This window comes from Chrysemys picta, chromosome 4, assembly GCF_011386835.1.
Source record: "Chrysemys picta bellii isolate R12L10 chromosome 4, ASM1138683v2, whole genome shotgun sequence".
In the NCBI taxonomy this organism is placed as follows: domain Eukaryota; kingdom Metazoa; phylum Chordata; order Testudines; family Emydidae; genus Chrysemys; species Chrysemys picta.
The window spans coordinates 119,493,635-119,637,813 of NC_088794.1; the positions used below are offsets into that span (position 1 = coordinate 119,493,635).

Sequence of the window (144,179 nt, forward strand, 5' to 3'; positions counted from 1 at the left end):
GACTATGCTATGTTTGCTCTGAAATGTTATGTTCCTGGGGAATATTTAAAAAAAGCCATGATAGATCAGCTACATTTTGAATAAAAATTGGAACTGCTTGCTGCATGTGTCAAGTGCAATCTTCCTTGGGCAGATATTTTCATCAGAATTTCCTAATTAATCATAGGAAAATGGCATTATCTTTGTTTAGCATTAACTATTATAACTCTGGATATTCTTATTATCCATAATCACCCAATCCTTCCTTGAATCTTGCAAAGCATTTCACATCCTATGGCAATGAGATCCACAGCCTAATTACACATAAAGTGAAAAAAAATCTTTTTACTGGTTTTGAATTTTGCATCTTTCAATTCCATTGAATATCCCTTCTTGGGTTCTGACACAGGGAGAATGGAATTCCCAATCTATCTTCTCTGTATCATTCATTATTTTACATACTTTTCTCATGTCCTCTCTTATTCATCTCCTTTCTAAGGTAAACAATCCCAATATTTTAAATCTTTCATTACACAAGAGTTTTTCCATGCCCCCAATCATTCTCACTGCCCTTTTCTCAATCCCTCTAATTCTGCAATATCCTTTTTGAGATGGGGTGATCAATATTGTACACAATATTCTAGAGGGTGCTCTGCCATTAATTAACATGAAGTCACAGTATATATATTTTTCCTTCCATTCCTTATGCAGCCTAACATCTTCTTTGCTTTTTTGACCATAGCTGTTCATGAAACAGAGGTTTTAATTGAACTGTTCACAGTGATACCAAAGTCCCATTGCTAAGTTGATGTGGTTAATTTAGAAACCTGTAGGGTATATGAGTAATTCAGATGTTATCCTTTAATAAATATTCCATTGCACTTATCACTATTGAGTTTCATCTGTCTGCCAACATGATGCCCATTCACCTAGCTTGGTTGGGTCTTCCCAAAGTTCTAGTCTTCTCTGGACTGGACTAAGCTAAGTAACTTTGCCATCTGAACATTTTGCTATCTGACTGCTCCTCTCCATATAGTTAATACATATATTAAACACCAGACCTGACTTAATAGTGCCTTTACTTTGGACTTGAGGGGAGGGCCTTTTTGACTAGCCTTATTTTATCAAAATGTCCCTTTCTAAACTTTAGTATCACCGTCATTTGTTGATATTCTTCTTAAAAAAAAAATCTAACCTTCCTCATAATGAGTGTATTACAGTGCTTCAATGAACATCAATTCATTGAATGAATTCTAATTCAAGAGTTGGTGGCTAGATAATGATTGTGGGCCAAATTCTTGGTTGGCCTAACTCCATCTAAGTCACCTTCCTTCCTAAAGAGTTCTGTGTAATACTGCTATCACAGACAAGTTACCAGTTTCCACCCAGGAGTTGCCCTTCAGTTGTAGGTGAGTGGTACCAATGTGCTGCTTGTAACGGGCTCAGGGATATTTCAGGATGAAAGATGACATGCAAAGGTAAGTTTTTGTAGGCATCCCCCATTCACAACACTCTTAGGAATGTTCAAGACACATGTGTCTTACCATTAATGGAATAAATTAGTTAGATTTTATTATGCAGTATATATACCAGTAAAACAAAAGCACTTATATAGGACATTCACCTGAATTCAAGAGGCTGAAGGAAAAAATTCTGGAGACCTGCAATGGTAAATGTAAGAGTGTTAATATTATCATTAGCTATTTTAACAAGATCCCATAGCAGACGACAAAGTGATTTCTGCAAAAAATTATACAGGTAGTTCATTTTAAAAATACTTGGGATTTTTAAAGATAAAACATTGTACCTTGAATATTATTTTTAAGGGAAATCTTTTTGCAATTTTCATTTTGTTCTCTGGCACTATGTACTTTGGACATAAGATGGTAACTCTGAAGCTTCCTACAAGTTAAGACCCTAATTGATGCTAATGCTGATGTGTTAGCATCTCCTTAAGGAATATTAGTGGTATGGTTTTTATCTGGAAGTGAACCTGTCTCTGATGGGTTTAGTTTAATTTGGTTTATGTCCATTCCAGGCTTTCCTGCAGAATGGCAGAGATCTAGCTCATGGCTTGCTTTGCATAGGTGCACAAGCTGGGAGAGGTGCCAAAGAGCCTTCCCATATCCTTGCATCATGTACAGGAGTTGTCCCCAATGTGACCGAGGAGCAGAGCAGCTACTGTGCTACAATAGTGCCTGGAGCAGCTCTTCAAAGATGGCAGTATGGGGGTATAGCCATAATCCACTTTGCCTTCAACACTGACCAGCAGATGTGCCCTGGGAGAGTGAGGAGACCATGGTGTACTCATTTAATGTGTGATGGAGCTGCCTGCCCAATATACATTCTGTGAGAGTCCCAGGAGGAAATCTGCTGCACCCTCATATCATACACAATTCAGGACTCTACCCTATCAGGCATAATCTCCAATCTATAATGAGGCCTATTAATTCAATATCTTATGTTAATGACACTTGTGGCAAACCCACTTCTATGGCATGGCAATGTTAGATGGAATGTGTGTTCACCAAGTATTTATGATTATACCTCCATCAGTCACTAGTGGCAGCTGGAGGTCTGCAAAGTCTTGATCCTTAGAAAACTTGCTACGTCCCAACATAGAAGGTTTCTTAGGCTGGACAACCTAGCTGAACCCCAGGATAGCAGTTCTGATGTGACATAATTTCTTGTTTCTCCCACTTGACCATGAGGCCAGTAACCAATAGGGGGTGGTAAGTTTGACCAAAAGCCCATATGTAGATATTCTGGCAGGGAACCCACAAGAAGGCAGGAGGATGGAGCATAGGCCGAGGGAGATAGGCGGACTCAAGTGTACAGTGGAAAATGGATGCATTAGAGTGTGTTGTAAGGAAGGCTTACAGGGACTAAATGGACTTCATTCTTCTGGGAGAAGTAACTTTAATTACTTACACAAAGAATCTACGGTCCTCCATATGCTTCCCTCATCTCTTCTCCTCTACATCCTCTTTTCACAACTCCCGGGTACAGCCTGTTTATAAGGAGGCATTCCATTGCACCCTTAATTCAGAATGAAGAGTTTTGGCTGAACATTCCTATCAGGTGGGAATTTGAGTGTTTATATAAACCACTGATGCTTTCCACATTGATCTTCTTTGAATTATTTGCCAACAAATTCTTCACAGAGCGGTTCCAGTAATACCTAAAATGAGTCTTTGGGCACTGACCGTTTTCATAGAAGCACACAGAAGTTTTATTTACCGTAGCACAATCTTCACAAACACACTCTAAAGCAATGTCTGCTCCTTGTAGTAAGCTGATGGAGGAGACAGTAGAACAGAGTTTCTGAAACAGCATATAGGGATATAAATGACATGCTGAATGGATTTGGGAAACAAAGAGAGAACTGTGCAGCAGAAACAAACACATGGTAAGTATCAGGCTAGGCTCCACCAACTGCCATCTATGAAAACAATCCTGAGCTACAGGTTATAAAATCAATAATAAAAAATACAGCAAAAACAATCAGGATGAGCAAGACCTCATTACATTTGAATGAAGAGTTAAAGGACCTTTTCAAATGTGCATGAGACAAACTCTGTTCAATAAACGATGTTTCACACCAGGCTGGCTTTAAGTCTTGAAAAATTAAGGTCAATTTTTAATGAGGGAAAATATCCTAGGTTAGCATAACCTGAAGCAATCCTGTAATGAGGAGCATTGCCCATCTCTTTCTGCAAAGTAAATCTTGCTTTATATAGAACTGGTGAGTTCACAGCTGGTACCACATTACTAGAAAGATATTAACAAATTGGAAGGAACTCAAAGAAGAAGAACAAAAATAATCAGAGGGCTGCATAAACAGACATGGGATAAAAGCTTCTAAGAATTACCTGTAACTATAACTTAAAACAAAAGCTTTGTGTGCTTAGGATTATTGCTTTTCAAGTGCACATCCCACCAATGCCATCACTAAAAATCAAGGAATTTGTCAGCTAAAGCCAATGCTTTATCACCCAAATACCACACGGCTTATCTGTGCACCCATTGACTCCTCACTTCCAGAACAAAGTCCCTTGTGCTTCTAATACATAACCAGCCACAGCGCACATTTCAGATTCCTGTCGACCACACTCAAGTGCACAACCTTAACTCCCACCACAGATAGGTTAACAGACAGTGCCGAAGCCTCAGCTATTATAAACTGTCATCGTTCCGTTGACTTCAGTGGAGACACTGACCTACAAAAGATGAGGATCAGGTTCATATTCCTTATAGACATCTATGTTTTGATATAGTATTTCTATTGAGAGAAACAAGGTGGGTGAGGTAATATCTTTTATTGGATCAACTTGTGTTGGTGGAAGAGACCAAGCTTTCAAGCTTCTCAGAGTAATTCTTCAAGTCTGGAAAAGGTAACCACAGTGTAACAGCAAAATACCAGGTGGGACATGTTGTTAAGTATAAGCAGGGCCGGCTCTGGCTTTTTTGCCGCCCCAGGGGGCGTGGCCAGAGCACCGGGAGGAGGGCAGAGAGCCCGGCCGGGGCTCTGCTCTCCCCGGCGGCCAGAGCGCCGGCGGGAGGGCGGCCAGCCAGCCGCGGCTCCGCTCTCCCCGGCGGCCAGAGCGCTGGGAGGAGGGCGAAGAGCCCAGCCGGGGCTCTGCTCTCCCCGGCGGCCAGAGCGCCGGCGGGAGGGCGGCCAGCCAGCCGCGGCTCCGCTCTCCCCGGTGGCCAGAGTGCCAGGAGGAGGGCAGAGAGCCCGGCTGGGGCTCTGCTCTCCCCGGTGGCCGGAGCACCGCGGGGAGGGCGTGAGCCCAGTCGCAGCCCTGCTCTCGGGCCGGAGTGCCGCGCCGCGCCATGCCGCCCCCTTCCAGGTGTCGCCCCAAGCACATGCTTGGTGGGCTGGTGCCTGGAGCCGTCCCTGAGTATAAGGGGTTTACATGTGTCAACTAAGAGGCACCAGACCCTGCCAGAACAACAGATACCAAATCTGCAGACATATCTCCTCTGCTACGATGATCAATAGTCATACAGCTCATCTTTCAAGATCCAGGATCCTACACATGCCTATCCCAACACGTGTTGTTCCTCATCCAGTGCATCAAATTCCCCAACAGCAACTATGGGGGTGAAAGCAAATAATCACTATACTCTTGAATGAACTCACCCAGAAAAATGATAAAAGACAAAAACACCTTATCACCTATGGCTGAACACTGTTCACAAAATGATTGCTCCATACCTTACCTCTCAGTCCTCATCCTCAAAAGAAACTTGTGCAACACCTTCAAAAGATGAGCCTGGGAACTTAAATTCATAACTCTGTTAGATACTAAAATTCATGCTCTCAACAGGGACACTGGATTTACAACAATTTGTAATCTATTAATCTTCCTTTTTTCTATGACTGCAGAGTATGTGTGAATGGGTCTGGAGGTAAAAGAAACCTAGGTCCTTTGCCCCTAGTCATTGGCATTGAAAGGATTCTCCTAGTGTTGGTATCTCAGCTCCCCAGGAATTATATATTTTTAAAACCCTATTAGTTTACTGTCTAAAATTCTTTAAAAAACCCTGGCTCTCGCATATCCCAAGCCATATACATTAATAATAACAATTAATAATAGGTTCATCTTATGAGTTAATGCCTGCCACATCTTATTATATTGGAACTTCATCTATTGAATGCCTTTGTGTGTAAGTATAAACCATGTGATTATTAGGGAAATATCTCTTTAAGAGATCTATTGGGGGGTGGGTAGGAGTGAGTTGTGTCTGGGTCATTGTTGCTAGGTCGATGCACAATTAGCACTCCACATCCAGAATTTTCTGTAATTGCATGTGAGAGTTTTGGATATTCTCAATAGGTTCCCTGTAGCTGGACTCAGACTCCATGAGGGCAAGCACTCGAGGCAGCTGCTTTACAAAAGGCCATGTGCCCTGTGTGGGCTGGGAGAAGCTGACCCCAGAAGCAGAAAGCAGGCTGTTTTCTCTAACTCTGAAGCATTTTGCAGCAAGTTAGTGATATGATGTTAGTTTATGATGCCGACAGGAGATCTCTTGTAGACAAAGAGTGTCTTCACCAGACGCGGTGCAGCTGCATAAGTGCAGCTGTGCCAATGTAGCACTTCCAGTGTAGACTAGACCTTAGATTCTGAGCTCTTTGGGGCCTGTCTTTTTAGCCTGTGCTTGTACAGCACCTAGTACTATGGGGACCTCATCTATGACCAGGACTGCTAGGCATTACAATAATAAAATAAAATAAAGTAATTAATAGACATGTGTCCCATAATTAAAGATTTCTGCAGAGAGGATAAGAAATGCATGTCTGGAAAATTGAAACTCCATACTCATCCCTATAGGTGGTCCTTGCGATCAAAATTGGAGCAAATTGCTGGGGCTTTGTGGAAAATCTGAAGTGCTGTTGTACCTGCTATGTGGATGAGTAGAAGACCTCAATCTCTGAGACTCTGCGTGAGAGACCACAGTCTAATGATTAAATGTCAAGACTTTGAGTCTTAAGATCTGGATACTGATCCATTCTTGGCTAATGGATTTCTGTGTGACCTGTGCCTTGGGTTCCCCATCTTTAAAATAGTATGGGGATAATCATACTACTTCAGTATTCTCACAGGGATGTTGTAAAGCTTATTTAATGAATGTATATTGGAAACTTTGACTTCTCCAGAGGGACAGGGCAATAGAACTGCAACGTATTACTTTTGCTAAAATAATTAAATAAAAATAAGACAAATTTTATTAATAAGACAAACTTGAAAAATAAGACAAAATTGATTAATTTCCAATTTAAAAAACCCTCTCAATCATATCTGTGCCATCTATCATATCTGGGTCATTTTTACCGCTGAGCTAAGCGAGCTACCCTGAAAACATACTTCACAATGGAAACACTGACAAGTCCTTTGAGCAGTGCTTTCAGGTACCACTTTAATTGTTAGCCTCATCCTTAAATGTTTGCTGATCTGCTACATCTGTGATGAGTTCCGGGGCTGTGGGGTTATTTGAAGGAATTCCTGAAACAGAGAAATCTGATTTTTGTGTATATCTTAGACAGCAGGAAAAACTGCAGCAGACGGTTTTTTTTTTTTTTAATTATTTGTAATGTAATTTTCCTCTCTTTGTTTTGTAAGGAGAGCTAAGTTAAATATTTTGCATCCTGCTCTTTTCCACTGGAGTTTTACTATAGTAAACTGATGGAGAAGATATTAGCTTTGTCAGCGGATTTAAAAAAAAATGATTTTGGTTGAGTAACAAGAGAAAGAAGGAGAATTCTTTTTTAGAACCATCAGCATGTGTGTATCACATTAGATGAGGAGATTCTCAGGCAAATCCAAGCTGCTGGTTGTGCAACTCATTGTTTGAATACACCATAGGCCAAATTCAGCATTACCTGAATTACATGTTGTCAGGGTTCCCTCCCCACTCTGAACTCTGGGGTACAGATGTAGGGACCGCATGAAAGACCCCCTAAGGTTATTTCTACCAGCTTAGGTTAAAACTTCCCCAGGGCACAAATCCTTTCCTTGTCCTTGGATGGTATTGCTGCCACCATCAAGTGATTTAGATAAAAATCCTGGAAAAAGGGCCACTTGGAATCCCTGTTTCCCCAAAATATTCCCTCAAGCCCCTTCACCCCCTTTCCTGGGGAGGCTTGAGAATAATATCCTCACCAATTGGTACAATGTGAGCACAGGCCAAACCCCTGGGTTTTTAGGACACTGAAAATCAATCAGGTTCTTAAAAGAAGAATTTTATTTTTTAAAAAAGTAAAAGAATCACACCTGCAAAATCAAGATGGAAAGTAACTTTACAGGGTAAATAAAAAGATTTAAAACACAGAGGATTCCCCTCTAGGCTTAGCTTCAAAGTTACAAAAAACAGGAATAAAACTCCCTCCTAGCATAGGGAAAATTCACAAGCTAAACCAAAAGATAATCTAACACATTTCCATGCTTTTACTTACAATTTTTGTAATCTTAGATGCTCATTTCAGGTAGGTTTTTAGAAGATTATTTTTTCCTGCCTGGTCCCTCTCTCGTCCAGAGAGAACAAACAAAACCTCCCCCCCAGATTTGAAAGTATCATCTTTTCTTATTGGTCCTTTTGGTCAGGTGCCAACCAGGTTATTTGAGCTTCTTAACCCCTTACAGGTAAAGGAGGGATTTTATGTTACCCGTAGCTGTATGTTTATGACACATGCATTTATGTCAGGGCTCAGTTTGGCCCTATATGGTTATAGCAGTGGCTGCTGATGTTATTTCCTAAAACAGAGTGACTCTTGGGTTAAAAGTTGCTGTAAATTTTACAACATGGCCCAGGACAGCCATTGTATTTTGTGCTTAACAGCAATCATCCCGTATTCTTAGCTGTACCTGTTAGGGGATAACAAGCATCCTGACATCCTCCATAACCAGCATAAGGCTGGTATTCACATATTCTGAGCCAAATCTTGATCTCAGTTACCTCAGTGCAAGTCTCAAAAAATGCCACTGCTTTCAATCGAGTTACTGTGGATTTAATACTGGTGTAATTGCAATGTTGCCAAGTCTCATAATTTTATTAGAAGTTTCATGATTCTAGGTGTTTTCTCCAAGCCCCAGCTCCTGGACCCATGTAATTATTTGAAAATCTCAACTTGTATTTAAAAGATAAAGTAAATTTCTAGCTCTCCTGGTTGTAAAGAAAAGCTTGAAACCATGAACCATAAAGGGAAATAATATTAGAAGTGAAATAAAAGGACCCCCAAATTTACTATTTTCAAAAAGTCTCCAGTCAAATTATTGGGGGGATGGGGTAGAGGGGTGTCTGACTTGCCAATTTTGAATGATTGGGGGCAGCAATACTGTAAATTAAATCAGAATCTTACCCACTGCTTATGTGGTACAGCTTTGTGTTGTGCGTATACCAGGCAGAGTAATCAAGGCTGGAGGTCTACCATTTAACAAGCAGTATATGTGCAATTAAACCCAGGTCAGTCAGTGAACGTCTTCACGTTGCTTCACAATCCAAACTATTATAGCCCTTATTTTTAAATACCTGCTGACCTGTGTTCACCAATGCAAGGTTCTCTTTTGAGCTGACTGGTGTGGTATCTTACCTCAGAATTGCATAGTGAGATCTGTAGTCTTCACAGTCCATACGCTCATTAGGTGAAGCTCTCAGGTGCCTTATAGCCAATGCATCTTCATCTGATAAGTTTGGATCACCCTGCTCCATTAAAAACACCTAGAAAAAGAGCATTAGTAAGAGCCCTGAATGGGAGAGAGGCACGCTAGTACTCCATCAGGAAAAAAAACAGGATTTCCTGAATTTTAATCCTGGCTCTGACAATTACTGTTTCTGTGGCCTTTGGCAAGTCACTTCACTTCTCTACCTCTGTTTTTCCATCTGTCAAATGGAACGGGGATTATAAAGGTGATGTAAATTGCCATAGCTCCATTCACTTCATCAGATGGGAATCTGTCCATAACTTTCAGAAATAAGCTCTAGGAATTATATTGGGGAAGTTCTATGGCTATATAGGAAGTCAGGCTAGATTATCACAACTATCCCTACTGGCCCCCTAATTATCAGAACAATCCCCTCTATGAACTCATCATGGTGTTGTGAGGACTAATTCATTTCTGTAAAGAACCTTGAAGATGCAAACTGTATACATACACACAATAAGTAAAAGTATACTTGTATAAGAGAGAGGACTGCTAGCAGGGCAGCTAGCTAGACCTCTGTGAGGGCCGTAAGACTGAAAATTGCTCCTCTCACACTCCCTTAGGTCCAAAACTACTCTGAATGATGTCAAAGACATCTATGTATTCAATGGGGATTGGGGAGAAGCTCCTGGAATGGTGAGAGGGGTGGACAGGAGCTTTTTGTTGGTGGCTGACTGGTTGACCAATTTCCTGTCAAATTGATTGCTTAATGCTGTTGGAAGTATGTTATTAATTGAGCGTTATGACACCTACAGCCTTTTGTTGGAATTTTTTTTACTATTTAAATTTCAATAAATGAATACGAATACAAACAAATATTATTTGGATTTTGTTTATATTCCTTTCCCCTGTCCACTCTATGCCGACAGGAGAGAGCTCTCTTGTCGGCATCATAAATCCATCTCCGTGAGAGGTGGTAGCTATGTCAACGGGAGAAGCTCTCCCGCCAACATAGCACTGTCCACATTGGTGCTTAGGTCTGTGTAACTTAGATTGCTTGGGGGGCGGGGGTGTGTGGCTAATTCACACCCCTGAGCAAAATAAGTTATACTGAAGCAAGTGGTAAAGTAGACCTGGCCTAAGAATAAAACAAGAGACAACAGCTGGATACAGACAGATGGGTGAGTACAAGGAAACAATGAGACAATATTGGTCTGTATCATAGACCATGGGCTCAGCACACTAGCAGCCTAACCATTGTCAATTTTTTTCTAGGCCTCACAGCAGAGTAGAATTTGAAGGAGGAATTTGAAGGAGAATAATTAAGTGGCTGTGTAATGGTTACAGGGAGCTTCGCCTAAATATATGAAGGGCATCCTGGGAGAAAGGACAAAGGAGCTTGTTTGAAAATTTAACAATTGTGAGATGAAGGCTGGCATCATGGGCCAATCAAAGTTGGGAGCTGACTTTTCAATACTGAATGAGAGATGAAACATAAGGTAGGGATAGATCATGAAGGCCTTGAAAGTGAAGAAAAATATCTTATGTTTGATATAAAAGAGTAAAGGAAATCAGTGAAGGGATTCAAAGAGAGGGGTGAAATAGTCAAAGTGACAGGCTACGAAAATGATCTCTGCAGGAGCATTCCGAATGGATATCAGTGAGGCAAGATGGCATTTGTCAAGGCCAGAGAAAAGAGTGTTTCAGAAACTGAGATGCAAGACGAGAGTCTGATTAGGTGGATGGAATCTTCCAGGGCCACCAGCTCATTTCAGACAATGCTAATTAGAAATAGGCCTAAATGCCAAAGTTCAGAACCGGATGTGAAGCTCCCCAAAATTCAGGCATTTTCAGGGATGGAGGGTTTTTGTTTAGGCTAGAACAGGTAGAAAAAATATTTTTCCCATCAAAATTTTCATCAGGAAAATGTTCAGTCATTTTTCTATTAAATATTTATGACATTTTCCAAACAGCTTGAGTCTGAACCCATCTTTAGTTACAAATTTTGGTCAATGCTTACCCAGAAGCCTTAGAAATGATGGATTCCATTGTTTGGTACAACTAAATTTGAGTTGTCTAGTTCCTTGTACTGGATTAGCTTAATCCCTGGTGTCATTCTATTGATCTCAATGATGTTACAGCAGGGATGAATTTGTCATTCATGTCCCCATTACAGATGCTATTTTAGCCTCTTAAAATAATAGTTATTATTAAAAAATAGAGATCAGAGAAGCAGCCAGATAAACACAATCTCATTTTCAAAATGATTTCAAAATTTGGTATTCATAATTAAATAATAAGCTAAGTGCAGTGTGGGGGAGACAATACTAAATGGATTACTAGTCTGATCTGGAGAAACAAATCTGATGTTTCTAAATATGTATTAAGGATTTATAATACCCTAAACATATTTGGGAGTGGAATGTTGAAAAGCTACTTAGTGACATAGGTATTCTTGAAAATCGTATCCTTAGTAATAGCTACTCCAACAGCCTTACTCTCACTCTAGAATAGTGAAATTTGCAAAGCATTTATGTATTGTCGTAGGTAAGTAAGAGGCTGGCATTTTGTCTGAACCACATCTCATAGATAAAGAGCAAGTCTGAAGACAATTCCCCTCCAATGATCATCTCCAAACATAGGAAGAACCTGTAGGTAGGTACATAGTGTCTTGATAACCCAGAGATGAATATCATGATACTGCCTCAGAACACATTTCTGAAGATGACATGACACTGTTGTTCTAATGCTGACTGGGCAAAGACATGAGAGACACTCCAGAAGATACCTCTTTCTTATCACCAGTACTTCCAACATGTGATACCAAACTCTGACTAGAGTTGGCAAACCTCAAATAGTTTGGTTTGGAAATGCAATGGAGAACTCAGAAACTGATCCCAACCTTATCTGAACTGTGAACAGAAACTTTGCAAGAAGATCAGAGCCAATCGACAGTTTTTCAGTAGAAGTAGTCTGAAAGGAAATGTAGTTTTGTCAAATTTGAAATATTTTGTGGAAACATTCATTTTGATGGAAAAGTTTCAAAACAATTAAAAAACTAAATGAAATATTTTGTTTGGAGTTTCTCATTTCATTTCAACTATGATATGATATTGTGTTTTGACTTTATCAAAGATAATATTTTGAGAAGGTCATTTTCAAGTTTCCAAATTAAAATATGACAGAACTTCCATTCCATTAAATATTTCGAGATTTTAATTTTTCACCCTGATTTGTGACAAAAACAAATGTCAAAATATCTGAATTTCTTGTAGGATGGAAATTCCATTTTCTGACCAGCTCTAAAGACTATGAAGACTCTGAGAAGAACCTTATGAAACTTTTTGTTCTTCCTCTCTATGGGTTAACCAGAAATAATGTGAGAACAGTTTACCTTATAGTACTTCATCATTTCCAGTCCTGGATATAACCTGGATTTACATAAACTGCACACTGAAAATTATAGCTGCTCAAACTCTTTGTTATGAACAGTTTATTGAATTTTCCACATTGTTTCTTTCTATTATCAAAGTGTGATTCTCCCAAATTTGGTCATTACTCATAATCATTTGATTAATAGTATTTGGGAACCTATTTTCTTTGGGCTGCAGTGTTGTTTGAGAATCCTTAATAATGAACTAAATCAAAAAAATCACATTTTTGTTTCTCTTCCCTGACTGAATGAGCACTTCTGGCATAAGCACAGAAGTTCAGAATCTTTTTCATGATAATACCTGTATTAATCCTAACAACAACTCCTCCCCTAACATTTGCAGTGATATGAATGTGGATAGAATGACAAACCAAAAGGTATGAAGATGGTCAGATCAAACCATGATTCTGATTTTCATAGAATCATAGTCGTATAGGACTGGAAGGGACCTTGAAAGGTCATGTAGTCCAGTCTCTTGCACTCAAGACAGGAAAACATAATAACTAGACCATTCCTGACAGGTGTTTATCTAACCTGTTCTTAAAAACCTCCAATGATGGAGATTGCACAACTTCCCTTGGCAATTTGTTCCAGTGCTTAATTACCCTGACAGTTAGGAAGTTTTTCCTTGTGTGTAACCTAAACCTCTCTTGCTGCAATTTAAGTCCATTACTTCTTGTCCTATCCTCAGAGGTTAAGGAGAACAACTTTTTACCCTCCTCCTTGTAACAGCCTTTTATGATTTGAAAACGGTTATCATGTCCCACCTCAGTCTTTTCTTCTCCAGTCTAAACAACCCCAATTTTTTCAATCTTTTGTTATAGGTCATGTTTTCTAGCTCTTTAATCATTTTGCTGCTCTCCTCTGGACTTTCTCCAGTTTGTCCACATCTTTCCTGAAATGTGGTACCCAGAACTGGAAACAATACTCCCGCTGAGGCCTTATCAGTGCAGAGTAGAATGGAAGAATTACTTCTGGTGTCTTGCTTACAACACTTCTGCTATTACATCCAAGAATGATGTTTTTTTTTTTTTTTTGCTACAGTGTTACATGGTTGACTCATATTTAGCTTGTGACTCACTATAACCCCTAGATCCCTTTCTGCAGTACTCCTTCCTAGGCAGTCATTTCCCATTTTGTATGTGTGTAATTGATTATTCCTTCTTAAAAAGAGTGCTTTGCATTTGCCCTTATTGAATTTCATCCTATTTACTTTAGACCATTTCTCTAGTTTGTCCAGATCATTTTGAATTTTAATCCTATCCTCCAAAGCACTTGCAACCCCTCCCATTTTGGTATCATCCACAAACTTTGTAAGTGTACTCTCTATGCCTTTATCTAAATCATTTATGAAGATATTGAACAGGATCAGGACCGATTCCTGTGGGACCTCCCTCGATATGCCCTTCCAGCTTGACTGTGTGAACCATTGATAACTACTCTGTGGGAATCATTTTCCAACCAGTTATGTACCTCCTCCCCTTATAGTAGCTCCATCTAGGCTGTATTTGCCTAGTTTGTTTATAAGAAGGTTATGCCTTCAAAAGCCTTACTAAGGTCAAGATATACCACATCTACCGCTTCCTCTCCATCCACAAGGTTTGTTACCTTGATTTGGTAGGTTGATATGATATGATTTGGACTTGACAAATCTGTGTTGACTGTTACTTCTCACCTTATTATCTTGTAGGTGTTTGGAAATGGATTAATTATTTGCTCCATTATCTTTCTGTGTACTAAAATTAAGATGACTGGTCTGTAATTCCCCAGATTGTCCTTATTTCCCTTTCTATAGATTGGTATTATATTTGCACTTTTCTAGCCCTCTGGAATCTCTCCCATCTTCCAAGAGTTTTCGAAGATAATTGCTAATGGCTCACATATAACCTCAGTCAGCTCCTTAAGTATTCTAGGATATATTTTGCAATTGTGTATATTTTCTCACTGTTCACCCAGCTCTATTGAAAATAGAAAAATGAGTGGAAAACTTTAGTTTTTGAACTGGAAGATTTGGGTCATGTCTGGTTCTAGTTTCAGGTGGAAGTCCAGATCACTTATTCACGTTGATTTTCAGTCCTTTGGAATCACTCAGTAAAGACTGGAAATTTAGCTTGACACTTTCATGCCCTGCCCCGACTGCTGAGTCTTTCATCCACACTACAAAGAACAATCTCTCTTGGAAATAATCTTCTTGAGCACCTTATCTTTCCTAAGATTCTGTCATATGTTCTAGATTTGCAGTTTGTTTTAAAGCTATTAGAATTTCTTTGTGGCCTATAACATGTCAGTCTTTTAATTGCCAATGTTAATTATATGAGATTCTTAGACACAGTATAGATTTTATTTCAAAATTGCTACCTTAACAATTCTGTTATATGTACTGTAGCACAGATGATGAAGTGAATGACTTGTTGCTTATTTGCCTTTTCCCTGATGTGCTGCATGAAAAGAATTTGAGTACAGGATATGCATGGACAGCCACTGTGCTAATAGTTTAGAATACAGAGATAATAAAAGGATTCATGGAATTAAACTATCAAACTATTTTCTCCTATATTAGCATTTCGGAGAAATGTAATTTTATTAATGGAACACACAGCATCAAATGTGTTGAAATAGCATTAAATGAAGTTTGTTCTGATTAAAATTATTTATTCACATTGGAGACTACCCTATTTCTCTATTTAGTGATTGATGGCATTTCATTTTGAGTAAGTTGATTATCCCTGTCACACTGTCTGGAGTGGCTCACGACCAAGAGTGCCAACATCAGGGCAGACTTAAAAGCAGGACGGAAAACTCATCCGGTGGTATGTTCTATAATTAGATTTCACCAACCCAGTCACAAATGTGAACTCCTGGGTCACTGTAACAATCTTACTATGGAGTCACATACAGTCCCCTTGGGTACTCCAATCCATCCTTCCACCAAGGCAAGCTGGACTTAGTGATAAATGGTTACTGACACCAAAAATCACAAAATATTCAGGTTTCTCCCAATCCCAACAGACCAGTCACTTACCCCAGATCAATTGGTACCTTAGATCTTACACCAAAGACAATTCTAGTAGCCAATCCTATAGTAAACTAACTAAGAATTTATTAACTAGGAAAAAAGAAATGAGAGAGCTATTTGGAGGTTAAAGCAGGCAACATATATATAAAAATGAGCTTAGTCTATGGTTCCAAAAGTTGACAGAGAAGTAGTAAATTGTCAACACTGAATGTCTTTTTAGAGTTAGCACAGGTTGACCCTGGGAATCCCTGCTTTCGTTTCTTATGAGTTATCCTTGAGTATATGCAGAAATGGACTAAGAGACGCCAGCACGAAGAGGATTTTGATGAGGACATGGTCAAAGATGTTCCTGAAAGCACGAGCTGTGGCAATTGGGACATCATGGTGGCAGTGGGGCTGGTTGATACAGTGGAATGCCGATTCTGGGCCAGGCAAACAAGCACAGACTGGTGGGATTGCATAGTGTTGCAGGTATGGGATGATTCACAGTAGCTGCGAAACTTGCACATGCATAAGGCCATTTTCCTGGAACTCTGTGAGTTGCTTTCCCTCACCCAGAAGTGCAGGAATACCAAGATGAGAGCTGCCCTGACAGTTGAGAAGTGAGTGGCAATAGCCCCGTGGAAGCTTGAAACGCATCACTGTTACTGGTCAGTCAGGAATCAATTTGGAGTGGGCAAGTCTACTGTGGGTGCTGCTGTGATCCAAGTAGCCAATGCAATCGTTGCCATTCTATTATCAAGGGTAGTGATTCTGGGACATGTGTAGGTCATAGTGGATGGCTTTGCTGCAATGGGGTTCCTTAACTGTGGTGGGGTGATAGATGGAATGCGTATCCCAATCTTGGCACTGGACTACCTTGCCAACCAGTACATAAACCACAAGCGGTACTTCTCAATGGTGCTGCAAGCACTGCTGGATCACAAGGTTCATTTCACTGACATCAACATGGGATGGGCGGGAAAGGTGCATGACGCTCGCATCTTTAGGAACTCTGGGCTGTTCGAGCAGCTGCAAGAAGGGACTTACTTCGCAGACCAGAAAATTACCATTGGGGATGTTGAAATGCCAATAGTTATCCTTGGAGACCCAGCCTACCCCTTGCTCCCATGGCTCATGAAGCCTTACACAGGCAGCCTGGACAGTAGTAAGGAGCAGTTCAACTATAGGCTGAGCAAGTGCAGAATGGTGGTAGAATGTGCCTTTGGACATTTAAAAGCTCGCTGGTGCTGTTTGCTGACTAGGTTAGACCTCAGCGCAACCAACATTCCCATTGTTATTGCTGCTTGCTGTGTGCTCCATAATATCTGTGAGAGTAAGGGGGAGACTTTATGGTGGGGTGGGAGGTTGAGGCAAATCACCTCATGTCTGATTTTGAGCAGCCAGACACCAGGGTTATTAGAAGAGCACAGCTAGGCACACTGCACATCAGAGAGGCTTTGAAAACCAGTTTCATGGCTGGCCAGGCTTCAGTGTGACAGTTGTGTGTGTTTCTCCTTGATGCAAACCTGCCCCCTTTGTTGATTTTAATTCCCTGTAAGCCAACCACCCTCCCCCTTCAAAATAAAGTAGCTATTGTTTTGAAACCATGCATTCTTTTTTTAATAATTAAAAAAAATAGATAATGGATAAGGTAGCCCCCTTAGGGTGGGGGAGGAGGGAAGGACAAGGCAACATTGTTTATTGTGGCCACACTACAAATGAAACTTCTTGAATGACAGCCTTATGTTGCTTGCGCCATCCTCTGGAGTGGAGTGGCTGGATGCCCGGAGCCTCCCCGCACCCACGTTCTTGGGCGTCTGGGTGAGGAGGCTATGGAACATGGGGAGGAGGGTTGGCGGTTATACAGTGGATGCAGTGTGGGGGTCTGTGCTCTTGTTGGCTTTCCTGCAGCTCCTACACACGCTTCATCATGTCCGTTTGCTCTCCCATTAGCCTCAGCTTCACGTCCTGCCTCCGCTCTTCATGCTCACTCAATTCTTTCCTGGCCTCTGCCGCTGAATGCCTCCATGCACTGAGCTGTGCCCTATCAGTGCGGGAGGACTGCATCAGCTCAGAAAACATGTCATCGCGAGTGTGCTTTTTTCGCCTTCTAATCTGCGATAACCTCAGAGACGGAGGTGATAAGGGGGAGCGTAGCCACATTTGCACCTTTGGGGAGATAAAAAGAGAGAGTAAATTTGGGTTGGCTTCTTATGCCTTCATAACATGTGGGAATGTTTTCAAACTGCAGTGCCTCCCTTTACCAGAGCAAGCAATGGGTTGGGTTTCACATTTAAAAGGAGGGGCTGCAATATTTGGGTAGATGTGCAGCACACACACCTACCTCCACCCCACCGCATAGCCATTCTCTGGGATGATCCCTTTTAGCCAAGCGCAAACAGCCCAGCATGAACGGGGTCCTTTTACTGTTCCCTTACAACAATTCTCCTGTTTCAACCAGGTGACCATGAACACTATTGCTTTTAAACCCTGTACTGTAGTTACAAATGTGCACTCACAAGAAGTGCCTTCTCCGGCTTCAGGGTCAGGGATCCCGCTTTGGGAGGGTATTGGCTCCAGGGTGATGAAAAGTTCCTGGCTGCCGGGGAGAATGGATTCACCGCTTGCCTGCTGCGCATTCTCCTCCTTCTCCTCCTCCTCCTCCTCTTCCTCATCCAAAAAATCCTCCTCCATGTTTCATGAGACTCCCCCCTTGTAGGCGTGGACAGTGATGGGATAGTGGTAGGGTTCCCACCTAGAATGCCATGCAGCTGTTCATAGAAGCAGCATGTGTGGGGCTCTGACCCGGAGCGACCATTTGCCTCCTTTGTCTTTTGGTAGGCTTGCCTGAGCTCCTTAACTTTCACACAACACTGCTGTGTGTCCCCGGTGTAGCCTCTGTGCAACATGCCCTGTGAGATTTTGGCAAATATATTTGCATTTCTTCTTTTGGATCGGAGTTCTGCTTGCACAGATTCTTCTCCCCATACAGCAATCAGATCCAGTGTCTCCCTTTCGGTCCATGCTGGAGCTCGTTTGCGATTCTGGGACTGTATGGTCACCTGTGCTGCTGACCAAACAGGAAATGAAATTCAAAAGTTAGTGGGGCTTTTCCTGTGTACCTGGCTAGTGCATCAGAGTTCAAACTGCTGTCCAGAGCGGTCACAATGGAGCACTCTGGGATAGCTCCCGGAGGCCAATACCGTCGATATGTGTCCGCAGTACCCCAAATTCTACCCAGCAAGCTCGATTTTAGCACTACTCCCCTTGCCGGAGAGGACTACAGAAGTCGATTTTAAGAGCTTTTTATGTTGACGGAATGGGGTTGGTTGTGTGGATGCGGTCATTTTTAAATCGACCTAACACGGCTAAATTCGATCTAACCATGTAATGTAGACCAGGGTTAAGAAAACTCTACTAAAGAATGATAACAGAACTTAAAACTACAAGAAACTCAGCTGGTTTGATATTTCACAAATTCAAAACTTGGAGATTGCTCACTGAGATTAGTGACTAAAGATGGTCAGAAAATTTCACTGGTGATACAATTTTGATCACAAGCAGAATTTCATGACTATTTTTACAGGTTTTTCCTCCCATTTCCAATCAGTGAAGCTTTTAAGCAAACATGGGTCTTGTTTCATGCAAATCTGAGGTTGATTTATAGTTTCACATCAGATTTATGGGAAATTTGCATTTCCAGATGGAGTGCAACATCAAATGAGTTAGAATTAGATGATTTCTGAAGACTCTCACTTTGGGTTTTCAAGATCATTTGAGTCCCAACACTTTTATGAAACTTGAGTTAGTGAATGGAACTTAAAAGCACCTGGACCAAAATCAAATAAACTATTCACACAAATCTCTTAAAAGTTACACTACCGTGTCTTCTTTATGTACTCCAGTTCATCTTTTCTAATATCACACTTTCAGGTATAAATCCAGTGAGTAACACCAATTACTTCATTACTTTTGGTGTTTGGTGCAACATAAGAATCTATACAGACAGACAGGTAAGTAGATCAATAAACTGACAGATAGAAAGAGATACATGTCAGAATTTGGATATGTGATGTCCTGCGGGCCCCTTGATAAGTGCAGAGATGAGGTGCTCACCATTGGTGTTCACTGTTGCTCAGAATAGGACCGTTATGTGAAACAGTGGGATTTCAGAGCCAGATACATATGCATAGCCATGGAACTTGTTTTTTAATATGGAGAGAGAGTTTAGCAGATTGAACCAGAGGAATTGTGTCTTTCCAATCTCAATGTAAAAGACATTTTGCTGGGATTTGGGCATTTTGCTCACTAGTAATATAGCTGAAAAGCATATGTGTTTGGATGTTGTTGGCACAGCTTTAAAGTAAGCAAAGGCAATGTCCAAGATTATGAGTAGCTGTTTGGCACAGGGAGAGAGATGCACATACATAATTTAGAGCATTGTGGAATTAGGAATATTCATCTCAAGTAGTTTTCTACAAATAAGTTAGCGTGTGTGTGTGTGTGTGTGTGTGTGTGTGTGTGTGTGTGTGTGTGTTGCTATGAGTATCTGAATTTCATTACACCTGAAATCTTAACAAGCTTAATTCTAATGATCACTGCTGTCTTTTTGTATCAACACATGTAAGCCACCTAAGCAATTCCATGTGACAGAGGCATAACGGTCAAAGAAACACAGTCAAAGAATTAGAGACACACAGTTGGTAACTTCTGATCTGGATCTACATCTAGATCTTAAATTTCCCCAAATTCCGGAGTATTCAGATACTGGGTTCTGGTTCAGCTTGTTATAGAGATAGGATTTCTAAAAGCCCTACTATAGTTTTGAAAACAGCCAAAACAAATTTTTACATTTTTTTAAAGTAAAGGCTCCCAGGCAGAACTGTCTGTGCTGAACGCTTGGAGAGAATCTTTACTGCAACATTACTAACCCCTGGAAATAAAGGGTTTTTAGTGGAATGCAAAATATGATATATCAGAACAGATAGATTAATGGTCCATCTAGTCTAGCATCCTGCTTTAGGCAATAGCATTTACTGGATTCATCACAGGGTAAAAACAACCCTTTTCACCTCGAAAGCACCTACCTAATCGTCCAGTACTACAAACTCCTGGGTGATGGACATTTCTTCCTGACCCCACAGCTGGTGATTTGTTATTGCCCTGAAGCATAAGGACCGATAGCCCCAGGAATTGTTACCCTTATTTGTGTAGCTTAAGATTTTTTTTTTAATCACTTACCACAAGGACCATGTTTTTGAAGGGTTTGCCTTTGTGCACATGCCATATGTGTGTGCTCAGTCAGATGCTGCTTTGCACAAATTATTTCCCAAAGTGAATTCACCATTGTAGTAATTATACAGGGGTATAAATGCATGTACCCACAAGAGAAGAAGCCCTTTAAAATTTTAGTATAAATGCATGTACCCAAAAGAGAAGAAGCCCTTTAAAAATTTGACCCTGAATTACCAACTCAGATACTATGGTGCTGGGATTCATTTTAATAATAACAAAAACAATACAGTAATAAATAATAAAAATAAAATTTTAAATATCTAGCTCTTATATAGGCCTTTTCATGAATAGATCTCAAAAGTAATTTACAAAGGAGGTCAGTAACACTGATCAATAATAACCCACAGCAGCACTTTTTGCAGCTTATGTTATGTAAAAATAAATAAACAATCCCTTTATCCATTTTATATTGCTTTCCTTTTTATTTCATCGATTGTGCACCTGTTCTTCCATGGCACAGGCAGAATAGGATCAACCAACTGACCATCACTACACCAATCTTTATTTTCAAATACTACAACTGTAGCTTCCCCTCTGAAGAGTGTGGAACACACAGCCCCACTCTGATGATGAAGGGGATATAATGCGCACGGTGATTTGATCTATATTAAATAATGCATAAGGAAGGATTAAAGATAGTGATTCACCAAGAGACAGAGCTTAATGGTTCACATTGTTTAGCATGTATCTGGGGCAATAAAAGAGCAATTTGTATCTGATTAGGATATTAGCTTTACACATAATAACATTTGCCAACCTAACTGCACTTTGTCATAGAAGGAAAATGAATATTTTATACAAACCAAAATATCTGATCACATTGAAACAGAACCATATAGCAAGGGATTGGTTCCCTGGCACTAGTTTAGCTTTTTTCTGATTTGCGCCTCCTCAACGGATAGAAAAGCAAGATCCACTTTTTCATTTTTAATGAGCAGGAAGGTCTTTGTAAAGAATGTATTAAAACCTTTTCAGACTCACGAACCTTTCTATAATATACTGGTCTCTTTTTTGGAAGACATACATTTGTGTATAATAAGTTTGTTATGCAGCGGGACTAATAATGGGCTTGAGGTTCAGTCAGGGAGTTACCTTATGTTGCAGCACTGTATAAAAGCTGAAGCCTCATGCAGATTGTGTGTGTGCATTGCTGTTTTTTCCAGGATGCCTATCACATCTGAAAGGGAAGCCACCATGCAAGAGTCCAAATGCATCTGAACCTTAAATCAGTTCTGTTTTTGGAAGAGATCTTAGAACTACTGTCTGTCAAAATCAGGAGTGAATTGACAGGAGTCAGCACTCTATCATTTACATTGCGAACACAGGCCAGTGACATTTTGACAAACACAGCTCCAACTGCATCTCAGCAGCTTAGTGTAAGGTCAGAACAGAAATGTCCTCCAAGAAACAAACTGGATTCCTCAGAGGTAGGATGTAAAGCCTTTCATTTCTAGGTTACTGTAGATTCAAATTTGGTTCAGCTGACTAGAATAATGAAAATGTGTGTTTATTTAATGGTTAGTGGAAGGCAGGTCTGGTTCTAGGGGAAGGCAGGCAGTGCGATTGCACTGGGCACCTTTGTCCAGGGGACCCTACTAGGATGACCAGACAGCAAATGTAAAAAATCGGGACAGAGGGTGGGGGGTAATAGGAGCCTATATAAGAAAAAGACCCCAAAATCGGGACTGTCCCTATAAAATCGGGACATCTGGTCACCCTACCCTATACTGCTCTGCTGCTCAGATTATTTTTTTCCCTCCACTCTGATTGGCCAACCTTTGTTTGTTTTGTTCGCTCCCATTGGCTGGCAAAGGGGCTACATCCTCTGCTGTTGGGAGGATGCCATGAAAGAGTTTGTGGACCTCTCAGTCCTTGGTTATGGTGTCTCCAGTGGCAGGATGGTGTGGTCAAATCTTGTATTGCTACTCATGTATGCTGGGTCCTTTCTGTAGACAAAATACTTTCATCTCAAGAGTGGTCAATCATAGCACATAAAATTCCCTCTGCCAATAACTCATCATTGCCTATCTTTAAAAAGGTCTCTGCAGATCTAATTTAAATTAAAGGATGCATCACAAAAGGGACGTGAGCTAGCACAGGCTTCCTGGTGGCTTTGTCTTTGTAACAGCTGTTGAGCTTAGTCATGTGGTTCATTTACATTCATTTACTGAGTGACAAACTGTTGTGATTCAAAATCATGTAAATGTTGATAGGGAACAAGCTTGCCTTAGTGCTCCGCATATTGGAAGGACCCAAATGCCTTTGAGGTAACTGTACGATGCATGTAATAGAAAGCAGCTACTGCTAATATGTTGGGACAGAGTGTTAGGCAACTGAAAAAAAGCTAGATAGCCATTAAATAAACCTTACCAGAGCATTTTGGAACTTGACCCAATATAAGAATAGCCCTGTTAATGGACTGCTGGATGCACATTTTGACTTTACTTTTAAATTTCCACTTACCGGTATTCAGTGTGCAGCCTTCTCTGGTGGCTCAGCAGGCACTAACTGTGAGCCAGGGAGCTTTGGCTTAATTCTTAAAATAGAGTAGAAGTGAGGCCTCTGCAACCTTTCAAAATTAAGCTAGCCATACTTAATTCACTTGGACATTAGTGTTCTCTGACTGCATTTCAGAGGATGGATGAGAAAGATAAAGTCATTAATAATTCAGCTGCATTAGATTAAGAGAGAGGAAAAGCTAGATAAAAAAAGTCATGTCAATTAAAGGGAAAAAAGATTACAAAGAAGAGTGAGCTTCAGCTTCTGCAGTGACGGGTGAACCTCCAGAGTTTCAAAACTCTGATTCAGAGAACACCCAAACGCATTTGGATTTATGTCTGGCTGTATACAAACATGGTCGGGTTTGTAAAATTAAGTCTCAAAGAAAAGGCTTTCTTATGCATTTTCCCAGATGAGACTAGGAACAGCTGAGAGGTATAATATAATGCAAAATAGTTAATTTCAACGTTGTGGAGCTCAACTATAGTTTGATTTTGTGCAAAGACTCAACGGTTCTTATTCATTTTATTTCAACTTGTTCATCCAGCCCTAAATGGAAATAAGTCAAGCTAAAGAATTATCAGATTTAATATAAAACAATTCATTCTATCTCTCCATCTATCTATAATTCAACAGGCCCCTGCAGGCTACAGGTCCCACATTGCTTTTTAATTTGAGTGTCTCCTTTTTATGTTATGAGAAAAAGTAAATAAGAGAATCTCAACCTGCTTTCTCTATACCATTCATTATTTTGTATATGGTAACAAATACATGACTGTTTTTGACTATGATACACATCACTTGATAGGGACAGTCGGAATAGAATTCAGCTCTTTCTGCTCCAAAACCACAAGCACCTACCACTTTATTTAACAGAGAATCCCGTTTAGTTGTTGGGCCTGTGACACATAATTGAACAGTTCTGATCCCATTCAGTAAAGGGCAGCGGTATGCAAACATGCAAGCCACTTCATTACAGTATATTTAACATATGTGCTTGTAATGTCTTCCTTTTTCTAATCTAAAGCAACAGGGCCTGTGTCTGATCACACTTTTATTTTATTTTATTTTATTTTATTTTATTTTGACTTTAGTGGCGTTATTCCTGATTTTCTTCTTCTATAGGATCCTCAGAGACTTCTCATGCCTCTAATAATATTTGCTGCCTTGTCTTGACCTTTCTTTTGTCTGCTGTATCTTTTTCAGTGATGAGGTGACCAACACTGTGAATGCAATATGCATCAAAGATAGCCCTAAGCCACACCATTCAGATGCTGATTCCCTATCACCTGGTAGAACTGGCAATGAGGCTCCCACTTCATATCTAGCTGCCATAGTTTGGGAAACACATGAATTTAGGTTTCTGAGTAGCAGCCATGTTAGTCTGTATCAGCCAAAAGAACGAGGAGTACTTGTGGAACCTTAGAGATTAACAAATTTATTTGAGCGTAGGCTTTTGTGGGCTAAAACCCACTTCATCGGATGCATGCAGTGGAAAATACAGTAGGAAGATATATATACACAGAGGACATAAAAAGAATGTGTGTTGCCATGCCAACTATAATGAGAATAATCAGTTAAGGTGGGCTATTATCAGCAGGAGGAAAAAAACACCTTTGTAGTGATAATCAGGATGGCCCATTTCCAACAGTTGACATCGGGACTGTCCCTATAAAATCGGGACATCTGGTCACCCTACCCTATACTGCTCTGCTGCTCAAATTAATTTTTTTCCTCCACTCTGATTGGCCAACCTTTGTTTGTTTTGTTTGCTCCTATTGGCTGGCAAAGGGGCTAAATCCTCTGCTGTTGGGAGGACACCATGAAAGAGTTTGGGGACCTCTCAGTCCTTGGTTATGGTGTCTCCAGTGGCAGGATGGTGTGGTTAAATCTTGTATTGCTACTCATGCTACTGGATCAACTGTTGGAAATGGGCCACGAAAGCTTTTGGAAAAAGGTGGAAGCCCTGCCGAGACTCCCATTAAGAGAGTATTAAAATAATTAAACCTAGTCAGTTTGGTGGTATGAACTGGGTAACAACCTGAGCTAATCGTATAACTGTAGAAAATAATTTCATATCAGACCTGACACATGAGTTTTAAAGGACCAGGGTGTGGTGAAAGTGATGGCTAAAGTCTTGAACTGACTCAGTCTGCCCAAGAAAATCCCCTCAACAAGTTCCATCCAATACTCACTGACATCAGTGGGAATCTCATTGATGGAAACATTACTGTTTTCTGGGGACATCCCTCAGTGATGATGTATAATTGTCCATCATCACCTACAGAGTTTTATGTCTTAGGTATGATAGGAACCTCCAGAGAATAGTTCAGTTCAGTCACCCAAGGCCACCAAAGAAAGAATTCATGGCCAGTCGGCAAAAGCCTCTGAAAATGTTAAGAAAATGACTCTGGATCTGATCTATAACCAGCCAGAGAGCAACTCAGAATGACCCCTTACATTATAGTATTCACTCCAAAGGAACACTGGACACTGGAAACCACACTGGAACCTACTGAAGTTCTCAGTGATATCCAGGTCTATGGTCTCTGACTTCTCAATAATTGCACAGGAATGGGTGATATAAGCCTAAGAGGTGATTGATAGGTTCTCCAATAACAGGGGTTTGTTTCTCTAATATGGAGGCGTAAGAACAATGTGAAAATAATCTACTGAACATATGTCCTATATACCTCACAGAAATACCATACAGCTCAACACAATTAGCTATTTCTCCTCATAAGAAGCCCAAAACTGGAACATCAGAGGTATAATGAAGAGAAGCAATTGAATTTAGAATGTATATGCCTCATCTATGATCTTGTTATTGTATAATATTCAAAGCAGAAATATTAACCATAGAGCATAAGACCTTTATGGGGGACATGTCAGAGAGGCAGCCGCTCCGTTTACTTTCTGCGGGTGTTTATTTTATGTTGTAATTATAGGAGCTATTGAACTGGTCTTTGGTTTGACATGACCTAAAATAAAATATTTTACATTGATTCAAAATTTTTCAGCAAAACTGAATTTTTTCCCATGGAAATAATTGATTTTTCAGAAATTTCATTTTCTGTCAAAAACAAAACAAAAGAAAATCAAAAACATTTTGATAGAAAATCCCCAATCAGTGTAGCTGGGACCCAGATCAGTTTTGGTTTTTCAGCACAAACACTTTTCAACTGATGAGGTTGGCAAAATGAAAACAACAATTCCTGTTGTGTGTGTCCTGTTGTGGTGTCCTTTTCTATTAGAGGTGGGCCAAAACAGGAATCTTTTGGGATATGGGGAAAAAAACAGATCAAAATCCAGACTCTGACACACAAACACACACACACACACACACAGAGTACTTTTTGAAACACTACGGTGTTTATTTTTCCCCTTTGTCACAGTCACTGCAAGGTTATGAAGAATAAAGAATTTCCTATCTAAATTATGGCCCATTTTGCTTGAGCAAATAACTAACACTCTGGGACATCAGCAGAATTGCATAGATGCATCAGCTACTCATTGCAATTGGTAATAGTGCTGACCATAATGAATTTATTAGCTGTTCGTATTCTATATATTTCCATGAGTCCAATATAGTTAAGCAGTAAATAAATTTGCCAGTAAAATAAAAGAGAGCTAGGAAAATAGCTCCTATATACCAGCATAAATGCAGTAATGATTGAAGCTCCCAGGGTCAGTAAGCAGATGGTTTTATAGCAGGAAACAAAACGGATCATTGTAGCAGAAGAGTCTGAGGATTCACACAGCCTTTGATTGATAGGCACAAGTCTAGAGACATTTCTGCTATAGTAGATTTACACTGAAGGGACCACCACAGGGTTTTAGTTGCTGCTTTAAATATCCCTCCAGTGCAAGAACAACTATCCATGTTCCACTCCGTGGTGGTTCTGGATGTCTTGCTGGAGAAAGGCATTCAGTTCATCCATCCACAAACACATGAACACTCTTGGATCTAAGATGTAATCAACACATAGCCTCAGAAGATATAGCAGCTCACAGATTTTACGCAAAATAGCTAGAGGTTTATCAGGGGCTCAGTTAAAACAAAGATAGTCCAATCCAAATAGGAGGAGCCAAGTTTGCTATCTAGTGCTCCAGGATGCTTCTCATTCCATTCTATCCTCCCCCCCCCCCCACCTTCCTCCTCTTCTATCCCCTTTGCAGCAACAGGTTAAGAACTATATGCATGACACCCTTTGTATGACAAACTCAATGTTGCTTGGTGTGGCAACATGCAGATAATAACTCATTGATTAGGTCCTGAACTTGCTGGAATGTTTTTGCTGCTACATTAACCTGTGACCTAATTCAGAATTGCTGTGGCAACAGTACCCTTTGTGGTGCAAGTATCAGAGGGGTAGCCCTGTTAGTCTGTATCCACAAAAACAATGAGGAGTCCGGTGGCACCTTAAAGACCAACAAATTTATTTGGGCTTATGCTTTCGTAGGTAAAAAAACCCACTTTTTAGCTTATGCCCAAATACATTTGTTAGTAGTTAAGGTGCCACCGGACTCCTCGTTGTCTTTGTGGTGCAAGTAATTGTGATAATCAGAGTAATCAGATATTTCCACACCTTTTAACATTACAGGGACATCATACCACCTTCTTCTATGACAAGACTTTTTCTTTTCTTTTCTATTTTTAGGTTCCAGCAAGGACACCATAAATATCTTAACGACACAGGAAAGGCTTTTATTGGGAGATTGAAATGTAATTTTGCAGATTTAAGAGGTTTGAATAGTTCAGATAAATTCTGGAGAGAAATCCAGTGTTCAGTTGTGACTATGAGCTGCTGTCCCTAGGAGTGCTGCTATGCATTGCCCAAACAGAAGTAGCAAGAGGCATTGCATCTCAGGCAAATTGCCATATTCACCAGGGCTTTCAAAGAGAGGAGGAAAAGTAAGGACGGGGAAATAGTCACTTGAGACATCAATTGCGGCTACTAAGAGGACTAGATACTTTAGAAAGTGGTATGATAGAACATAGTAGTTTTTCTATTGAAAGCTGGATGGGAAGGAAGGACTGACAGGTGTCTTATTTAGAAAACTCAAGGACACAGTAATGACTAAATCCTAAAACTGGATTAGTTGAAAATGGAAATCCTGCCTATCTCCTTTAGGTGCTTGGTAAATCCTAATCTTGAAAATCTGAGCCTGTCTGAGAGTTCTGATATATCCTACTTCATCTTTATTAGATTCCCTTTGAACTGATAACATGTTATATGTAAAATGTCAACATCCATATAGAGATACTGGACAGGATTTTCTCCTGCACCGGAGGTTTGCTAAATGCAGATGGGGATTCTGAAGATAAGAACATAAAAGTGGCCATACTGGATCAGACCAAAGGTCCATCTAGCCATGTATCCTCTCTTCTGACAGTAGCCAATGCCAGGTGCGCCAGAGGAAATGAACAGAACAGGTAATCATCAAGTGATCCATCCCCTGTCACCAATTCCCAGCTTCTGGCAAACAAGACTAGGGACACCATCTCTGCCCATCCTGGCTGATAGCCACTGATGGACCTATCCTCCATGAATATACCTAGTTCTTTATTGAACCCTGTAATAGTCTTGGCCTTCACAACATCCTCCAGCAAAGAATTCCACAGACTGACTGTGTGTTGTGTGAAAAAATACTTCTTTTTTTTTGTTTTAAACCTGCCGCCTATTAATTTTTTTTGGTGACTCCTAGTTCTTGTGTTATGAGAAGGAGTAAATAACACTTCCTTATTTACATTCTCCACACCAGTCATTATTTTATAGACTTCAATCATATCCCCCCTTAGTTATCTCTTTTCCAAGGTGAAAAGATGTGGGCATACCATGGATTTATATAGAGGCAATATAATATTTTCTGTCTTACTATCTATCCCTTCCTTAATGATGCCCAACATTCTGTTAGCTTTTTTGATTGCCACTGCACATTAGAATCATAGAAGAATAGGGTTGGAAGAGATCTTAGGAGGTCATCTAGTCCAATCCCCTGCTCAAAGCAGGACCAAAGCCAACTAAATCATCCCAGCCAAGGCTTTGTCAAGCCGAGCCTTAAAAACCTCTAAGGATGGAGCTTCCACCACCTCCCTAGGTAACCCATTCCAGTGCTTCCACCCTCCTAGTGAAACCGTGTTTCCTAATATCCAACCTAGACCTCCCCCACTGCAACTTGAGACCATTGCTTCTTGTTCTGTCCTCTGCCATCACTGAGAACAGCCGAGCTCCATCCTCTTTGGAACCCCCCTTCAGATAGTTGAAGGGTGCTATCAAATCCCCCCTTACTCTTCTCTTCTGCAGACTAAATAACCCCAGTTCTGTCAGCCTCTCCTCATAAGTCATGTGTCCCAGTCCCGTAATAATTTTTGTTGCCCTCTGCTGGAGTCTCTCCAATTTGTCCACATCTGTTCTGTAGTGGGGGGACCAAAACTGGATGCAATAGTCCAGGTGTGGCCTCACCAGTCTCGAATAGAGGGGAATAATCACTTCCCTCAATCTGATGGCAAAGCTCCTGCTAATACAGCCCAATATGCCATTGGCCTTCTTGGCAACAAGGGCACACTGCTGACTCATATCCAGCTTCTTGTCCACTGTAATCCCCAGGTCCTTTACTGCAGAATTGCTGCTTAGCCAGTCGGTCCCCAGCCTGTAGCGATGCATGGGATTTTTTCTTCCTAAGTGCAGGACTCTGCACTTGTCCTTGTTGAACCTCATCAGATTTCTTTTGGGCCAATCCTTCAATTTGTCTAGGTCACTAGTGGATGTTTTCAGAATACTATCCACAATGACTCCAAGATCTCTTTCTTGAGTAGTAACAGCTAATTTAGACCCCATCATTTTATATGTATAGTTGGGATTATGTTTTCCAGTGTGCATTACTTTGCATTTATCAACATTGAATTTCATCTGCCATTTTGTTGCGCAGTCACCCAGTTTTGAGAGATCTTTTTGTAGCTCTTCACAGTCTGCCTGGGACTTAACTATCTTGAATAGTTTTGTATCATCTGCAAATTTTGCCACCTCAGTGTTTACCTCTTTTTCCAGATCATTTATGAATATGTTAAATAGGACTGGTCCGAGGACAGACCCGTAGACGACACCACTATTTACCTCGCTCCATTCTGAAAACTGAACATTTATTCCTATCCTTTGTTTTCTATCTTTTAACCAGTTACCAATCCATGAGAGGACCTTCTCTTATCCCATGACAGCTTACTTTGCTTAAGAGCCTTTGGTGAGGGACCTTGTCAAAGGTTTCTGAAAATCTAAGTACACTGGATCCCTGTGGTGGGGCATCAGCCCCACATTGACAGAAGAGGGGTTAAAGTAGCTCAGGGAGGCTGCGCAGGAGGCAGCCAATTAGGAAAGGGTTTGTAGAGACAGCCAATCGGGAGGTTTAGAGAGACAGCCAATCAGGGCCAGGTTGGGCCATGTAAGAAGGGTTGCTGAACAGAGCAGCTTCAGTCATTCCCTGGAGTTTGAGAAGGGAGGACTGGCTGCCCGGAAGGAGGGAGAAGAGACTGTACCATAGTCCGAGTAGTGCTGGGCAGGGTCAGAGGAACATGAGTGAGCTGCCAACTGACCACTGCCAGACTGAGGCCCTGATACAAGGGCGGATAAGGTGTGAGGGCTGTGGGGAAGTGGCCCAAGGAAACTGATGGCAGAGGTTGGAGGTGACACAGAGCATAACTTCTGGTCCACCCCCCCACCCCTTTGGCCCCAGTTGCCACTGACGCAGGTGGCTAGACCTTGGACTGCAGCCTGCCACTGAGGCAAGTGGCTAGACAGAGGACTGCCGCCCCCTGGAAAGGGGGTAGTGGTGAAGGAACCGAGTGGGGCACAGCCAGAGGGCTGTATCCAGAAGAGGACACCGTGGTCCTGAAAGTGACATGGGTCCTGATGGCGAGATGCCAGTAGATGAAGTTGCACCAGCAAACTAGAGCTAATTCCCAGGACAGCCAGCAGGAGGTGCCACATTGGTGAGTTGAGCCCCGTTACAATCTTCTTTGTTCATATGATTGTTGACCCCCTCAAAGAATTCTAGTAGATTGGTGAGGCATGATTTCCCTTTACAAAAGCCATGTTGACTCTTCCCCAACAAATTATCAGAAGGGTAGCCATGTTAGTCTGTCTCTGTAAAAAGTGAGAAAGAATCCTGTGGACTAACATGACCCATCATGAGTCTGACGAAGTGGGTATTCACCCATGAAAGCTTATGCTCAAATATGTCTGTTAGTCTATAAGGTGCCACAGGACTCTTTGTCACTTCCAACAAATTATGTTCATCTATGTGTCTGACAATTTTGTTCTTTACTATAGTTTCAACCAGTCTTCCCAGTACTAAAGTCAGGCTTACCAGCCTGTAATTGCCGGGATTGCCTATGGAGCCCTTTTTAAAAATTGGTGTCACATTAGCTATCCTCCACTCATTTGGAACAGAAGCTAATTTAAATGATAGATTATATACCACAGTTACTAGTTCTGCAATTTCACATTTGAGTTCCTTCAGAACTCTTGGGTGAATACCATCTGGTCCCGGTGACTTATTACTGTTTAATTTATCAATTTGTTCCAAAACCTCCTCCAATGACACCTCAATCTGGGACAGTTCCTCAGATTTGTCACCTAAAAAGAATGGCTTAGGTTTGGGAGTCTCCCTCACATCCTCAGCCGTGAAGACCAATTCAAAGAATTCATTTAGTTTGTCCGCAATGGCCTTATCATCCTTGAGTGCTCCTTTAGCATCTCGATCGTCCAGTGGCCCCACTGGTTGTTTATAGGCTTCCTGCATCTGATGTACTTACACAAAATTTGCTATTACTTTTTGAATCTTTGGCTAGCTGTTCTTTAAATTCTTTTTTTTTGGCCTTCCTAATTATTTTTTTATACTTCATTTGCCAGAGTTTATGCTTCTTTCTATTTTCCTCATTAGGATGTAACTTCCACTTTTTAAAGGATGCCTTTTTGCCTCTACCTGCTTCTTTTACTTTGTTGTTTAGTCACAGTGGCTCTTTTTTGGTTCTCTTACTATGTTTTTTCATTTGGGGTATACATTTAAGTCGAGCCTCTCTTATAGTGTCTTTAAAAAGTTTCCATGCAGCTTGCAGGGATTTCGCTTTTTGCGAATTACCTTTTAATTTCTGTTTCACTAACTTCCTCATTTTTGTGTAGTCCCCCTTTCTGAAATTAAATGCTACAGTGCTGGGCTGCTGTGGTGTTTTCCCCGCCACAAGGATGTTAAATTTAGTTATACTGTGGTCACTATTACCAAGCAGTTCAGCTATATTCACCTCTTGGACCAGATCCTGTGCTCCACTTAAGACTAAATCAAGAATTGCCTGTCCTCTTGTGGGTTCCAGGGTTAGCTGCTCCAAGAAGCAGTCATTTAAGGTGTCAGGAATTTTTATCTCTGCATCCTGTTCTGAGGTGACATGTACCCAGTCAATATGGGGATAGTTGAAATCCCCCATTATTATTTTTTATGAGATTTTTATTTTAATAGCCTTTGTAATCTCCCTGAACAGTTCACATTTCTGGCTCTGTGAAGCTGGCTGAAGCTCCCAAATTTCAAAGGTCATCTTAGCCCTGTAGTACAATAGATCCGCTTAGCAGTAGCTCTAATTCGTGACACTTACATAGGGTTCTTAAAGGACCCTCTGCTAGTAGAAAATTTGCATAGCAAAACAGAACTCTGCCATGCCCCTCCCTAGCCCCAGCATAGCATCTTCTGTCTTTGACATGTCCCCTATGCAGAGCGGGAGGCAGAGGCAGAGACACAGATCTGACATAGTAATAATCAGCAGAGCATTCCTCTATGCCAAAGGAATTTTCTGATGGGCATTTACAGCCAGATTACAGCCCTATCATACCATCTAAGCAATGGAATCGAGCAAAAGACTCACTAGAGTGAGTGTCCTATTTGAGATGACTTGTTTAATTGGCTCTTGGCCTCACTAATTGTAAATTGGGCAGTCATCCCCAATATATACTGATAAAACTTTTATACCACATCATATCATCATATTGTCTGTCTGCCTATTGAGTGCCATCATTAATTCTGAATACAAACAAATATGCAAAAGACCAGTAAAGATGGAAACATTAGTTTCTGCTGGTCCTATTACTTGACCTCTGCTTCCAAGTTTGTTTATTGTAGCTTCACAGCCACAAAGAAAGAGCTCCCACATTTACAAATAAATAAATAAATACATACATAAAATTCTGCAACATCCAATGGTAAAGAAGTAAAACACTGCATTTTACAGTGGTTTAAACTGTCTGGGACCATAATGGTAATTAGAAGTAATGGAAGAAATACAGAAAATTTAAAACAAGTATTTTTGAAAAAATTCTGGTGATTTCACTCCCTTGTTTTTGATGGGATCATGTCATTCAGTGTTTGAAAGTATTTTCAAAACTGCCAGCTTATTTGTGAAAATGCATGTGGATCCCTAAAGTTTCTCAAATGTTACCACAATCAATATTCATCTGAAAATCTGGAGCAGACATGCACTGTTTGACATTTGCTATTGTTTTTTCTCATGTGTAAGAAGCTTCAATCAGGTGGAAGGAACAATAGGATAATACTATATGACATAGGTGACCAATCACTCATTGCAAACAGTCAAAATGAACAGACACTAGAGAACTAGACAGAAAAAATAACAGGACTTCATGACCTTCAACTGTATCAAATATTTTATCGCTGCAGACCAAATCTTGAGCACATGTAAATTCCATTAAAATCATTGCTTATTCTTTTAAAGAATATGACTCTAAGAAAGGAAGGAAGTGAGATTCAGATCATAGAGTTATAGATTTTAAGGCCAGAAGGGACCATTACATCATCTAGTCTGACCTCCTGTATATTGGAGGCCACAGAAATTCACCTACTTACCCTAGTACTGAGCCCCATAACTTCTGTTTGGCTAATGTATATCTTCCCAAAAGCCATCTAGTCTTGGTCTGAAAACTTCAAGAGATGGTCTAGCCAAGTTCTGGCCAAGGTGTCTGTTATCAGGAAGGTTTCAAGACAAGCAAGTACTGTTATACTAGGTAATGCTCAAAGTAGTCTTCCTTCAAAGTGCTCCAATGCTGCTCCATTTTCAGAAAAACCATATAATGTACAGGCCTCAACTGATGCACATTGACAGCAAAGAGATTTCTCCATGTAGGCTGAGGGCACCTTGGGCTATAGCAATCTTGACATGGTGACAAGTGTAATAATATACATGTTTACTCAATCAAGAGTCTCTTTGTATCCAAAATGTAAGATTTTTACAGTTGCATCATTTTCCAGATAATTTAATTTGAATGTATTTCAAGCTATAACCTAATCATCATTCATTAGATTTATTTACTTTTAACTGACACTAAAATGGATGGGAGTTTTCACATTTACTTCTGTAGGCCAAGCATTTCACTTACCTATATTTGTTATTATGATCAGCTATGTGACTTTGTATGTAGAGGTCTAGACATGAGGACAATTTGCAAATTGCCTTTATAGGATTTTCAACTTATTGGTAAACACTTGCTTGTACAAAATACATCACTGATTTCAGAACAAAGGTTAGATCCTTTCCACCCAAATTTGCAGTTAATTTTTGTCAATGCCTGACACCAGTAATTCATTTATAGCATACTTTATATGTATTAAAGAAAAGTCCATTTCACAGTAGGGCAGATTATGTCTAGTAGAATGATGACAAGTCTGAGAGTCAGGAACCAGTATTTCTCATTCTGTGACTGAATCAGTCTGTAACCTTTCACAAGTCACTTAGCCTCTCTGTGCTTTGATTACCCCATGTGAGTGGAATATCCTGGCTATTGGATATGTCTATTGCTGCCCTCTACTGCGTGGAATCAGAACTTCTCTCCTCTGTGCCATAGGCCCTATGTGGCTAATAGCTACAGAGAATTTTTCTTTAGCTCTTGCAATAGCAATTTTTCTTTAGCTCTTGCATCCATAGCAGAAGGGTCTGATTATATTTACTGCCATGTATTTCCAGAAACCTATCGTATGCAAGGATGGCTGTGGTCTAAGCCACTGTGTTTATCACAAGGGCTACAAAGTTCACTCTCAGCTCAAAGCAAGAATTTGCTCCCCCTTCCCCAAACACTAGCCTCACAGTATCAACACTATAGCTTTATGTGACAACAGACATTTTTAATAGCAGCTTGTAAGCCCATAAGGAAATGCATATGACATTTCACTTTTATAGTGTCACAAGGCTTCAGTGTTTCAGACCCTTTAAAACGAAACCCTGCTCAGGGTTCAATCTTTATCTTTTTCATTCTTTCTTTACACAACCCCAGTGGCTCATCTTTCTTTCATCCCACCAAGGGACTTATTTAACACACATTTCTGCTCTTTGCCTTTGATTCCAGTGGGGCTGTCTAATTTGGTTTTGCCAAAAGAATGTATGTTGACATAAGTGGAGACAGAATTAATATTTTAGCCTCGTCTTTGGAGCTGCTGATTAGATGGACTCCAATCTCCCTTTCCTCCTTGCTGCTGATTAGCAGTATGGCTGGGTGGTACCACTATTTTCAGTGTCTGTCCAATAAGCAGTTGGGAGGGGAGTGCTGCAGAATAATAATCCTGTAATAACTAAATGATCGGTTCCTTTGCTAATCTGCACACCATGGCCACTCTGATCTTCATGGCAGCAGCAGTCAGAAAATTTAAATCCTCATTCCCAAATAGACAAGACTGCACTACTTAAGGTAAAGGAGAATCTCTCATATCTGTTAGGAGTCTAGGGTTTATGGTACACAGTTGAGAAGTTCTGATTCTCAGAAAAAGAGAAAAAACATATAATCCAATACCAAATAGTCAGTTCATTACATATACACCTAGTTAGAAATAACTTGGCCTCAAAATTCATGGCCAGTGGACTTAATATCTCACTCTGACACCAGTATAACAAACCTGTGGCTAGTACCAGTTAATTCTTGGTTGTCATAGTTCTGCAAATCATGACTATTTAGGAAGTCAGTGGAAATGTCTGGTTGGAGAGAGAGAGCAGAATGGGTCTCAAATTGTTCATAAACAAGATGTGTGGGGTTGGAGAAGCACCTGCATACTCATTTATTCAGCTAAATGTATCTGAAGCTCTTTTGTCTTCAAAGCATTCTGAAAATCTCAACACTGTTTTCTTGTGAGGTTTCCAATGTTTCCACTTCCTGTTCTCCTTTAAAGCAAAAATAGCAGAAATTAGTGAAAAACACAGCAACCCCTTTTCTCCATAACACTTCCTTCCTTTTCTCTCCCCACAACACTAACTTATTAGAACTTTTCAGGTTTCTTTTTTTCCTCCTGAACAGCTATTGTTTAATTTGAGTTATTTGGTTCATTTATTATTTTATCTGAACCCATTCTCTCATCTCTAAATTTTTGGGGCAGAATTTTCAGAATAATTTAAATGTTAATAAATTCTGAGAATCATGCTCAATATTTTGAAATAAGTTTTGACAGTCTATTTTGAGGAAAACCCGCTGTTAGAGCAATTACCATTGAATGATTTATTATTTGCAAAACTGTTTCAAGAGGAATAAAGCTCTTTGGAGTTGCAGAAACTCAATTTCAAAAGAGCATTCTTTGAGACAAAGGAAAGAAGCAGAACAATGGTACAAAGGCAGCTATAACTCTGTATCAATTAGTGAGACAAAATCAAGTGGGCATTACACAGCCAATAATAATTTGAGATGTGTGATTATTGAAATACCCATTGAAATGAACTAGAGAAGGATAATAAAAGTTACCTCTTTTCTTGAAAATACAACCATTATATGCAAAAAATAATTAGTAACCTCAATAGCCACTGTTATATTCATTGTCTGTGGTTGACAGTGTTTTCTGAAGAAAAATCAGATACAAGATGGAATTATGAATACAGACTTGACATATAGTTGATGCAGTCTCTCGTGAACAGAGATAGGTTGTTTTCTTTAAGTCTGGCTGTAACTTATTCATAGACCATTTTATGGACACTACATAAAGCAGGTTGTGCATATTCAATATCACCAAAATATATGCCAAAATGGCTACAAATACTATTAAAATGTGCAGTGTGTGTGAAAAATTGATGCTTAGACTCATCACATTTATAGCTCATATATTAGAGAGGCACCTGAAGCAGAACACTCAGGGCCGGCACAACCCGTTAGGTGACCTAGGCGGTTGCCTAGGGTGCTACAATTTGGGGGGGCGGCGACTGCGGCGGTATTTCGGCGGCAGGCAGCATTTCGGGGCGGGACCTTCCACCCCCTAGGGCGGCAGAAAAGCTGGAGGCGCTCCTGAGAACACTGGATTTGAAACTCCCCAACACTTCTGAATTCTGGGCACTTTTGGATAGATCCTGATGTAAATGTCATGGCCAAGCCTATCTCTGTAATGGAACAAATCCTAACACCTCATATCTCTGGGAACATTTGCTCTGAATCTAAACTGAGCTGCCTTTCTCGATAATGAATCCAAACTGGAACATTGAACCTACTGAACACCATACACCTATATACTACACTGATTGGCATGCTACAAACAGTGTAGGTGCTAAATAAGGGAGGTTAGACAGATAAATACATGAATGAATGGCAGGAGAGATAGATGGATGTTCTCAGCATTTGGAGAAGTTTGGATCTGTATATGAACTTTGTATCACAGGTGCACCTTCAGATCTGGATTTTGAATACCTCGAAACCCAGAAGTGTTTGGACATGAGTGTTGGGTTTTGCCCCATCTCTGTTTAAGGTTACCTCTTTGAAGGCAACTGCCATCTTTTCATGTGCTGTATACTTATACCTGCTTACTGTATTTTCCACTCCATGCATCCGATGAAGTGGGTTATATCCAGGGCCAGCTCTAGGAACCAGCAAAACAAGCTGGTGCTTGGGCTGGCACATTTCTAGGGGCGGCATTCTGGTGCCGGCCATGCCGCCCCTAAAAATGTGCCCCGGCTGCCCTAGCTCACCTCCGCTGCTGCCGTTCATGCACCATAGCGCGCGAAACAGCTGATTTGCACACCGCTGCTCGCCCTCCCTCCCAGGTTTGAGAGCCTGGGAGGGAGGAGGAGACCCTGAGCGGCCATGGCGCGCGCGCTGCTTCTCCCCCTCCCTCCCTCCCTCCCGCCTAGGCTTGAGAGCCTGGGGGGAGGAGGCAGGGCTGGGGATTTGGGGAAGGGGCGGAGTTGAGGCGGGGCCGGGGGTGGGGTAAGAAAAAAACAGGGCGGGCAGCCAAAATTGTTTTTGCTTGGGGCGGCAAAAATCCTAGAGCCGGCCCTGGTTATATCCCACGAAAGCTTATGCCCGAATAAATTTGTTAGTCTCTAAGGTGCCACGAGGACTCCTCATTCTCTTTGAAGCTGTAATTCTGAACCAGAGTGCATTGCCTGAATTGCTCAGTTACATATCTGTACCCAACACATTTTCCTGGAACTCTCAGTGCTGTTGTCTGAGTTCTGGGGAACTCAAAAGCATGGATTGCAGCTTTTCCTGTTGGCTTTGTAAAATGGAAGAAAAGAAAGATTTTTAGCTTCAACACAAACAAGGAAAATTTACAAGGAACCACATGATGTTCAATATGTGCACAAAGTAATTAGACTAAAATGTCAGTGTGTTTCAGATTAAAGCTGGATCATTGTCTATACTGCAGTGAATAGAGAAAGTGCTTATTTTAAATTCTGAAACAACAGATATGACCAAGGATTTCTATAGTTACCATACTACACACTATTCCCACCCAGGACTTCACTGAACTAAGGTACAGGCCAAAATAATGGAGTTCAGGAAGGTAGTGTTGGTGAGTCACATACTATCATTTACAAGGAAGCATGAGCTGAATTACCATAGTGTATCTTCCCTTCTTGCTCATTTTAATCTTTTCTCTTTTGGCTGGTGACTCCCCATCAGCAGTCCCTGTCCTGTTGCTCCTGCTACTTTTATGGACTAAGGGAGTCCAGGGTCGTCAGCTACACATTGCTTTCTTATAAAGTTTGGGTCCACTGCAGAAGACACAAATGCAGCATGACCTGATATTTTTGATTTTGAATCACATCCTTATGTAATCTAAAGTATTATGTTGACAAGACTCATGAATGGCCCAACATTTAAAGGAATTTAAATGTGGGCTTTCCATCCAATGAAAGTCCAGTCTAGATATTCTTCTATCACCCCTTTACTAAGATATAAATTCACTCTCTCTATAGTTTATACATTGAGTGTGTTTCTTGTCTTCAGCACGGTGTGTAATTCTTATTCATTCCAGACATTTTGATTACTTATTTTGCCATGTGTCTTTCTGCTGGTTCACTGATTTTCATTCTGATTATTTGTATTTAAGGATCCTCATGGCTCCTCCTTTGTATATTTTGAGTCAAGAAGATAGGGCTGTTCATGTGCTGTGCTGTGGATTCATTTCTGTATTTTGCATGGGGTGTCAGGCTTAGGTCAATGCTGGAGCTGGGACTGAGATCAGTGTGATTTGTTGTTTTGGTCTTTCAGCAATATGCAAGGTGTGATTGGTCATTTTTCTTTTCATTCCCCAAGTGCATGTGGGGAATGAATGGGATGCCAGTGAAACTTTCAGATATCGCTGAAATGGGAAGATTTTCATATATACATCATTTAGAAATGGGCCACAAATTCTGGGGAGGTTTGACACTGTTTCTTTATAGAAGACACCAAACTGAAACCCTGAACTGGAGTCCAGCTAAGAATTTGGGGTTTGGTTCAGAAGTTCTGCAAAGTTTAGGGGGTGTTTAGGTCTGGAGTTTTAGTTCAGTCAATTTTAAGGATTAAATTAGCTGCAAAATTTGCTTGTGGTTGCAAACTTTTCCATACTCCCAGAGTTTGCTTTGTGCCCTCCTCTAATTTATTGTAAGATTCATTGTATCATGTTCTGCTTCTGCTCTCAGAAAAGATGCAAAGGCTCCCAGCAGGAATCAAAATAACTTAAACTATGCTAATTTCATGGAAACTAAATAATTGGATTTATATCTGCAGGATATTGTCCCTCTCAAAAGCACTTCAGTGAATACTGTGAAATTCAAATTTTTCACTAAACCTGAAAGCCTTTTATGAAGACAAAACATGACAATTGAAAGGCGTTTTGACATTGACTTAAAAATAACTAGGTCTTTTAATCCTAAAATGTCTGGTAATGGTTTCCTTTCTGGAAGCATAAGTGGTAAATATAAAACAGGGAAAGAATTATATGAGCTGAATCTTCAGACAATTCTAAGATGTGCCTCTCCACCACCAAATGAGATAATGTTCCTGAAAACAAAAATAAAGTCACCCTGGACTGTAGTCCACGAAAGCTTATGCTCTAATAAATTTGTTAGTCTCTAAGGTGCCACAAGTACTCCTGTTCTTCTTGTAAGTGTAGAATTTATAGGAACAAATTAGAGTGTGGATGTTGTAAAGGAGGGGGACAGCTGCAACTAAATCAATTCAAAGAGATATGGAAATCAGCCCTTTAAAATCTCCCAGGCATATTATTACACAATTCATCAAATATAGAATCCCTTTATTAATTCATTCGTCTACAAATTTAAAAAAAAATCCAGCCCGAGAGCTTGGGTCTCTTAATAATCAATGCTATTAATAATCATTTATAATTATTAGGTACCCACTTCCATTTGGGGTTTTCTTCTCTTGTTTGAAAATGGGTTTTTTTTTAATGTTTTTGCACTCGATTTTCTCCCTTTTTGTATTCTGACACTTCTAATTACCTAATACTTCTATTCACAAGCACAGAAACTGGTGTATGCATAAAACAAAGAAGAAAAGTATAAATAATATTGGAATTTATAATGCAATCCTCCTTACAAAATGCTTTCCACTCAGAGGCAGAAAGCATGCTTCCTAAAGTGGAATGCAGAAATTCTCAGAGTGTCAACAGAGGTGGAGAAGCATAAACGAGAAGGCACTGAAATGAAAGTGTGGTGACGAGGATGAGAAGAGGGAGGGACTGGCAGGGTTCAGTAATGGAGAGGGAATTCTTTGAAACATTCAGTAGTAAGAAGTAGGGCTATCAATTAATTGCAGTTAACTCATGTGATTAACTCAAAAAATTAATCATGATAAAAATAATTGCTATTAATCGCTCTTATAACAATAGAATACCAATTGAAATGTATTAAATATTTTTGGATGTTTTTCTACATTTTCAATATTGATTTCAATTATAACACAGAATACAAAGCGCACAGTGCTCACTTTATATTATTATTTTATTACAAATATACGCACTGTAAAAATTATAAACAAAAGAAATAGTATTTTTCAATTCACCTCATACTAGTACTGAAGTGCAATTTCTTTATGTGAAAGTGTAATTTACAAATGCGGATTTTCTTTGGTTACATTCACCATTTCCATGTCCTCTGGAATGGTGGTTGAAGCATGAAGGGACATATGAATCTTTAGCACATCTGGCAACGCCAGCTACAACAGTGCCATGCGAACGCCTGTTCTCACTTTCAGGTAACATTGTAAACAAGAAGCAGGCAGCATTGTCTCCTGCAAATTGTAACCAACCTTATTTGTCTGACTGATTGGCTGACCAAGAAGTAGGCCTGAGTGGACTTGTAGGCTCTAAAGTTTTACGTTGTTTTATTTTTGAATGCAGATTTTTTTACATCATTCTACATTTTTAAGTTCAACTTTCTTGATAAAGAGATTGCACTACAGTACTTGTATGAGGTGAATTGAAAAATACATTTTTTTTGTTTTTTGCAGTGCAAATATTTGTAATAAAAATAAATATAAAGTAAGCACTGTACACTTTGTACTCTGTGTTGTAATTCAAATTAATATATTTGAAAATGTAGTAAACATCCAAAAATATTTACAATAAATGGTATTCTATTGTTGTTTAACAGCACAATTAATTGTGTGATTAATCACAATTAATTTTTTTAATCGCTTGACAGCCCTAGTAAGAAGAAAATACGGTGTAGAGAAAAACATAGTTATTCCAGGCAGGCAGTTATGATGTAATTGTGAGTAAATCTTGACTGTAGTCTGACATACCAGTCTCACCTAAAACACCTGAAAATGAAGATCTATTCCCTACTGACTATCAAGAACCTTCTGGGAAAAAGACTCTTCTTATATCTGTACTTGTCCTGGTGTTTTCTCCAGGGCTTAGTCACCACACTTAGTTTGTTGACATGGAACTGAATTTGGCCACTCTTATTATTAGGGTCTGCTTGAACTATACACCAACCTCCAGTCTTTAGGTGCTTACACACATAACTCAAGACTTTCAACAAGACACCATTACTGTTAAGTCTAGTTGGAGACCTGTGGCAGATGAAACCAATCAGTTACATCTCTGGTTGACTGATGCCCCATTCTCAAATAGGGAGCAACACGCTGTACCAACTCAAAGGTCTGCTCATATTCAGGGGAGGAATCCCACTCCTGTGGTCCAGGGTGTCTTTCCACACCCCTTTGCTATGGTAGCTCATATACTCATAGAGAAGAATGCTACTGGCCCTGGATGATTAGCATCACCAGAGTGTCAAAAATTACATCTCTACAAGTGAAAGCATCAGTGGGAGAGAGAGTATAACATACTAAATAAATTCAGGAGTCCATCGTGGCATCTGCCTCTTTGTCCCCTGGAACATAAATCCCAGACCAGGCTTAACAGATTACTCTCTGGCTTGACCAGAGTTGCTGCAACCATGCACCTTCTTGGGTTGGTCTCCTCCCCATGCTGTGACAGTGGGGCACTGTCACAGACAGTAGCTCATGTGGTGGAAGAGTGCTCAAGTTGACATCTGCAGGGAAGTCTATGATACATAGCCTCTCTTGTTACAAAGGCCATCCCCTGGTTACAGACTCTAGATCCCTTGCATCTGAAGAAGTGAGGTTCTTACCCACGAAAGCTTATGCTCCCAGTACTTCTGTTAGTCTTAAAGGTGGCACAGGACCCTCTGTTGCTTTTTTACAGACTCTAGATGTTGAGCTTTGACATCGGCATATGAGAGAGAGAGTTAGATAGAAAATAAAGGGTAGGATAGCCTTTAAAGGTGGGCTAAGACAGCCCTGTCCTAGGTTCAGACCAGAACCAAGACATTTGGGGGACTGTAATTCCCAGAGAGCCATGACAACTGTAGGCTACAGGAAGGAATCTGGGAAAGGAGGCAGGGATATAAGTAAGCTCCTGGTGCTCATAAGATATGAGAGAGTAGGGAATAAGTAAGGCTTGCTGTGAGTCGCTCTCTGATGAGAGAGACTATGAGGAAGAAAGAGCTCTAAGGGCCTGGGACTGTTACTTTGTTCCCCCCCCAAAAGGTATGTGGAGTTTTGGTTTAGATGGAGAGCTAAACTATCCATTCAAGAGAGGGAAATAGAGATATATGTGCCTGGTCATGAGGGAAATGTGAACCATTACTACAATTAATCATTACTGCAATTAATTCACTTATTTGGTGATTTCCACACTGAAGCTGGCCAACGCCTCTCTGCCCAGGGGTAGAGACCATGACTGCACCCAGTTTGACTTCCATACATGATATTCAAACACTAGGTAATCATGGGGAGAGACACTGTCCACCTTTCTTTCTCCTCTTCATCAATATTCAAGTGGGCTCCTTTTTGGCTGAGGGAAAACTAAAAGGGTCATGTGACTGGAAGATAGTATCCCAAGTGACAACTCTGAAATGGAACTGTCACCATTTTACAGGTTGGACAAAGCCCATTAAGAAGATGATTTCCTTCCACTATCATCCTCATGACAATTGGAGGGGAGATGTGGCGGAGGGAGACATAGAAATAAATATCTTCACTGCAACATCACCCTTCCTTGGAAGGAATGAACTATTTCTCTCCCCCACCCCTTCCTGCCCCTATTGTCCTCTATGGCAGACAGAATATTTGTTTTTGTGATGATACATTTTCAGAGTTTTCAATCTTACAGGATCTCCATTCATGTTTTAAATTGGCATATTCCACTGAAAACCCTGTTTTCAGTAGGGAGTGTAGGACCAATCTGGCCCACACAGGTGTCACTATGAGATTAAATCCATCACACAAGGTTTTAGACTGGGATTAATTAAAAAGAATACTTTAATGTTGGTGAAGAGTCCCAGCCTATTTGACAGCCCTAGAGACTAAAATCCTCTATTAGTCCACAGGCCACGTACAGTCTGGACAGTGTCAGAGCAAGCTTCCTCCACCAATGTGCCTAAATACTTCCCTAGAAAGGCCACTAGGAGTAATTCATTTTCTCTGTCCATTGTTTGATTTGAACAACTGGGAAATAAAATTAGTTTAAACCATTTTATGCCTCCCCTCCCGCTTTTGAGTTCTTGCTGAGAACAAATGGCAAGTAAAACTTGGAAGGAATAGAGCTAGTGACAAAGTTAAGTACCTGTTTCAAATGGTGATACAATTCTAATGTAAGGTAAAAATAATTTGATTGAATTTCTTAGTAAAATACTTAATAGCTTATCTTGCCCACAGTGTCATTTCAGAATCTAAACTGCTGCAGTGTGACATCTTTCTGTCCCTTGTATCTAAAGAGTTTGACTCAGTGTTCTGAAATGACTGAATAATCCTTTTATTAGTAAGTATTTATGTGTATGTTTATTACTTTTCAGTTTTTTAGGTCATTTAGTGGAAACAGTAGTTAACAGTTCATTTCTGTAGCAATCTGGGAATAAATTACAATGTCATTAAAGCTAGAGTGGCAGAATGAACAATTAATGACTTGTAAAAGTATGTTAGTAAAACCATGCTGGGAACGTAGTGAAATTAATAAAGCTGTAATGCAGTTAGAACTGAAATCTGTATTCTGCAGGAGAACCTGCATCAATCTTCATTTTTGTGCTGAGCTAACATAATACTTTAGGTTGGATTAAAGGTTTGCACTAAACTTTAAACATATAAGGATCCTCTCTATTTATGCAGCCAACTCTGGGGTGAAATATGACAGATCTATAACAAGCACAGGAAACATTACAAATCATTTTAAAGATTGGGGGCCATATCCTCATTTGGTGTAAATTGGCGTAGTTCCATTGTCAATAGGCTTCCATGACACTATACTGATTTACAACAGCTGAAGATCTGGCACAATAAGTGAAAATTAGTTTAGTTTATTCTGTACTTTGAACATAAAGCACACCATGAGCATTAAGTACCCTAGCCTTTTGTTCCCTACAATTTCCCAAGTGGCACCACCTGCTCACCGCCACTGATAGGAGCATATTTTGGAGTTCTAGTATAGAAAAGACTCTGATAGGTGTCAGTGTTTTAACCGTCATGTTGCGTAGACCTGCTCTAAACACGGTTACACAGCATGATGGTTAAAATCCCAGTGACCAGCTGGAGACGTGTCAACACTAGTATTCTTGTCATTGCCTCTTCCTCTCCCCTTCCCTCGCCTCCAATGCTGTATTGAAGCAGCAGTGGTGGGAAGTTTTAAAGGGTGTGTGTTTGTATGGGGGGAGGGAAGCTAGTGTGACAAACATTAGATATTAATTATCCAGTCTCTTCTTTTTCATCATCAATCATCCTCATCATCACCACCACCATCTCATCTAGTAATAATAATGCAAGAAGAATTAAATTAGATATAATGTAGTTTTGCAACTTGGAATGTGGCAGAAACCCTATGGTTGACACCCCTGTCCCCCATCCCCCTCAAAAAAAAATTCTCCAGAGAATGTGTTTTTGTCATGAAAAATGGCCCAGACTTTGGTTTTACATCTCATCCCTCCAGTAACACAGCTTCTCCTAGCACTATGCAAAGACTCTGTTTTAAAAGGAAAGAACTCACTGATGAATCATGAACCACATTTCCTACAGCACTCTGGATATTCCTACAAGGGAGATTTCAAGGGATTCAGTTCTGACTAAGAGTGGTCCATGTGTTGTTCAGCTTGTGAACGTCATTGTCTTGGTGGGGAGTAGACATTTTCCACCTGCTCTGCTGCAAGAAATAAATAGTGTAATGGCATCAACAAAAATAAAAAAAATAAGGGGGAGAGAGAAAGAATAAACCTCTGGGATGGAAAGAGAACATTTGTGTTTAAATAGGTTCATTCCCCACTCCCATTTTCTTCTATATTAATGAAAAAATAATTCTCATTTTGGAAGGCAAGCTAAACTATTTATTTAATCACTGTTATTGTTCCCCATAGCAAAATAGCAAAGGGTACAGGATAAATAAAACTATTTGAATGTGTCATGCTAACTACACTTTATTTTGAGTTGAGTGGGTAGTGGTGACAAACAGCTCTCTGCCTTCGTTCAGGAAGAAACATATATTGGCTAGGTAGCTGTTAGCAACAAAAGTTTTCAATTATGATAAGCTTTTAGCTGCTATGGAAAAATACAGAGTTGAAAGGAAGTAGCCCCAGAGTGAATGCACATCTGTGAATCCCTTGAGGGGAGTTGGGATTAAGATGCGACTATAAGGATATCACCAGCTTTTAAATGAATAGTGAACATATTGTACTTAGTCCTGCATTGTGTATTATAATTTATATTTGCTATTCAGTTTGATATAACAATTCTTATTAAGATTAAACATACAGTACAGAAACAATGTACAAAAGAGGTCCACGAATCAGGCATATTGGCAGGTTGATATTCTAAACCACTCAGAGTTGGCCTATCTCTGCTACCATTGATTTATTTTAATAGACACAAAGTCAGGGCAACTCTGGGCCTTTTTGTAAACCTCACTTAGTGTGTGTGGGCAGTGAGCTGAACAGCTGTAATTCCCAGGAAGACAAGAGCACCTCTTCTCCTACGCCTTACTCAACCAATATCTAAAGCTCAAGATTAGCTTTCAGCCCAGCTATACTATCTATGGAGCTGTTAGGCTGGATCTTTTATTATTAGTTCCTAAGACGATCTCAAATATTATTCCCTGGTGCAGTGGATCAATATAAAGATACGATGCTAAATGGTTTGGTCAAAAAATAGACTTAGGAAGATCTCTCTCTGAATAATGTACCTACCTTCTTTAGGCATGTCTTATGTGCATTAGCATAGTTTCCAAGCAGTAGTTTAGAACTCCTGGTGACATGGCCAATTGTTAGTGGTGTGCACATTTATTCATGGGAGTTCTGCATGTTCCCAAAGCAGCAGTAAAGAAGAAGGCAGCTGTCACATCTCTCACACACCCACACTCTCTTTGTCTACTCTGGCTATAACTCCACTTATCTCACAGATGGTATCCTTCACCTTTTGTTAGCAAGTGTCAGTCTCTGAAAAGATAAATACTATCACAAAGGGTTTGCCTAGAACAAATATCATTATTTGGAACATAATACATTGTGTTTGTTTATGTATCTCCTTTTTTCACCAAAAGTAATTTAAAAAATAAGGTCATGATCTGTTTGTGTCTGTGGCTGAACTTCTGTATGTTTCTTTTTCTGCAGAGTTTTTTCTCTTCTCCAGAACTACTGGGTGATCTGTCCCTGGGTAGGGCAATAATGTGGTTTCTGGTAAGCAGTAAATGCAGAACAATATATATTCTTAGCATTTTTTGCTAGAGAAATTGTAACCAACATATCTTGGCCTGATAGAGGAATTTGAACTTGGGATCTTCAAAGCTAAAAATGTCACCACTACAAGCTTGAACTAGAGGACCTAATCTCCAATTTGGAAGCCATAATAGACTCATAAATCTATTATGTGAATCAGCCACTAGAGAAGGACAAACAATTATACTCTCCTAGCATGGGTTACACAATCATATATGGTTGCAAGACATAGATTGTTGATGGCAGGCATATCATCTTCAGCACTAAACTAGCAGCTCCCTTTTGCCTCTAATTTTCTTGAAGAGCCCATATGATGCTTACCCATTCGATAAACTTCTCCCTGTATCACAGCAAGACATTCAGTGGGAATATTTATGCAGGGGTTACGAGAAAGAGAAAGAAAAATGATATATAAATATGGGTTTGTAGATTCAGATGGGAGTCATGTTATCAGGGATTAAATAAAGACACTTCTTGCTAAAGGAAGAGATTGGGAAACTGTCTGGTCCTTGAAACAGAGTCGGAGCTCTTATGGCCAGTTTATTTTCTGATGTGAACATTAGGCCTATGTGACACCTTTCAGTTATAGCTCCAATTGCAACTTCTGTAAAGAACTGGCTTTTTTTCATCCAATGCCTTGGCACTATTCCAGCAGAAGGTGCAAAGAAGTGGCAAAGCTGCCAGATGTCCCCATATGTCTAGGATTTCTCTAGAGTTAGGGTGGCCATATTTTCCCAAAGGGAAAATGAGACACCTCCAGGCCGGCCCGAGCCCCCTTCTCTCCTTCATGCGGGGCTGTTCCAGCACTCCTTGCCTCTCACTGCTGCAGGGCTGGCCTGAGGTCCCCCTTCCCACTGGCGCACAGGGCTAGCCTGAGTCCCCCCACCACCCGCCCGCAACTCTCCTCCCTCCCGCATTGGGGGATGGTCCTCTGACTTCCACCCACTGCCTGCCCATGTGCAGGGTTGGTCCTGTGAGCCACCCATCCACGACCTCCTATCTCCCTTCCCCCTTGCACGGGGCCGGTCCTCCAAGCTCCTCCGCTGCTTGCCTGCGAGCAGGGCTGTTCCTCTGAGCCCCCCTGCTGCACTCCTGCACGGGCCGCCTGTACCCCCCCTGTCATCCCCATGTTCGGGGCAGCCTGAGGCCCCCCTGGGTGGGCCCAAACCACTCTCCCTAGTTCCCCTTTCCCCCCTCATACATTCCTCCTCCCCGCACATGTTCCTCCTCCATCAGTGGCAAGAGCAAATGGGACAAATGCCCAGTTTCATCAAAAAAGTCGGGATGGCTGGGACAGGACTTCAAAAATGGACTGTCCCAGCTAAAACGGGACATATGGTCACCCTACCTAGAGTCCATACCCAACATAGAGCCAATATAGCTGGCTCCTACAGTCCACTACAGCTCCAATGTGAGGGGCAGAAAGGGCATTGCTGGAATGCTAGAAGGTAGACTGGGCCTTGGGGGCCATAATCAGCCATGGTACTTTACAGTAGCCCCAAGGCTTCTCTGATCTATGCCATAAACAGTTCTGGCATGGAACTGCAATCTCTGCTGGGTGCCCTGAGAATCTAGGACAGATCTTCCCATGAACTCAAAGCTGAACACAAAAGGCTGCCTGCCCCTGCAGACAGCAGAGTTCTTGGACATATAAAGGTGCAGAACATAGAAACAATCATATCAGCTACATGCAGCTGCTACGTACACCAGAACACCTTTCAAATATTTGTAGCCTATTATCAAGTCTCCTCTTAGTTATTTCATAGTCTAGCTTTATATGGGAAAAATATAGGAATACAGGAATTGTCATACAGAATCAGACCATTGGTCACTCCAATTTACTATCCTATCTCCAACAATGTCCAGATGCCTCAGAGGCAGGTGCAAGAAAACCTAGAGCAGACTGTAATAGGAGAATTTTTCCATGCCCTAAACATTCTCAGATCATCTCTGAACCCCCTTTATTGCTGCTACATTCTTCCTGAGAAGGGATGACCAGAACTGAACCTAATGTTCCAGATGAGGTCAAACCTTTGATTTATATAGTGGCATAATGATATTTTCTGTATTATGCCCCACCCTGTTCCTTATGTATCCTAACAGTTTCTTTTCTTTTGCGATTGTTGCTGCACATGGAGCAGAGGTCTTCATTAAGCTGTGCACATGCCCTATGGGCAGATCCTCAGATGGTGTAAAGTCTCACAGCGACATTTCATGCCCAAAGTGGCAGTGAAGATTACAGCTGCCACATCTTGCACACACTTCCTCTGTCTGTCTCCTGTGGCCATAACTCCACCTATCTCTCAAATGAAATCCTTCACATTTGCTAGCAAGTATTGGACTCTGAAATGGTAAAAGTTATCACAAAAGTTTGCCTAGGACATTGTGGCTATGAGAATTTATATAGGTGAGGATCTGTCCCATATCTCTTTCCTGAATTGCCCAGCAAATTTAAAACCATGTAAGATGTATGGGTAGTTCAAATTACTCCCTTCAATATGCATTACTTGGGATGGTTCAGCACAGAATTTCATTTGCTTTTGTGCCTATTCACCTAGGTTGGATAAGTAATTCTAAAGTTCCTCACAGTCTTCTCCAGGTTTCATTAACCTAAACACATATTTAATTCTTCTGTATTCCCTCATCAATTAGTCTCCTATGCTTTCTTTGTTATTTTTCTGCAAAGGGCTTCCAGTTCACTAATATATTTCTAGTAATGAAGTATCCAGAAACTAACTCAATATCCAGAGCAATACAGAAAGGGACTATTGACATGTTACTATATAATATGAAGTATTTGCCTGTCCAGGATAAAATTATATTGTTCTTTTCCACTACAATATTGCACTTCAAACACATGTTTAATTTAGTCTCTGTTTTCATCCTGAAGTCTCTTTCAGCATAACATTTACTAGGATTCTCCTTCCCAGTGAATATGTCTTTTACATTACTTTTCCCTAGATGTACTAGATGCACAGTTTCAAGCCTGAAACTTATTACACAATTTTCTTTAAATATTTCTGTTATGTATGTCCCTTGGAATTATTTATCTGTCCTCTCTGCTATTCTGGATTCTCCCATCCCCTACTCCTTTCCACGTTAGGGCTGTAGTGGCTATGTTACCTTGTTAGTTTATCTACACTTCTATAAAGTTGCTCATCTTCATGGTATGTGAGCACCTTATCATGATATCTAAGCACCAGAGCTGGGCAGGAAACTGTTTTCCCATTTGTGTGATAATTTGTGGGATTTTGAAAAAAAATCCCATCCCTAATAGGGACAAAAAGTTAAAATCTTAAAAATCTTCATAAACTGAAAATGCCCCCCAAAACATCAGATTGAATCAATCAAATATTTCAATTTGATAATTTTGAAATCATTTGTTTTGATCTTGACCTTTTTAAAAATTACATTTTTAACCATAAATTAACTTAAAATTTCTAAACAAAAAGTCATTTTGACCCCCAAAATGGTACTTCCATCTAGGAAATGTTGAAACACAATATTTCAAGAATTTAAAAGCTTTTTTTTTTCCAAAAAAATTTCAACATGGGAAATTCAATGAAACCAAGCCTTTTCTGTGACCAGTTTGTTTTCACAAATTGGCATTTTCTGATTAAAAAAACCACATTTCATTGAAAAATTCCTGGCCACCTCCTCTGAGCACCTCAGAGATGCTCAGTGCTGGGTGCTGGTTTGAAGATTTGTGTCCCAATGAAGAGCTTATTTTCCCTACTGCTTCAAGGCAATGTATTTTGTGTGATGAATACTGGTCCACTAGGAACTGGACTCTGACCCTGAACAGATTTCCCATACACCAATGAATAGATTTCATATGGTAAAAATGTATAGTCCCAAACAGCCTGAGCTGGATTTGAACTGGTGACCCAAAAAAAGAATATTTCTGTATTAGATTACTAATCCTTTGAGTAAACTAATCCCCCTGCTAGTGCTTTTGAGGAAAGGAACATTTGGTAACCCTCAAGCAGAAATTCAAGATGAAACCTTGTGAGAAACCAGTTTGAGAAAAGCACAAATTACAGGATCGTTCAGGGCTGTTTGTGAAAGCACACAATTTAAATTGGTTTGACATTGACACTTGCAGTGTCGGGAAAATAAGTACTTTACACCACCCTGCTCATGACACCTTCAGAGTCTTTCACATTATTCCTCTGACTGAGCCCAGAAATCATCCTATAAACTAGTTGTTTTACATTTGTTTCTCTTTAAAGAATTGGGTTGTTTTATTTTAAATTGTAGCCACTTATAATGAGACTCAAACTGTGTCAAATGGCAGTTTTCTGGTATTTGAAAATGGATCCCACTTTAAATGCCCTTTGAAAGAACAATCCATTAAAGGTAAAATAATGACTTATGGAAAAGTATGAAGGATGTTCTAGTTGAAATCAGTTCCGCAAGTTTCTATCATTTTTTTTAGTGTGTCTTTCTTATGTGTTTACTGCATGACAATAGGATTTAAAAATATATATTTTAAGAACCCTTTTGTTTGTCAGAACACAGGGTTTGCTCCTAGGCACACTTGATCAGTGACCCATAAAACTGTACATCCAGCTTTGAGCAATGGCTTATGCTATGTGTTGATGTTTCAAGTGAAAGCAAATTTCACCCACAATGCAACTGGTAAATTGGGCAATGTTACACACACAGGGAAATAATTCTTTCAGGGCCCTTATGATGATCATCTTTTTAATTGTGAATTAAATTTAGATTGCTCATATCTGAGTGCCTATGATTACAGTACAAATGATACTACTGGTGGTAAAACTATCTGACCCCTTCTAAAACGGCCCAACTGGTATTCAGTTTGAGACATCATCCACAGCAACCATAACAAACCAATGAAGTTATCAATCAGGCTCTTAAAACTTATCAGTTGGATTATCTTTCTCTTCTCTAATTCTTATCCCTTCAAAATCTGATGCTGACAGGATGTGCAATACAGTTTCACCAGTTCGTTCATATAATTTGTCATCCTGGGAGTGGCTAGTATCTTATGCTACAACATCAAAACCTTTACAATATGCCTAAACAGAGCTGTAAAAAATAAACATCAGAAAACAAACAAACAAAACCTCAAGGGGACAATTTTCCAATGGAAAATGCAGTTTTGTTGAAATCAAAATATATAACAGGGGTGCATTGATTTAGACTAAATTCTTGGTGGGAAAATGTTCACATGTTGTTTCAATAAAGTAAAAAATGTTTCATTTCAACATTTTAAATTTGATTAGACTAGAATATAATATTAATTTTAGTACTGGTGTAACAGGATAGCTGATCCATTAAATGAAACTGGGCTCAATGCTCCTGTTCCAGTTCAGGTGCTCCTATTTGGAACAATTATGAGGGCAGGGCAGCACCTGGGGGCTTGATGGTGATGATCTGGTAAATAATCTGGAAAAAGGGTTAAACAGTGAGGTGGCAAAGTTTGCAGGTGGTACAACTGTATGGGTGACTGGACAACAAAATGGCAGATGAAATTCAATGTTGATAAATGCAAAGTAATGCTCACTGGAAAACATAATCCCAATTCTATATTCAAAATGATGGGGTCTCAATTAGTTGTTAGCACTCAAGCTGTCACCGTGGATAGTTCTCTGAAAACATCTGCTCAATGTGCAGCTGCAGTCAAAAAAGCTAACAGAATATTAGGAACCATTAGGAAATGGATAGATAATCAAACAAAAATATCCTATTGCCTCTTTATAAATCCATGGTATACCCACATTTTGCAAACTTTGTGCTGTTCTGGTCGTTCCATCTCCATAACCATAGATTAGAACTGGAAAGGATACAGAGAAAGGCAACAAAAATGATTAAGGGTCTGGAACAGCTTCCATATGAGAAGAGATTAAAAAGATTGAAACTATTCAGCTTGGGAAAGAGACAAATATAGAGGTCTGTAAAGTCATGAAAGATGTGGAGAAAGTGTATAAGGAAGGGTTATTTACCACTTCACATAACAAAAGAACCAGGGGTCACCCAATGAAATTAATAGACAGCAGGTTTAAAATAAACAAAAGGGAGTACCATCAATCTGTGGAACTCATTGCCAATGGATGCTGTGAAGGCCAAAACTGTAACTGGGTTAAAAAAAGAATTGCATAAGTTCATGGAGGATAGGTCCAAGATGATCAGGGAAACAACCCCATGCTCTGAGTGTCCCTAGCCTCTGATTGCAAGAAGCTAAGAGTGGACACGAGAGAATGTATCACTTGATGATTGCCTGTTCTGTTCATTTCCTTGGAAGCACCTGGTATTGATCACTATTGGTAGATACTGGGATAGATGGATCATTGATCTGACCCAGTAGGGCCATTCTTATGTTGTTATTTTCCTATGATGAGTCAGAGCACACTGGCTCAGTCAGGAAGGGCAGAAGAGTAGAGCTGCCAGAGAGAGAAGGTGGTTCCTGGCAGAAGGCTGAGGGCAGAAGATCAGTAAGAGGGGTTTGCTGGCTGGTATCCCCAAGCTGGAGAGCCAGGGCTGGAGAGGGCTGAAGGCAGAAGGAGCAGCAGCTGGATCTGAGCCAGAGAACTGTGCCAAGGGCCAGAGAGTGTTGAAGGCAGGGGAACAGTGGAAGAGCTTACCCTCTGACATCTCCAAGGCCAGAGAGCTGGAGATAGAGGTACAGTGAGAGGGTCAGGGCAAGTTAGGGATGCCCTCTTGGAAAGGAGGTTCCCAGCAGAGAGGCTGTGGGAATTCTCTCTGCAAAGAGCAGGTATGTACCCCAAAAGGAAGGACTGGGGTGATTGTCCTGGCATAAGGACAGAGGAGGGCTGACAAAGAGTATGGGTGTGGCAGAAGACACCAGGGTATGGTAAGATAAAAGTTGGGTTTTAAGGATTACACACATGGGAGTTAGGGTGGGTATGGACTATGTTTGGGAACTTTGTTATGGACTATCTGCACTAAAGTTTGTTAATGGTCTTGAGGACATGCTTGCATGCAGTTACTGGAGACCCAAGAGGGAAACTTAGGTGAGGGGCTTCTTGTAGGGCTGCACTGAGGCCACAAGGGTATGTGTGGGAGGAGGATACATGTGTATAATCAATCAGTATATTTATATGTATAGTATACTTAGTATTACATGTAATATAATATATGCCAGGGATTGGCAACCTTTGGCACACATCCCATCAGGGTAAGCCCCTGGCGGGCCGAGTCGGTTTGTTTACCTGCGTGGGCCGAGGGATGTGCTGGCAGCTGCTTCCCGCAACCCCCATTGGCCTGGGATGGTGAATCGCGGCCAGTGGGAGCTGCGATCAGCTTAACCTGTGGACGCTGCAGGGTAAACAAACCGTCCCGGCGCACCAGGGGCTCACCATGATGAGTCAAAATAAATAAAAATAAATTAAATATAAATTAATGGAGTTATCTTATCTCCTAGAACTGGAAGGGACCTTGAAAGGTCATTGTGTCCAGCCCCCTGCCTTCACTAGCAGGACCAAGTACTGATTTTTTGCCCCAGATTCTAAGTGGTCCCCTCAAGGATTGCGCTCACAACCCTGGGTTTAGCAGTCCAATGCTCAAACCACTGAACTATCCCTCCCCTCAAAGGTTGCTGATCCCTGGTATATGCCATATTTAATATTGCAATGTTTCAACATCAAAACAGTACATTTTGATGGTTCCAAATTTTAAGAAGGCATAAATTTTGTTCCATGGAGAATTTCAAATTTTCAACTTTTTGTTCCAATGCCAGAATATATTTCAAAATTCCAGAAATCCCTGCAGAACAGAAATTCTGGTTTCCAGCCAGCTCTACTCCCAACCAATCAAGCAATGCTCTACATGGGGGGAATGTTCCTTCTGAACTCTGGCAAATATTTTTTTTTCATAGATTTATAGATTAAGACCAGAGGAGACCACTGTGATCATTTAGCCTGATCTGAATAACATAGGACAATGGACTTCTCTAAGGCCTGGTCCCCACTTAGTCCGGACTTCGGACTAAGGTACGCAAATTCAGCTACGTTAATAACGTAGCTGAATTCGAAGTACCTTAGTCCGAACTTACCGCGGTCCAGACGCGGCCGGAAGTCTCCCCCCGTCAACGCCGCGTACTCCTCTTGGCGAGCTGGAGTACCGGCGCCGACTGTGAGCACTTCCGGGATCGATCCGGGATCGATTTATCGCGTCTTAACCAGACGCGATAAATCGATCCCAGAACATTGATGGCGTGCCGCCGGACCAGCCGGTAAGTGAAGACTAGGCCTAAATTAGTTCTTGTTCGAACTAGAGCATATCTTTTAGAAAAAAAAATCCAATCTTGATTTAATGCACAACAGTTTATGCCCTGAAGAATGGAGTTTGATTACACTTTTTTAGTTTAGGTAATAGGTGCTTTAGAAAAGCAGATACTTTTGGTTATTACATTACTGAGTACTAATGTATTCCTAGCTATTTGTATAATTAGACCCTGATTCAGCAAAGTACATAAGCACATCCCTTACTTTAAACACATATCAATGGGACTCTTCATATATTTAAAATTAGGAACATGCTGAAGTACCTTGCTGAACTGAGGTCTTAAAAACTTCATGACTAATAAAAATAATGATAACTTAAATACAAATATTTAAGATTGTTAAATTCTAATAAATAATTTATAATAATAAATGCATGTAAAGTAAAAAACAGTGGAACAATATTTTTGATTGAAAAGAATAAACATTGTAATATTATATTATCTAACTTTAAATTAAATCCAGGTGACTTTTTTGAAGTACAACAATCCATATGCATTTTAAATGGCATATTTCACATTTATGTTATGAGGAGGATGAAGAGACTATGTTGACCCAGCTATTTGCTGTTAATAGTCATTACATAGCAAACATCAAAATTAGTTTTCTAGAATATTACATATTATACTGTCAAATCTGAGACCGATGGCTCAATTAGAACATTCCCTTTCTCCTCTCCGCCTCCCAGATGCTTTCGGAGGCACAAATGGCACACTAGAAGACAGTTTTAAGGATTGTTCTATGCTCTTTTCTCACATGTCATCCTCTTTGTATTTCCCCCCCCCCCCAAAATGTATCCAAAACAGAGACAAACACAGTTATGAGGGATTTTTGGAAGGGCTCAGTCTACATCCCTCAATTTCCTTTTCTCTTGCTCTCACTCAATCTGATTCTTTGCAATGAGGTTGGGGAGACAATGAACCAAATTCTCTCCTGCCAGAACTCTATGGAAGATAATGGAGTTACCCCAGCAAAATATATGGCCCATAATTATGGCTAGATGTGCTATATATATACACCATAGAACAAATTTTTCCATTTCCACAGAGGGGACTTTTTTAATGGCAACTAGCAGTTTCTTTTTTTCTGTCTTCGCTGGATCTTTTATTAACTTGTTGCTGGAGCTCTTTGTCTAAGTGCACCTGCTGTATTGCTGATTGTACTCTGTGTAATGACACATCTATTTTGGGAATTACGAGTACACTGCAAGCAGGGGGCAACAAATCTGGTAGTACATGTGTGCCGATTTCAGACTGAGAACAGAAGGTGCTCACCTAGAGAACATTTAAAATACTATTTTAGGGCTTGGTGCAACTCCTCTTTCCTTATTCAGTTTCTTAGGTGCTTTATATATTTTAAAAATGTATAGAAAGAGTGATCTACGTCTGCTACTTCCTAGAGTTACTCAGCTAGGATGAGGATCTACAGAAGTGGCTCTACAGACTTTAGTCTGGGGTTCACTTTGCAGTCACACTCCTTTTCTCACCTTCCCATTATCTTTCCCACATTTTGAAAAGGAAAACAAAAACAATACCAGTCTCCCTAACTTGAAGTGACTGCAGGCAGAGATAGCTCTATCTTTGAAAGTCCCACAGGAGGGAAGCTGCCCAAAAGCCAAACACAGGTGTTCCCGGTCTTTGCAATGTTTTGAGGATGGGGTAGAGTCATGAAAATTGTGTGGCTTGCTTATTCCAGACATCCTGAAATGTTAAGAATCAGAGGGGTAGCTGTGTTAGTCTGGATCCGTAAAAAGCAACAGAGAGTCCTGTGGCACCTTTAAGACTAACAGATGTATTGGAGCATAAGCGTTCGTGGATCCGACGAAGTGGGCATTCACCCACGAAAGCTTATGCTCCAATACATCTGTTAGTCGTAAAGGTACCACAGGACTCTGTTGCTTGAAATGTTCTGCATTTATATTGTATGAGTACACTCTGTGTGTGAGTATATTTATATTGTGTGAGTATACTTTGTGTGCATAGGTGCATTTAGTTTGCACTAGTACACCTTATGCATGTGAGTGCATCTGTATTGCATGACTACATTTACATTGCATGAATGCATGTACTTTATACTATCCATGGGCTTCTGAGATATTTGAAATGAATTATTTACTGTAACCATATGATATGAAATTTTGGTTCTGTTGTGCACCCTGGTGACAGAGGGCTGTGGAAAAGAGGCTGAACAATCAACAGGGAGACTGACCATGGTACTTTGTTATTCACAGTCCAATATGAGAAAATGAGCTGAGGATGGTGTGTCATCAAGAACGCTGTGTGCTGCATACACCATAGGTTCACTTTTCTTGGGGAACTCTGGGGCCCATTTTCAGTGTCAGTATCAGATCCTCAGAACTGTCTCTGTTTTAACTTTCTTGTTAGTGCTGCTCTTGAGAGCATCTTAGTGAGCTGTTTGTTCTGACGGGCAGTAGTAGTAACTAAGAACCCCCAAAAAGACTACAGCACACACCACGTGCGTTCACTGGGAGGTATATAAGCACCTGGACTCATCAGTCCAATGTGAGTATGGAGGGAGGTTTGCACACACCAGTACATTTTTCCCACAGTAAGGGCACCTCTCTGCGAGGTGCTGAGGGCACATAGTTCCTGCTGACGTCACCTTGGGAATTGAGGGTGTTTGGCATCTCACAAGATCAAAACATACGTGGAATCTGCTCTGAATAAATTCTCTCAGAACTCCCTTCACCACTTTGGCTTTCCACACTCATTTCAGCAGCACCGAAGAGGCTGCAGAATTTTTCATTTTTCACCTCTATGCTTGCATTCTCCCCATAAGTCCCCTCTCTGCCAGACCTCAGACGAGCATACGGTCTAATATCTCATGAACCACCAGAAGCTGAATTATAAGCTTTATCCCAGCAAAGATCTAGGATTGCAGCTTTTTCTATTGATATGTGTGGCATTTACACCACCTCACACAATCCTGTATACTTTCATCCCTATCAACCAACTCCATACTGCTCCAACGCCATGTTTGGTTATTAGTGGGTTTGACTGATCTGAATTTACCCACCAACACCCAAACTGATACCAACTAGGAGAGAAATGGAAATGTTAGACTGAAATTTAATAAAACATGTTATTAATGCATCTGTAAGTACTGCTGCAAGTCCAGGCCATGACATATTAATTTCATATAGTTAAGTTCCCCCACAGGGAGAATGTCTGTAACTTTAACCATCATGCCAGTACTGCACCATACACTTTCTAGTCTTACAGAATGTCTATACACAGCTCGGCATCCATTCAACTCTCTGTGCTTTGTCTTCATGTTGACAAATCCTGCAACTGATGAATAGGGCAAGAAAGAGAGGTTTATTAAATGTTTTCCTTATCTTCTTATGCCTTTCATTTGGCGGGCATTAGGGTAGAGGCATGTGTTCTAAGATCTAAGAAAGTCACCAGTGAAGCTAACCAGCCACACACAAATACAAACCCATGAGCTGACAATGGGACTTTTATGCATAGAGACCTTTTGTTTACCACAATCATACGGCTCAGCAGGTAAAGCACGCTGATGTATGCACTACAGTACAATAAGAGTTTGTCTGTAGTGGCCTATTGATTTTCCATATTCCGTGGCTTTATATTCAAAGCTTAAAGCCGACATTGAGACCTATGATGAGGAATAATGCACATGCATCTAGGTAAATGGCAGGTAGAATTTATGAACATTATCAGGATCGCTTGCTAGAGTTTATGAAACAGATCCATAGCTGGTGTAAATTGGCATCGATACATGGAAGTCAATGGGGACATACCAAATGATTTACACCTACTCAGGATCTGACCCTGCTTCTCCACTGACCAGTTAGTGTGCCCCTAACACAGATTTCATCAGGCAAAAAGTATGATGTTAAAAAGGGGATAACCCTCAAGCACAAGTTAATCTGCAGATTTGACACTGCCATTCTGCTATTCAAAAGTCAGAATGATGTACAATAGAGACAGACTAACCCTTTGCTGCTTCCTGGGGCCAGTACTAGCTACTACCAGCCTTTACCAGCTAAGGTTAGGAAGCAAAAAGCTAGTCCTGATGGTGGTTGTCCTGGACAAGGTTGCCAAGTTTGGCAAACAGACAGTAAGAAAGGTATCCACAATTATGCACTGGACATAGTATCCTAAAGAACTGAGAGCATTAATAGGCCCACAAGGAACCACCAAGCAAGACACATCAACATGACACACTCCATTTGAATGGGAAGCTAACATCAATTAGATTTAATATCAACATGAGTAAATAACATAGAGAGAATGCAGGATGGACTGAACTGTGGGAATCTGTTTGTGGATTCAGAGAGGGAAAGGGATGAAAATGGGTCAGCCACCTCCCAAGCGCCTTCTTGTGGCCTGAGATTGCTCCGCTTCATTATCCCTCTTATTTATCTGAGGGCCCCCTAAATAAAACTACTAGACAAATCTCTGGTTCAGCCACACACCTCCTGGGAGCTGGGTGTATCAAAATAACAAAATCAATCACAAAATAAAGTTATCAAGTCTTTAGCAAGGCTCTACTTTCCCACTGGGGTCTCCCTGCCTGGAGTCTTTTCCCTGAAGACTCAGGGTCTTGTCCTGAAATGACCTTCTCCCAGTAGTCTACATAGTCTTTCCCACTTCCCTCTGGCATCTCTCAATTCTCACGTGATACCTCTAGATTCCCTGCTGAAGCCTATTCATCTCCAACATCCACTCCCTGCCTTGGAAGGCCTCTGCTGAACTCTCTCATTCCAGCTTCAAAATAACAGAATCAGTCCCTAAATAAAGTTCTCCAAAATTCCCATCCAGTCCATCCTCCCAGTCTTTGTCGGCAGCAGCTTCCCAGGCCTTCCCTGCCTAAAGCCATTTACTCTAAAGACTTAGAGACTCCACGCTGGAGTCTATTCATTCCCAGCAGATTCTGTAGGCTCTCTCTTCTTGAGCATCCTCCTCTCTACAGCTTTTTTGCCTCTCTTTATAAGGGAATTAGCTCCTCCATACCCAGCTGATTCTATTAATTTACCTGAGGTGTGGCAAGCAGGATTAATTGGATCCAGGACTCTGGTGCCTCCCCATTACAATGGGATTCTAGAGTCTCTGCCATATAATTGGGGTCAACTGAGCTGCATAGGACCCTGAGCCAACATCTTGTAATCTTTTTTCTGCACATTTTATCATACTTTTTACCCCTTCCCTTCTAATCATTAAGACTATAAGAATGGTCAGACTGGGTCAGACCAATAGTTCATCTAGCCCAGTATCCAGAGGTTTAGGAACACCCAGAACATAGTGGTGTGTTCCTGAACATCTTGGCTAATAGCCATTGATGGACCTATCCTCAATTCCTATCTAGTTCTTTTTTTAACCCAATTATACTTTTGGCCCTCACAATATACCCTGGCAATGAGTACCACAGGTTGATTGTGTACTGTGGAAAGAAGTACAGCCTTTTGTTGTAAACTCTGCCTATTAATTTCTTTGGTTGACCCCCTGTGATGGGTCCGCCCTCTCCCCCCATCCCCGGGGTTTCACTCTGGAACTGAGGTATCAATAAGCCCTCTGACCCACCAGCCTGGGATCCCTCTCACACTCTGCTGCTGTGACCAGCTTCAGACCCACTCCCGGTCCTACACCTCCACCAGCATTCACACAGGTAGGGACACACCCAGCTGCACATGCAGACTCTCTGATCAGCCACCACATGAACTAACAATAGAGAGGCTACGGCCAAAATAACCACCGGCTTCCCAGTCTTGGACCTCAGAGTACCGTCCTGTCCTGGTCAAAACCCAGTATGATTTTATTATCCAGTTTTCCTCCCACTCAGTGTGGAGAGGAAACCCAACAGCCTTTGCTAGACCAAGCTGAGATTTCCCCCCAGATACTTCACTTAATGGGCACACTGCATAGGCACCGACTCCGTGGGTGCTCCTGGGCTGGAGCACCCCTGGGGGGAAATGGTGGGTGCTGAGCACCCACCGGCAGCCCCACATCAGAATCTCCTCCTCCCCCAAGCACCTCCTGTCCGCTGGCAGTCCCTGTGGTTCAGTGCCTCCTCCTCCCTCCCCGCACCTCCTGCCCACCATGAACAGCTGTTTCATAGCATGCAGGAGGCTGGGAGGAAGGGGAGAGGAGTGAGGACATGGCGCACTCGGGGGAGGGGGCAGAACTGGGTGGGAAGAGGCAGGGTGGGGATGGAGCAAGGGCGGGAAGAGGCAAGGCAGGGGTGGGACCTTGGGAGAAGGGGTGGAGTGGGGGGTGGGGCCTGGATCAGAGCCAGGGGTCGAGCACCTCCCAGCAGTTTGGAAAGTTGGTGACTGTGGCACACTGGGTTTAAATTAAAACATAAAAACAAGTTTATTAACTACAAAAAGATAGATTTTAAGTGATTATAAGTGATAGCAAACAGCTCAAAGCAGATTACCTAGTAAATAAACAAAACCACAAACTGATCTTAACATACTAGAAAGATAGGATTTGAATTAGTAGTTTCTCACCGTGAGTGACTGTACAAGGAGGCTAGTAGATTCTTAAGGTATAAGCTGCACTTGCTTTACAGCTTGGAATCCCCAGGATTTTCATACACAGTCTAGAAATCCCTTTACCTTGGGTCCAGCACTTCCCCCAGTTCAGTCTTTGTTCCTCAGGTCTTTCCAGGAGTCTTCTTGTGTAGGGAGTGAAGAACCATAGATTGTGTCACCCCCTGCCTTATATAGCTTTAGCATACGGCAGGAATCCTTTGTCCCAAACTCAGTTTGTGGAAAAACACTGACACCCCAAGATGGAGTCCAGGGTCATGTGGCCTGGTCACAGGCCCTTGCATACCTTGCTGAGTCATTGCAGCCATTACTTACAGGCTGTCTGGAAAGTTTCCAGGAAAGCTCACCAGGTGATGGATAAGCTTCTCCTAAGACGTATTGTTTTCCCTAATGGCTCATTACCCTGAATTGGCCCTTCCCCACCCCCTATCTAGCCTGAAAGCATCTTGCCTAGTGGGGGGTCACCCAGGTATAACTACTTTTGAAATACAGATACATAGTCAATATTCATAACTTCAAATACAAAAATGATACATGCATACAAACAGGATAATAATATTAATCAAATCATAACTTTTCCAATGACATCTTACATGACCCATCTTGGATAAAATGCATCATAATTATGCTATAATCATATCATAATAATATCACTTTTAAGAACATGGGGTGCAATGTCACACCCTCATTCTTGGGTTATGTTGTGATGGGGTGTCTACCTCACACAAGACCTGAAAGGGGTTAAGGTGGCCAGGTAGGATGCACCTGGAGGAGAAGCCAGGGAGCAAGGATTAATTACACATGAGGTTCAGCTGGACAGGAACAGGAGTGGCCTGTATAAATCTCAGGAGCTGAGATCAGAAAAAGGGGCTGCAGGGAAGTACTGTGAAATCATGTTCTGGGAGAAGGGAGGTGCATTTGAGACTATAGAAGATAGTCTAAAGTTATTGCCTGGGACAAAAGCGTTTGAGATGGCAAACTCCAAGAGCAAGAAAGAACCAGAAAAGTAGAAAAGGCTCAGGGGAAGAGCAGACCTTGGCTGCTGAAGAGAGGGACCCTGAGCTGGGACCCAGAGTAGAGGGCAGGCCTGAGTTTCCCTACAAGCCACTGGGGAGTGGCACTGACCAAGCAATGGAGAGCAGAATGCCTGAGACGGTATGTGCTTGAAGACTTTGAACCCTGGAAGGGGAGGACCATAGTGACCTGGCAAGAGGGCCAAGTCACAAAGAGGAAACTGCAGTTCCTGGAGAGAAGGAGAGGCTGCAACCTGAGAGAAAGAGACAGAGTGACAAAGTATACACAGAAGGGGTGTTGGTCTTGCAGAGCTAATCTGGTTCTGCTGATTTATTACTGTTTCATTTATCAATTTGTTCCAAAACCTCCTATGTGGACACCTCAATCTGGGACAGTTCCTCAGATTTGTCACCTAAAATGAATGGCTCAGGTGTGGGAATTTCCCTCACCTCCTCTGCTGTGAAGACGGATGCAAAGAATTCATGCAGCTTCTCTGCATGTAGCTTGTCTTCACTGAATGCTCCTCTATACACCTCTATCATCCAGTTGCCCCATTGATTGTTTGGCAGGCTTCCTGCTTCTGATGTAGTTAACAAAAATTGCGGTTAGTTTTTTAATCTTTTGATAGTTGCTCTTCAAATTCTTTTTTGGCCTGTCTAATTATACTTTTACACTTGACTTGCCAGAGTTTATGCTCCTTTCTATTTTCCTCCATAGAATTTAACTTCCAATTTTTAAAGGATGCCTTTTTGCCTTTCACTGCCTCCTTTACTCTATTTAGCCATGGTGGCAATTTTTAGTCCTCTTACTAATTGTTATTTCATACTATTTTTCTGTTCTGCTTTGTCATTGTCATCTCCAGTGCCACAATCTGTAGAACAGGGAACCATTTCCTGTTACTTGGTATTAGCAGCACTGAGTCCTGTGTGGCAGCTCTTTGGAGTTATCTCTTGTGAGAAGGGGACCATAACACTGCATCACCTGAAATTCAACATATAAAACATACATCTCCAGTGGCCTGAATGGTTCAGGAGTGATAACGGCAAACGCTTAACCCCGGCATTACAGCAACCATCAATCACATAACATTGTTATTTTTACAAACACACAGAGAGAATGAATCTCTTTCTGTTGTCTATAGTGGTAGAAAGAGAATAAACCATCATGAAAGTGAAAAGGAAGACAGGTGAGGTTGGTTTTGTTTGTTTGTTTGTTTTGTTTTGTTTGACATGTAAATTATTTCTTAACCATCTAACTACTTAAGAGCAGACAGGACTATTAGATCATATATTCTGACCTCCTGTATATCACAGGCCATAGAATTTCACCCACTTACCTCTATATTTAGCCCAATAACTTGTTTCTGACTAAAGAATGTCTTCTAGTAAGGCAAATTTTCTTTCTTTCTTTCTTTCTTTCTTTCTTTCTTTCTTTCTTTCTTTCTTTCTTTCTTTCTTTCTTTCTTTCTTTCTTTCTTTCTTTCTTTCTTTCTTTCTTTCTGGGATTTAGTAAAATGGAACCAGCTGGGGGAGTTGTGACTCAATCCTTCATAGAAATCCAATTTTGTCTCTGCTAAGGGGCCCTATTGAGTTTTTGTTGAATTCCCTTAATTGTCTGGTTCCTTATGAAATCAGTGGCAGTGTTTCTGAGAATAATATATACATAACCAATGCTGTTAAAGCAATATTCACTTGGTTAATAGGCTCTTTTCTCCCCTTGAATCCCAAGCGTAGGGGAGTTTCCTTCAAGTGAGAACATTCTATCCTTTCTTAAATGCACTCTATTAAAGCTAAATAAAGATGAATTGTTTTTTAGCTGAGCTTACGAAATGATACCTCTTCATTTCATAAATTCAAACTATTTGACCGAGGAGAATTCATGCCATATAAATGTTACTGAGGAAAGAATTATTTCACTCAGAGCCCCCCATTTTTGGCATTATGTTTCAGCATGTGTATCAACAGCAATACTGACGTGCCTACCTTGACCTAGAAAGAGTAACCTCTTTGGTTTAATATTTTGAGCACCAGCAAGTATAGGAACTAAATTCTTCTGGATCACATCCTTAACAAAACGTCTCAAATGTAGCCCTTATATAGATTTAAATTGAAAGAACAGTAATTAGCAGCATATTCTAGATATTGGACCAAATCCTTTCCATCTTATTCATGGCAGGAGTAGTTTCCCTAAAATATAAAGCCAGACACCTAATCTGAAGCATGGAGCTATACTATTTTACACCAGTTGAAGATCTGGCCAAGGGCACAAAAAGATGAGCAGAGACTTGCTTACTGAAGATTATCTACATTTGTGTTAATAATAAATATGAGCATATTTTTTAAAATAACAACTTGACTTCAGGCAAAACAGTGAATACTTTTTTTAAAATTAATATGGGAACTTTAATACACACCACGACTCAATTCATTCACTGCCCTAAATGAGACAGCAGATACCCCATTGAAGTTTCATTGCAGTCGGGAATTTATTCCCATTTTGCCATATAAATGGACGAGACACTATGTTGTTCTCTATTGTCAGGACGTAATCCATCAAGGCCCTGAAGAAAAAATGTTCTTTGTTAGTGTTGAGACATTTCTGACTTAACTCAAGGAGAAGCGTTGTCTGATTTCACTTAAACATAGCAACCTTGCCCTTGTGTTTCTATTAGAAAAATCTCCTGCTCTGCACCTCATTCTATGCTTAATTATTATTTACTTACAGGAATAGTGGGTCTTCCAGTTCTGAGGCAAGGTTTTGAAAGGCACAAGATGGAGTTAGATGCCCGACTTCCATTAGGTTTCCATGGAGTGGAGCACCTAGTTGCCTTATTGTGCCTTTGAGAGTCTTCCCTCTTGTGACTGTGCACCACATTGTGTTTGGTCATTGTGTTGCAACAACTTTTGCCTTTTGATTATAAACCCTTCAGCACAGGAATTCATATCTTTATTCAACACATTTTGTCTAAATCTCTGGTTACCTATGACATCACACTTGTCACTTTGTGGTCAGTAGGAATACCACAGAGACAAAAGGGCTAGAACTCAGATTCCTTCATCTCCCAAAACTGAGGCCTTTTTCACTAGTGGTACAGGAGACTTTTCTCTAGCTGTTAACAGGGTAAGGCCTATGATGCAAAGGAGCAGTTCTGATTCCATTCAGAAGGGGAAATGCCCATGATTGACACTATGTCTTTCTATGGCTACTTAAAGCCTCAGGAATCTTAAGTGAAGTATGTATAGACAATAAGTGAAGGATAGAAAAACTAACAGCAAAATGAAGTCTTAGTGTGTCCTCTTTAGTGTAAATGGTGTCTGCCTCTTTAAATGTGTGTGTGTGTGTGTGATCTCCTAGGACAAAGAAAGTGTGGCAAAAGGTTGGGAAGGTCTTGTGCTATCAAGGGAGAAGCTTCAGAATAAAATTGCCACATATTCTCAGGACTCTATGCAGTGCCACACTTCCTGTTGACTAACTCATGCATACAGGAAGGAGGCAGCAGCAGGAGCTGTGGGAGGTCATATAAGATTTAGTTGGAGATTGGTCCTGCTTTGAGTAGGGGGTTGGACTAGATGACCTCCTGAGGTTCCTTCCAACTCTGATAGTCTATGATTCTATGATTCTAAGACAAAGTAGTTTACAGCAGCATCAGAGCTGTGTTTACTTTATAATTTGTTCTTTCTTGTTCTTAGTGAAATAACTAAGTCACCCTAAAACCTGTCTCATTCATCAATGAACTAGAACAGAACTGGAAAGACTGGAAGGACAGAAGTGGTGGGGGTGGGGGGCGCAAATATTTTAGCAAAGAACGCAGACAAGATTTCCTGAGATTCAGTCAAAAGAAAATCAGGAGAAACAATTCCTACCTTTCCGGAAGAATAAATATAACTGGGAGGACACAGGAGAGTTGGGAAAGCCTTTTGTACCTTATGGAAGGAAGAAAAAGTTTCCATAGAGATGGGTTTTGTTTGTAGCCTTATTGATGGACTGATGTATTGATTATATTAATTATTTTCTTAAACTTCATTGGTCAATAACGGTTCGATCTCGTGAAGGCTACAGCATCAGGAATATTATTATCAGTATTATTAGAATGAGAGACCCGAGAAGCAGAGAAGAAACAATTGTGATATATCACAGGTCCCTTTAACAATCCACTAAGCAGATAAACAATTTCACAAACACTGAAATACGAAAGAAGATAGTGCAAGGTTTTTTAGGCCTATGATTAGCATCACTCAGATCTCACATCTCTGGGGAGATGTGATGCTGGGGAACCCCGGATTGCTAGTCATTATCTTCTTCATCATCATCTTCATTGCCATCATCATCATGAGTGGCTGTCATCCTGGTGTCTCCCCGTGCGTTCCCTCCCAGCACGCAGACTGGGCAACACCCTTTATCCTGAGTTATGCTTATGCCCACTAAGGCTCAGTCATATGCATAAGGATTCCAACCCCTTCTTCCTTATTCATACTTCCACACCACACTAATTTAGGGTTTCCCCATTTTCTATAGGCTCCTCATTAGTCCCTTTTGTATTTATTAACATTTATGTCATATAGTTACCATAGCAATTTAGAAATTCCCCAAGATGTTACTACTGTCTAATTGTGGTGTTAACTGATATATTGCAACATATTTACAGTTGCCAAAGGTTGCCAACTTTCTAATCACACAAAACCGAATACCCTTGCCCCGCCCCTTCTTTGATGCCCCACCCTGCTCCCTCCCTCCCATCTCCCTCTGTTGCTCCCTCTCCCCCACCCTCACTCACTCACTCATTTTCACCAGGCTGAGGAGGGTCTCTTTTCGATCGGATATTCCAGTTGAAAAACTGGACACCTGGCAACTAGTTGTGTCAACCTATTCTTCAGCCTGAGGCCCTCTTTGGCCAAGTGAAATATCTTATAGGCCCAAAGCCAGTTACAGAATTGTCTTATCATGGGCTACATTTTGCTTAACCCACTAGTTCCAAAGCACTGCTTTATCCCACTCTCCTTTCCTTTCATGCACGTGGCCCCCTCACAGCTCCAGATCCACCCAAACCCATAACTTATCTCCACAGCCATCACTGTTTGTCTATCCCTACTCTCTAATACTTCAGACATTCAAGAAGGAAAGCTTTAGCCCACTAATTAGAGAGACAAGGTGGGTGAGATAATATCTTTTATAGGGCCAACTTCTGTTGGTGAGAGACAAGATTTTGAGCCACACAGAGCTCTTCTGCAGGTCTGGGGAAATTATTCCCAGGTTCACAGAAAAATGCAAGATAATACAGAGTGTTTAGCAAAAGTAGTTATCATGTATTGTAAGGAACCATTGAAAATAGAGTTGCCCATTAACACCTCTGCAGTCATAGGACACAAAAATATTGTTAGTCTTCATCCTCAAAGGAAACCTGCACAACACTTTCAAAAAACAAACCTGGGAGCTTAAATTCATTACTATGCTAGACACTAAAAATTATGGACAGACCAGAGACACTGAACTTATGGCTTATTACAACAAGCTGTAACCCACTAACCCTTACTTTTAGTCCTATGATTGCACAGGTGTTAATGGGTCACTCTATCTTAAATGATCCCTTACAATATGTGCTATCTACTTATGCAGAACAATCTAGTCCACCTTGCATTTTGCTGTGACTCTGGGAGTACATTTCCCAGACCTGAAGAAGAACTCTCCCTGGCTTGAAGGTTTGTCTCTCTCACCAACAGAAGTTGGTCCAATAAAAGATATAACCTCACCCAGCTTCTCTCTCTAATATCCTGGGACCAACATGGCTACAACTGCACTGCATTAGCCCACTAATTTCACTGCAGTATTGAGTCTCACTCTTCAAATTAGGTCATGTCTACACTTACAAGCTTACAGCAAAACTGTACTGATACAGCTGTGCTGCTGTAAGATCACTCATGTAACTGCGTTATGCTGCCCAAGAGAGCTCTCCCATTCACATAATAAAACCAGCCCAATGAGTGGTGTTAGCTATGTTGGCAGGAGAACATCTCCCGCCCATAAAGCGCGGTGCACACAAGCACTTATGCTGACAAAACTTATGTCGCTCAGGGGCAGGAGGGAGGTGGTTTTATAAATCAGCAGAGTCATGTTAACTCAGTCTCTTAAGCAGCTTGATATAAAAATATACCTACTCTTAATACTCAGCAAAAAGTGAACAGAATAACATTTTGGAAGTTGTATCTGTATCTAGGAAAAAGCCTTTCTATTTCTTCCTCACCCCATGCACAAGACTTTTTAAACTGATCCTTTTTATCTTCTGCTTAGCAAGAATCCAATTACTGCACATGTGCTTACTGCCCCATAAATAACTTCTTCTTAGCTTTCCGATCACACCCTACCAGTTCTATATTTTGTCAGCAAAAGTCCTGATTTTAAAAATAATCCTTCAGCCATCTGCTTACCCATATGTGCTACACATCATTGAATGTTAGTTTCAGTGCAGGTTTTATAGACAATACCACAAACCTTGAATGTGTTTTTGTCCACAATTAGCATTTTACTACCACATTAAATTGATCACAGGTAAACTGTTTCATTTTGGTGGGTTATTTTGATTGTAATCAGATCAGTTACTGGGAAGTGATTTTGTAGCCAATAAATTCAGGTTATAAAGGCTTTCCTTCCTTTTTTATATAGCAAATACATTATTTTAAAGGTCACCCTTGTCAGTGTAATAAAACAAATCTCAGGCTAGCAAATGTAAAACATCCTCTGGAGCATCCATTGGTGTTTACATTGGGTTGGGAAATGTTATCTTAGCTGCTCCATCAGTTTCAATTACTGATGATGTCATCTTGATCAACCGTGATAGGCTAAGCTACAACAGGAGGGAAGAACATGTTTGAAATCCTCTTTGTTTGTGATTAAGCCTTCACTTATCATGACAGTGCAAGTTTTCCTTTTGCTTTTGGGATCTCTGAAGAAACAAGGGAAACAGTTTAAAGTTAATTGTGAACTGATGTTATTTCCATCACTTTCACTGGGGACAACTTAATGGGCTAAATGTATCTGTCATTTATACCATTACCACACTGGCTTTCAGTGGAGCTGTACAGATATGTAGCTGAGTGTAGAATTTGTCCCCTTATGTTTTATTTTTTTATTAATTATTATTAGTAGCAGTTTTAGTATTGTTTCTCTCACCAACAGAAGTGTTCCAATAAAAGATATTACCTCACTCCACTTGTCTCTTTAGTTTTATTAGTGTTATTTCCAATTCACTAAGAAAACTTCTAGATTGGAACTTAAACAATTATGTAATTCTGTCACAAAAAGCAACAACAAACAATCAAAACATAAAAGATGCCTTCTGTGGGTTTGACTGCCTCTAGGAAAATTGAATGTTTTATAATACAGGCTTAACTTATTCCCTGCAAAGCCCACACAAATAACAGCTTAACTGCAGAACTCAACAGCACACACATGTTTTAGTATTGTTTCCTCTCACCAACAGAAGTTACAGAGAGAGGAAGAGACAGAGTGATGGAGTGAGACTGTCAGAAGGGGTATCGGCCTGGCAGAGTTAATCCCAACAACCACCTCTGATGTTTCACTATTTATGAAAATATGCTTATGATATGAATATGACATAAATGAGATGTACTTTATGCAAGATGGGTCTTGTAAAATATAATTGAAAAGGTTACAATTTACTGAATGTGATTATCCAGTTTGTATGCCTGTATCATTTCTGTATTTGAGGTTAGGAATATTGACTTTGTATCTGTATTTCAACTATGCTACTTTGGGTGACGTCCACTACTAATACTTCAGATACAACAATGGAAAAGCCAGACAGGGCTGATAGCTCATCAGCGAGGACAATGGAATTTGAAAAGACTTGTGGATTTATGGACGCTGTGATACTACAGACAGGTGGTCTTGTCACCTGATTCTAAACATTAGTTGGGACTTCTTGTAAGTTTCCACTGGAGGGGAAGGGGAGCGGGTCAAGTTTGGGAAACAAAGGATTCCTGCCTTATGTAAAGCCTATTTATGGTGGGAAGGAAGGCAAACTGGAATCGTCCTCTCCATGGCCTGTCTGTCCAAGAAGAAAGACTGCTAAAGCCACCTGAAGAGAAGGCGGGGCTGGGGGGAGTCCAGACTGAGACAGGGGTCCAGTCTGAAAAGAAATATAATTGAAACTCTGAACCACAGAAATTTTGCAACCTGACTAAAATAACATTTAGGGTAAGAAATTACATTTTGTAACCTGTTTCCTAAGGATATTGAGTTTAGCTTGCGTACTTTGTTTTATTTGCTCAGTAATCTGCTTTGTTCTGTCTGTGATCTCTTATATTCACTTAAAATTCACCTTTTGTAGTTAATAAACTTATTTCTTGTTTATAATACAACACAGTTTATGTAATTTCTAACTGGATGGGGGGATGGAGTTGTGCATATCTCCCCCCACATTGAGGGAGGGGGCAAATTTCATAAAATCTTTGGGTTTGTACCCCTTAGAGGGAGTTGGCACCAGAGTGTTGGGGCAAGCCCCCAAGGCTGAATCTTTCTAGAGTAAATCTCGGTCTCTCTGTGCAGCTGGGTGTGGCCCTGCCTGTGAGCTTGGCTGGAAGAGGCTTGTGAGCCTAACCTAGCAAGGCCAGGTAAAGGGAACCAAGGCTGGCACAACAGGCAAGCTCAGTGATATCTCAGCACATCAGATGGCATCTTAAGGAGGGAAATCTGTCACACCTCCAGGAGGTGGCACTGTCCCATTGCTACTTTTTTCAAGAGTGGGGATGTTAGTCTGAGCATCCTGGCTTTGGGAATGTAAACGTTTTCTGCTTAAATTTTCCTGTTTCATTTAGATTCAGTCATACCTTTCAACATGCCAAGGCATGTAGGATGCAATGTGTCACATAGGCTCAAAATGAGAGATGCGAAAAATTACTCATGCAGAAAATGTAAAGTTCTGTGGGATTCCTTCCTTTAGTGTGAATTACTTTTTCTGTAACATCAGTTTCATGAATTTTTATTTCTGATGTAAAATTGTTCAGAAATAATATTTAGGGGACATTGAATTTGCTTGGAATGTAGCTTTATTTTTGAGACTAAAATGAGTGATGCTCCCTTGAAAAGAGGTTTGCAGTGTTGTTGTAGCCATGTTGGTCCCAGGGTATTAGAGAGACAAGAAGGGTGAGGTAATATCTTTTATTGGACTAACTTCTATTGGTGAAAGAGAACAAGCTATTGAAATGAGACAGCCTTGAAATTACATCCTTGAAATGAGAGACATTTGAGAGAGATGGATGAAGTAGTTTTCACTTCCTGTTTTAAACGACTCTCTGATGGTATTGTATATTGTGAAATGGTGTCATTTTCCATCCTGGGAGAACTGCATTTCCATGGAGTGGGGGATTAGGTACCTGGACAAGTTTAGATATACAGATACATCTGCCTTTGCACCTTTATGCAGATTATTTCTGCAATAAGGATGTAATTCGTCCTGTGCAGTAGACCAGCAAGGAGCTGTAAGCAGGGTCTGAATGACTGCTTCCCTGACAGCTAGCTGAGGGGGGGGAAGACTTGGGTGTTTTTATGTAAATAGAGTTTGCTCCTGCTCTGCTTACATATTCAGCACATACAGCGGTGCCTAAGTGATCAGCTTTGTCTGATATTGGGTACAAATCACCTTAGTACTGAATGCAGGGGTAGTGAAATATGGTTACCAATGTTGTAATTATTGTAGGAATACAGGAAAGCAGGACTGTGCTTAACCTGTCCCAAATGAGGGGGCCACCCTCAGTTGAAAGAACCTCATTAAGCCAGGGGCTAGAATGTCAGAGCACAGTGAAAGTAAGAGGAGTGGGGGCAGGTATCCCAGCCAGGAGGCTGCACACAGTCAAGGGTCTTCCCTAGATTGGTTTAACCTGTTCCTCCCCACTGGTCAAAGACTAGAGCTAAAAAGCCTCTTTGTTATGTTAAATGCCCAATCAGAGCTGAAATCTGTTGTGGTAGGACTGTGTTTCTGCCCAGCCTGCAAAGAGCTAAAAAATCACTGAGCGACTGATGTGCAGAGGTCACAACAGAGAGGTAGTGGCAGGATAAGGCAACTGATAGTCAGCTGGTGAATGAGTGGCTGATGTGGTGGAGAGGTGGAATGAGTGATGTGATGCTGAGGGGAGGATAGCTCAGTGGTTTGTGCATTGGTCTCCTAAAGCCAGGGTTGTGAGTTCAATCCTTGAGGGGGCCATGTAGGGATCTGGGGCAAAATCAGTACTTGGTCCTGCTAGTGAAGGTGGCTGGACTCAATGATCTTTCAGGGTCCCTTTCAGCTCTATGAGATAGGTATATCTCCATATATTAGAGTGGCCAGCAAGGCCGCTGGTGGAGAGGAACAGCAATAGCAGAGAGGGGCAATGAGAGAGTGCCTGAGCAGTGGAGCTAGTAAGGTACCTCTTTATTACACCCAGGGTGGGAGGTAAGTTCTGCAGATGCACCTCTGAAGTCTGGGTCTGCACTGAATGGTGTGCAGAGAAGGGTCAGCACCTGAAAAGGACTTTTGGGTTGCTGAACTTAAGAACCTGAGTGGAAAAGGACACTGCACAACCTACCTTGGGGTGGGTCTTTTACTCATGGTTTATGTTTATGAATTCTGTTTGTGGTGTTTTCCCAAATTAACACTGAGTTATTTTTAATTAAAGGAGGGAAGTATCTGTTCTACACTCAAACTCTGTGCTTGTGGGTGGGGAAGTATTGCTTCTCAGAGGCAGCCAGGGGTGGTGTGTGAATTTCCCAGGTTACTGGGTTGGGGCTTGAATTGGTTCTGTGTTGTATCAATGGAAAAGAACCCCTAGATATTTAACCCGGCTCTGGTTGCTGCTGGCTCTACCTGGCAGAAGGGTTATATTTTTGGGTTACAGAGCCTAAGGACCACTTATGTCCTCATAATAGGGCTTCCACTCACCCATTGCACAGGGTTAAATTGCTCAGAGAAAGTGAGCCAGCTACTCCTCTGTAAACTTATTTATGTGTGCAAGTTTCTGTGTGGTCAGGGCCTTTAACCTCTCAGAGCCTCTGTTTATCTCTCTGAAGAATAGGGATGATTCTGTCTACCTGCCTCAGACATGGGCAAGATGTAATTAATGTTTGTAAATGTTGCAGTTTGGTTAAAAGAAGCTATAGAAACGCAAAGCCATTTAATTAAGATATTTGATAGAATGTACCTATTCCCAGCTCCTTCATGATAGAATGCAAAGCCATTTAATTAAGAGCTGGGAATAGAATTTGAGATTTCCTGAGTACCAGCCCCTGATTAGTCTCAGGGTATGCAGAGTTCCATCATATTTTTTGTGGTCTTCCAAAGGTTTCCTGAACCTAATGGAACTTTCTGATGTTTCTCTTTTTCCAAAATAAACAACTCCCCAAATAAACAATCCCAGTCTCCATAAATTGTCCTTTACAGCAGATCTTGGCAAAGATGGGTGAATAAATCCAATTAGAAATTTTTAGGTTTAGACATTTTTGAGGTGTAGATAAATTTCCTCCAAAAAAGCATTAAAAATGTCCCCCGTTTGTTTCCTTTACACCTATCTTTTCTAAGTCTGATACTTTAGAAATGACTAGTGTAATTGACCTCAAAGTTTGCCAAAAGCTGTTCCTCCTACCACAGACCATGAATGTAATCTCAGGTGAATTAGACAGTTTTAGAGGAACTTAGAGATGGCTAATGCCTATAGAGGAAATCAAGTGGATCCTTAACCACAGGAGGACCTACTGAAATGGCATGATATAGTAATGATCTGTCTAAAGGCACATACTTTCAATGCTTGTCAGTTGAAAGCAGTGAGGTGGGAAGTAACAGGTATGTCCTAGTACAATCTCAAAAAAAAAAAAAAAAAAAAAAGGGAGGGTGGGGGAGGTCCCTTCTAGTTCTGGGAGATAGGATATCTCCATTAATTTAAAATTTAAATTAGTGCTAGCTGAAAATTTTCTATCAAACCTCTTTTTTCAATAGAAAGTTAGTTTCAATTTTATTCTTCTTATTATTTTATTACAAAAAATGTCTGCTTTCTGTGGAAAATTTAAATTAGTAATCTCATAACCAAACATTGAAAAACCAAAACATTTTCCATTTTTGGTCGCAAACAAGAACATTGTGGCTGAAAACAGAAACATTGTGATTAAGAAATTCTGCCACAGTGTATCAGTTGTATTTCAGGTGTGTCATTTCTGCATTCTCCTCTGTGGGCTAGGCACATCCCCCATTATACACCACAGCCAGGAACTCCCATGATGCACATAGTAGATCAGCAAGAAGAGAGAATGTAATGCTTTGTTGAATATGTTGTCTAGCTGGGAAGCCTGGGCCATAGAGGAGACTAGGAGGTATGAGATTCCTACAGTGGAATTTTTCAAACTGATATTTTGGGTTTTAACCAAAAACTTTTCAGCTTTCTGTTTTTTGATTAAAATAAATCCAGTGAACATTAGGTTACAGGGCCTTCTGTGTCAAAATCCCGTCTCCCTCTCCAAAAGGTTAATGCTTTAAGCCATGTGTAGTTCAGCTCTTCCCTAGGATTACTGTCTGAAAATGTTCGCAGTTTGGCAGCTGCATATGCAACATGGGACTGCATTTTAATTGGCATTGCAGAACTTTATGACCGAATACTTTATCCTCCTTACTTTTTTCCTTTAGCTTATTAGCAGAAATGTTTGAGCTAACATTACAGGAATTTCCCATTATAAACTATTTTAGGCCACAGTGCAATGTGAAGACCAGTTCCCCTACAGTAATCAGAGAGAGAAAAAGTCACTTTGACAGTGTCAAAGCTCTACTGCTATTCTTTTAACCTAGAATAATGCGGCTTGGACCATATATTCAAGGAATTTGAGTAGAGTTTATCTTTTAGCAGTGAAAGTGTTAATATCTTGCATAGTCCTTGTTTTAAATATTACTTAGGGTTATTTGTTTAGTCAGTCAGATCTTTGCATACCTTCAAGGTAACAATGGAAATTGAAGGCAGTGAATTATCCACAGTCTCAGAAGGTGATAGAACAAGGATCAGTGGCCTGAAATGAAGGAAGAAAATGTTTAGGCTACACATTAAGGAAAGGTTGTGAACTGTAAGAGGCAATTTCCACAGGAGGTAATGCAGGCTCCATCACTGTAGGTATCTGAAGTCAGATAAGACATTAGTGAGGATGCAGAAATGGGGTCAAATAGGAAAACAAAGCAGAAAATGGTTCCCATATATACAATCAAACTGATATTCATTACTTCATAATCCATTCTATTTTTTTCTCATATAAAGCTCATTTCTGTTATGATGTGATCCATTTAAATATGAGGCTTTGAATCTGATTCCAGTATTGTCATAATATTATTGGCAATAATAATCCTAGTATTCATTCATATTAGACACCTTTTAGGTAATTCACAAAACAGTTATAGTATGACAGTTATAGTATGGCAGGCGACCAGCTTGGCTAAACAGTTAAATCCTTGCTGATCTTAAATGCAAAAAAGAAGCTTACAAGAAGTGGAAGATTGGACAAATGACCAGGGAGGAGTATAAAAATATCACTCAGGCATGCAGGAGTAAAATCAGGAAGGCCAAATCACACTTGGAGTTGCAGCTAGCAAGAGATGTTAAGAGTAACAAGAAGGGTTTCTTCAGGTATGTTAGCAACAAGAAGAAAGTCAAGGAAAGTGTGGCCCCTTACTGAATGAGGGAGGCAACCTAGTGACCGAGGATATGGAAAAAGCTAATGTAATTAATGCTTTTTTTGCCTCTGTCTTCACGCACAAGGTCAGCTCCCAGACTGCTGCACTGGGCAGCACAATATGGGGAGAAGGTGACCAGCCCTCTGTGGAGAAAGAAGTGGTTCGGGACTGTTTAGAAAAACTGGACGTGCACAAGTCCATGGGGCCAGATGCGCTGCATCCGAGGGTGCTAAAGGAGTTGGCAGATGAGATTGCAGAGCCATTAGCCATTATTTTTGAAAACTCATGGCGATCGGGGGAGGTCCCGGATGACTGGAAAAAGGCTAATGTAGTGCCCATCTTTAAAAAAGGGAAGAAGGAGGATCCGGGGAACTACAGGCCAGTCAGCCTCACCTCAGTCCCTGGAAAAATCATGGATCAGGTCCTCAAGGAATCAATTATGAAACACTTAGAGGAGAGGAAAGTGATCAGGAACAGTCAGCATGGATTCACCAAGGGGAAGTCGTGCCTGACTAACCTAGTTGCCTTCTATGATGAGATAACTGGCTCTGTGGATGAGGGGAAAGCAGTGGATGTGTTATTCCTTGACTTCAGCAAAGCTTTTGATACGGTCTCCCACAGTATTCTTGCCGCCAAGTTAAAGAAGTATGGGCTGGATGAATGGAATGTAAGGTGGATAGAAAGCTGGCTAGATCGTCGGGCTCAACGGGTAGTGATCAATGGCTCCATCTCTAGTTGGCAGCCAGTTTCAAGCGGAGTGCCCCAAGGGTCGGTCCCGGGGCTGGTTTTGTTTAATATCTTTATTAATGATCTGGAGGATGGTGTGGACTGCACTCTCAGCAAGTTTGCAGATGACACTAAACTAGGAGGCGTGGTAGATACACTAGAGGGTAGGGATCGGATACAGAGGGACCTAGACAAATTAGAGGATTGGGCCAAAAAAAACCTGATGAGGTTCAACAAGGACAAGTGCAGAGTCCTGCACTTAGGACGGAAGAATCCCATGCACTGCTACAGACTAGGGACCGAATGGCTAGGTAGCAGTTCTGCAGAAAAGGACCTAGGGGTCACAGTGGACGAGAAGCTGGATATGAGTCAACAGTGTGCTCTTGTTGCCAAGAAGGCTAATGGCATTTTGGGCTGTATAAGTAGGGGCATTGCCAGCAGATCGAGGAACGTGATCGTTCCCCTTTATTCAACATTGGTGAGGCCTCATCTGGAATACTGTGTCCAGTTTTGGACCCCACACTACAAGAAGGATGTGGAAAAATTGGAGAGAGTCCAGCGGAGGGCAACAAAACTGATTAGGGGTCTGGAGCACATGACTTATGAGGAGAGGCTGAGGGAACTGGGATTGTTTAGTCTCCAGAAGAGAAGAATGAGGGGGGATTTGATAGCAGCCTTCAACTACCTGAAGGGGGGTTCCAAAGAGGATGGAGCTCGGCTGTTCTCAGTGGTGGCAGATGACAGAACAAGGAGCAATGGTCTCAAGTTGCAGTGGGGGAGGTCCAGGTTGGATATTAGGAAACACTATTTCACTAGGAGGGTGGTGAAGCACTGGAATGCATTACCTAGGGAGGTGGTGGAGTCTCCTTCCTTGGAGATTTTTAAGGCTCGGCTTGACAAAGCCCTGTCTGGGATGATATAGTTGGGAATTGGTCCTGCTTTGAGCAGGGGGTTGGACTAGATTACCTCTTGAGGTCCCTTCCAACCCTGATATTCTATGATTCTATGATTCTATGACTCGTTATGTGGCCAATTTTTTTTTAACGTACTGTCTGCCAATATTTGGAAAGCTTTAGGAAATGCTGCAAGACCTTCCACTTTAAATAAAGCTTTTCCATCAGAATGCAAATGACATTTACATCATCTAATGAAACCAAGAAAACCAAAAATAAACTAGATCAATCAACTTAAACCCCCACCCCAAGTATATGTCCCATCACAAAAGAAGTGAGTTCAAGAAGTACACTAGAGATCTTAGTTTGCTAACCTACTTAAAATGAGAAGTGTTCAGATCATGTGGATACCAGTAAAAAACCTGAAGATAGACCAATGGTTAAAATGCCACAAAGTGAACTCATAGGACAAAATTAGTTCCCATTATAACTCCACTGATGTCAGTGGAGTGTTGCACCAAAGATGCTACTATTTAGCTCACTTTGATTAACATTGAATAAGCATTGAAGTTGGTCTTTGTGGGTAGAGTCTGACAAAAAACAATAAAGCAGTACAGCATCTTGGTGATCACACTATTAGAATCATAGAATCATAGAATATCAGAGTTGGAAGGGACCTCAAGAGGTCATCTAGTCCAACCCCCAGTATTAATAACACTGATCTACAATTTTTGAGAAGTCGTCTGTTTCAGAGATAAAATGTGCTATTTATTATGTATTTTGATGTGCTGAATTCAAATATGACAATTAAAACAACTGATTGGCTACTGTTTCTAAGATATTTAAGTTTTTACATTTTATGTCTATGTATATTGTGTAGATAGTAGAGTTTTAATCATAAATTGTAAACCTACGTCTTTTTATGTGTTTATGGTTGCTTTACATGACAATATTTCACCTGTTCTGTTTATGTAACACTTTAAAAATCAGCAAAAGGGTTATATAAATAAAATGTATTATGAAACAAAAGGCAAAAAACTATTATGTACATAGTTTAGTCCTATTCAGTGTCTACTCGGCGCTTCTTGGCTTGTCTCTTGTATTCATTAAATGGAGCATCTCTTGTCACTGTCCAGCAATAGTCTGCAAGCATTGATGGGCTCCATTTGCCCTGATAGCGTTTCTCCATTGTTGCAATGTCCTGGTGAAATCCCTCGCCATGCTCATCGCTCACTGCTTCGCAGTTCGGTGGAAAAAAATCTAGATGAGAGTGCAAAAAATGTATCTTTAGTGACATGTTGCAACCAAGGCTTTTGTATGCCTTGAGGAGGTTTTCCACCAACAACCTGTAGTTGTCTGCCTTGTTGTTTCCGAGAAAATTTATTGCCACTAACTGGAAGGCTTTCCATGCCATCTTTTCCTTGCCACGTAGTGCATGGTCAAATGCATCATCTCAAAGAAGTTCACAAATCTGAGGACCAATAAAGACACCTTCACTTAACCTTGGAAATTTTCCACGGAGGTACTTGAAAGCTGCTTGTGTTTTGTCAATGGCCTTAACAAAGTTCTTCATCAGACCCAGCTTGATGTGTAAGGGTGGTAACAAAATCTTCCTTGATTCAACAAGTGGTGGATGCTGAAGACTTTTCCTCCCAGGCTCCAATGACTGTCGGAGTGGCCAATCTTTCTTGATGTAGTGGGAATCTCTTGCACGACTATCCCATTTGCAGAGAAAACAGCAGTACTTTGTGTATCCAGTCTGCAGACCAAGCAAGAGAGCAACAACCTTCAAATTGCCACAAAGCTGCCACTGATGTTGGTCATAGTTTATGCACCTCAAAAGTTGTTTCATGTTGTCATAGGTTTCCTTCATATGGACTGCATGACCAACTGGAATTGATGACAAAACATTGCCATTATGCAGTAAAACAGCTTTAAGACTCGTCTTCGATGAATCAGTGAACTGACTCCACTCATCTGGATTGTGAACGATGTTGAGGGCTGCCATCACACCATCGATTTTGTTTAGGGTTACCATATTTCAACAAGCAAAAAAGAGGACGGGAGGAGCCCCGCCCTAGCCCCGCCCCTGCCCCTCCCACTTCCCGCCCCCCCAGAACCCTCAACCCTCCCCCCGTTCCTTGTCCCCTGACTGCCCCCTCCTGGGACCCCTGCCCCTAACTGCCCCCCGGGACTCCACTCCCTATCTAAGCCTCCTTGCCTCTTGTCCCCTGACTGCCCCAACCCTTATCCACACCCCCACCCCCAGACAGACCCCTGGGACTCCCACGCCCCATCCAACCACTCCCCACCCCCTGACAGCCCCCCCCAGAACTCCCAACCCATCTAAACCCCTCTGCTCCCTGTCCCCTGACTGCTCCGATCCCTCTCCACACTCCTGCCCCCTGACAGCCCCCCCAGAACTCCCAACCCATCTAAACCCCTCTGCTCCCTGTCCCCTGACTGCTCCGATCCCTCTCCCCACTCCTGCCCCCTGACAGCTCCCCCCCAGAACTCCCAGCCCCCTACCCCCCGCTCCTTGTCCCCTGACTGCCCCCTCCTGGGACCCCTGCTCCTAACTGCCCTCCAGAACCCCACCCCCTACCTAAGACTCCCTGTTCCTTGTCCCCTAACTGCCCCCTCCTAAGACCCCCCCCCAACTGCCCCCCAGGACCCTACCCCCTACCTGTACCCTGACTGCCCAAAACTTTCTCCACTCCCCTCCAAAAGCCCCCCCCCCGTTTCTTGACTGCCCCCTCCAGAACCTCCCTGTCCCTTCTCCTGCCTCCCCTTACCCTGCTGCTCAGAACAGGGTGTTGGGCTCTGTGCCAGCCAGACACATGGCTGAGCTCCCCTGCACAACACAAAACCCGGTCCCTGGCCCTGCACCGGGTTGCCGGAGCGGGCTGCAGGAGGAGGAGCTGCCGGCCGGCTCAGAATGCAGGGAGGGGGGGGTGGGAGGAGGAAGCTGCTCCGGAGTCCAGCCCGGGACTTTCCTGCAGCCCTCCCAGCCGCTCGCTCTGCTCTGCCGGGGGAGGGGGAAATCCCGGACATTGTGAGTGCTTTACAAATTCCCCCCGGACGCTATTTTTAGCACACAAAAGGAGGACATGTCCGGGTAAATCCGGACGAATGGTAACCCTAATGTTGTTGCAGGCTACAAGATCACCTTCCATGAAGAAGAATGGGACAAGATCCCTTTGACGGTCACGGAACATGGAAACCCTAACATCACCTGCCAGGAGATTCCACTGCTGTAGTCTGGAGCCCAACAGCTCTGCCTTACTCTTGGGTAGTTCCAAATCCCTGACAAGGTCATTCAGTTCACCTTGTGTTATGAGGTGTGGTTCAGAGGAGGAGGATGGGAGAAAATGTGGGTCCTGTGACATTGATGGTTCAGGACCAGAAGTTTCATTCTCTTCCTCGTCTGACTCAAGTGAGAATGATTCTGGTGCATCAGGAACCAGCAGTCCTTCTCCGTGGGGTACTGGGCGTGTAGCTGATGGAATGTTTGGATAACGCACAGTCCACTTTTTCTTCTTTGACACACCTTTCCCAACTGGAGGCACCACGCAGAAGTAACAATTGCTGGTATGATCTGTTGGCTCTCTTTAAATCATTGGCACTGCAAAAGGCATAGATTTCCTTTTCCTGTTCAATCACTGGTGAAGATTTGTGGCACAAGTGTTGCAGCATATGTGTGGGGCCCACCTCTTGTCCTGATCTCCAATTTTGCAGCCAAATTAAAGGTGATAGGCTTTCTTAACCATAGTGGTTATACTGTGCTTTTGTGATGCAAAAGTCACTTCACCACAAACATAGCAGAAGTTATCTGCACTGTTCACAAAAGTACGAGGCATCTCTGCTCACTTTGGCTAAACAGAAATGTGTCCCTTTGCAAAATCAAACACTGACAAATAAGAGAGCATGACACTGTATGATTTCTAGAGCTGATATAGGGCAATTTGTTCAGCAGAGTGATGTAAGCTTCGTTATGATTGCATCATCCATGACTTCTAGGAATAACATGATGCAATTCATATCATGTATGACGCAATACCAGCTTCAGATTGCATCATTCATTGTTTTGCCTAAAAAGCAAGTACTGTCCAAACCCAGTTATAGATTTATTCATAGATTCAGTCAAAGATGTATTTTAGTCATTTCTGGTTTAAATTGAGATCCCTTCCCTTTATAACTCACTTATCCTCCGCCATTCCGAAGTCAAGGGTCGTATATACTGACCCAATAGCATATCTTGAAAACTAGAGCCAATCAACAATTTTAAGCATCATTTTCGTTCTCAGTGACCCAGAATTAGTAAAGTTTGACTACAGTTATTTCAGAAGCATTTTGGCTGTAGAGCAATGTAATTTGTGGTTTTCTGGAGGATTGTTTTTTTCTGAGAAGAGGTAATTGTTGTAAATGTCAGAAAAGCCTTTTTGAAGAGGTAGATCTTGCAGCATTTCCTAAAAGTGGTCAGATTCTGGATTAATCTAATGTTCTCTCGAAACTGCTTCTACAACTGGACCCCTTTGAACCATAATGCATTATCTCTAGCTCTCACACACTTTGTCTTGCTTTTTATGATCCACATCGTTCAAAGAACTGAGAGCTTTTCCTTTTTCATGGTTATTTTATTATTTCTTACTATTTTATTGACTTCATTTTTATGAACTCTGCAATGAGTGTGCCATCAAATATAAGAGACTGAAGTTAGGCATCATGTAGATAGATTCAGAGTAAGCTTTAATTTGCTCCACCAATGCATCACATTTCTCTAACCTTCAACGCACACCTGCTGCATATTCCATTCATGTGCCTTTCCACTGAGCGGAGGCTGCCAGTAGTTTATCATCACTGAGCCAGGTTTTGTGGTTTGTCCACCATATGGACAAATGTAAAATGAATAAGTTAAAACAGAAAGATTTGTGCCAACTTAATGTATTCCATTGCTGAATCCAACCCTCTGGAGGAAAGAGGTTGATGTATCAGCCATCCATGACACAAGATCTGCTATGGAATCATTATCTGAGACATGCAAACTTTGGCAGACACTTTTTAAACGTAATGAATTTTAATTTGTATAGCATTTTTGTCTGAGCACTTAATTTCTGTAGTTCACCCTTTTTGTGGAAACATTTGAGCTTACATTACAGGAATTTCTGATGGAAAACTGCTTTAAGATAACATTTTAGCGTGACAGCTGCCAATTTTCCTTCCAGTAGGCTGAAAAAGAATAAAATCATCAGAACTCTGTGAAACAGTTTGATTTAGGCTGAAGATGACATTGAACCCAAACTATGGATCTGAATACTCTAATCTTAAGGAGAGTGTGGATCTAGTTTTGAACCTGAATTCAAGCTTTGTGCCTCAGCCCCGTCCTTGGTTTAGATTGCTTAGTCAAGGTGTGTGTGAAGGACAATTTGAGGGACAAAAACAGCCCCTGGTACCTTGAAATATGGCCAACAGCAGCATTCTGGAGGTAAGCACAAAGCCCATGTGACAAGGTAAGGGCTCTGCAGTCTGTAAATTATTAACAGGCTCCTGGGTGTCACATGGCTATTTGGGACAGAGTATAAAAGAAAGGAGAACCTGGATCAAAAAGGGCGGAAGAGAAAGGATGTGTCATTTCTTCTTCTGGTTGGTTAAAGCAAGAAAAGCCTGTGTAGATTATTGCCCAGCATTTTCCAGTTTATTTGCTTTTTTGTGTGTGGACAAACAAGGCCTTGAGGAAAGGTCTTAATGTCTGCATTTTTATTTCCCTCCCTGGCTGGTGAAACTGTCCACCAGCTTACAGGTACACATTTCAGAGAAGGATATGTCACTGAGATCTTTCAGAGGCATTCCTTAGAATGGTGCTCAAAGGGAGCAGAGTTAAGAATGTATGGGAATATGATGTGGGAGATATTACCTTAAATATGCCATTTCTATTTTCCTAATTTTTTGTGATTTTGTTTTTATTTGGTTATATTTTGGTGGAGTGTATTTCCTAGTTTTTAGAGGTGAAGGTTTTTAGTTTGCATGTTTGGGAAGGCTCTGAGCACTGACACCCAAATGGAACTCTCTTTTTTTTTTTAATGACATTTTTGCTCCTGAATAAATGAGTACAAGGGTAAAAATAAATAGAAAAAACAAATGTATATGGATGCGGAGTCAGCCTGGTTGAGGGACTAGGCTACACTTTCATTATAAAATAGCTCTTTGGTGAAGTCATTTTGCATTTATTAGTTGGTCCAAGGCTTAGGTTATTTAAGAATTGTTAGCATGATACATGAAAATCATGTATCAGATTGCATACTGTAAAAGTGATTTACGGACTACTGATATGAGGAGTCTTGCAATGCCAGGTGTGACATTTCTTCCACCTAATAAAAAAGGAGAACCATTGCAAAGACTCATAATTAGTTCCCATTGAGATTAATTTATGTGCAGAAATGTTGAAAGTAGTAAAATGAGAGGTGTGTTCAGCATGAGGAGAAAAAATACATATATACACATCATATTTAACAAATGCTTTCAGATCTTTGGATATATTGACAGCTATAAGTTGCCCAGTAGGCTGGTCCCTTAATGCAGTGCTGTATATGAATTCAGCACATGGGTCAGCATTGAAGGAGTTAATATGTTTGCCAGAAATATTTTTTCAGCTGATAGAGATGTAGGCAAGCTCGTCCTGTGATGAAATAGCTGAGAACAGTTTGAGAGATTCTGTTTGGATAAATGAAGTGATAACCCTAACATATATACAGAGAGAAAAAGGTTTCTGGATATCTTTTCCAGTAGTTTACCACACTTACTACTGATATGAGAAGTGAAAGCCCCTTCTGAGCTGCTATTTCATGTTAATTTAGAGCTATGTCAGATCGGTGACCCTGTTACTGCACTCTTTCATGAATCCGCTATACAGTTACAGCAAGGGCATTGGTGCAAGCTTCCCTGCCAATGTTCCTCAACCCTAACATGGAGGGTGGACCAAGGATTGGATCTTAATAATGATCTAGAAAGTCAGAGCGAACCAGATACTATGAGATTTACCTTTTCCATAATACTAACCAATAGTGGAAGTTTGGGGTCAGTAGTTGGGTAGGTTGTCCGCTTCAAGAAATGGATTTCTGAGCAGAGGCCAAATACCTGCTTCTCTTGAACCAATTAGTACCCCACCTTCCTCAGATCTGACATGATACTCTCCAGAGTTTCTCTGCTAATCTTCATGTAGCAGAGAGGACAAAGATCTAAAGAACAGGTTGTGGCACAATGTTCACTCAAGAGATGCAGTATTTAAATAAGTGAGGCTATGTGGAGCTGAAGCAGAGAAGACCAATTATTTATCTACAGGACTTGAAGCCAGATCACCTGATTGAGAACCCAATTCTTGAACCACAAGACCAGACATCAGTCATATGGCATCCTGTCTGGTAGCTGATTGCCACCTCCCAAACTTTCTGTCTCCATTGTCTGCTTTCCTTAGAGAATGGGTGCAATGTGGCCAAATCCCAAGAGATTATGACTGTGACTGGTTGGACCCCCCTTTCTGGGATGCCATCTGATATATTGGAATTTCACTAAACCTGCCTGCTCCACTAACCTGGCCTCCCTCTCCATGTTTTGCTGAATTAGGCTCACCAGCCTCTGGCATCACACACACACATAGATAGGGAAACACCAGCTGTAGAATCACACAGAATCTGCAAACAGCTCTCTATGAGAAGACTCAGCTAGGAAATCGCCCAGCACTCAAGTGCAACTCCCCTCTGAAAAGTACATCAAAAATAATATTGTCTTGCGCTGTAGAAAAATCTATACAATGTAAGCTCATAAATTCACACCCTCCCTCAATGTGGAGGAAGATATGCACAACTTTCCCTACTCTCCCCAGTTATACATTGCACAAACTGGGTTTAATAATAAACAAAAACAAGTTTATTAACTATAAAAGGCAGATTTTAAGTGATTATAAGGGATAGCAAAAAGAACAAGGCAGATTACTAAGCAAATAAAACAAAATACGCACAGTAAGCTTAAGATCTTAGAGACTGGTTTCAAGAGTAATTTCTCACCCTAAATGTTGTTTTAGACAAGTTTCAGAGTTTCTGTAGCTTAGAGTTCAAGGTTTTTCTCTTTGCAGACTAGATTCCTTTCTTAGTCTGGACTCAGCCCTTGCCTTTCCCACAGATCAGTTCCTTTGTCTCTTCAGGTACTGTCAGCAGTCTTTCTTCTTGGGCAGGAAGGCAATGGAGAAGAGCCCTTTTGCCTTACTCCCCAGCCTTAACTAAGATTTACATAAGGTGGGAATCTTTTGTTTCCCTGTCTTGACCTCCCCCTCCTTTTATTGGAAAATTACTAGAAGTCCAAGACGGTGTTTAATAACAGGTGACAGGACCACCTGACCTAGTAGAGTCACAGTTACATCCCAGGACACTTCTCAGGAAGGAAAGAGATTTGTATCTTCGAAGTGTTATTCTTTCTTCCTAATGGCCCATCACGGCTAATGGCCTGGTTTCTGGTGAGTGTATCTCAAATACACAGACAGTTGTAATTGTTACATAGTCAATATTCCTAACTTTAGATACAGAAATGATACTTGCATACAAATTGGATAATCAAATTCAATAAATTATAACTTTTCCAATGATACCTTACAAGACCCATCTTGCATAAAATATATCTCAGTTATGCCATATCCATATCATAAGCATATTTCCATAGGTAATATGGGGTGTAATGTCACAATGACCACCTATATCTCACAGTTTACACAATGGAAGCTGCAGATGCTGAACAGGTGCTCAGTATAGAGCAGAAATACCTATTTAGATAGGGTAGGGTAGAGTTCAGATAAGAGTTTGTGTTAGACTAGTGGTGGGCAACCTGCTGCCCAACAGGGTAGGCAGATTGTGGGCCGCAAGACATTTTGCAGATGTTGACCGTCTGCAGGCATGGCTCCCTGCAGTTCACAGTGGCTGTGGTTTGCCATTCCCAGAGAATGGGAGCTGCGGGAAGTGGTGGTCATTACAGCCCTGCAGCCTGCTACTTCATGAAGCTCCCATTGGCCAGGAACGGTGAACCACAGCCACTGGGAGCTGCATGGGGCCTTGCCTGTGGATGGTCAATGTCCGCAAAATGTCTCCTCACGGCCCGCAATCAGCTTACCTTGATGGGCCGCATGCAGCCTGCGGGCTGCAGGTTGCCCACCACTGTCTTAGACAATAACATATTATTCAGTCCTTATTTCCCCACCAACCCATTAAAGAATATTTTCCATATTCATTTTGGATCTCTGCTGTGAGACATCCTAATCATGGAAAAAGTCCAAGTTCAGCATTTGTGAATGCTTTTTTTCTGTGTGGACTTAAACTGGTACCAATACCCAAGAGTAAAACTATCGGTGGTTTTATATTTTCCACAGGCTGGCAGATGGTAGGAGCAGATGGCAGATACATTTATTATCCTGCACATCTCCACCAATGAATGATCGAAACATCTGGATTTGGAAAAGAGTCAGTTTAACCACAACGTGTTGGAGTGCATTCAAATCTCTTAAATCCTTCACCTACAAAGCATTGGCAGATTTTGATAGGTGTACTGCGAAAAGTTTGGAGATTCACTGTGGTTCGGATAAGCATCTGATAAATTAGATATTAATCTAGAATGTCCAAAATCTTGGGGCTGGAAACCTGGTCTGAAAATAGTATCTTTATTCCTGGATGGTAGTTGGTAATTCAAAAGTACAATAAGGAAACAAAGTTAGCCAAACTTCTTACAAAACCTCAAAAGGGTTTGAACTTTGGGTAAAGGTTTGGATTAATTATTACAGAAGTGCCCTCCTCTCAGAGGAGATTATTTTGTGAGAGAATCAAGTATGGATGGCAAGATTTGTTACTGATGTATTTATAATTAGCAATCACTATATCTAGTCTGTGCTCTCCTCTCAGGAAATATCCTGTTTTCTGTCCATTTGTAAATGAAAAACCTGTGGGCTACATTTAATCAAGGTCCTTAACAGCCTTGTAGAAGAACAGTTAGGAAAAGGGGTTAGAAGGAACTCGAGCAAAATGTATTTCCAAGTTTACAGAATTCCAGAGATACTGCCCTCCCAGTTAGTGTGTAGTTGAGCAGAGAAATATTTTGACTGAATCTCAGAAAAAATTCCCTAAGTGTGATTTATATGGAATAGCCTCTCTAAGGAAGACATGGAAGCCCTATCACCTGAATAATTTGAAAACTGTGCTGTATAAAACACTATGAAATGTACCATAAGGAATAATCCTGCCTTAGTGAAGAGATGGACTTGATAATCTAATAGGCCTTCTTTAGCTTCTCTGACTGTCATTGTTCATAAAAATGTAATAAAGGAGGATGAAGCAGTTTGTTGAAATATTGCCTCAGGCTTGATAGAACAAATGTTACAAAGCTCCGTGTAGCAACATTACCACTTTTTAACCTGTCTTTTCTACTCTTTTCACATATCAGGGTATAACACATTCAAATAAGAGGACATGCAATATAAGGTAAAAAGCAAGGTGGCTGCTCACACTTTCCCTTCAGTCAGAAGTTGCCAAACCATTTTCATTAAAGAGGTCTGGAACCAAGGGAAGTATCCCTGGTCATCTCCCCTCACAATTAGATGCCTTCTCTTTCTACAATGGGTGCAGTCAGGAGCTTTTCAGAGGAAAGAACACTCTGCAGACAGGAGAATTCTGAGGTATCACTTTTTTAAATGATGGTGTGATGGGGTATACAAACCCCACACATGGCCCAAAGAGGTTAAAAGACAATGCTGGGCCTGAAACATGCTCCATTTGGTGAAACAGGTTAAAAGGAGATCGCAAGCCCAGGCAAGGGGTGGTAGACAGGGTGCAAGAGAGAAGAATCCTTCTACAGAAAATCAGACAGAAGGTGGAGTCTTAGAGGGGACTACAGAGTAGGTAAGACCCCCAGGCTGTACCTTCTCCAGCTACCACATATTTTGAAAACCAGCAGGTCTTGCAGGGCCCTGGTCATTTAGACTTTGTCTGTGAAGCTGACTATTTTGACTACAGGAGTCACACTCCAAACTGAAGGAGCACATAGGTAGGAAGTAGCTTGAGGCAGTGGACTTAGACACTACAGCGAGGACCTTGCTGAAGTTACATCCCACAGGGCCCTGGGCTGGGATCTGATGGAGAAGACGGGCCCAGGTCCCCCTACCATGCCCCGCTTAAGAGCAAAGGCCCAGATGCTGATCGGACACCCAAAAACTCCCGGCTTGGGATCAGGAACCAGGCACTGTTACTGCCCCCCTGATAGAGAGACAAGGAGTTGGAAGTCAAGTGCACTAACCACTAGGCCCCTTAGCCCTCCAATCCCTCTATCACAGACAGCTTCAGTAAGAAAATCCAAATTGGCTGCTGTCCTTATTTGGTAATTCTCAGCTCCTTACTTCCTTTCAAAGGCCTTAGGGTCAGATCCTCTGCTGGTATAAACCAGCAGAGCTAAATTGAATTCAGCCATCATTGATTTATACCAGCTGAGGATTTGGTGCCTTAATGGTTTTTCATCACTGATTTGGAGGGAAAGGAAGTAGTGAAAAATCAATTTGACTTAATTTTAACTTTCTAACCTGTAGTGCTCTTCAGTTCTTCCCCGTCTGATTTTCTTTCAGCGTCCTGCAGATTTCCAGCCTTTTCCTGTAATTTCTCTGCTCTCCTTATCCTCTGTTCTCTGCTGCATCCATTGCCTGAGGAACTCTGTCTTCCTTCCTCAGTACCTTTCTATCCCATTCTTTTCAGCTTGTTATTCATATTCTCTCTCTCTCTTTCTCTCTCTCTCTGTTATTATTTCATCCCTTCAGCATGATGCTGGTGGCTCCTACCTCATAACCATTTTCAAATCTCTTTCAAGAGCACTGGAGGGGATTGCGATCAAAATGAGCAATGGAAGTGTATGTATGTTTATGCTGTGTTTTTTCTTTTTAATCTCATTTCTGTACCCCCTGCCATCCGGACTGCTTCCTTTCTGATTGGTTGCATCTGAGCCTCTCGACTCCCTTCATAACTAAATGTAGTATCTAATGCTCTCTGTCACTTAATGTCTGCTACCTCACAGGACACTTCCATTAAAAATACATCAGCAGAAAGGAAAACAAATAGAATTCATTTGCTTACAATGTAATAAATTCCCCTTGTGCCATATAGTATAATTTTGTTCTCAATTGGTCTTCGTTGTGCTTTCTTCTTCTCCAAAAGCAAAACTTGTACCATTTACAGTCTTTCTTGAGAGCAGTTAAGCAGCCACTATATAGGCAGGCAGATTTTGGGGCCAGAGAACTAAATACAAGAAGTGGCAACAACTGATGAGGAAGAGATATGTATGTGTGTGTTCTAGGTATGATCATGGAGAGATTAGGGTGACCAGGTGTCTGGTTTTCAACTGGAACACCCAGTCAAGAAGGGATCCTGGCAGCTCTGGTCAGCACCGCTGACTGCGCAGTTGACTGTCTGGTTGGCAGCGCTGTGCAGCAGGGCTGGCAGACACCCTGCTAGCCTCTGCACGGCTCCTGGGAAGCAGACGGCATGTCTTCCCCCCCCCCGGCTCCTATACGTAGGGGCAGTCAGGGGGCTCTGTCCCCACCCCAAGTGCCACCCATGCAGCTCCAATTGGCCAGGAACTGCTGCCAAAGGGAGCTGTGGGGGCGGTGCCTGCAAATGGGGCAGCACGCAGGGCCGCCTGGACGTGCCTCCGCATAGGAGCCGGAGGGTGGTCATGCCGCTGCTTCTGGGAGATACTTAAGGTAAGCGCCGCCTGGAGCCTGCACCCCTGAGCCCCCCGCCATGCCCCAGCCCCCTGCCTGAGCCCTGAGCCCTCTCCTGCCCTGCAAACCCCTCAATCCCAGCCCGGAGCACCATCCTGCACCCCAAATCCCTCATCCCCAGCTCTACTCCAGAACTCGTACCCCCCAGCCAGAGCCCTCACTCCCCTTGCCCCCCAGAGCTTCAACCCCTTGCCCCAACCCTGATCCCTCTCATGCCCTCCAAAGTCCTCAGTCCCAGTCTGGAACACCCTTCCTGCACCCAAAACCTCTCATCCCCAGCCCCACCCCATAGCCTGCACCCCCCAGCCATAGGCCTCACCCCCCCAAACCCCCGGCCCCAGTCCAGAGCCCCTTCATGCGCCCCAAATCCCTCATCCCCCACCCAACATCAGAGCCCACACCCCCAGCCATAACTCTCATACTCTCACACCACAGCCCCTTGAGCCAGCCTGGTGAAAATAAGCAAGTGAGTGAGGATGGGGAGAGTCAGCAACAGAGGTGGGGGAACAAGTGGGGCCTCAGAGAAGGGGTGGGGCATGGGTGGGGAATTGGAGGAGGGGAGGGGCAGTGGGCAAGGCAAGGGTATTCGGTTTTGTTTGAGTAGAAAGTTGGCAACCCTAGGAGATATATACACACGTATCCCCCAAACTACTAACTTCAGTGGAGTTACTCTACATCAGGGGTTACCAAACTTGGTTCGCGGCTTGTTCAGGGTAAGCCCCTGGCAGGCTGCAAGATGCTTTCTTTACCTGAGCGTCCACAGGTACAGCTGCTTGCAGCTCCCAGTGGCTGCAGTTTGCCTTTCCCAGTCAATGGGAAGTGGTGGCCAGGCCCGCGCTGCTTCCCACAGCTCCCGTTGGCCGGGAATGGTGAACTGCAGCCACTGGGAGCTGCACGCGGCTGTACCTGCGGATGCTGAGGTAAACAAAGCGTCTTGCGACCTCCCAGGGGCTTACCCTGAACAAGCCACAGACTAAGTTTGGGAACCCCTGATCTACATTTATATAGGTGTACGTGAGGGCAGAATTTAGCCCAAATTCTTCAATTGATCTGGGTCCCGCAACTTTCTCGGAAGGATCTCTGAAATTCAAAGATGTGAGTGGGAATGACTATGGGACATTCCTAGTCCAGTGTCCACTCCAAATAGGCCCTGAAAGGGAATGAGCTGATTTTGTTCTTCAATCCACTATGGAATTATTCTGAAGTTTCTGATAACAGGGAGCTATTCAGATGTATAAATCTAGAGTAACCTAGTAAATTCAATGAGCATTCTCTGGATTTGCACCCATATAAATATGAGAGACCAGCTTTTACTTTGGAAGAATCCTTAAACTTTATTGTCCATGCTAAAGAGTTACCTAATATTGGAACTTTGATTCAGTTTTGATTGTGAGCTCCTTTCTGTAGTTGGGGGAGAGAGTCTGAATTGATTGGCAGGGTGAATGTAAAGAAATACGTTCCAGTTTGCTAGCTGCTTAGGATTTGTTCTTGTGAGTAAAGAAAAGGGACAAAAAATGCCTGGCAGTTTGAGGCAATGGGCTTGTTTAATAGCTCAGTAGAGCAGTGCTTCTCAAAGTCGGGCCGCCGCTTGTTCAGGGAAAGTCCTGGTGGTCCAGGCCGGTTTGTTTACCTGCCACGTCCGCAGGTTCGCCCGATCGCGGCTCCCACTGGCCGTGGTTCACCGCTCCAGGCCAATGGGGGCTGCGGGAAGCAGCGCGGGCCAAGGGATGTGCTGGCCGCCCTTCCCGCAGCCCCCATTGGCCTGGAGTGGCGAACCGCGGCCAGTGGGAGCAGCGATCGGCTGAACCTGGAGACGTGGCAGGTAAACAAACCGGCCTGAACCACCAGGGGCTTTTCCTGAACTACCAGCGGACTGGCTTTGAGAAGCACTGCAGTAGAGGACTGGGCCACCTATGTCAAAAAGCTGGCATAGTATGCAAGATCTAATGATATACGTGACTTGAAAGAGGTTGCAGTTTTACTGACTATAATGGTGACTAAACCTATAACCTGCTGTGTAACTTAACATTTGCTGACATGGAAATGCCACAAAATCATCTAACTCCAGAGCCACCAGAACATAACAGAGCAGCAGGGTGCATATGTAGCAAGGCCTTGTATGCTTATATATAGTTAGCAAACATTGTTATTTGGAACCCAACTGTGTCCAGGTGGATTTCTCATATTCTTGATACAATAAAAGCAGTGTTATCCAGCACCTTACCAATCAGAAAGCTCTAGAAAATGGCATTTCTGATATCAACCAATACAAATTAAAAGTCCAGTTGGTGCTGGGCCGGCAGAATACCTACCTGGCTCAGTGTAGCTCCCCAGAAGCAGCGACATGTCCCTGCTGCTCCTAGGTGGAGGAACAGCCACAGGGGCTCTGTGCGCTGCCCCACTCCGAGTACTGGCTCTGCAGCTCCCATTGGCCGGGAGCAGTGGCCAATGGGAGCTGCGGGGGCAGTGCCTGCAGGTGGATCAGCAAGGACGTGTTGCTGCTTCGGGGGAGCTGCCCACGGTGAGCACCACCCAGATCCAGCACCCCAAAACTCCTCCCATGCTCCAACCACCTGCCCCGATCCCCCTCCCACACCCAAACTCCATTGGTAAGTATAACTCTTAGTTAACCAGAATTTTGATAACCTGCAGCCTCCATTCTCCCAATATGCCAGATACCAAAGCTTTTACTGTATTGTGTACAGAGGAAAGACACAACAGTTCTACTCAGGCAAGAGATCCTATCTTCCATGTATAAATGTTTACACTAATATAAATCTACAGCAACTCCACTAACTTCAGTGAAGTTACTCTGCATTTACACTGGTTTAACTGAAAGAGAATTTGACCCCATCCCTAGAAATTTGCTTTCGAGTAAAAAGCTACTTTGGAGCTCACAGACAAGATTGCTGGTCTGTTTAATCTTAATCTACCACTGACTTTTTCTGTGTGCATCGGTATGAAGGGTACATTTGTGAGGACAGGAAGGGGCTGGCCAGTTTTTTCTAGAGAAGACCTAAAGGAAGGCAGAGACAAAGAGAAAAATTATGTGTGACTGGAAGCCTTACTGTGAGCAATGTTTCATTGCTATCATGACTCAGGATGGCAGGTTCTGTTTTATAAGTCTTGTCATATCTCATCTAGTTTTAAAGCACCTCTTCCTCTGAATTTCAGCTCAGTGAAGTTCTTCAGATTCCATATGTTATATGCAGCACCTAGAACAAGAAAGATTAATTGAAACATTGCAATCTCCTTACAATTGTCAGTGACAGGGCAATTTCCTATGGAACATATTAAACAATGGGGAATCTTTTTCTTGACATGCTATAAAATCTGGATATTTTAATTCTAATATGTACATTGCTGGTGTATATTGTTTTTCTAGCCAGATGTAAAACATGAGGTCTTGACTAATGCTGGGCCAACTTCGTAAAGATTCAGTTTGGATTAAAGAAAGCATGCAAAAGTATAGAAAAACATCTCTTAACTTCTCGAGGATGCAAAATTGGCCTGGAAATCTCCCAGAAGCAGCCCCTTTCATGAGATTTCTCCTGTATTTTAACTCTTGTGTTGTGTGTGGTTATTCTGTTGCACATAGTGTAGCCTAATGCAAAATTGTGTTTTCACCTAGTGCTGCAGTATTACAGGGTTACCGAAAGGAACAGTATACGCTTTCACAAACTCTCCATACTCTTAGTCTATTCATATAATTGTGAATATGAGTTATACATGTGGCTAAAGGGGCGAATGGACCCCCATAGTGTTCTATTGATGAAAAAAGATCTGGAGCCTACTGACTCGAAAAATGTGCTAATGGATTTTAATGCTGATGCTGCAGTTACTGTTTTTTTAACTAATATTAGGATTCAGACCAGTTAAAGATGATTTCATTGAGAACATTTTGCCAAAGTAAATCTTCCTTAAAATATAATGCTTGCTAGGACACACTGAGACTCAAATTTGTGCCTGGGAGAATGCAATTATTTGGTCAAGGCTATGTAATAAGTACTGCATAGTGGGGTCTGGTAGCACTGCTCCTGGTGAAGACTGTTAGTCTTTCTGTTCTAATATATTCCACTATTTTACCACTTGGCATATAAGGTGTTAGCCTGAAATATTTTTTTTTCTTTCAAATTTTCTAAAGAGAGTCTATCTTGATGACCAACTGTAAAACCCATAACGAGTACAGCACATTTTATATTTTATAAATTTAAAAAGTTGTTCCCTTTAAGCACAACAGGCCTGATTCTGATTTCACTTACACTGGTGTAACTCAGGATTTAAATCCACTGAAGTCAATGAAATTATGTGAGTGTTAATCTCATGTCCATAAGGTCAGAATCAGACCCACTATATATCTGTCATTTCTTACATAGGCAAAACTCCCATTGACTATGAAACTCAGTTCTGGCTTGGGCTTACATTTAGCCTTGGGCTTTCTGGACTCCAAGGCCATTAAACTTTCAGTAAGTTTTGACTTTTTTTAATGACAATCTTGCACAGCTTTTAGAGGGAGTGTTGAACAGGAAACTAGGATGCAATGAGACGTATACCATGACAGAGACAGTGAGCAGAAATGGGCCATGGAAACCTTCTTAGTGTAACAGTCCTATCTCAAGGACAGTACATTTGAAAGGCTGCATGTTCCCTAATACTGCATTGCAGTGGAAAAAGTGGATATGATTCCAAGACCTGTGCTTAGACCTTTTGAATGAAACCACTTGGAAAAAGATAATACAAGTGTTTTAAATATGTGAACGAATCATCATGTAGGCAAACAGCTGTAGTTTGTCTAGTGGTTAATGCAGGGGACTTAATTAGTTAATGTGAATTATGCACTAGCTAGGTTATATAATTCATAGCCATTAATTTATTTGAAGATTTTTACCTTAAGAATTGGCACAAATCTAGCCTTTTGTGGTCGATTCTGTTCAAGGGTTAGAGTTTTCTTCATTATTCAGAATTATATCTTTAGTAAATAATGCTTAATCAGTAGCTTGCTTGTGAGCTGCCAATAGTGAATATGCAGTATCTGTGCTTAAAGTTAAGCATGTGTTTATTTTGTTCACTGAATCAGTATTGCTTGCTGAATTGGGGCCTATGTAAACTGTGTGGGATAATTTTGATTGGACACAGAGGTCACAATGATGTTTTGTTTCCCTGTTTGGATGAGTGTAAAGTGTTAAGCTTGGATTTCTCCTAAAATAATTCAGTTAATAGCTCAGAATTCTTTCTGCAAATATTCTCCAATAGGTGCTTAAAATTTCCTCTTCCTATGAATGTTTCTGGCAATAAACACATTCACTAGAATAGTCACGGAAAGCGACTATACTATGGACACAAGCACTGCTGAAACAGACTTCTTGACAATTTGAACAATTATATATGGAGAATTTTGTGCACTAGTTTCCTAGTTCTAATCTGAAATCAAGAGGAGTCTTGGTTCTCTTCCCAATTCTGCTACCAATTTGCTTTATGACCATGGGCAGTCACTTCATCTTTATTCATGTATAGAATGGGTCAAATAATACGTAAGAACTTCACAAAGACTTAGTTCACTAATTAGAATAATAATCTCACATATCACTGTGAGGTAACTGTTGGCAAATACTGACTTTTTACTTGTAATTACTGTAGCATATGTGTGACAATGCCTAGATACAATGAAGAGCGAGTGTAGAAGAGTTTTAGCCCTTGTCTGAACTGCTGTGCTCTTGAGGGCTGAAATCAGATGCTTAGCCATGTTGGAACACAACACTGAAGAGTTTAATGCACATTAGCACTTCAATAACCTCAAAAGGGCTCAACTAACTGTCGCACAGATGCTAACAACTTACAGGCTCAGAGAGTCTTTCATGATACAACACTGTTTTAGAGTCCTTCTTAGTGTAACAAAACCCATAGCAATCAAAGGCTATGATTTTCTAAAGTGCATTGCTTAAGAAGAAACTCCAAACAGTCTGCTGAGCAAGGTATTCACAGACAGATCTGGCAGAAGTTCAAGTAACTTTGAATACTAGCGCTTCTATTGCCTACCTGTAGAGAACAGTGTCTTTCTCCAGATGAGATTGTTGTGCTAACAAGTTGGGAAGCTGGCCCAGATCCAAATTAAACATCCCCTGAAGACCTCATGTTTGGCATCTGCATTATACCAAAAACCAAGAGGAGGAAAAAAATAAACTAGGGGAATCCCATGATCCTTTTGAGATCTGACAGAGCTTGATAAAACCCATGGCCTGCCTGTTTTACTGCAGTAAGTGTTAGCCAGAACACTTGACAGTGGGGGAATCAAAGACATTGTTCCCAAAGGTGAATGGGCCTGGCCAATTTCCCTGGTCTGAACTGGGAATAACTGCACAGCAAAGGCCTGCTTAAGATTTTTCTTTTGCCATTTATGTGATTATATATTTAGAACTCTATTAACAGGGACACTAATTCACTGGAATGAAATGATCCAATTTTACACTTTTGAATTTATGGATGCTGCCAGCGATTGCAAGCTTAGTCACAGGATTTACTGAGCAGACTGTCATTCAATCATTTATTTTTGGTGGCGCTTGGGTGTGGGGGTGCTGGTGGATGTGGCAAGGTTAAATCTATATATTCAATAATAGATCAGTTTGTACAAGTCCTGCCTGATTGCGCTGAACATCTCAGCTGCCAGGGGAATGCCAGGGTAGAGAACCCATACCAGGCCTAGCAAAAGCTCATTAAGGGGAAGAGAACCTGTTTAAAAGGAGGGTTAAAATGAATAATTAGGGGTGGGAGAAGAAGAAAAAGGTGTATATAAGAGGTCCCCACTTTACTTGGCCCAGACTGGTTTTGAAACATCAACCATCCTTGCTTTCAAGCAACAGAAATCTTGACACTTTATGGACATAGGTCCTCTGCCTTCTTCAAACACAGCAGAAAGTGAAGGGGGAGCCACTACAGAAAACTTTCAGGCATTGACAGCTTCAGGCTGAACCTCATGGGTGAAACTATCTGGATATGGGATCAAAGCATATTTGAGAGAAGTGGCAACTGTAGTCCAAAATTTTAGGTATCCCTGTCACTCACCTTAGCTCTACGTACATTTATTATTTAAGGACACTTTTGAAAGTGATTATTCATACTATATTGTGTTGTGACAAGCCACTTTAAGTAGTTTTTTTCCTGCTCTTGCTGCTTTAGACCTCTCTACATAGCCATGGGTAACAGAACAACTAACCAAAAGAATACCTCATGTGTAAGAGATTTAGTATTAAATTTTTGTATTAAATTTGAGTGGTGCATAGCATTAGGATGGAGATGCAAGTGTTTTACTCTGGTTTTATATTTTCTTTTTCTTTCGTTGGACAATGTTCAAGATGTTCTAGTGGTAGAATCTCTATTGTGTGACGGATCTGTGTCAAAAATTGAAATCACAGTTTCCATGGCACAAATGGAAGATGGATTCTGAAATAGAACACCAAGGTGTGTGTGTGTATATAGTCATAAATGGAGACACATCTGTAGGTCTCCAAACTTGTGTGACTATCAATAGAGTGGATTGGAAACCTATCCAGTAGTTTCTTCAGTGGCACAGCTGGTTAATTTCATGCTTAATTCTCTTCTGTACCCAGATGCCAACCTTCGTCAGTGCCTTGCAAATAGACAGCAGCTATTCTTTGTTGCATAAGCTCATTGCTGAAAATCAGTGCTTCTCTATCAACTTACCCTGCTGCACCTGTGCTGACAAATGGCTCCATCCCTCAGAACAGCTACCCTCCAGAAATATTTATGTTGGTGTTTACTAGGTCTGCAATCATGCGTTTCTTGCAGGCTGCACTTGGTTGTGGATTCTAATATCACTGCACTGTTAAGAAGGATGAACTGGAGGCTTCAAGAAACTGGGATACGTCCTTTTCTCCTCAAGGTCACTGGAGCCATGTGACAGGAGTTAGATTTCCTATGTAAAAAGGGTTGATGCTGTCAATCTGTCTCTCACACATACACACACAATACATTACCACAGTTAGTACAAATGGGGAAAAAGGGAATGAAGGCAGAATTTTATGGCCAGATCCTCAGCTGGTGTAAATTGGCACAGTCTCATTGACTTTGATAGAGCAATGTCAGCTTATACAAGCTGAGGATCTAGCTCATAATGTGCATACAACATTATGCAACAACTGGACAGTATGTAAAAAATGCATTTTTTTCTGTGAGGGTTAATTGTATTTTCTCTATAGCCATCCAAAAATCCAGACAGTGCACTTCACCTGCTTACTCATTACAGCTTATTTATGTAATGTGGCCATCAAAATGCTCTTTAACATTCCAAAGAATGAGCTCCCACTGAACTTTGAAGTGAAAACAGAGACATCACTCAGATGTCTAGGCGGAGACAATATCCAAGAGGGGCTCAAAAGGGGCTCTGAATATCAAAGGCACAAATGCAGATAGACAGTGTATTTCGACCCTCGGTTTACGGCTTTTGAAGCCAAAGGATCCAGATTTAATTTTCAGGCTCTCATGGATTAACTGTTAGTGGCTTTTGTTTCTAAGGAAAGATTAACCTTTCATGTGATATAGGGATGATTCTTTTTCAGATATTGATTCATCTAAAGACCCACAGGATTCAAAACATGCTGATTTAAAACAGCATCAGAGCAATCTGTGGAAATGACTCCACAGAGAAATCAATGCTGTCGTGAAATGATGGCTTTAATTAAACTCACCTTTGTAAAACATTTTGCAGTTGCTCAGATGAAAGGAACTTCTTCTTAACATATGTGCAATGTGCCTTAGGTGACACATGGCCAGGATTCATCACCGAATTTGGTCTGCTGGTTGGATCATTAGCTTACCCAGCCTGGGCCAGGTACTGACAGGGAGTGCGACATGAATGCTGATCCATGCCCCCCATGAAAGGAACTATGTAAGTGCAAAGGATCTGGATATAGATATGTACAATAGTGTAACAAATCTATATGGCTAGATAGTGACAACTGTGAAGTTCCTGTGTTGCACACTCTGGTCACTCAATTCTTCCCAACAACCTCAGTGATAGAACACATATCCTCCCGTTTCAAAGGTACATGCTTCCTTATCTGGCTAGAGTAGACTCTCCATTAGCTGTTAACAATGTAGGGCCTATGACACACGACTGTGCAATTATGGTTCCCTCCAGTGGAGGGCAGTATTACACATGCACAGCAGCTTGTGCATTAGTGTTTTTTAAATATAGGAAATGTGCTGTGGTATGAACTGATGGTTTTATCAGTATTAATTTAGGATGGCTGCATTACTCATAACTGCAGTTAATCTCAAATTCATGCTAATCAAAGCTTTATACCACAACACACTATCATATATTTTGCATAGTAAGCAGTGCAAATGTTTTAGGGAGTTGTAAAATCTATTTGGGGGGAATTTCTTCCTCTTCTTTTTTTAACCTGCCTTTATCAAAAAAGATGTTTTAGTTTTCAAGAATTCCCACAGTTTTACAGGGCTTAAAACCCTATATGGTATCTTGGGACTTTTAAGGCTAGAAGCAAGTGCTTGTGTCTCACTGGAAATTTCCATTTTCCAAAGCTGTAAAATTCCCTTAGATCCCTTTGCCCATTAATAAGATACTGGGCCTTAAACTTGTCCTTGGTGCAGAATGGAATATTGCCTGTCCTAGGTCTTGGGACAGGGTAATTTTAGTCAGAGCAGGACATTTGTTCTTGGCATGTTGATTTAGAAAATAAAATTGAAGTTTGGAAGCTCCACAGAGGTTTGGAATGTAAGACTAAGCCCTGGGGGAGATGGATTAGTGGGCAGAGTGCAGGAGATGTGGTCAAAAGTGCACAATAAATGCAATTTATCATCTGGCTCTGCAGTTTATCACATCTCTGCCTGACTGTCTCTGAGGTTCTGATCCTGAACTGTGAAAGTCAATAGGACTTTTAAGATTGACTCGAATAGGAGCAAGAGCAGGTCCTTTCTGGCTACGTACTGACCTAATGCTGTCTAAGTGTATGTATTTATACAATGCATATAAACCAAGTTTGCTAGCTACTTCTTCTCCTTTGCTGTTTCAGGACTTCTCTCTACAGTGTGTACTATTTTAAATCCACAAAAGATTTTTTTAATGTATTTTCAGCCATCAGAAAAACTTCCCAATTCACTTCTAAAACTAATCGAGTGGAAGATTCAGAAGTACTTGGAAGGAGTCTCATGGACTTGTTTAAAAGTCTGTGCCATTATTGATGAATCCAGGCATCAGATTTTCATAAGTGCGAGCATAGCTGAAAATAAAATATTCACAAATTAGCCTTATTTGCATCAGATGTTATTGCTTACATCAGCACATACCTTATCTTCAGCAAAAGGACAGGAACCAAAATAAATTCAAACTTGATCAGTGAAATGAGGGTCAATGAAAACTGGTTCCAAAATCCACAAAGACCCCCGCCCTCCATTGTGTTTAAATACCTCTCCATAGTGTATATTTTAAAACAGAAAGGCAAACAAACACCCTCCATCCCTTAGTCACTGACTGCTTATGCCCTATAAGCCCCTGATCCAAAGGATTTAGCAAGCAATTCTAAGAATAGAAAAGTAAATAAACAAACAGGGGAAGAAGATTTACGAAGAATAAAAGGAGACAAAAAATCTTCTTGCTGTGTAAGCAAGTGTGATTTGAAAACTCCATTCCTGATTGCAGCAAAGGCAACTCTTCTCTCCATCATCTAATACCATATTCCATTTTGCCAGCCTTTTTTATCCTCTTTTTCAGCAGCCGGTGTGAGAAGAGACTTGATTCAGCCATGATTAGCCCTCAACCACAGGGAGTTTTCGAAGCATTACCAAATAAATATTTATTAAATCGTACTTTCAGAAAAATGTAGAAGAAAATTAGCTTGAGCTGACTGATGAAAAATCCCATTTTCCCTATGAAGCGGGGTAGGGGGAGAAGTGAGTTTTTTTAGTATTCAGGCAGTAGAGCAGCCATCCAGAACTATTGCCCAGAAGAACCTCTTGTTAGTCACCGATATGCGTTTCCATTCAGAAAGATATAGAAATTTTAGCACGACTTTTCTTTAATATAGGTTTAATCACTTTACACCTAGACCAGTCAGATTTAAACCTGCTGGTAACAAGCCTATGAAAGATAGTGGATTTTTCATTTCATTTTATTATCCCTAATTATTAGGAACACACAGTGTATGCCTACACTGTAAAGAAAAACCCCTGGCACCGAATCTCGGAGTGCAATTCAAATGACTTGGGCTTACAGGGCTCAGGCTGCAGGGCTAAAAATAGCTGTCCCCGATTCTTTAGAAGAAACTCTCCTAAAATGTGTTTGGCCTGATTCTCCTAAATTCCTCCTGTGCAATTGTTACCTGGCGTTCTTGCAACCCAAAGCTCTTGGTAACTTTTATTCTGTGCGAGGAGGTGTCAGGAAATAAATCAGGGGAGACCCGGCTGTCCGACCAATAGATGGCTGGCACAAACAGGACAACGCAAGAGTGCTTTCACTTAAAGCTACACTTTACTTAATCTCAAGCACTTACACACGTCCACAACAGGTTAGTAAAACACCCCCAACCCTCGATAATTACCAAAGCTGAATGTGGCTCTCGAGTGGCACAGTGGCAGCCCATCTGCCGGTGGGGAACACAAGATGCATCCAGAGGGAGAGACCAGTCCCGAAGAGTCCCCCCATCTCAAGCTTTTTCCCCTAATTTATACATTAGTAATACAATGACATGTCCCTTAAAGAAAACTTGTCAAGCAAGCAGTTCCACTGGGTAAGCAAGAGGCTCTTTTTGATTATTGATTAACCAGGTGTGGGTCTTTCCAGAGTCTGCAGCCTTGAGACCCCAATAGACATTCCTGCTCTTTTAAAATGCATGTATCAGCAACTTCAACATAATTCTTATCAGGAAGGACGCGGGGTCAAGCTGCCCTTTCCGTGGCACCCAAAACCCCCTCCCGTCCTGCCTTGGTCAAGCTGAGATTGCTGAATGGCCAATTTACAGCTTGCTGACTAAGTTGCTTTTTAATAATAAGCCATAGTGGTTTTAGGCACTTTACTGGTTTGCCAAAGTCTCCCCGTACACAATGAAATTTCTGTGCATGGAAGAGACTCCACCCCAGCCCTTTTTCAAGGTTAAGAAAGAATTAATTTCAATCCTGACACCTTCATATGATCATTTTCTGCCCCAAGGTATGAAATCTGATTTCTCTTAATGTAGTTTAACTGCAAATGTCATCAATGGTCATAATATTGTAGCCACCTTCTGGTTCTTCATCCAGCCACAGTAAGTTGCTTGTTAAATCAACTCCTGAGTTTCTCTGAGCCTCTTTGCCATTCTTTCTCAGCTTCTTTTTTTCCCCTGGCCTTTCATTGAACTGTTAGAAATATGGGGAGGAGGAGAAGAGGTGATGATGATGGGCGGAGAATGGGTCCAGAATAATCAGTTTCAAAAATAACAAAATGCTTCACTGGCATAAAGTATGTATTGTAAAGATCTTGCTCTTAAGGGACCTTTGTCTGAGGCTCTGGAGTCTCCTTCTGTATTGCTTAATTGGAATCAAAATTAGCAGTGGGGAAGCCTGCATCTTATCAGCATGATCAGGACAAAGCCATTGGTGTTGTGGGCAGATTCACAAAAGGAAGAACTGTGGCCTGTGGTGGGAAGATAATGTTGAAACGATACATAAGGACAAAACCTAAATGATTTAGATATAAAATAATCATAACATATTTTTAAAAGAGCCAGCTGAATTCTGAGACTGGCTAGATTTTGCTGATTAAAAATGGACTGTTCTGACTCAGTTCTGATCCCAGCACAAAGGATTTATCATAATGAATGTGTGGGCAAACCTAAAAATGTTCTGATGCACAGGAGGAAATTACTTTCCAAACTCCAGCTCAGAGAAGTCTTTTGCTCAATATAATCTTTAAATAGTTTCCCCTTATAGTGCTTTCTTTTCATATTCAAAGGAGATGCCAAGGCTTCATGGAAAACTTTAACAAGTGTATTGATATATATCTTCTCTTTTTTTCACAATTAAATAAACGTACGGCTGGTGAATGGTATCATATTAACACCCTGGACAGTAACATTCTTTATTTATTCATTAAATAGGTACAGCACAAGCAATAGCAGCACACACTTTCCTTCACATACATACACCAATCCTGGCCAATTTCTCAGCCCTATCCTGGAGGGTAGTTGTGATAACCAGGCCTGTAGATTCACCCTAATTGTAAACTTAACTGTGAAAAGTGAGTGAAAGTTCATAAAATGTCACAATAACCTATAACAACAAATGCTCATGGGAAAAGATACAAAATGGAGAGAGAAATACTGAATTAGTGTAAAAGAAAAGCCCTACTGATATAATACAAAAACTTTAAGATCATGACCGCTAAACAAGAGAAGTGTGGGATTGGAAATCAATGAACCAAAACTGATTCATTGGAAATTAGGCCTAACTGATGGACAAAATAATGAAGGGGATGAGCTATTATGCTGCTTATCGCTCCCGTTTGTGGTCCTCAAAAATACTTTGGGGGAATGGACTGCAACAGTGACTTGCTGAAAGGAAGGAATAGAGAGCATACCGATCAGGTTTGCAGATGACACGAAGTTATGGGGGGTTGCCAATACTTTGGAGGATAGAGGTAAAATTCAGAGGGATCTTGATAAATTGGAGAACTTGACTATAGACAACAAAATGAAATTCAACAATGACAAATGTAAGGTGCTACACTTAGGGAAGAAAAATCAAGTGCACGATTACAGAATAGGGGAAAACTGGCCTGGCAGCAGCACTGCTGAAAAAGATCTGGGAGTTTTGGTCGATCGCAACCACAATATGAGTCAGCAATGTGATGCTGTTGCAAAAAAAAAAAGCAAACGCAATTTTAGGTTGCATTAACAGAGGCATAGCATGCAATCAGGGGAAGTGATAGTACTCCTCTACTCGGTGCTGGTTAGGCCTCAGCTGGAGAACTGTGTCCCATTTTGATCAGCAGAAAGGATGTGGCAAAACTGGAAAGGATCCAGAGGTGAGCTACAAAGATGAGGACAGGGATAGAATCAAGCCAGATGAGCAAAGGCTGAAGGAACTGGGTATGTTTAGTTTGGAAAAGAGGAGATTAAGGGGCAATATGATAGCGTCTTCAAATATTTGAAAGGCTGCCACAAAAACGATGGAGAATAGTTGTTCTCTTTTTCCACAGAGGGCACAATAAAGGGCAATGGGTTCAAACTACAGCCCGGTAGATTTGGATTAAATCTCAGGAGAAACTGTAAGAACAGTAGGACAATGGAACAGATTGACTAGGAAGGTTGTGGAAGCTTCTTCTCTGGAGGTTTTCAAAAAGAGGCTGGATATCCGTCTGTCTTGGATGGTTTAGATACAACAAATCCTGCATCTTGGCTGGGGTTAGACTAGATGACCCTTGCGGACCCTTCTAACCCTCTGATTCTATGAAAGTCTCACTTAATACTTTACATTTCAAATGATTTAACTGTTTTTCCTTCTTTTCCATATGTTTAACAAAAGGTTAAAACTATGTTTAATGCTGTGTTTGCCATGGTACTAGATTGGCTGAGGTCTCTCTATATCAAACCCAGATCCTGCTTAAAACTGTTCGATGTTGGCAATTACAGGGGCATGTTAACACCTTTGACTCATTGGGCCAATATATTTCATTTAAATTAATACAATAAAGTCTAGGGGAGAGAGGGTAGTTTGTTTTCCAGCTCCAGTCAGGCTTTTAGTAGTCTGAGATGGCAAACAAGGCTACCAAGTGTGATGATGGTAGTGTAACCAGTGAAAAATCGGGACGGGGGTGGTGGGTAATAGGTGCCTATGCAGGAGTGAAAGTAACTTAAGGGACTTGCGGGTATGCAGGGCGGTTGAGGTCCTGAGCAGGGGGGGGGGTGCAGCTCAACCGGAAGGGGTGGCACCTCTGGCGGAGGGGAGTGGCTGAGACCAGACTTCCCCAGCTAGCCCTTCAGCACAGCCCGGTGGCAATTTAAAGGGCCCAGGCTCCTGGCCGCGATTTAATGGGGCCGGGGCTCCCGCCCACCACTACCGCTACCCTGGGGTTCCGCCAGTGATTTAAAGGGTCCAGGGCTTTTGCTGTGGTAGCGGCATCTGGGAGCCCCGTGCCCTTTAAATCACGGCCGGAGCCCCAAGGTAGCAGTAGCAGTGGCTCAGAGCCCCGGGGCTCTGGCAGTGATTTAAAGGGCCAGGGGCTCTGTCCGCTGCCAGGAGCCCCGGGCCCTTTTAAATTGCCAGCCTTGGGAAACTGTCCCCTGCCAGTACATTCATCTGTGTACCGCCTCTTGTCAGTACCCCTTACCGGCTTACTTTCACCTCTGTGCCTACGTAAGACAAAGCGCCAAATATTGGGACTGTCCCAATAAAATCGGGACAAGGTGGGTTTTTTGCTCTAGACAATTGGATAACCACCTTCTAGGGAACTGACTGAGCCCACTCAGTAACTTTCAGTTCTTACAACTTATCACTAAAAATAATTTATCTAGCACAAATGTCCCGTACTATGTTACAGTGGTCCTTTGCAGACATAGATAATGCCCAGAAAGCATATAGTAAGGAATCATAGAATCATAGATGATTAGGGTTGGAAGAGACCTCAGTAGGTCATCTAGTCCAACCCCCTGCTCAAAACAGAACCAATCCCAACTAAATCATCCCAGTCAGGGCTTTGGCAAGCCGGGCTTTAAAAACCTCTAAGCACCACTCCCTAGGTAACCCATTTCAGTGCTTGACCACCCTCCTAGTGAAATAGTTTTTCTTAATATCCAATCTAGAACCTCCCCCACTGCAACTTGAGACTGTTGTTTCTTGTTCTGTCATCTGCCACCACTGAGAACAGCCTAGCTCCATCCTCTTTGGAACCCCCCTTCAGGTAGTTGAAGTCTGCTATCAAATCCCCTCTCACTCTTCTCTTCTGCAGACACAGACCAACAGTTCAGGTAAAGGCGAGTATGGGGTGATCTTTGTTGAGAACAAGGTAGGAAGGACTGGATGTGAAGTAGGGGCAGAAGTGGCATATGAAGGAGCACTATAGATCCTGGACTTTCTCCTAAGGCACTAAGCAGAATAAGGATAGGAAAAGCATTCCCTAAACCATCGTGCCTCCAATTTCTTTTTCTTCCCTCCTTTGTTCTTATCTTTTTATCGTTCATTGATTTATGTAGCATACTTACAACTTTAAACTGCTCTACAGAATTACTGATGCTGTGACTATAGAAAATATTTCACCTACCTCCCCTACCTCTACTCCTACCCCCATGCAGCTACCTGTATGGTAGGACATAGCAATTAGTTTGGGACAGGAAGTGAAGAAGAACACTAGACAATGAAACTACATAAAGAACGGCAGTAGGCAGATTATGCTTTTCCAAATGGAGTTTTGAACAAGTTACTGGAGTTAACAACTCTACTCTCACAAAATATGCCATAGGGATTTTTAATGAGTGCAAAGAACCAGAGCCTCAGTGTTCAGCCTTATCTGAAAGACAACATCACCTTTGGTAGCATAGTATCCCATAGTAACTATGCTGGGATATCAGTTATGATCTGACTCACAGGGAAGAGTGACTAAATCTACCAATTCACCAGCACTGGTTGTGGAAGCACACTGATTCAGTTTACACTGAACACATCCAATCCTGCTAGCCTGTTAAAACTGACAAAATCACTGTCTAGTTCAGGGATCGGCAGTACTGTGTTGCTGGCTGACTAATTTCTCTCCCGACAGAGTAACCAAGAAATTCCAGAGTCCCAAACTCTACCTACCTCATGCCAAATAGGATATTACATTAGTATAGAAACAGAATCTTTGTACAGTAATTAGATGTTAAGATGCATCAGCTATTTATTCACACGGGGTAGACAGATATCAGACACAGTCCTGTTAATATTCATGCTTTTTTTCATACATATTCCTCTTCCTATGAAGAAAAAAGAGAAACGATCTTAGATGTTTGACATTATACTTCAGTATGTTTTTAATGGGTGAATTAGAGAGAAGCACAAGAATCTGACATGTTGAATTTAACACACAGCCCCCTTAACGCTAAATCCCAGGTAAAAATCAAGGATGGAATATATTCTGGCACTAAAAAGAAACAGCACTCAGCAGCACCCGACATGTGCAAGCACAGGTGTGGGCAGTGAGCCATGTGTGCAGCAGTTTTATGGAGGCAATTCAGCTAGATTTGGGATTACTTAGAATTAAGAGCCGTTTTAAGTCAGGAAACATGCAGGAAATGTAAAGCTAGGCTAAGTGCATCATTACCTGGAGCTGTTGCAGCTGCCTGTAGCATCTCAGGCAGAAAATGAAATCTAAACAATCCAGAATTGCTGACTTATAAATGGTATATAAAACAATATGATTAAAAATTAGCTGTGGGGGAGGGACAGAAGGAAGACTCTTGTAATGATATCATAAAAAAGTTCACAGCTTGAACACTTTGCAGTAACATTCCAAGCTTCTGATGGATTTTGTTTAGCCTCAGACATTACTTTCTACAAGAGATGGAAATTATTTAAATTGTATACGAAGGGGAGAAAAACATTGTTTTAAAAAAAGCCACCCCCTACAACATCAATCATACTGTAAGGATAATTCTGTGTTTTTAGTATCACCTGCCATCTGAGGATCCCAGAGCAGTTTGGAAACATCACTTAAATCTGTGAGTTAGGACAGTGTTGTTATTCTCATTCTGTAAATAAGGAAACTGAGGCGCAAAATCAAAACTCTGCCTCTCTCCCCATGACTGTTTAATTCCTTTACTAGACTCTTGTTAGGAACTTTTTCAAAGGCCATTTGAAAATCCAAATAAATTATGTCAACTGGTTCTTCTTTAGCCACTACTTTGTTGACACAGTCAAAGAGTTCTAATAGACTGGTGAGCCACAATTTTCTTTTGCAGAAATCATCATGGTTAGACCCTATTGTATCAGGATTTTCTAGGTTATTTTATCGTATTTTTAATCATCTTTAAATTAGCTGTCTTGCTCATTTTCTATTTATTATACACAATGTCCCATTGCCTAGAAAATTGGGATCCACAAAGCCTGAGTTAGGTGCCTAGGCTAAGAGATAGAGATGGGGAGAGATAGACGCCTAAACAGGAGAGCCACAAAAGCCAGCATGCGACATAGGAGCTACCTAAGTCGGTCAATGGGAGATGCCGAGGAGAGGTGTCCATCCTAAGCTCTGCCGCCTCACAGAGATAGGCTCCTAAGTCTGAGCTACAGAGGTGCCTATCTCTGCCTGTGATCCACAGCCATGAAATATCTCTCCTGGAGTGAGGCGACTTAAGTCATTCCTCATAAGACTGATTTAGGTGCTTGCCCTGCTTCATACAAAATAGCCACACAAAGAGAAAGAGGTGGTGGGGTTGATGAATTTTAAATTTTAGCCCAGTGGTTAAGAGACCCAAATTCAATTTGAGATGTGGGAGACCCAGGTCCAATTTCCCCCTCTGCTTGATGGAGAGAGAGGATTTGAAGAGGGGTCTCCCAACTCTCAGGAGGGGGCCCTAACCACTGAGCTATTGGGTATTCTGATGTGAGGCTCCCTCAGTCTCTCCTATGCAAACTCTTCCACTGTCTCCAAATAATTAGGGGCGTGGGACAAAAGCGAGTGAGAATGACTCTATAACCTGGTGGTTAGAGCATCTACCTGGGAGATCCAGTCCCCCTTCTCTAATGACTTTTTAATTACTTAGCCACAGTGGAACAGCTTCAACAGGAGAGACTGAGGGAGCCCCTCCATCAGGCTATCCCATAGCTCTCAGTGGTTAGCGCACCTCTCCTGAGAGGTAGAAGACCCCTGTTCAAATTCATTCTCTGGATCATGCAGAGAGGGGAGGAATTGAATGTGGTGCTCCCACATTCTAGCTGAGTGCTTTAATCACTGGGCTAAAAGTTAAAAAGTGAGCACCTCCTCTCCCAGCTTGATTTTTGAATTGGACCTTACTCAATAGACAGGCACTTTTCTGCTTAACTCACCTGCGAGGCCTGATCCACTATGCATGCTCAGAGGCTATCTTCCCTTGGTTTGTGGCTCACACTGAGGCTTATACAGAAGTTAGGCATCTGACTGTCTAGAGTGAGGCTGAAATCCTCATGCCCAAAGGCAGTAATTTAGGTGCCTAGGGAATTTTTACAGCAAAAATTTAGGCACCAAGTGAGTTTAGGTGCCTACAGGATTGGGTGGCAGCCAAGTGGGGGTTTTGTGGATCATAGTGGTGCCTAAAACTAGGACCTAGGAGCCTAAATCTGGGGTTTAGGTGTCTAAGTACTATTGTGAATCCAAGCACCAGCCCCATCCATAAACTAGCTAGATTATATTTATGCAGATACATTTGCTTTCAACATGTCTTTTCGCTGAGCGCAGCTAGCAGTATATTCTAGATAGGTTTATTAGTTACTTAAAGACATTTTTAATATGGAAGTGAAATATTAATCATGTATAATATTAAAAACAAATTCTGACGTGATTTGTGTTGTGATTTAAATTTAAAAATAGGTGGGATTTTTTTAGAACTGACAAAAAAGAAATAACCTACAGTATAATTAATGCATGGATTCACTTCTATATCAAATCAAGTCAGGTAGCTGACTGGGATTTTAAAGAGATGGTTATGTACTACAGATAGTGTAAAATGATTAAAACTTCTTGTTAGTTAACAATGATTACAAGAAACAGGATATTAATCTTGCATATATCTCTCAAAGTGAGAGAGCAAAAGCCTATAAAGCTGCTCAGAGAGGAATCTCTTCAACTAAGAGTATAAAATAGGATGAAATCTGGAAAAGGAAAATTCATGCTGAGATCAGGACAATCTTTTAAACTAAGTATCTATTTCATTTTCAAATAGTATCCTAAGGAATGTGGTGGAAGCCCCATTGCTTCAGCTACCTAAGACAGTACAAAACAAAACAAAACATCACAATATACTGCAGGGAAAAGCCCTGCATTAGCAAGGCAGAATGGACAAAAGGTTTTTGTCTGTTTAGTTTCAATGTGTCTGAAAGTGAACCTCAAGTTTGAGTATGAACTGAACAGCATTGGGGACTAGCGAGAATTTTTTTCTCCCCATTAATGCTGCACAATTTACCAAATGCAAACTACGTTATGTTCTCTTTCCCATCACCCTTCAAGTCCCGAAAACAGCTATAGGCAAGGTACGCGACGACATGGGACATTGGTATGCTCTCCTATGGCAAACTCTGTTGTTCATTTCAGACCAGTCAGAATTGGGTTTCCTAAACAGAACATTTTCATTTGATGGTTAATTAGTGTGTGTCCATGGAGCTATGCCAATATACACCAGCTGAAGAACTGCTCACTGTATTGTTACTGCTTTGGAGTAGTAATAGAGTCAGAATCTTCAGGAAGATGTATATGACTGGAAAATACAGATCTCTATCTACATGGCTGCAGCATGGATGTACAATCCATTATTATTTTACGTGGGACTGATAGCACAACCCTGTTATTAAGGTTGCCCAAGAAACTTCCCATTATAAGAGTGTGTCTTCAGTTGCTTATAATTGTTACCAAATGTAACTGTTCTAGCTAAAATTTTCCTTGCTGGCTGTCTGACCTATGCTGAAGGATTTTGGAAAATTTCAGCCAAAACTGTCACATTATTTCTGAGAACAAGGCTTGGGGAAAATACATTGTTTTGCCCATGTTAAAAAATTCTGGTGACTTTTCACTCCACCAGAGATCCATTGTATTAGGTGTTGTGCTAACACTTGATAAGACACAGTTTCTTCCCTGAAGAACTTGAATTTACATTTTAAGGAAAGCATCTGTATTCAGTAATCTATGCAAAATGGGTTTAAAATACAACTTTTATGATCTGGTAGTGTTTGCACTGGTGTTAATGAATATACAAGAGTAGGGCATTAGAGAATTGGGTTCCAGGTATCTGCGTTGTGCTTTATCTAAAGATCAAACTAATTCTTATCACCTAAGAGTTAACATTAGGCAAGATGTTCCTGAGTGTTCATGTACAATTTTGTGTGATGTGTGTGAACTAATATTTAGTAAGCAGTAAGGAGCTGTTTCTGCCAGGAATCAAAAACAATGGCAATGTCTGGACCAGCAAAGCTCAAGCTCCTTTTATGGGCTGGTCTGACCTTGGTATTGGTTCTGTTTTTACCCACTTGTCTTTTAAGCAACTATTTTTATGGGACTTATTCTTTTTTACTTTAATGAATATTAGAGTTGACATCTCTCCAGTTCAGGTACCCCTGGTAAATATTAAATTAGAATGTCATATAATAAATGTAATGCACCTCGAAGACATGATCACAGTATGTTCAGATCATTTTGCTTTTTATCATTGCTATACAAGAGGGACACATTATTCAAGCACAGCTTTGATAAATCTCCACTCTCACAACAGAGTGAAAATGGGAGGTTTATCCCTTATGTGATCTCCTATATTAGGAGGAATAATTTTGAACTTTGGAAAATGATGGGGGGAAACAAAATAAAACCACCCCAACAACACAAGCAAGATCTAATTAGGACAGTGGCAAGGAGCCCATTTTATTTTAAAGATTAGATTGATAGATTTTATTAAGAACAGGCACAGTTCATGAAAGGGTTTTAACCAATTGCAAGGCTCCAGGAGAAGCACAATTGCATCCATTTGTCTGAGATGTAGAAGCCATAACATAAGCCTGGAATACAATAATCATATGTGAGGAAAACAGAAAGCATAATTAAATTGCTTATGTATTGACATTTTCAGGCAGGTTTTTTTTTTTTAAAATCTGGATTAAATATGCCTCCATTTAGTGAGATGCCAGGGTCACTTCCTGTTATGTGTCTGAGTATATTTTCTAATAGAATTGTGGTCCAGTAGGGATTCAAGGTCATCAGTATGTTACGTCCACATGAGAATCCATGGTGACAGCAGGGAGAAAACTAAGAATCTTGTGCTCTAAAAAACCAGACCCCTACAGTTGAGCTAAATTAGGCTTTTCAGTAACCACCAATAGTATAGATTCAATGATATTCCACTGAACAGTATTGATTCCATTCAACAAAGGGAAGCTGTATATGTACTCCCTATACCAGTTAATTACAATGTGTCTGTACATTGACATTGGAAGAATTACTTTTGATTCCTGGGTAATGCCAGTTCACAGTTTTTTATAATGATGGGCACACCCCATAAAAAAAGGTTCAAAGGTTCTGATATAGCACCCAAACGTTTAGAATTTTTCTCAAAGCTTACCAGAATCTCATAAGCATACAAAAATAGGCTGAAATCTCAAGAACAGTCTTGTCCAATTCCCTGTATTTTCTGCATCCAGTTACATTAATCTTTGGACAGTAGGCAGTTTTTTCTTCAGTCATGGGATCTTTGATCTGCAGCCTAATAGAACTTCAGTATCAAACTTATGCACAAAACAGCAGGAGCTTGTGCAGTATGACTGATGAGCTGTGAGAAAACTAGAGAAGAGAATGTAGGATAAATCTCCTGATTTCTTTAAAATTCACAGTGTTTTGTTGGTGGTGGTGGTTAATGTCAGTTCTGGCTAGGAGAGAATTTCCCTTGCATGAGGGCACTCTCAGCTGGTGCAGAGTTGGCATAACCATCCTCTGTGCAACCGCCTTCTCCACTTGATCCTCACGCAGGGTGTCACAATTACAGAGCTAGCTGTACCTCAGCCCCCTTCCTGGTCTCTCTGAGTGCACCCCCAAGGTATCAGGCCTTGTGCCTTTACCTCTCCTGGAGAAGAATTCTACAATTCTCCCATTCTTAAACTAGGCCCTGGGCTACAGTACCTTGTGTATAAATCATGCTTGCTTAGCAGGTCTCATTGGGTTCAGCACCTGTGTTTCTTCCCTGTGGAAGTCTATGACCAGTAATGACCAGACACCCTCTTAAACCAAAGTATTGTTTAATCTTAATGGTAGGAACAAAGCATTTAGAGATAAGGACTTTAAAACAATAGACCATCTTCAAGGATGTCCATCGTACGTAAAGCCTTACCACCCAGTGGTGGTGGGCCAGGCAAACCTAACTTTTTCAAACACCCCACCAGGTTCTGGGTATCGGAATGAAAAGTTCCCACAACTGCCTGACCTTTGGAAAGAGGTAAATAGTCCTTGTGCTCTTCTGACTTGCAGCATTCACTCCAGAAACTTGGCTAAAGTTTGTGGTAGAATCTTCAATGCTACTTGCTCAGGCATGGTCTCTTAACAACCCTGATGTGTTAACTGGAGGATGGTTTATCTTGAGCTATTCATTCTTTCTTCTTGCTTTCCCTTACAGCCTGCTATTATACTAAACCAACATCCAAATAACCAGGTCACGTACAGTATTAATAAATTATCAGAGAGCAGCCCCACATCCATCACATAGGAGTATGCCAAGGTCAATTGGTGTGGACCAGAATACATTGCATTCCAGCTGTGTTCAGCTGGTGTTTGATTCCTTAGGAATTGTAGCCAGCTGGCAGAAATTAGAGCAGCCCTCTGGCTGATCTAACCTGTAATGAGAATGAGAGCAGTGCACATCAATAAGTTCCTTTGTTTTCAGTTTAATACTTTTTGTAAAGCCCAGGAATTTTTCGATAAAAATTGATTGTCAGCTTTTTCTGATTTTCACACTACTTTTGTATCATTCAAATATATAAAAGCAACTTGTTTTATTACAAAAATACAATTCAATGCATGAGATATATGTATTACAATAATACATTAGTCTGTGTGTATATACAAAGCTGCCTGTTGAAGTACGGCTATGTATTAGTCTAGAAGATACACACAATCAACAAACAGGCACATGCATGCACATCTGAACGTACTAATGAATCTCACACCCACCACATACACATTTCAAGCTATTGTTAGCAGATAATGGTTTAAAGATTTGACACACTAAAACGGAAAGAAAACAAAAAATCTGTATCAGAATATGTTCCACAATACAAGGAAGTATTTAAAAGTTTTAAAAAGCAAAAACAGGAGAAAAGGATGAAGTTGAGTGTATGTGCTGCAAATGGTGTGGCCCAATTATTAAATGTAAATATTTATATGCTAATAGTTCTAAGTCTACGACAGTAAACTGTTTATTCAACTGAAAAGTTTTATTTGGGAATTAGAGATATATTGTTTTCTTAAACAGAACTCAAATCACAATGCCATCTCTGAGTTTTAGTATAACTTGACTAGCCAAGCAATGTCCTTCTCTAAGAATAGTCTATTAATGTTTACCAAAGGGGACTGGATAATGCAGTGGATCTGAAATGTATTACTAATCTTTTGCAGTCCATTTGGAATGCAACATCTATATCAGGGATCGGCAACCTTTGGCATGTGGCTCGCCAGGGTAAGCACCCTGGCGGGCTGGGCCGGTTTGTTTACCTGCTGCGTCTGCAGGTCCAGCCGATCGTGGCTCCCACTGGCTGCGGTTCACTGCTCCAGGCCAATGGGGGTGGCGGGAAGCGGCGGCCAGCACATCCCTCGCCTCACACTGGCCTGGGACGACGAACCGCGGCCAGTAGGAGCTGCAATCGGCCGAACCTGCGGACGCAGCAGGTAAACAAACCGGCCCAGCCCACCAGGGTGCTTACCCTGGCGAGCTGCGTGCTAAAGGTTGCTGATCCCTGATCTATATATTATCTCCTTTCCTGCAATCAATTTGGACCACATCACTCCATTCTTCAACTTGGCTCTTGGCTCCCCCTCACCTATTGCAATCATTATATGGTCCTTCGTTTCTTCCAGGTTTCATGTCACTCTCCATATGCATCTCTGCTTTTGTCACTTACTTATCTCGCCCTTTTGCTCTGCCAACACCATTGCTTATGGTTACCCTCTTTTCCTCCCATCATTGTTTTATCCATCTTCTTGCCTAACTTGAGACATCTGCTGCCTAGTGTTCAGATATGCACCTGCAGCTGCTATTGGTTTCAACTGGATCTATTGGTGCTTAGCAATTCTGCCCAAAATGTGAGTCATCCCAAATCACTGAAAATTTGGGGTCTAAATATTCCTATATTGGCCATCAGGCAGATATTTGTAGGCACAGTTCTGATAAGGCATTCAAAAAATCCTTTAAAACTAAGGTCTCTTACTCAGAACAAGGACTACTTTAGGCCCAAATTCAGCAAAGTAATTTCAGCATTGAGGTCACCAGAACCTAACCAGGTGCTTTAAGTGCTTTGGTGAAATAGGAATGGACTTTTAAGAATATGAGGATTGGGTCTTAAATTAGTGCACAAATGTGTTTTGGTTTTAAAAACAAACAAACAAAGGAACTAAAACAAGATTCTCAGGTTACTAGGAGAGCAGTGTATTTTTTTTCACTCCCTTAAGAAGAATTTTTTCTTTGGTGATTGTTCAAGAGCAGGAAATACTAGGGTGAGATAGCCAGCATGTGTCAGATATGTTATTTGCATCATGGGGTTATAAAAAGTTCCTCCTCCTCCAGAATAGCTGCTAAGATGATGGCTAGGTACAGGCCTCCATGCTGGCTTTCATGCCTGTCTGGAACAAAAAAAGAGAAAAATCTGCCTGCAACTCTTTTATATACTGCTTTAGCTTGAACTGTTCTCAGTCTTTTCAAGTGTGGTTAATAGCATAACCCATCATAAAGCAACACCCAGGGAGTGCTTTATTTGAGCTGAAGGATAACATGCCCATTTGAAAGACAAAGGCAAAGAAAGTGGTAATTTTTTTTCTAGAAAATTGTTGAACAGGTTGTTTCTGAGCAAGTTATTATTATTATTATTTATTATTATTATCCCTCAGTATCACATGCTCTTTAAGCATAAAAAGGGGAAAGCTATTGTCAAAAATTTATCCTTATGAGCAACCAATAATTCCTGACCATGAACAGACTCCATAGATTTGGGTAGTCAGGAGTTTTGTTAAACCCTCCACAAAAATCTTGTATTTTAGGTGTTGAGAGCCACTTGTTCACCCTTGAATTTCCTTAAGATTCACGTACTGCCTAAAACCACAGTCTTCTGGGATTTTTCCAAGTGTTCCACTTGGGATCATCTTTGTTCTGGCTTTCCATAATCATTCCATTTCATAGCAGAATTTTCCATATTTCACCATATTCTCTTCTTGTTTCTTTTTTATATTTCTGTCTGCTGGTATGGCAATATCAATTAACATAATATTGTTTATCTGCTTCTCTACAACAACTATGTTCAGTCTGTGTTCTAGCACTGTTTGATCTGTGACAATTGCCGTATCCCATGATACCTTAGCTTTTCCATTCTCTAGAAAGCTTTCAATTTGGTGGTCATAATACCACAAGGATAGGCAGGGAAAGGCTGTGCCTCCCCAAAGAGCCCGGCATGGCCCTGCCCATGCTCCATCCCAAGGTCCTCTCCTGCTTGACACTAGTTGGCCCCAGCCCAGGCAGGCTGCTTCTCTTCTGGGGCCTCAGGCAGAAGGGGTGGGCTGTGCTGGTCGCTAGCCTCCCCAAGCTGTGGTTTACCCACCATCCATGGTACTTGCCACAGAGGCTCCAATGCAGACACTTGGTGACTTCATTGTGTTTGTTCATATATTCTCTCCCAGCATGGCTCCTGCATGTGCTCAACACATGATCCACTGTCTCTTTCTTTTCGGAAACACGTTGTGCAGTTTGGGATGCAGTTCTGTTAGTCAATTTTTGTGTCTAACATAATTAAACATTAAGGACTTCTCTTGTGCACTCATAATGAGGCTCTGTCTCTCTTTTAAGGTATCCTTCTACAAGCTATGGATTAGTTACTCATAGATCATTAATAGGTTCGAGCTCAAGAAGAGAAGAGTGAGGGGGGATTTGATAGCAGCCTTCAACTACCTGAAGGGGGGTTCCAAAGAGGATGGAGCTAGGCTGTTCTCAGTGATGGCAGATGACAGAACAAGGAGCAATGGTCTCAAGTTGCAGTGGGGGAGGTCTAGGTTGGATATTAGGAAAAACTATTTCACTAGGAGGGTGGTGAAGCACTGGAATGGGTTACCTAGGGAGGTGGTGGACTCTCCATCTTTAGAGGTTTTGAAGGCCCGGCTTGGCAAAGCCCTGGCAGGGATGATTTAGTTGGGTTTGGTCCTGCTTTGAGCAAGGGGTTGGACTAAATGACCTCCTGAGGTCTCTTCCAACCATAATCTTCTATGATTCTATGATTCTCTCTCCACCATTGTCCATGCATTAATTTCTGTGCAATTTTTGAGTATTTTTTGGCAATTTGCCTTCTCTCTTCTTTTATGCTTTCTTGGGGTGGGATGCATGGTTGGCCATCACTCATTATTGCAACCTGATGATCTTTTACTCTGGCTGACTCTTCATATATTATGAAGTTATATTATTCATTGTCAACTGCTTCCTCCACAGATAGAAGACCTCTTCCTCCATCACATCGTAGGATATACATCCTGTCCACATCTTACTCGATATTCATTACTGTGTGGATTGCCAGGAGCTTTCTTGTTTGGATGTCAATTTTTTGTCTTCTTTTGATTCCACTTGATCACCCCAGCAGTTCCCATACTGCTAGTATTGGCCATATTAATTGGTCAGATCAAATTCTTCAAGTTGAGTTTTGTCTTTAGAATCGTTCTTATTTGTCTGAAATATTCTATCCTCCAGTCTTCTTTGACTTCCTTATGTTGTAACTCTAACAGTTCCCTGATTCCAAAGTATTTGTAGGGGCAATGCTGAGATATATCTTAATAATACCTTTGTTTACTTGTACATCATCTAATTGTATCTGTTTGCTTTCTTTTACAGATCCTGGTGCACAGTTAGCTAATCCAACCCATAGCTTTATATCTTCAGCAAACTTTTCTACATGTCATCAATCTCTTTTACCTCCTTTTGTGTCCATCCATAAAGTTTCAGATGATCCATGTATAACCAATAGTTAACTGGCTGTTGCTTTTTGCTGATATGATAACCACAATTTATCTAATGGAGTGGCCATGTCAGCGGCAGTATCGCTACCACTAAGAGCATTGGTGATAAGGAATCCCCTTGAAAGCTTCCTCTTTCCCATCAATGAGAGTGCATTCCGGGTAGTTTTGAGTGTTCCAATTAACCACACAAAAGAAATGTGCATTTTCAGTGTCTCAATGATCCATGAATATGGGATGCTCTCATATGCTTTTAGTTTATCCACACCATCTCTAATTTTTTTCTTTTTTTGTTTTGCCTTTTCTGTGATTCTCCTGTTCAGCCTGAGGTGGTCTTTTGTCTCTTTTGTGTATTCTGTGCAGCTGTTTTGCTCAGAAAGCAGCATTCCATTATGAGGTAGCACTTATTTATTATTATTATTATTTATTTATTCTCAACTAATGGTTGAGAATAAAGGTACCTAGGAAAATACATCTGCAGCCTCCCGAGTTGTGTAAGCCGCTCAAATGCCAGGAATGGTGGCTCTGTGTCAGAACAGCCTGTTCAAAGAGAGATGGCCTAAACTAACTGTGCTTCATGGTAGTAAGCTACAGAGTTCCTCATATCCCACAAAGCCGTACTTCCAAACGTCTGCACATATTCTCTTATATGCTCCATGTCACTTACCTCTGGCACTCTAGTCTGGTCATAACCTTCCTTCGTGGCACCAAGATAGTGGGGGTTTTGTTGTTGTTGCCTTTTGCCCCTGTAGCCCAGTGGGCTAGTTTTTCTTTATTATATTTACTGCTTTGCATTATATTCTGCTTTGTATTATATTCAGCAGTAATGCAAGAAACCTACAGGCCTGTATCCAGTAAGACAGGGATCGACAACCTTTGGCACGTGGCCTGCCAAGGTAAGTCCCCTGGCAGGCCGGGCCGGTTTGTTTACCTGCTGCGTCCGCAGGTTCAGCCGATCGTGGCTCCCACTGGTTGCGGTTTGCCACTCCAGGCCAATGTGGGTGGCGGGAACCGGCGGCCAGCACATCCCTCGGCTCGCACTGCATACATATGTTTGGGACCTTTCACCTAGATAGAAGGTGTTGAACTAAAGCATAAGGTCCATATAGAGCTGTGACCTTTAACATACATGATTTCTTAAAGCAGGTTGGCATAGGGGCTTTCCTAAGTTCATACCCTTTTAAACTTAGTAGGTACAGCACAACTTGGAACTTGGAAAGAACTGAAATAACCAGTTAAGACAGAAATAACAAATGTGATACCTAACCACAAAAGGGCTATGATAATGAATGGACCTATATGATAACACTGCTCTACAGCAAAAATGCTTCTGAAATAAATGTAGTCAAACTTTACTAATTCTGGGTCACTGAGAATGAAAATGATGCTTAAAATTGTTGATTGGCTCTAGTTTTCAAGATATGCTATTGCGTCAGTATATACGACCCTTGACTTGGGAATGGCGGAGGATAAGTGAGTTATAAAGGGAAGGGATCTCAATTTAAACCAGAAATGACTAAAATACATCTTTGACTGGATCTATGAATAGATCTATGACTGGGTTTGGACAGTACTTGCTTTTTAGGCAAAACATTGAATGATGCAATCTGAAGCTGGTATTGCGTCATACATGATATGAATTGCATCATGTTATTCCTAGAAGTCATGGATGATGCAATCATAACGAAGCTTACATCACTCTGCTGAAAAAATTGTCCTATATCAGCTCTAGAAATCATACAGTGTCATGCTCTCTTATTTGTCAGTGTTTGATTTTGCAAAGGGAAACATTTCTGTTTAGCCAAATTGAGCAGAGATGCCTCGTACTTGTGTGAACAGTGCAGATAACTTCTGCTATGTTTGTGGTGAAGTGACTTTTGCATCACAAAAGTATAACCACTATAGTTAAGAAAGCCTATCACCTTTATTTTGGCTGCAAAATTGGAGATCAGGACAAGAGGTGGGCCCCACACATATGCTGCAACACTTGTGCAACAAATCTTCGCCAGTGGTTGAACAGGAAAAGGAAATCTATGCCTTTTGCAGTGCCAATGATTTGGAGAGAGCCAACAGATCATATCAGCAACTGTTACTTCTGCATGGTGCCTCCAGTTGGGAAAGGTGTGTCAAAGAAGAAAAAGTGCATTATCCAAACATTCCATCAGCTATACGCCCAGTACCCCACGGAGAAGGACTGCCGGTTCCTGATGCACCAGAATCATTCTCACTTGAGTCAGAGGAGGAAGAGGAAGAGGATGAAACTTCTGGTCCTGAGCCATCAATGTAACAGGACCCACATTTTCTCCCATCCTCCTCCTCTGAACCACACCTCATAACACAAGGTGAACTGAATGACCTTGTCAGGGATTTGGAACTACCCAAGAGTAAGGCAGAGCTGTTGGGCTCCAGACTACAGCAGTGGAATCTCCTGGCAGGTGATGTTAGGGTTTCCATGTTCCGTGACCGTCAAAAGGATCTTGTCTCATTCTTCTTCATGGGAGGTGATCTTGTAGCCTGCAACAACATTGATGGTGTGATGGCAGCCCTCAACATCGTTCACGATCCAGATGAGTGGAGTCTGTTCATTGATTCATCGAAGACGAGTCTTAAAGCTGTTTTACTGCATAATGGCAATGTTTTGCCATGAATTCCAGTTGGTCATGCAGTCCATATGAAGGAAACCTATGACAACATGAAACAACTTTTGAGGTGCATAAACTATGACCAACATCAATGGCAGCTTTGTGGCAATTTGAAGGTTATTGCTCTCTTGCTTGGTCTGCAGACTGGATACACAAAGTGCTGCTGTTTTCTCTGCGAATGGGATAATCGTGCAAGAGATTCCCACTACATCAAGAAAGATTGGCCACTCCGACAGTCATTGGAGCCTGGAAGGAAAAGTCTTCAGCATCCACCACTTGTTGAATCAAGGAAGATTTTGTTACCACCCTTACACATCAAGCTGGATCTGATGAAGAACTTTGTCAAGGCCATTGACAAAACACAAGCAGCTTTCAAGTACCTCCGTGGAAAATTTCCAAGGTTAAGTGAAGATGTCTTTGTTGGTCCTCAGATTCGTGAACTTCTTCGAGATGATGCATTTGACCATGCACTGCGTGGCAAGGAAAAGATGGCATGGAAAGCCTTCCAGTTAGTGGCAATAAATTTTCTCGGAAACAACAAGGCAGACAACTACAGGTTGTTGGTGAAAACCTCCTCAAGGCATACAAAAGCCTTGGTTGCAACATGTCACTAAAGATACATTTTTTGCACTCTCATCTAGATTTTTTTCCACCGAACTGCGGAGCAGTGAGCGACGAGCACGGCGAGGGATTTCACCAGGACATTGCAACAATGGAGAAACGCTATCAGGGCAAATGGAGCCCATCAATGCTTGCAGACTATTGCTGGACAGTGACAAGAGATGCTCCATTTAATGAATACAAGTGACAAGCCAAGAAGCACCAAGTAGACACTGAATAGGACTAAACTATGTACATAATAGTTTTTTGCCTTTTGTTTCATAATAAATTTTATTTATATAACCCTTTTGCTGATTTTTAAAGTGTTACATAAACAGAACAGGTGAAGTATTGTCATGTAAAGCAAACATAAACACATGAAAAGACCTAGGTTTACAATTTATGATTAAAACTCTACTATCTACACAATATACATAGACATAAAATGTAAAAACTTAAATATCTTAGAAACAGTAGCCAGTCAGTTGTTTTAATTGTCATATTTGAATTCAGCACATCAAAATACATAATAAATAGCACATTTTATCTCCGAAGCAGATGACTTCTCAAAAATTGTAGACCAGTGTAATAAGTTGAGATCACCGAAATACTGACCTATAGGAAAAATACACATCAACATTAGTAAGGTGAGGAAATACAAACAAGGAAAAGGGGAAAAAATCCCCTACTGAATATGCATCGAACATAGCGGTGTCATCGTAACGTATTATAAAAGAGACCTCCCAGCCTTGGGGCGGTAGGAGAGAGAGAGATATAGTCCTTGGGAAGTGCCACACTGATGGCCAGTGGTGATGATGGGGAAGGTAATGGTGATGAGGAAGACAATGGCTAACATTTCAGGTTGTTCTACAAGGGATGGTGTAAGTATATGGAAGTGCAGAGGTACATTATGTACTTACTTACTTAAGTAATCAATATAATTAATATATAATCTAAAGATCAGGCAACACCCCGTCTGTGTATTTGTATTTGTGTGTAGTATGGATGTGTGTGTGTGCAAAGTTTGTGTTTAGAGTGTGCATCTATACATGCTGTGTAACGTGTGCACACCCACATTAAATGACTTGGATCCAGAGCCACTTACCAGCTTATAGGCAATGTATATATTTTTAATTGCAGTTGGTTGACATTTCAAAAAGTTGAATCTTTTATCACATTTTAAATTCAAATTTCAAATTCCAACCAAAAAAATCAACAAAATAGTTACCCTTTTTTGCTGAATATCTGTATTTTGCCTACCACTTTTGAACTTCACGATGTAAATGTCACCAAAATTTCAAAAATTCACAAAGAAAGGAAAAGATATATGCACATATTAAATTGTATTGACTTTTTTAAAAACAGAGATGATCAAAAATGACAAATAATGTTTTAGCATATCTCTCTCACACTCTCTCTCTGTCACTCACTCGTTCACGCACACACACACACACACACACGAAAAATGTGTCAAAATTTTATATGGCATTTTTCAACCATCTCTATCTAAAACAAACACCATGATGGCAAATTGCTGAAAAATGTGTATTAGTTTGGGGAGTTCCTACCTATTTCTGTTGTCCTGTGAGGAGGAGCAGCGGGGACAATTTTGGGATTGGGAAGATTTTCCTTACTTAACTGTCAAATCTAGATGCGAGTCTTGAAGCCCTTGGGCTTATTTACTTTCTTGTAAATGAACGATCAAAATAGCGTTTTAAGTATCTATCTATCTATCTATCACAATTGCCACCCTAGTATCTTCAGATCTCATTAGCTGTGAAGTTTTCTGTCATCTTAAGGCATTCTCTCTGTTTCCTCTTTTCACTCCATCCCACCTCCCTTTCTCCCCTCCTTATACCTTTTTCATGACAGCTGATAAAGAACTTGAATTTCCATCTGTTCAAAACAAAGAGAGGCTGGACCAGATGTGACCTGCGATTTACCGAATGGGAAATAAACACAAGGAATGCCGTCTACCATCTGTTGATGCAGAAACCGGTAGAGCTGGTCTAGCATTTCAGCAGTTATCCCAATGGGAAACTGCAAGGGAAATTCATCTGTTTCATTTTTTCTACTCTCCTGACCTGACAGTATTTTGCAATGAAGCTGTGACAGTTTACATCTAAATGACCGAGCTCTAAAAAAAGATTTCTACAGTGTGTATATATATATATTTCTACTGCAGACAATACTTCAGAGGTGCTGCTGCTCTGTACAGCAAACTGGACTCTGGAGCCAGTTTCTGAAGTAGATCGGACAGAAAGACACAGTAATCTCCTCCCTCCCCCCACCTTTGTTTCAGCACAAATGAAATGTTCCGGGGAGTGCTGAAGGAAACGAGGCAGGTGTTAGTAGCAGTTACAAACAAAAGATTCAAGCTTTTACTTCCAAGTTACACCACTACTGAACATCTGGTTCATATTTTTTAAAGGGTGAACATATAATGTAGCCAGTGGCCCTCATGCCATAACTTTAGCTCAGATGAGAAAGTTTTGGCATGAACTTTGCTGTATCCTTATAGTCTGATCCAAACAACTATGGTACAAGCAGAGAACATATGGCTACTAATCTAAAGAGCCCTGAATGCCACTTACATTCCAAGCTCCAGCAATCCAAAGTGTATTCAGAGGCACTTGGATGACACTAACTATTGGGCAATGGACTGCAGATCACCTGTTTAAATCTAGCCCAGCGAAGTCATCAGAACTGAAAGTTGTTATATACTGACAGCTTCTCAGTGGCCAACAGTTGTCTGTGCAATGAGCTGCCATCTTCAGTCTGTTACCTAGTGTATGGTTGTGTCCATGTGAATCCAATCACAAGTGAGAGTGGTTTCCTTTCCACCACCCCACCCCCATTTGTAAGCTGCCTGAGTAGAGGATTGAATGAACTACCTGCTGAATTACCTGCTTTCCCTCTTATTGGTCAGTCCCTCTGTATCGGGAGTAAAGTTCTTTGATGGGACACATGTAAAGGAAACTTTTACTGTCACTGATTGGGTTTGGAACAAAATGTCCCCTCTGGGCGTTATTACATGACAGTCTTTATATTGAATTTGCACTTACCTCTGAAGCAGTTGGTACAGGATACTGTTGGAGGGAGGATTGTGAACTAGACACTTAGATTGTAATTTTTTGGGGTCAGGGATCATCTTTGTCTTCGCTATGACTAGGGCTAACAGAAAAACACTAATTGCATTTCACATTCCCCCCTGCCCAACTTGTTTTTTGTTCCTCATTGGAATGAAAATGAACCCTTTAGAAAACACAAATACACATGGTAGTGGGGAGAGACACAGATGGTCAGGAAATTCACCTGGGATGTAGAAGAGTTAGGAATAGCAGGGACTTGAAACTGGGTTTTTCACATCCTAGTGAGTGACTTAATTACTGGACTATTGTCAAAGCTGATATGTCTTGGTTTTGATGGAATCAGCATTTTCTGGTGAAGAAACATTTCATTTTAAAAAAAAAAAGAACTCCCAACCAGCTCTAATAAAATAATAAAAGTAGATGGAACTTAGTCTGATCTGATATGGCTATTCCTGTGCTTCTATGGTAACTATTTTATGAACAGAGTTTCTAATGTTGTCAGTCTGTCCCTTTTCACACACATTACATTCTCATGTATAAAAAATAAAGCACATTCTGAAGAGCCAGTAAGATTTCTAAAAATATTTACAGCCCTGCGTTCATGTTATTTCAATTTCCCTAAACGATTAGGAGAAGTAAGGCAGGTTCAGATTTGACACCCAATTATTCATCCACCGTGTTCAAAAGACAAGGCTTGGGCAAAGCATCAGAATGATTGAGTCCCTCTATGTACAGTGTGGAAGGAGATGTGCTGTCAGATGGGTGTGAGGAGGAAACTAAACAGCACAAAAAAGATGCCCTTTTAAACTATGCACCTGCAAAATCTCCAGAGCTTAGTCCAGTCACTTCCTTTCAGTCTCCTTGTTGGTTTGTTTTTTGTTTGTTTAGGATGACACTAAGAGCAGGATATGAAATGCTGTGTCAGAAAGGGAGACATTTCACAAAAAATAAATCTGCCTGCTTGTGCCCTGTTTCTGGGTTGAAAGGCAGCGATCAGTCATTAGCAAGCATGCTACCAAAGAAACTTTTGCAGAGGCAGGAGCCCTTCCAAATAGGAATTAATGGGGAAATGAAAATGATCTTTTCATACTCTCGGCCCTTATAATGTATTGCAATCTGTCTTTAGGTGGGGCTAGGAATCAATTAAGCATGACTGATGTATAGGAGGGTGGAATGTGACCTTAACAAGTTGTCTTGTCTCTTGCCTTGATGTTTCCATCTGTTTTGTGCAAAGGATATTCCAATAATGTAGTGAAGAGGCAGATATGATTTCCGAGGGAACAGACATTATGGCCCACTATCTTCCTGACCTGATAAGTTTAATCCAAGTTGCCTGGGAGGTAAGAACTCATAAAATATTTTATCTGAAGCAAGTGCAAAAATACTCATAAACTCAAAGGTTAATCACTGCACCAGGAGAACAGATGAAGGAGACAGGGCAGTTTTATGTGTCTCAGTGTGGTGTCCTTATTAATCATGTTGCTGGTTTGCTTTAAATATGTCCATGCATTTTCTTTTGAAAGCCAAATGGATAGACAGATAGACATAGAAAGAGAAGGCCTGATACTATCACATGCTAAATGGTTCTCTCAGTTTTGTACGGTATGTTTAGGCAGGATTGTTTTTCAGCAAGGACCAAAGCAAGGACATATTTTAATTTGTTCGTTGTCTGACTGAATATTACTTTCACTTGCTTAAAGCTTCCCATTTTGCTGGATGATTTTTTAAGGTTTTTGCTGGAAGTGAGAATAATTTAGTGCTAATAAAAAGTGCTGCCTTGACAACTTTGAAGGCTCAAGTTCTCCCTTTATTCACAGAATGGGTACAGCACAGGTAGCGGCAATGTACCTCTAGTGTAATTTGGAAGGACTGTTTCTCTAGTTTCTCTAGATCAGGGGTTCCCAAACTTGGTTCGTGGCTTGTTCAGGGTTAGCCCCTGGTGGGCCACTAGACACTTTGTTTACCTGAGTGTCTGCAGCTACGGCAGCTTGCAGCTCGCAGTGGCCGCAGTTCAGGGACCAGGCCACTGCTTCCCACAGCTCCCATTGGCCGGGAACGGCGAACCATGGCCACTGGGGGCTGCGAGCGGCCGTACCTGTGGATGCTCAGATAAACAAAGCTTCTCACAGCCTGCCAGACTTACTCTGAACAAGCTGCGAACCAAGTTTGGGAACCCCTGCTCTAGGGCAGGGGAGCCAGGACTGGAACGACAAGGACTGTTGTACACAGGATTGATGTAAATTAGCAAAGAAATTTGCATAATACTTGTCTCCGTTATGACTGGTCAGAGGTCAAATTGGGGGGAAAAGGTGGTGGTACTCTTCCAAACCTTGCCCACATCAAAAAAACTCCTTCCACGTGAGTTGCCAGAATAAGACATCACTCACAGTACGTTGTGTGTGTTGTTTAAAATATGATTGTGTATGCTCTCTTGACTGTATTGGTCTTCTTGAGCTTGACTTTCTTCCCCCCCTTCCTCCTCCCAGTACCCATGACCTGTATAGGCTGCTTGGTTTGGCTCCTTCTTAAATGGGGGGAAACAGTGCTGTCTCCCAAACACTACCCATTTGAGGCACCAAAATGAGATGTAACTCACCGGAAAAGGTACTGATCTCAGATCCTCTCTCCTCTTCTTCACATGAGGATTGAAATAGTTAGTGTCGATATTTAAATGGTCATCCTTGCATGTCTGAGTTAATACGTCGCGGAGAGGAATGAAGCAGTTCACACTCTGTTCCAGGCTCTCTGCAGACTCCTGTCTGGATTAGTTATGTATGGTTCACAGTTTTGAAGTTTTCTTCACAATTATAACAGATAGAGACCTGCTTTTGCTTTTCAAGGAAAACTGAGATTCTGTAGAACAAGAAAGCAGCTTGAGATAAGTGCCAGTACACCAGACCACTATGTTCACTGGCTCTAAGATCCCTGCCTGGCTCAAACCATTATTACATCCACCAGATTTACATGCAGTATACTTATCAACATGACTCTTTTGGATCAGTGCTAAAGTTCAGGTGGTGGAGAATCTGCTTTATGAATTAAGAAGAGAACTTGTCAGACAGGCAGAACTCCTCTCATAAACTAGTAGGCAATTTCTCACAGCCCTTGCTCTGAAGCACTTGAGAACTCAGATTTAGTGTGCTGGGGTGCATATGAAGAGGAACTGGTGGTGGGCAAGTGGGTGTGAGGTAATACCACAAAAACAGTTGAGAATTCCTGATATAGAGAATATATAATTGAGACAAGATAGACCTGTTCTAGTAGTCTGGACATAAGACTGAGAGCAAGGACCTCTTGCTTTTTTCGGTTCCAGTTCAGACACTGATAACTTCTGGGGCCTTGGGGAGGTGACAAACACTCTGTGCTTCAGTTTTTTCCATCTCTAAGGTAGTGTGGAGAATATTCACAGACATATTATGGACATTAATTTATATATGTGAAGGAGTATGAAGATTATATGGGCTAAATATTATCACTGCTATTATCTATGGTACTCTGCAGGTTTGGAATGAATAGTTCCTGACAGATTTACAAGCAAGTTTCCAATGGCTGCATTGTTCCTTTAATATATAGATGACAATAAGGGGTAATATAGAGTCACACTGCCCCAGTGAAAGCTGCTGGAGACAGTGGCCTTGGGTAGGCCTCCAGGAGTACAGACAGATTTCAGCCACTGTGACATCTCATAACAAAGTGGAGTGTGACACTGATCTATTCCCCTCTAAATCCCTCAGACACTCTAGTTTGCAAGGATTATAATTATTCCCAGTCTCTTTAAAGAGATGCAAGTGGGGGGAAGGCTTTCCGCATCTTTTACCCCTTTGTACATAAGTACAGGGACAGACACAAAGAGTCCTCAGCCTATTCTGGCTATTCCAGAAAGTTAATTATTAGTAGTATTGATTGTTCATTGTATGTATTAGTTTTATAATGCACCATCAATGTACATGCTGCTATAGGTCTAGTATGTCAAAAAATTCACAGCTCTCTGTCCTGGTAAATTTATCATCTAAGGGCACAGCAAATAAAATACAGTGCAACACAAAGAAAACACATGATTTGGTTGCATTGTATTCATAATGATTCAGGGAATAGGTGGGTCTTCTTAATGTAGGCTGAAGCCCCAGGGATCTCATTCCTTTAGTTACTGTTTAGATATAGATTCAAACTACAAAACTGGGAGCTGAATGTTAAGTCCCCACTCTTCCCCCCGGCGCCCCTCATCCTCTTTTTCCATGCACCAGGGATGTTTGGGAATTAATTCCCCCCCCCATGTCATAGAGATAAGCACCAACTGAGAAGTTCATGCTCAGCTTTGAGTTCAGATTCTGAACCCCAAAACTTTGGAGGTGTTTTGGGTTTTGGTTTGGAGCCATCTCTAGTTGCCATCTGCCATGAATGTAGAAATCCCTCTGAACAAGGTTCAAAATCCAATGTCAATAGAGCCCTTTATATTTCATCTTAAATATAATCTGTTTGTTCTGGTTATTCTCTTTGAAAGAGCACAATTTGCACTTTTGTATTATGTTGTTACTGTAAAGAGTCATGGGCTTTGCACACCAAGAGGCATTCAGGATGATTTTCTACATTAACCTAACCATAACAAATAGCTCGTGTGTGTGTGTGTGTGTGTGTGTGTGTGTGTGTGTGTGTGTGTGTCTAGGATTTAGTATTCTTTTGTCTATGTACTAGAAAGTAATTGCATTTATTCCCCCCAACATGAGAACACACAGAAACTGCAGATCTCATTTCCAGTAGTGGCCCGGAACAGGGTTTGAGTTACAGCAGTTCATAAATGACTTCATTTATATTTTATACAGCTATATTGAAAGGATCCAGCAACCTCTATGGGGAAAGGCTAGAAAACAGTCTCGGACGCATTACCAAGCTTGTTACATTATCTGCTTTGTGGTCCAATGTCCTAACAAGAAATCAACAATACCCAATCAGAAAGCTTTCATTAGATTTATTTTTAAAGAGACCTCCACTGCATTGTAGATTTCAAGAGTCCAATAATTATTTTCTGGAGTTCAGCAATGGGTTTCATAGAAATTGAGGTTGGAAAATGAATTGTATGAAATGGAAGTTGAGAGGCTTACTCTATTTGGCTGCCTGTTCCTATAATCTGCAGTTGAAAAGAATATATTTCCTGGTACTTTTAACATCAGGCCGTCCCATAAATTTGCAAAGCTCCCTTTCATGTTAATAATAAATGCAAGCAGAGTGAGAGTTAAAACTACTTTACTCTCCCCCCCCTCAAATCAAATACTGTTATTCAAAATTTAATGTGTCTATGTGGGAGAAACTTAGACAACCTAAAAGCATCCTTTTGCCAGGATGTTGATTAAAAAAACTACCCTGTATATATAATTTTTGAGACAACATTGTGAGGAGAACAAAATAAAACAAAAAATTGTACCATCAGATCTAAGAAGAGCCGCTAAAATTAATCTTTCCAAATTAATTATATGACAAATTTAGCTCCTTATTTTATGTATGACTCATCTCTGAAATAATCGTGAATATCTATACTAATATGCTTGGTCACAAGTAGCTGCCTGCATGGGCGTGGAGATGCCCAAGTAGCAGAAAAGTCTCTTGCCTGGAGAACTTTTGTTTCATGTTCCAACCTCAATTTGTATCTGGGTGTCTGAAGTGTGGTCAAACATTAAAACAAATGGATGATCACCCAAGCACAGCTGCCCAGTGATTTGTTTGGGCACTTTCCTGTTTATAAATGTTTGGGGATCCAATTGGAGAATAAAAATTATACCATGTGATGTTAATGCTCCAGTCACACATCTTGAATATTGAGTATGACAATTAATGTTTGCTATGAGCAGTTCATGAAATAATCTGGGATTGAAGACTAAAGAAGCTCTTGAGGTTAAAACACTGTTCAGGGGATCTGGGTTTTATTCCCATCTCTGCCCCAAAACACTTAATCTTTCTATTCCTGTAAAATTGAAATAATAATAACATTTCCTTTCCACCATCCTTTGTCATCCCTATTTAGACTGTAAATTCATCAGGGCAGGAACTGTGTCTTCATATGTCTATGTGCCGCAACTTATTCAATGGGCACTTGATCTTGGTGGAAGCCTTTAGATGCTACTGCAATATAAATAATAATAGGTATGTTTGAGAAAACATTAAAATCATTTAACGCACAAATTAGTGACAATCATAATCTACTTGCACTTAATTTGAAAGCTTCCCAAAAGTGCTCTATTTGTGGATCAACTGTTTTCATTGAATAATCGGTACTCTGAGGGAGAAGGGGAAACTTAGAACAATCCCTACTTTTCTGAAGCCTTCCAGCACATCATTAGGATTCATAAGCAGCAAACAGGACAATGGGATTTTAAGGTCTAATATAAAAGTTCCATGGTGCAAACTTCAGCAACTCAGTTAATGCTTCTTGGAATGATGAGGGACTAGTTTAACCTTTGCTTTATTCCATTCATAGACTATTGAGCCACCCTACATATAGATGGTTGGGATTTTTTTAAAACTTATTTTATTATTGTTGATTTGTTTTCCTAATTAGTTATTACTTATCCACTATTATTATTTTATCAGCTACTTGGATTGTACTTACTTTTTTCAGTGGAAACTCAACTAGCCACCTCCTGCCATTTTATCAGTCCTAGCAACTACTGCCTTGTTGCCAGTCACAAGAAGGGGAATCAGGGCCGGCTCCAGACACCAGCCAACCAAACATGTGCTTGGGGCGGCACCTTAGAAGGGGAGCCAATGTTGGGGTGGAGGGGGGCGCTCGTGGTGGTTTTTTTTGTTGTTGTTTTTGTTTCGCAGGGCGGCGCTCGAGGGTTTTTTTTTGTTTTTGTTTTTTTGTTTCGGCCGGGCAGCATGGGGGGTGTTTCGGCGGCGCGGCACAGCACTGGGGGGAGGCGGGGGATTCGGCGGCATGGCCCGGCGCTCCGGGGGTTTGGGCAGCGCGGCGCTCGGGGGGAGGGGGGTTCGGCGGCCCGGCGCGACGTGGCGCAGCACTGGGGGCGGGGGGAGAGTGTTACAGCGGGGCAGGGCGGCGCTCTTCTTTTTTGCAAAAAAGTTAGAGCCGGCCCTGAGGGGAACCACAGCAAATGCTAACCTAAACACCTATTTCTAAGCTTTCTCTCTCTGGAAGGAGGACAAAACCAATGCTCTCTCTATAATCTTTATGATGATAGTTTTGGTGGAGTGAGAGAACTCATATTAACAATGGCAACATTTATTATTGCGCTGTGATCTTCTCGCTTTTCAATTTTGACTTAATATTACCATGCTAATTCAAGAGTGACATACTTACTGTTTAGGCAAACCATCCTTTGACCATATGGGAAGACATTGTCACTGCTCTTGGAGAAGAGGTATATATTCCAGGGTGCAAATCCAGACTCCAACACCAGCACCGTTTAGTGGGAGTTTGAATTATGGTGGTATAGCTCATAGAGACAGCTGGTATTTTTTACAGACTCCCATTTTACTTCTCCGCACATTAGATCATTGATTTCACATTGCTAGCCCCCTCTGAGGTTTCTATACACACAGCAGTTGGTAAACTTATCACCTCAAATGTTCAGCACTTTTTTAAGCCGGTGATTGAGGCACTTTTGCTGCTGTGCCAAAGGGAGCTTTCTATTATTTAGAATGGGAATTGCAACTCCTCTAGATAAATGAGGGAATATCCACTGTGCATTGGGACTCTAGAGGTTTAATATATGTACCTCAGCCATCATCTCATTCTGTGTCCAACCACTCCCTGTACTCCATCATTTCTGATTGCTTCACTTATTTGTTGCTTTCACTCATTTCTGACTTTGCACCTTCTTTCATGACACTCTGGATACTTAGATCAGCCTTCCAATTAATTTTGCCTAAGCCTCAACGTTCTCCCTCCTCCTAGAGACTCCTGAATGTGTATCCTGTCTGTGAAGTATTCTGGATGTAATGACACCTGTCATGCTGTGTTTGTATTGTATCAGAACATCTGGCTTTATCTTGAATTGTTCTGTGCACATGATGGGGCCAGATAGAGCTATGCTCATGCACCAGTTGAGGATGAGGCCTTGGATACCTGCAATTATAAGTTCCTTGGAGCAAAGACCTGATACATGTTTCACACCTTTCTTCTGGTGCACAGTGCCTTGTACAACAATGATGCTGTATCACTAATAGTAGGTCAAATTGCAGGCACAGAAAGTGGTGGGTGCAGTTTGTCATTTATTTGTCTTGGTTCCCAACTCCATCCAAAATGAGGCACTTAGAAGTTGATGTGTTTTTGATTGCACCTGCAAATAATTATGAATGCAAAACTGTATCTAAAATTATTTGCATGTGGAATTTTATGGGCACAAAACTAGAGATCTAGGAATGTTTAGATTGAAAATCTGACCCAACAGTTCTACAGAAAGCATAATTTTGAAGTCCCTTTGCAATACTGAAGGTCACACTCACTAAAAATAGTCAACAACACATTGTTCCTCTATAAGTCACTTTCAAGATTTTGTAACAATGTACAGAATAGCATGTAGCAGCTGGCTTCAATTTACAAGTACTGGAATTCCAACAATAGTGCTTTCTGCCATCCTCTTTTGAGCTATAGTCACGCAATTCTCCATACCCCATCATTCTGTTGCCATATTTTTCCTTAACACAGATTGATCAAGCTGTAGGATGTTAAACAGACATTTTCCTTGACCTCCTGCCAGAAAAACAGAACTAACTACAAAAAGTTAAGGTACTTTATTTCCTTATAGCAGAATACCCAAGAATATGAGGATTTAGATATTTGCAAGACTTGTCAGCAGCACAGACCATCTCGCTGTTACAGCCCATCTCATAAACAATCATTATACCAAAATTCTTACAGGTAAAACACCAAATGCTGACCTAGGAACATTGGGTGGGAAATGATTTCTGCATACTTTGTAGCCTTGATCCTGCAAATCCATTTGGAGCGGGAAGCAAAGAATGCAAACCTGTTGCCCTCCAGCACAAATGCAGCAAACGGGTCCCCCACTCACTCTCAGATGTGAGGTCTAATGGGTTGGAACTTTCCACTGCAGATGAGAGTTTGGCTCATTTTGGTTTCTGAAATTACTAGTATATGTTTTTATAGCTTTTCTATACACTGTACATCAACTCTGGCATATTTTCTATTCTGTAGTTTGCTACAAGATGATTAGTGACAACAAATAACTTTAAGCAGAATGAAGAATAATATGCATGCACACATGTACATACACACACGCGTGCGCGCACACACACACACACACATACACAGAGCTGATTTATTTTTAGATGCATTCTATATGTTTTGGAGTTTGAGGTAGTTGAATAAAGCCACAAGTTAAAATGCCTGGGTAACAACAAGATTTTATGCAGCATGAAACACTCTCTTATACTTCTGAGATCAAATCCTGAGCTTTTTACTCAGGAAACTCTCCTGAAAATTAAAGAAGAAAATCTCAGGCTCCAGCTTTTTTATGTTTATTATAATTTTGGATTTTTCCCTATAGGGTGAAATTCATCCTTGTGCCAATGGTCAACCCCAGGCTCACTTAATGAATTCGACTTAAAGGTAATTTGAGGGTGTAAGTCGTGCAGAGTTTATGGGAAGGATCTCTACAGGGTGAATTTCACCCATGGAGAATATTGTTTTAGGGTGAGTTATTAAGTAGCACTGGAATCAGCCATAATATCAACAATCAGTGGGGAAGTCTTTAGGAAAAATACACTCATTACCCTCAATGCTGACTTGCTGAATAAAATGTCACCAGCAATTTCTTGTTGTTATTTATGTTTGAGTTCTTGTTCATTCTGTCAATACAGGAAAGTATTTAATACACCCACAAACAGCACCATGGCTATTCATTTTGTTGGCAGATCTGTTAATCAGTGGCAGTAGTGGTCCCTCGCTCTCAAGTGGGGAGGGAGGCAACTACACCTCATTGTGTCAGGCATCAGCACTCAGGCTTTTCTCCTGCTGGTGGGGCCGAGCAGTAAGAAGTCTATAGCTCTGTAGTCGCCTAGCAGAGACAAACAACCAGTAAGTTTGGTTCTCTAGCCCCCTCGGGCTAGAGCAGTGAGAAGTCTTTAGCCCACAGTCTCCTAGCTGGGGCTGGCAGTAATTAACAGCCTAAGGCTCTGGCCCTTTGGATGGGGCAGAGCAGGCAGCAGGCTTTAGCCTAAGCCTCCTGGCTAAGGCAGTGAGCAAACACTCAATCTAAGGCTCACCATTTCCTGACGGGGGCAAGCCACAAGCCAAGCACAGGCCTTCTGGCCTACGGGTGCAAAGGCCACCACCCCAGGGGTGGGGTTGGAAGCAGGGGGGAGTAGGGAGATTCAGGCCCACCCGACTCCACCAGGTCCCAGCCCAGAGCCCTAACAGTGGCGGAGTGTTCTCCCACTGGATCAGCGGGGAATCCAGCTGCAACACGCTGAGCGCTGCTCCGGCAACAAAACTGGACTAAAGTCTGGTTTCCCTGGGCTACTCCCTACCACTGTCTGGAGAGGGGATTCCATGGTCCAAGGGTCCTCTGTGTCCTCAGGGTACACTGTGGATGGCAGTCCCGGCAACTCCTTTCCAGGATCAGTCTCCTTGGGAGGCAGGGTACTGCGCAGTGCGGGCTCAGCTGCAGCGGTCAGCCGCAGATTGGAGAGGTCTGTCTCCTTCTGTGGCTCTCGCTCAACTGAGCTGTAGCCCCACCCTTATACTTCCTGTCCTCCCCTGGTATTTCTGGCAAGGGTGGGCGGGCAGGTCTAGTTCTGCCTACCGGGGGACGGTAGTGGTCCCTCGCTCTCAAGTCTAGAGGGAGGCCACTCGGCCTCAATACAGTGGTACAGCTGTGAAACATGCACAAGGTGGAAGATCATTCTCTGCATCAACTTCCAATTCAGCACCCCTCCTTTGCTTTTGAATTCCTTGAACCTATACGTTTACAGCAAACATTCTGAGTACCGAAAATGGGTTTATTAATACAACCATAGGCCACTTCCTGCCTGTGATGTTTCAAAATCCAGCACAGGTGGTATGGTGCCATAGGATGCCCATTTGGTCGGTCTCAGTCCCAGTGAACAGGTGAGCACATCACAAAACCTAACACAACTGGCAAACTTGTTGGCAGTCTCAGCAGAAAGGATTGAGTGGACTCCGAGATAGAAATCCCACTCACACTTAGTGTTTGTCCCTTCAGGGGATGGTTAAGGCATGTGATTGGGGAAGTGGATGTATTTACTGTGCTGTATATGTCCTGTGAAAAGCTGGATTATTAGTCTTGCCTGGCATCAATAATTACCATCTGCTTTCCTACCAAAGAAGGGGAGGGTAGAATAATTGCTCATTTGAGAAACTGTTGTCCAAATCTATCCATCCAGCTTTAGGAACATAGGAACTGGAATATGACCCAATTGTTTCTATTAAAATGGTCTTTAAAACCTGATTAAAACAGACTCAGTTGGTGAACTACCTATGTGACTCCCGCAGGGAATCCCAGAATACTCACAGTTCCTAGATCCCAGGATGGTTGCTTCAAATATTCAAACAGGATTTAACACGGGGATTAAATGGCAGCATGGATGAGATTTGGACTCCACAAAAGGAAATATGTTATGTAAACCCTATTGTGCAGTTCAATGGGAATTATGTTTCTTTAATGTGTAGAGTTAATAACTGCCCTGTCAGAAATATGGCTTTCTTAGATCGGAAAAGGGGAAGATCTACCAGCACAAAGAACTGTGAAGAATGTAGGGCCTACCTAGCACAAAAGACATATAAACGAGTTTAAATTACACAATAAGTGTGCCCAAAATACAGGTGTTTAAACACAGACACTCTGCCTTAGGTTGTGATTCTACTGATTGTGATCATCAGAGATTCAGGTTAGGGATGTTTTCAAGGGTCGTGATGTTAATCCAAGTATTCTGGGCAGATTCCAATTTGGATAATTATATTGTGCCTCCCTAAATTTCACCTGAAGTTTCACTTGGATGTTATTCTTTACTGCTTATTCTACACTGCTGTTCAGAGTTGTTCTGTCACCCTAGAGGTGGCTGCACTGAAGTGGCTGATGTATCTGGGTGGGTGGATGAAAGATGTCACACAAACATTATAAGATCTTAATTATAAAGAGATCTGATACTTGGCGCTTCGTTTGTACCTCCAATAAGGACCTCATGTGGAAGTCTAACTACCTGATCTGTGGGTGCAAGCACATACTCATTTTTGCTGGCCAATAACTCAACTTGCAATTATTAGCAAGTGCAAATTGAAAAAAGGGAGCATGGATTTCAAAAAATAGGGCCAACATTTTCAAATGTATCTACCAAAATTTAGGCAACTAAATCCATGTGTAGATACCTAAATAAATGGCCTGATTTTCAAAGTGATGAGCACTCAATAATCCCACCAAAGTGAATTGTCGGGGCTCATCACCCATGGAAATCATGCCACTTGTTCAAATATTTTAAGATTTAAGGGCTCAGGTTTGAAAACTTTGGCTCAGGTTTATTAGTCTTGTAGGACCCTGATTTTGTAAAGACTTATGTGCATGCTTAGCTTTATACAAGTTACCACATGCATAGCACTTTGCAAAATCAGGGCCTCAATATTTTTGTAATCATTTGCTCTAAAGGGTGCTATATGCATTCATTCATTCGTTATTATATGTTTTATTCATTCAATACTCAGAATATGCAACGTGCTGTAGAGATAATGCTGGGGCTTAACAATCAAAGGCTTTGAGCCTGCAAACTACTCCAGGTATGGAGCTCATTGCAGAATTTGGACCTAAGCAGAAAGATTAATTAATTATAGGGGGGATCGGGTGGCAACATCTGTGTTTAAATGGACTAACACCTTATATTATCTTGGGGAGTCTCTCTCCTCTCCTTTGCAGTGGACCTTTGAAATTTGGAAGGAAGAAAGGCTGGGGCTAGAGACTTGATTTTGCTTTTCCCATGGAATTCTGTTCTAGTTTGGCTGAGTTATAAAGCATTAGAAATCCTTGTTTCTGTCACTTGCATTGTCAGCAAAAATTTGGCAGCAAGCCAAAATAATATATGAATGGAAACATTCTAAAAGTCTGGGCTCATGTAACTGTCAAAGCAACAGCAGCAGCACACACTGTGTGCTGGGAGCAACCTCTTGTAGAAAAGGAAAGGGGGAGCCAGGCCAGGCTCACTTCACCTTGAGTATACACCTTTCCAAACTCAGCATACAGCTCCAACAGTCCATCCCCACCTCTGGGGCAGGATCCCCCATTCGCACTCTTCAGACTGTTCTGAAGGTTCAGTGTTCAAATTCTGCTGTTGATGCATGATAGAGGGCTTGTTGCAGATGTATATAATAGATTTTGTTTTATACTTAGTCTTTTAAAAACACACAGGAAATTGTATATGTTGAAAGAACATTATTTAGACTGCAAATTCAAACAGGCAGAAGTTAAGAAACACTAGATTAATGATTGCTTGTGCTGCCACTTTAATTTTGTCCTCTGTGTATGTGTAGGCACCATAATATACTCTTTAATTCCAAACTTGTGTACTATTCTTTCCACAGGATTCCTACCTCATTCAGTGCACAGGATAGCTGCAAAAGGGTACAGAAATAAAATTACAGGAACAACCATTAATGTGGCATTTCCTAACTTTCAAATGCTTGACTATGCCACCTAGTTTTTTGCATGTAATAAACATACATATGTAAGATATTTATATTGTTGCATAATAGCGTAGGATATTTGGGAATAGAGTGAGGCTTTACATATCTTATTTTAGCCAGGCAGTTTATGCTGAGCCTGCTTCTAAGTGACGTCTATTAAAATGCACACAAAAATCTTACGGTGCAATAGAATACATTAAATAGGATTGACATATGCCATTCCCATTGTCCATCTTTATATCTAAAATTAAGGAGCGAGTTGGTTGTAATAGAAAGAGACCCTGAAATCCTGTATGAGAGACCTGATGTGAGGCCTGACGCCTGAACTAAAGTAGGGGTCAAGCATTGCTAATATAAAGTAAAGTTAGCAAGAGACAGGCTATGAGCAGAAGCCGGGCCCTGTTATAAAACATGCCTGCGTGCAGACTCACAGAATCTGGCAAGAACACACACATTCCTGAGAAGTGCTACGCACAGGACACTCATGCAAATACATTCCAGAAAGTTGGTACCAGAATACCCCGATGCCAAGTATGGTACCAACACACTCCCCGAAGATGATACAAGGACACACTAACTCCGTCGTAAAGATAAGATCAGGATGATGATATGGTGGATAGAGATGTTTTGATCAAACCAACATGTACAAGGTAAAGGGTGATAACTAACCACGTCAGAGGGACAATACATAACCTGTTTGTATCAGTGTATAAAGAGCGGTCTCTGAGGGAGTGTCTTTGACTAGCCTAGGAGGGAATGGAAAGTCCCACCATTCACTGAGCTGGTCCATTGTCATGGGTATACATGTGTTAGTGGTCCTGTAACCATTGAGCATGATGCTTCATCAGCAATAAACCTGGCCTTCACTACTAATCAAGTCTTGCAGTCTTTGTGGACAGTTTGACCGAGATCTGCTGTGTCCGCTATCTGCGCAGAGCTAGGACAGCATACTGAAAGAAGACACACATGCAGCCAACATCTGACAACATTGATCATGCAATGATGTTTTCTTCTATCCCTGTATTAGCAAACTACAAAGACTCCTCCCTCTCCCCAGTCAAATTGTTGTAACTTTAACTTGCAATTACTTTAAAACAACATGTCTTCCCTTAATGGAAAGAAATAGCAGTAGAAATATTTTCATGAGATTTTTTTTCTAGTCTGGATTTCATTAATCCATCTGATTATTTAACCAAAGAATCTTTCTTGTGAAATCATTTGTCTTTAGATTCAGTTCAATTTGATTCAGTGAAATAACGGTGAAAAGATGCCCTGTTTGCTGCTATTCATCTGGACAGCAGGAATGTCACAGGATAATTAAAGCTTCCTCCTCCCCCAGTTTGCCTTCAAATCTCAAAGGTTTGGATCTCACTAACAAAAGATTTCTAAGCTTTTTTCTTAACAGTTCCACACAGCCTTTTTCTGGTGAGATTCATAAACCATATTTCAGAGTAGCAGCCGTGTTAGTCTGTATCCGCAAAAAGAACAGGAGTACTTGTGGCACCTTAGAGACTAACACATTTATTAGAACCCACTTTCGGAAGAAGTGGGCTGTTGTCCACGAAAGCTTATGCTCTAATAAATGTGTTAGTCTCTAAGGTGCCACAAGTACTCCTGTTCTTTTTATAAACCATGTTGTTTTTATTTAGTGTTCAGAGTACAAGGGAGGAAAGTGGGGAGCTGCATCACTGATTTGAATAGAGGAACATGAGGGAGATGGGAAAGCAGAGGTGCAATGCTGCAGAACCGGTCTGGACCATGTTCTGAGGTAAAGAGCAGTCAACAGGGCCTGATTCTCCACTGCTTTGCGCTTTGTGTCATCATTTACACCTGTGCTAAACAGGTGTCAAATGCTACCCTTCTGAGGATAGTGTTTTTACACCCTATTTGCAGTGGTGCAAATGACTATTTGAAGTGCAAAGCACCGAAGTGTCAATTTACTCATGGTGAGAGCAGGTTGGATAACACAGCACTTTATTCAGTGCATGAATATCCAGATCAAATGGGTTTGGGGAAAAGGTAGTTCATAGGCTCCTAGGCCTGTTTCCATGCTAAGGACTTAGGTGCCTAGAAAATCACAGGAACAACACTGTGATCCACAAAGACTGAGTTAAGCACCCAGACTCCCAATACAAGGAATAGGAGAGGTAGGCATCTTAGGGCTTGTCCTCACTACCATGCTACATTGGCACCGATGTAGCGCACGTGGCAAAGACACACTTTTTTGACAGGAAATCGCTTTCTCGTCAACATAATTACTCCAACTCAATGAGAGGCAGAAGCATCTCCCCGTAACATAGCACAGTGCAGACACCGCTGTAAGTCAATGTAAATTATGTCGCTTGGGGGTGGGTCCACACCCCTCAGTGATGTCAGTTACATCAACTTAAGTGGTAGTGTAGACAAGCCCTTAGACTGTGATCCACTCAACCAGCACAGTAGGCAGGGAGCTGCCTAAGCTAGCCAATAGGAGATGCTGATGGTAGGAGTGTGCCTTAAGCGCCACACGTCTCTTGAAGTTGAGCACCTAAGTCTGGGCTGCAGGGAGATGCCTATCTCTGCTTGTCATTCACAAACTGGGGAAAGATAGCTGTTTGGCTGCCTATATCATATAGAGCCCAATTTGGTGGGTGTGCTTGGAGGGAAGAGATGGGAAGGAAGAAGCCCTCCTTGATAACCTTTAGCACCTGGGCTATGGGAGATCCCTGGTTCAAGTCCTCCATCCTCCTGATGAGGTGAAGGGATTTAAACAGGGATCTTCCATATCACAAGCAAGCGCTTTAACCACTGGGAAAATGGTGATAAGGAAGGACTTCCTCCTCTTCCCCATTTTGTGTGGAGTTAGGAAGCCTCTGAGCATGCCTACTGATTCAGGCACCAAACACCTATCTTAATCGACCAAACACCTATCTTCCCATGGTTCATGAGTCACAGTGGGGTGTAGGGTGGGAGACAGGTGCCTGGACACTTACTGGGAGGCAGAAGAGTACATGCTCAGAAGTAGAAACATAGGCATCTAGCAAAAAGAAGAACAGGAGGACTTGTGGCACCTTAGAGACTAACAAATTTATTAGAGCATAAGCTTTCGTGGACTACAGCCCACTTCTTCGGATGCATCCGAAGAAGTGGGCTGTAGTCCACGAAAGCTTATGCTCTAATAAATTTGTTAGTCTCTAAGGTGCCACAAGTCCTCCTGTTCTTCTTTTTGCGGATACAGACTAACATGGCTGCTACTCTGAAATAGGCATCTAGGGAACCTTTACTGAAAAACTTAGGTGCTGAATGAGTTTAGGCGCCGATAGGGTTCGGTGGCAGCCGAGCAAGGATTTTGTGCATCACAGTGGTACCTAAAGAAGGGACTTACACACCTAAGTACCTCTGTGGAGCCTACCACCAGGCTCTGATCCTCAGGCATTAACATGTCATTCTTCTACTTGACTCCTATCCTTACACCAGGAAGTGAGCCCTGTCCCTTTATCTTAGCCTCAACATGAATAAGACAGCACAGTCTTGTTATTTCTAACATAGACAAGCTGCTTGGTTTTCTTTCCAATTTCATATTTTCTATATTTTTAACTAGAGATTTTCAACTTTTGTGTTTTTAGATGAGTGATATTTTTGTGTAGGAGAGGAGAAAGGTGGTGGGCAGGGACATGGGCAAGGAAATCTGAGTTAAAAGGACAATGAGCAGGGGATTTAGAAGAGAGCAAGTATAATGCTACAGCATGAGGAAAGCCATCAGAGAAATGAGCCTTTCATCCCAAAACAAAGACACCTCTCTGTTTCTGTAGTGATATGAAGGATCCCACAGAGGAGCTGGTAGTGGTGGGGGTAAATTCTTTCTCCAAACAATCAACTTTGCTAATAGGGATGGGTGGATCTGCAGGTGTCCCTTGTAGGAATGCTAACAGGCCTGATTGGCACCAGGTTTTATTAACACATGAAGGCTTTAATACAGCAGGGTCTGAAATGGAAACGAAAGATGGGTATTGAAAGGCGATGATGGCTCTTCTTGTATTCATGATTTCCAAAGTTAACATTGGCTATTTGAATTTTGTTTTGTCTTGTCAGGGCAGTGCAACGCTACTATGAATTTACACATAGTCTCCCTGTGATTGAAAAGCATCCTCCCAGGGTGATTCCATCCGGGTTATTTGTTTTTCTTTTTAACATGTTTTTCTAGTTAGGGATGAGCTTGCCCTATCTAGTAGGAAGAGAAGAATGTTCCCCTCAAGAATTATGTTGCCCATATTATGATTCTCTACTGAAGGCTTATGGTGCGGTACAGACCACAGAAAGACTAGGTTCCTCCCTTAAGAGCCTTAAACTCTAAATAACAGCAACTATGATACATTCCCTTCACTTATTTTTCCCTTTTATTTTTTTCTCTTTGTTCTTCTCCCAGGCTGAGAGACTGAGAAACCAGAATGTGAACTGCAACATTTGCATTAGAAACAAGCTTTCACGCATAAGTATTTGAGAGT

General features: G+C 41.3%; 1 long non-coding RNA gene across 4 annotated transcripts; it reads right to left on the bottom strand.

Moving 5' to 3' along the window:
- Positions 1 to 33,815: 33,815 nt before the first annotated feature.
- On the bottom strand, positions 33,816 to 103,544 carry LOC112058928 (uncharacterized). 4 transcript variants are annotated; one of them, XR_010600717.1, is made up of 5 exons: positions 103,371 to 103,538; positions 99,496 to 99,727; positions 94,866 to 95,012; positions 37,126 to 37,219; positions 33,816 to 36,554 (listed from the first exon to the last, which is right to left on the bottom strand). It is a non-coding gene; the product is annotated as an uncharacterized LOC112058928 (long non-coding RNA). The 4 variants fall into 4 exon arrangements; XR_010600718.1 differs by lacking the exon at positions 37,126 to 37,219 and having other exon boundaries at positions 103,371 to 103,537; XR_006175591.2 differs by lacking the exons at positions 33,816 to 36,554; positions 37,126 to 37,219 and adding an exon at positions 100,500 to 102,053 and having other exon boundaries at positions 93,524 to 95,012; positions 103,371 to 103,544.
- Between the last annotated feature and the right edge of the window lie 40,635 nt (positions 103,545 to 144,179).